The sequence below is a fragment of the Pollachius pollachius genome (assembly GCF_949987615.1).
Source record: "Pollachius pollachius genome assembly, chromosome: 20".
Lineage (NCBI taxonomy): Eukaryota > Metazoa > Chordata > Actinopteri > Gadiformes > Gadidae > Pollachius > Pollachius pollachius.
Genome location: NC_136953.1, coordinates 7,584,015 through 7,712,934, shown reverse-complemented (window position 1 = coordinate 7,712,934; position 128,920 = coordinate 7,584,015). Strand labels below are relative to the sequence as shown.

General features: G+C 44.5%; 4 protein-coding genes across 4 annotated transcripts; all 4 read right to left on the bottom strand.

The window, feature by feature from the left end:
- Window positions 1-46,340: 46,340 nt before the first annotated feature.
- Window positions 46,341-74,284, bottom strand: rbm46 (RNA binding motif protein 46; the record flags this gene model as incomplete). The annotated part of the gene is made up of 9 exons (XM_079758244.1): window positions 46,341-46,540; window positions 54,361-54,463; window positions 56,432-56,631; window positions 64,820-65,252; window positions 68,601-68,698; window positions 71,924-72,053; window positions 72,388-72,544; window positions 73,283-73,463; window positions 74,137-74,284. 9 exons carry the CDS (start codon window positions 74,282-74,284, stop codon window positions 46,341-46,343), a joined length of 1,650 nt encoding a protein of 549 aa, XP_079614370.1.
- A 6,203-nt stretch (window positions 74,285-80,487) lies between these two features.
- On the bottom strand, window positions 80,488-85,086 carry LOC307090913 (lecithin retinol acyltransferase-like; the record flags this gene model as incomplete). The annotated part of the gene is made up of 5 exons (XM_079757720.1): window positions 80,488-80,643; window positions 83,317-83,469; window positions 83,873-83,947; window positions 84,226-84,331; window positions 84,896-85,086. 5 exons carry the CDS (start codon window positions 85,084-85,086, stop codon window positions 80,488-80,490), a joined length of 681 nt encoding a protein of 226 aa, XP_079613846.1.
- A 1,893-nt stretch (window positions 85,087-86,979) lies between these two features.
- Window positions 86,980-89,670, bottom strand: LOC307090912 (lecithin retinol acyltransferase-like; the record flags this gene model as incomplete). The annotated part of the gene is made up of 2 exons (XM_079757719.1): window positions 86,980-87,194; window positions 89,038-89,670. 2 exons carry the CDS (start codon window positions 89,668-89,670, stop codon window positions 87,042-87,044), a joined length of 786 nt encoding a protein of 261 aa, XP_079613845.1. The 3' UTR covers window positions 86,980-87,041.
- Window positions 89,671-93,439: 3,769 nt separating this feature from the next.
- On the bottom strand, window positions 93,440-106,394 carry LOC307090940 (uncharacterized protein). Its single transcript, XM_079757745.1, has 20 exons — window positions 106,108-106,394; window positions 105,668-105,768; window positions 105,412-105,481; window positions 105,181-105,311; window positions 104,784-104,872; window positions 104,319-104,418; window positions 103,969-104,012; window positions 103,761-103,838; window positions 102,927-103,123; window positions 101,243-101,307; window positions 100,794-100,900; window positions 100,584-100,686; window positions 100,381-100,480; window positions 100,009-100,048; window positions 99,781-99,832; window positions 99,293-99,404; window positions 98,400-98,483; window positions 98,027-98,144; window positions 96,130-96,220; window positions 93,440-94,769 (listed from the first exon to the last, which is right to left on the bottom strand). The coding sequence occupies exons 1-20, from the start codon at window positions 106,322-106,324 to the stop codon at window positions 94,695-94,697; spliced, it is 1,974 nt and encodes a 657-aa protein (XP_079613871.1). The 5' UTR covers window positions 106,325-106,394; the 3' UTR covers window positions 93,440-94,694.
- Window positions 106,395-128,920: the final 22,526 nt, after the last annotated feature.

The window sequence follows — 128,920 nt, the reverse complement described above, 5'->3', positions numbered from 1 at the left end:
CACAAAGTGGATTATCCACAAACAAGCACTATCAAAACATTACAAAATAGTTTTTGAAATCATCAATAATACAAATGTCTGCGAAGAACATCTGAAGCTGTCTCTCGAAAAAAATTGTGCTGCGCTCATTAAAATACAGCTTTCAAATTGCCTAGCATTTCCCCTACAATGGAAAACATAACAGACAGGATAATTTGTTTACAAAAGTTGACTTTTTGAGATCAAAAGGGTTTTTAGATCTCACCAGCATTTGCAAGTTATAATCTGTGTGAAACAGGAAAATCAAACATTTAAATATATCCTGCATTGGGATGTGGCTGGCTGTTATGGAGTGGTGGACATCTGTGATTCCTGATGCTCACTGGTTTAAAAAGTGTTTGAATGGGTCTTGCTCTCAAGCAAAGGAAGCTTTAGACCAGTGGTCGCCAACTCGTCGACCACCATCGACTGGTAGATCTTTGAGACTTACCCTGGAGCTTCAAAAATCATACAAAACGAAAAACACAAATACATTATGCCTAATCAATGTTCACTTTTGCAAGCGCTCTCTCTCTCTATCCAGCAGTTGCATTTGTTTAAGCATGTCAACCAATGACCAATGAGATAAGAGAAGTGAACCGGCACGTAACTGTCACAAATCAGTCAGTATGACTTTACATTATAGCAGTTTACCTAGCATGGCGGACGCTCCGGGTAAGTTGGTGAAAACGTACAATTTCCACTCAGTATTGGAAGAGGAACTTCTTTCAACCTTGGTGAAAGACAAGTGTGTGTACGGTTTGCCACCAAACAGAAGCGCTGTCCAAAAGTAGGGAATCCGGAACGGTACCACAACACTGATCACCAGAAATTCAAAGAGAGCTACCTGCCAAAGAGCGCAGTGCCTGAAAGGAAAGTTGATGAGCTGAAATCCGGTTTGAAGGCCCAGCAATCTCATTTCACAAGAACCTGCTGCTCAAAAGTCAGCCACTGAAGCATCATTTTGTGTAAGTCACCTTTTGGCTGTACTCAAGAGGACTTTTACAGATGGCGTTTTCTATTCAAGGAAACACGGCCATTAACGCAAATACTGTTTTTCAGCGATTTCCGAAACAAAGATGAAATCTCCACGCGTTTGGAGTTGGAGTGGGAAAACGCTTTGCCCTGCGACGGTGACAAGGAGGGTTCGAGTCCCGGTCAGAGGACTTCACTCTGTGAATATGTTTCACTTCAGTTTGATGTGTCCCTGGATGTAATGGACCCAGCTCAACTTGTTATATTCTACATCAAAGGAGGACTTCCTCACTCTTTTTTCTTTTTTGCACTTAATGGAGAGAACTAGAGGTGAGGATATTTACGTATTTGCCTTCAGAAGTCAAAACCCGTTGCAGTCCTGTTACTCACTCAAGTCAGTGTGATGGCTATGAATACTGTCTGAGTGCTTTGTAATTTGGCTCATAGCTACAGACAGTCAGGAGATTTACAATGAGTTTCAACAAGATGTCCATGATAATTGCATCCCCATTCATACAATGGTGGCATTTGCTGCTGACTGGGCCACGGCGTGCGCGTTGGTTTTATAGGACTTTTGCCGTAATGACCCTGATTTCCTGACTTGGTGAATCATCACTGTGTGATTCATCGGCAGGCCTTGGCTAGGAGGGCCGTGGACTCTTCTCATATAATGACACTGGTGGTGAAGCTGGTACTTCAGCACACTTCCGCTTATTCAAGGTGTCAGTGAGTGAGCTCCAAGCCCTACTCCTCCACGCTGTCCACCCGACGTCCGGCGGTGGGGTCGTTGCAAAGTGCTGCAGCGGTTTGTTGACTCGGCTGCCAGAGATATAGTTCAAGTTCAAGTTATTTTATATTGTACCCAAAGGTAGATTTTCTTTGCACTATAGAGTCCTCCTACACACAAAAGATATGCAGGCACATATAAAAAATTACCAGATTAAACATGAAGTGAACTAAACAAATAGTAAAACAAAATAATAACTCTGTAAAATTGTTAGGTTGAAAAGTAAAACATTAAGTAAATGGGTAATATATGCATAAATAAGTACAGCAATGAGTCAATAAAAACAGAAATAAATCATAAATAATCAAAGTAGCTATGACTTACAAAGACTTTTCCGTTGATGAGGAACAAGGAGCAGGACAAACTGTCAGATGACGCGTGGCTACTGGACCTGGGGTTCCTGAAAGAACTAACGGCTAAACTGAAGGTAGTCCACATCGAGCTCCGGGTAACAGACAGACACCTGCCCCGAACGATAAGCGCAGGGAATGCATACAAAGCCAAGCTTGGTGTTTGGACCACACATCTAAAGAACGGGAGAGTGACGCGCTTCACAAGCTGGAGGAAATGTCACAGGCCCCTCGAAGACAAGAATGCTTTCACCCTGAGTGCCCCCAGTACTGTGCTCACCTGGACAAAGTGGCAGCAGAGTTCAAACAGCGTTCTGGTGAGTAAGACGTCATGGACCATGTTGCCCCATTCGTCTTAAACCCATTCCAGTCCCTGGATGTAGAGCAGGTAGCAGCCAAATTACATAATTTGTTTTTCCAATTAGAGTTGACATGGATTGATTTGCAAAAGGTTGATTTGAAAAGGACAAAGAGCTGAAAGCAAGATCAAGGGACAGTGATTTTCAGGGACTACTTTGAATCCACTTACTTCTGTGAAATGGCCTTTCAAAAGATGAAAAGAATCAAATCAAAGTGAAGTAAATGAGCCCTCTTACTAATAGACACCTCACAGACTGTCCCAGATAGACTGTCTGTAGCTATGAGCCAAACTGCAAAGCACTCAGACAGTTTTCAGTCACAGCCATCACACTGACTTGAGTGAATAACATGTCTTCTGAAGGCATCGTGAAAAGTGATGTTGCATAAGATGGGACATTATACTGCACTTAGCTTAATTGCACTGACCGATGGCTAAGGGTGATTATGTATCTTGATTTTTGTTGTTGTTGTAGGCTACTATGAACAAAATAATTTGGAACAAATGGAAAATAGGCAAAATGCCTTCGATGCATTTTGATGCATTTGAAAGTTGGACCAAAGCATTTAATTCAAATACAATTAGCTAAATTAAAGGCCTCAAGTCTTTCAACGCTTCATTAGAAAGATCTTGCCTTTCACCAAGGCTGAGGTTAGGGATCTTGGGCTTCAAAGGGTTGGTGACCACTGCTTTCATCTCTTCCCAGTTAAAACGAGAAAGCAACACAGAAGAAAGCACTTACTCCACTATTTTTGCCAGGTGAAAATGTTTTTATGCTTTTTCCATTTCCTGGTTCTGCTTTATCTGTGAGTTTCTTCAAGAATCACCAAAGAACTGAAGAAGTATTATGTCCCACAGGATTCCCCAGTGGTTACACCAGCCAAGACTACAGGGTCTGTTATCCCAGCTAATGTAGCAGTTCTGAGGATGGCCACGTCCTGCATTGTGCTTCAACATAAGGTGCCAGACTGACACGTTGTAAGGTTTCAGATTAGGCTACTCATTATTCAATCACATGACATTAAGCTCATAGGACATTCAGATTACCAATGATACTATGAAGTATCATCGGCAGTAGTGTAGCGGGGATTTATTTAGTGGGGGGACTGTGTATGACGTTATCAAAAAGGAATCCCACGTGCACGCACACACACAATCAGAAGAAGTTTGAGGTTTGTTACTTGCCAATATGGAAACTTTAGCTATTCTCAAATATAAAAATAAACATCTTTAATAATAAGGCTTCTTTCTCATTACCCCACATATGACAACAATAGGCCTACCTACATTTCTTATATTGGCCTAAATATTATAATTTTTTTGTAATACACCCCTGATCACCGGTATGAATCATCCTATGAAGCAGAGAGCGTACAGGGTAAACGCTGTTCAGAGGGAGGTTATGGAGAGGAAGGTGGAGCACCTGTTGGATCTTCTCGACCCAGCTTCAGACAAACAGAGTTAACAATGTCTATTATTCCCAAAGTCAGATGGACGCCTGTAACCTTTAACGCTGTTACGGTACCAGATGCACATCCTCTACCTTTAACACACACGCACAAACATGAACACACGCACATACACACACACACAAACACACACACATACACAAAGAAGAATCCAGGGGTGGACTGCACAGCTTTTTAAGCCACGAAAGCCCCTTAAAGCACTTTACAGTTAATTCCCCACAGTTGGTGTGTGTGTCAGGACATGATTATCAACACTTTACGTCAAGATTTGCTGTTGGGTGCCAGATTCAAAACCATAGGATCTGAGGTTGGGCGCTGAGAATGTGTTAATCCAGCCACAGGACTGACCAATCGGCTCATATGGAGGACGGTGTGTGAGAGAGAGAGAGAGAGAGAGAGAGAGAGAGAGAGAGACATAGAGGGGGAGCGAGAGATGGAGAGAGAGGAGGAGGATAATAAAGAAAGGCAGGGAAGACAGAATGAGCAGGAGAGAGCAGGACGGATTGAGAGAAATGGAAAGGGAGAAAGGGAGAGAGTGAAAGGGGGAAAGAGAGGTATTGCGAGAGAGTGCAAGGAGAATCAGAGATTGGGGGTGAGGGCGAGGGGTGAGGGTGTTAGGGCAGAAGAGAGAAATTGGGAGAGGGAAAGGGTTAACAGATTGGGGGAGAAGGAGAGAGGGAATGAAAGAGAGACATTGGGAGAGAGGGAGGGAGTGAAGAGGGAGACAGAGAATGGGGGAGAGGGAGAGTGAAAGGAGGAGAGAGAGACATTGGGAGAGAGGGAGTGAGTGAAGGGGGAGAGAGAGCTATTGGGAGAGGTAGAGAGGGAGAGAGAAAAGGCTAAAAAAGACGGATGAGAGGCAGAGCTTATGACATCAAAGTCCCAGTTCAGCTTTTCATCTTAAGGCAAATACTGCCGTGTGTGTGTGTGTGTGTGTGCCTGTGTGTGTGTGCGTGTGTGTTAATGTGTGTGAAAGTGATTTTCCCTATTTTAATACTGTGTTGTTAAATAATATAATAATAAAATAAAGGAAAGCACACAGCAGCATAGAGGAGAGGAGAGGACAGTCAAAGAGGTGAGTAAATGCAGTCACTACGGAATAGAACTAGAACAACGTGAAGAGGAAGATGTGAGGAGGAAGAAGTGGTAGGATTTGTGATTCACCACGAAAAATGAAGCCATGCAGGATACACAAATGCAAGCCAGTACACATACATACACGTACACTCAGACACAGACACACACACACAGTGTGTCTGTGTGTATGTGGATGTGCGTGCCCGTGTGGTGGGGCATGAGTGCCTAATATATGAACGGCTCAGTGCTCTCAGAGTGCACGCAGGTCCCCTGAGGTTTCGGGGGGTCCGTGCCATTTGGTGCATGAGCATGCATGTTAAGTTCCCCTGCGATGTCCCTGTAATTGACATCCATGCCCGTCGTCCCAGCGATGTATTAACGACTTAACGACATACGGCAGCCGCATCCTGGCCTACTCCTGGTGGTGATGGCACCGGGTCACAACACTGACAGGACGGTGACGTGGGTTTAAAGGGCAGGGAGGGTCGGGCCTGCTTGCTAACGAACATCACTGCCATTCCATCTTCTGTGTGTAGTGTGTAACGTGTAGTGGTGTGCGTGTGTTCGTAGTGGCAGGGCTGGACTAGGATGAACCCCATTGCTGCATTTTTTGGCTTTTCAGTTGGCAATCCTTGATCAATTAACTTTTTAATCACTGCATGACAACCTCGAACAAGACATGAAGAAAACCAAATGACTTCCACAACATCAGGTCAAAAGTATGGATTAATACAATTAGCTATTTTTCAATTTAAGTATATAATATTCTAATTATCTGTTGACCGTGAGTCAACTGAATTAGTTATGTTTCAGTAACATTCCAGTAATTGGCCTTTTGGTGGAATTTCCCTTATAATCTAATAATCCAAAGATTTTATCTTATTATTGGTTGGCAGTTGTGTGTGTAGTGTTGCATGTCTGTGTGTAGCGGTGTGTGTTTGTTTCCCCTTAGTATCTTACGAGGCATTACAGAGTTCATCCAAGTGAGATAAAACTTCAGCGTTGTTGACACTGTAGCCGCACAACATGATCTGAAACACTTTCAATTCATGCAGCAGCTCTTTGAAGACACACACACACCTTCATGTGATGTGATGTTCCATTATGACTGATAGCGGGGTTGAGATGTTGAAAGTCAAGCACGTGTTGAAAAACCTTCCAGGGCCCAATTCACATCAAACAGAAGTTGCAACATTTTTTTTTTTCCACACAGGCTGTGAAACTACTGAATTCAATAGGGTACAATATACTGTTTGTTTCGTGACATGAATCCCGCTGAAAGGAGACCCTATCATTCCCTACATGGATTATTGATCCACTGCAGGCAGCGGCGTATTGGGAAACGAGTTGGAAACGATTTAATAGTTTGGCAGAGTCGGGTTAGGGTTAGGTACTCTGCACACGCTGCAGCGATCAAAGCCTGACACAGGCTTTCAATTTGGTCGCAAACTTGCCATTTTGACTGTGCGAACAAGAAAACTTTGATCTTCTTTTGACTATATATAGGCCTTTATAACGTCCAAGTTGTGATCATGCTCCAATGTATCACTACTGACAGCTTTTGGAAAACCCTGGCTTAAAGCTCAGGGTTACAGCTCAATTACTGATAGTTTCCCAAAAACAAACTGTGATGGTAATTTCCCTAAACTATGAATACAGATTGACCTCCAAATACAAAGAGAGTACAAGTACGATACATTATTGAGCACAGGAAAACAATCTGCAGGCAGAAAACCTAGCAAGTCTATTAAGCTTTTACCGTCGTTCAGTGGTGGATAAACCGCATTTAACACTTCAACAAAATAAGAGAGTTTGAGAAGGCTGAAGCATGAAAGATAAAGACTTGATTATTACTCGCGAACAAGTAAGAAAAAAGAAGAGCTACTCCCCGGGCCCGAACCTATACCTCCATTCTGCCCTTACATCATCCATATGTCATTACCGCATCCCATGCACTCTGCCCTTATGTGGAGATTTACTTCGCTGTTTACCAGCTCCCATCAAGTATGGAACACGGTATCAACGCACATTAAAAGGCTCAAGCCTGAGGTCATTCCCGAGTCTGTGGCACTAGAAGGAGTGGTACTGTGTTCACTCAATGTTCATCCACATTATTTAGATTCATATAGCGTACAGGCAAGATAATAATTACACATCATAATTAAATATGAAAGTAAATCACTCCCATAGTTCCATCCTCTCCTTTTCCCAGCTTCTGCAACCTCATGTTTGCGTTGACATTTTCTTTATGATCTTTAATTGCTTTTTGTGCGCAGTTTTTTATTGTATTTGATGTCTTTGCAAAGTCTCTTGAGTAATTAGAAAATAACTATGTAAGCAAACTCTACTTTATTGTGATAACGATTATGTGGGTTGTACCGCTTAAAATAAGTGACTTATCTTCACACGTTTCTCATTTAGTTTCTCAGAACTGTCTTACTGGTAAATTGGAAAAGTAATGACTGATAAGTGGATAATCCCTCATATGCTAAATAATCACTGGATTGCTGGCTGTCAGGTTGTTATCTGATGGATCTCTCTCTCCTAAAACAAATCAAACCGACTTTCCCCTAACTTATATCAACCTCAGTCTCTCTCCTAACATATATCAACCTGTGTCTCTCTCTCCTAAAATGTATGATCCTGTCTCTCTCTCCTAACATATATCAACCTGTCTCTCCTATCTCAAACTGTCTCTCTACATCGGTACAACATACAACATACATAAGTGCTGCTGTTACTGCAGATTACTTAATGCTCACTAAGTTGCGGTCCTAACAAACAAAGTTGAGATGGGAGTCTCAGTCAACTTTCAAGGGAACTCTGGTTCAGCAGGCTTTTGATCTGCCCCAACCAAAAAAACAACACAAGGGGCTAGGGGTTGACAATTAGGGGTTGACTTTGCACTCCTTTGCAGACTCTAAATTATTATGAACATTCAGCCAGGTATATGTGATCTTTTCTGCGGTTATAATGTGTCGCAGTCAGCCGTGGTGTAATCGAAAATACGGTCAGACGACAACATAAAGCAATTACTTGTTTACTGACTGAGACTGACGTTATTTAATTATTCAGAGGCCCCAACCGAGACCCAAAATGCATGTGTCAGAAAGTGTCAAAAAGACCTTTCAAATATACTCATTAATCGATAACGGAGTCTCTCGCCAACACTTTCACGTCATATTTTTTTCTTAGTGACAGACACACACACACACACACACACAAACACACACACAGACACACACACACATGGTCACAAACACATACCGTACACCAGGGGTGCAGAGTACATCTATATGTATTTTTTCTTTATGAATTTATTATATTAATTAAAGAAATTGATCATCCCTATGGCATTTACCACTTGATTAGCAAAAAATTGTCGGTCAGACTTTGACCAACAATTTCAAGACTTTGCGTCACTTGAGCCAATCGCTACATTTATATGCTATCCCTTGATCCAATGGATAGCACACCTCAAGATGTTAGGGTGGCTTCACTTGCATCAAAAATTGCATCACTGTTACAGCTGAACACGTCTGCAGTGGAGGAAGTGATGTTGATAGTATAAGCTGATATTAAGCTTATGTCCAGGGCTCATGGGCAATTTTGGAATTTACTCACGAAGGAAAAGTATCCAAAAATGAGGAAATGTGCTACCTCCTTTACTGCATTATTTGGCTCTACTAATTTATGTGAGTTAGCCTTTTCCCACATGAAGATTATTAAGTGCAAATACCATTAGTGACCACAATTACTGATGGTCATTTGGAAGCCTGCTTGAGACTAGCTACCAGCAGCTACTGTCCGGACTATGCAACCCTGGCTGACTCCATTCAGTGCAAGTAATCAGAGTATGAACTCAGTATACAGTATATAAATAAATATACAGTATCTCACAAAAGTGAGTACACGCCTCCCATTTTTGTAAATATTTTATTAAATCTATTCATTTGACAACACTGAAGAAATTACACTTTGATACAATGTAAAGTAGTCAGTGTACAGCTTGTGTAACAGTGTAAATGTATTGTCCCCTCAAAATAACTCAACACACAGCCATTAATGTCTAAACCGCTGGCCCCAAAAGTGAGTACACCCCTAAGTGAAATTGTCCAAATTGGGCCCAAAGTGTTAATATTTTGTGTGGCCACCATTATTTTCCAGCGCTGCCTTAACCCTCTCGGGCATGGATAGATACTGTATGTTTAGCATTTTTTTATGATATAGATCATTTTGACCTGCTCATTTTGAAAGCAGCTCGTAAGCCAAAAAAGTATGGGCACTCCTACCGTACACACATCATAACTACACACACACGCAAACATAGGGTCAAACCCACATACCGTGCACAAACACCATACACACACTCACACACAGTGATGAAATGCTAACATTCAATAAGCACAGCGGGCGACCAAAAGGAGGAGAGCTATGTGTGCAGAACAGTAATGATAGCTGTGCTCTCTCTCCCCCCTCTCTCTTTCTCTCTCTCTCTCTCTCTCACTCAATCTCTCTTTACCCCTAACTCTCTCAGTCTCAGTCTCTCTCCCTTGGCCTCTCGCTATCTCTACATTAATCTAGCCAATATAGTAGTACATCTTTTTCTCTCTCTCTCTCTCTGTCTGTCTCTTTTTTGAAGTCAACTTGTACAGCATAGCAGATGAATATCACAACCAAAGATAAATAATGAATAATATTATCGTAAAATCAACATGCATGCAGTAGTACAAAATAGACCGAATCAAACATAAACGGTGTGAAATGTCAGTGTTCATTAATGTTCAATTTTGTACAAATGATGTGTGGACATTTCAATTACAATGTTCAGGGATAGTAGAAATAATGTACTACGCTCCAGCGTGTTGGTTAAGCTTTACGTTTTGGTTTCCCTTGTTGGGCCTCTCAAGGAGAAGATATGGCAGTTTGTTAATGGATAGACAGATACTTTAGGGTACTCTATTCACCGCAGAGGGGACATTTGGTTGTGACAGCATCATCACACAAATCAAACACCTAGCAATATATATTGAATATATCAATCTTAACATATCAATATAAGAAGAGTATTAACGTATGCAGATTCAAGTGCAAATAAAAATGATCTGAGTAGTTCGTAGATTTGCTAATTTATGCTATTTTTATATCTTTGAGCAGAGCAAAGGCGACAAGGTCCATTGGGATCCATTAAGAGCTGTTGAATGTGAAGAGAAATTGCAGCTGGGTTCGGTTTAGTGTGCGGTAGGCACGATGTCTGTCTTCCACTTGGACACCAGGCCTGAGTTTCATTGAGTTACTTTAACGTGCAGTTACTTGCTATCTTTCTTAGAGTTTGGTTTTGTATTCTGGTGGTGTGTGTGGTGGTGGCCCAAGCCTCGGGACAAGCCAGCTGAGAAAATTGTTTTTCTCTGTGTATATCTCCATAGGAGGTAAACCATTTGTGTTGGGTTCACGCAAATCAGGACCTTGGACAGCGATTCTTGTACACCGACACAGTTGAATCGGAGAAATGTTTGGTGCACCCTGCTGTTGAAAGGGTCTCCTCTTTAGAGACAGGGAAACTAACATTGAAAGATAGAAGTTGCAGTCTTACAACATGTATCTATTTTTAAGTCTATCGTTCTGTATGCAAAGGTTGCTATTTCAGGGTTTTGCCTCTCTCTAGGTGGGGGTCTTGCTGTGGATGTATCTATCTAGTAGGGAGTCTTGTTGTTGATGGATCTATCTCGGTGGGGGTCTTGTTTTGGATGTATCTATCTCGGTGGGGGTCTTGTTGTGGATTAATATATCACGGTGGGGGTCTGGTTGTGGATGAATCTATCTCGGTGGGGGTCTGGTTGCGGATGAATCTATCTCGGTTTGGGTCTTATTCTGGGGTTTATCTCAGTCTAGGATGGGGTCTCATTGAAGGGTCTTTCTCTTTCTAGGTTGGGTTCTTATTTTGTGGTCTACCTCTATAGTTGGGGTCTTATTCTCTGGTCTATCTCTCTCTAGGTGGGGGTCTTATTTAAGGGTGGGGCTCTTATTTTTAAGTTTTAATCTCTGTCTAGGTTGGGGTCTTATTTTGGGGTCTATCTCTCTCTAGGTTGGGGTCTTATTTTGAAGCCTATCTCTCTCTAGGTGGGGCTCTCATTAAGGGTCTATCTCTCTGGGTGGGGGGTATTATTTTGAAGCCTATCTCTCTCTAGGTGGGGCTCTTATTTTGGGGTCTACCTCTGGGTGGGGTATGTTCTTGTTGTGGAGTGTGCTGCTTGTCATGTAAAGCTTGCTTGAGGATGGTTATTGCCATCACTGGGCTGTTGTTGGTGTTGTGACTATGTCGACCCTGAATTTAGTCGAGGTATTAGAGCCCTCTATCAGAGCTGTGCGACCGATCCATGTGGTTAACGTTTTACCACCCTACTGAAAGTGCATTCCTTCTTTTCCTACATCTTTTTTCTCTTCCTCTCTCTCTCTCCTCATAAGTCTGTGCTCCAACCCTCCTACTCTATCGCTCTCTCTCCCTGCTTCTATCGCTCTACTTCTCTCCCCCTCTCTCTCTCTCTCTCTGCATTCGTCTCCCTGACCCTCCCCCTTTTAACGTTTCTCTCCCTCCCACCCTCCCTCCATCCCTCTGTCCATCACCCTCTCTCTCTACCAGCCACTCTTCTCTTCTTCTTCCTCTCTGCCCTCCTCTCCTCTTCTCTGTCTGTCTCTACACCCACTCCTCCTCCCTCTCTGTTAATCACCGTTTGAAATGTGGGTTGATAGGTGATCAATATGGAAGAGTTCAATATCCCTTCATCTGAGAGCTGGCTATGTGTTTTTCAGATCGTGTATTAGTGCGGAGTACTCTCTCTCGGGTACTTTTACTACTGGGTATTCTGAATGTTATATTTCAGTAGTAGTGACATCTACGAAATTGGTTTGGAAATTCTCTCCCTCACTCTTGCTGTCTATCCTGTCTCTCTCGATCTATTCCTCTATCACCCTTTTAAGTATTATTCAGGACACACTTGATAAGAAAGTTATTTTGAATGCGTAATACAAATGCGTGTTTTAATTATTAAATGATTGCACCTACATATATTACAATGAGAATGACTGATAAACAAAGGCTTGACTCTACGTTGTATTTAAGCACTTGGTTATCACAATGCAATCCCTTCTTCTTCTCTTCTCCCTTCTTTTCCCGTCTCCATTCCCGCTCCTTTTGCCACCTCCACATCCACCTCCTCTAACCGCCACCACCAACTCCTCCTCCTCCTCCTCCCCATCCCCCCACCTCCTCCCCTACTTACACGACCTCGAGGTTGGGCGGTGGTACCCCACCTCCTCACACTCCACCTCCACCTCCTCGGTGATGCATTTCCCTGTCTCTCCCCCCAGAAGGTTTTATGGTCGAGCACCGCTTAGTTCCACCAGTGTGTCTGACAGGGCCAGTGAGTCACCTTGATGAGGAAGAGACCCCGGGGTCAACCACTGCATCCATCCACCCTGGTCTGCACTACTGCAAATCGCAAAACCACACACAGATTTAAAAAGTAAGCGTTTCAGCTTACATTCGAAACGCCTACGAGGTGTTGAAGCATGCCGTGCGACGACAAAAAAGTTGGGCTTGAGAGGCACAGTAGAACACAAATCAGGGCCTAGATCCTCGAAGACATACTGACACTAACAACAAAATATGATTTTGGGGTGCACCGCATTTCACCGCCCAGATTATTAAATAAAAGAGTCACGGAGAAAAGCCCCTCGCGAGAACAATTAATTATCCTGCCTAGCGCTCACACTGTTGGAGGGCAAAAACATGATGAACTAAGCTTTGACAGGACTCACATTTACAAGCCAGAGCAGACCTCCAAGTACTGAACGGATACATGTCAGCGCAGTACGAAACGGTCAGTTGAGAAAGAAAACAGCCCTGAATCCAAGAGCCTCTCCAGAACAGTCTATTTCTGTGTTGAACGTCACTGCTCCTTACGGATTACACTGGCCAGTTTATAAGATAAGATAACACTCGGCTTGAACAACAGCATGGACTTCGACAAAATGGAGAAAGGAGACCAAAACAGCTGGTGAATATCAACTAGTGAATAACAAATGGGGTCTCGGGCACTTTTACAAGTGGGCGTGGAAACTCATCAATATTACCGTCTTTATTTCGACTTTGCTGAAATAAATGATAAGTGCATCTTAAATGATCAACCAGGTTAAAATGTCAATACACTTGCATGGGGTCATTTGGAGCCCAGTCTATTGATATAATGTTCTTCAACATAAGCACGCTCACATAGACATCCCGAGCTGTCCGGAAGAGATTGCCGGCCGGTGGTGAAAAGCACATGCTGTGTGTTCATGTGATCGAAGAGCCTTTATTTATCCGCTGATCAATCACGGGGGGCTTCCGAGTACAGGTGTGGGGGGGTCAATTGCAGTCCTGTGGGATAGCGACCTGTAGGTAATGCTTATTGATGGCGTGCTACCAGCCCTGGCTTATTGATCAGGGGGGAGGGGGGCGCAAGGAGAGAGACTCCCAACGGGGTCTTGATGCTCGGGCAGTAGGAAACTGTTCAAGACCACCTAAGCGCAGACACACACACACAAACACACACATATGTGAACGCACACACTCAGACAGGACATTGTACTTACACACCTACAGACCTATCCCACACACACACACAGAAAAATGATCTGAGACACACACAAAGGAAAATTATCTCCCTCACACACACACACACACACACACACACACACACACACACACACACACACACAGATTTCCACAAGGGTTTGCTGCCCCCCAAAAAGCTATTGGCTGGTGCCAAATGAAAACCACCAGCGCAAATATGATAAGAATTGAGAAGAAATAGCACTTCCAATCCTCCCAACATGTGTTCAATAGCATTTCTCAAACAAAGTGTTGAACTGGCAGGAGTCCAAATTCTTTGACTTTAATAACACTGAATTACAACCGTAGCATAACTTTGCGTCATACCCTGCCTAAGGCATCCCTCGCCTGAACCAAACTGAGTATTTACAGAACTAATAAACACACGTCTGAGACAACGGCTAGAGATTGCCACACAAACATCAGGAACCAGGTCACCCAACAAAAGCTAACCTATTCAAATCAGTCTTAAGAATTAAAATAAAACGGGGAACTGACTGCAGTATTGTGGAAAAGTCAAGGGGTTCTAACAGCCAAAGGACCCTACACCATTGTTTATCAGAATTGCAAGCAACGCACTACCACTACCGTTTAGTAGTATCAGCTACTTCACTAGCACTTAAGCTAGTGAAGTAGCTGATTCTTTCTTTACTATTCTGAGAGTTTGCGGGAGGTTAAAGTAAAGTCGGACATGCTCTGAGATAGGATGTGACCGAATACAATCATTTTTCTGTTGTTAATGGGGTTTCATTCATTTTAGTGTAATTCCTAGATATTCTCGTTTATTTAATGGTCCCAAATAACAGGAACAATAGATTGCGGTCACATAAGGTAACTCGTTGCGTTTACTGTACGGGGGGAACCTATCATGTTTACTGCTAATTCATCCCCTAAAGGCTCCTCCGGAGCCTCAAAAACCATGCCCACACACACACCACACACAAACACACACCAATCAGTCACCATCCTATCATGATTATGCCATTTTTGGTCAGCCAATAGTATTTGTCATCAAAGGTTATGTCGTCTGATTGGTTCGGATCGAGAGATAGAGAGAGAGAAAGGGCAGAGGAACTGATAAGGCAGAAAACAAGGGACAGAACATTCTGAATGCCGACACCTGACATCTAAGTGTTTTTGTTTGTTTAAGCCTGTGTATGTGTGTGTGTGTGTGTGTGTTTACGTGCGTGTGTGTGTTTGTGTGTGTGTTTGTCACATACAAAGATGTGCTTGTATATCTATGAATGTATGTGATTTTTACATGTTTACACACGTATGAGTTGTTGAACGTATGTGATCATGTGTTGGAGGGCATATGTATCCCCCCCTCCAGCTCTCTTTGCATGAAAGTCTGTGTTTGCAAGCTTGAATACGTGTTTGTTTGCAAATGTTCATGCATGTCTGTGTGTTTTCCTACATTTGTATATGTATCTGTGTGTGTGTGGTTAGCAATGAATGCCATTCTATAAAATGTCATGAACACATTGTCCTGAATCTCCACCCCTGCCACTAAAAAGCCTCCATCCCTCTCCACCACCCATCTGTCCCTCTCTCTCCACCTCTCACTTTTTCTCTCCAATGCTCTCTCTTGGCCAGTCCATCCTCCTCTCCATCCCTCTCATTATTTAAATGTTTTGTTTCTCTTCCCACCTTTTTCTCCATCTAAATCATAACATGTATCTCATCCTCCCTGGGCCTCCTCCATCTCCATCTCTCTCAAATATCTCGGTTTATATTTTGGGGGGGCTGAAATGTCAGGCAGATAAAGTTGCTTGCTTTTCCGGTCAGTTATTCTGTCTGCTCAGTAGGCCGACCCACGCACACACAAACACACGCAAGCACGCACACACACACACACACACACACACACACACACAGAGTCAAAAACTCTAGGAATGTTTAAAGTTTATCTGTAACTTTCTGTGTTTAACTTATTTAATCTTTAACACCGTCTCACAAACATCTAAGGGGCAGAAAGCAGCAGCACTCTTGGCAGGATACCTAGAATACCAAGCTCCAAAGGAGACATGCCAATGGGTTGTTGTTTACTTCAACCACAGAAACAGAGATGGATGGAGGGGGTCACAGTCCTGGCTAAAAACAGAAGGCCATTATGAATCAAGGCCATTAAAAAGGCGGAGTGTGGACCCCACTGTGCTAAAGGCGGCAAGACAGTTGCATCACGCCCACGTCATGTCTGGTTTTTGTTTGCTAACAAAAGCTAGCTAGGTAATGAGTAAGTTAGCACTGTGTGTGAATCATACCTCTAGTCATACCTCAAATGTACTATTTTACTCTTTATTTTAACCGTCCATGGATAATGATGTCTCATCGCACCGAGGCAGCACAACAAAGGTGTGTGTCATGTCATGTGGCCCTTCAGTCATCCCCGGTAATATCCTTACCCTCCCCCACTAGTTAAGTATCTGAGCCAATAAGCTTTATTTGTTTGGCGGTTTTCCCAATCCGTGTGCACGGAATTGGTCTGTTCTACACAGCAGGGATTCCCCATGAGCATTGTGACGGCGAACGCCATCTGATTCAGAGTTCAAAGATAGCTTTATTGTCAATTCCAAGTATGTGCCAGACAAATAGAGGAATCGAAATTGTGTTTGTCTCTGACCCACGGTGCAATAAGTAGAAAAGGATAAAATGATTAGGTCAAGTGCAAAGTATGCAAAACAAAACAGTAAAACAAAACAGTATACATACAACAAAGTTAAAGAAGTAAATGGGCCAAAGTTCTTAGGGGCAAATGGGAGGGGGTTTCAGAATGCAGAGTTTGTGGGGGCAGAGGGGAGAGAGTTGAGCTTCCTGACAGCCTGGAAAAAGCTGTTTCCTAGTCTGTGCATTTACAGTATGAATGACTGAATGGAGAATACCGCTGTTTAGCTTGAATGTTGTCAAATGTAGATATTTCTGTTCATTGTAAACCAAATATTGTTATTCTTTTACATTATTTTGAATATATTGTCGAGTTCTTTGAATGATGATATTTGAATATTTGTTATAATAAAAATAAATAAATTATAATAAAGTTGTTTTTTTTCCTAATCTGTGACCCCAGAGGGGCTCTGGGCCTTCTTTATGTTAATGCAATGTTATTAATTGTTCAGCTCGTTAACTCAACTTTAAGCTCTTCTTTTTGCCCAAGACATGAAAGAAAGAGAAGAAAGGATGAAAGCTAAGGCCTGTTGCTAGCCCCATGGGCCAAACTATGGGTGTGTGTGATTGAGAAACAGACAGATAATCTGTGAGTGTGTATGTGTTTGTCTGTGTAGGTGTGGAGCTGGCTGGTTCTTATAATGTGTTGGACATGAAAGTTAATTGATTGTTCTCATTTCTTGTGTTGTAGATGAAGGTGAGTTTGTGCCTTCAACAGGAGACGGACCAACTCACCCTAGAGTACAACAGCTCTGTGATGACTATGAAGCTTTGAAAACAGAACCTGAGGCCACACAGAACGATAACCACTGACTGACGGAGCACTTTAAGCAGTCCAGTTCCGGGTTTGATTCTTTAAAGCACATTTAAAAATGATTTATTGTAGTGGTTGACAGTCATTGCAGGTTTTCATGTGGTTGTTGGATGTAGTCAAAAAAAGCACACTTGTGCTTAAGAGTGGGTTAGGCTGGGAGAACCACCTCCATTTGGTTCAAATGAAGGTCAGACATAGCCTGGCTATTGCCAGACCAAGCTCAATCGTAGATTGCACGTTGGTCTGGAGAGGCTGCTGTCATTTTCTTCAGCACAAGAGGTGTGATCAACGGGCTTAGTTCAAATCACTCCGTACGCAATTGGATAGTCCTTCAACCAATCCGACCAATGATCACGGACGACATACTATGGAGAGTGACAGGAAAACATTGTGTTAAACCAGCCAATAGCGTGCCAGGGGGAAAAGCCAGCTTGGTGATTGGCTCCAGTAAAATTGGATCGGAAACAGGTAGAAAAGTATTGCTCCTCTCCAGCCCCTGCAGCAGGGTGAATTCAAATCACAGGCAGAACGGGCTGGGGGTACCCAGTCAAGGTCAGACATGGACACACCAACAGAGACCGAGCCTAAAGATTTTTGGCTTCCATTCTCAACTACAAATTGTTGAGAATTAAGAGTGTGAATACCCATGTTATTGTTACGATTCAAGACGGGGTGGACCCAAACGGACGGCACAAATGACCACAGACGAGAGCGGTAACAGTTGAACAGTTTATTAATCCATGGTTGATTAAACACTAGACATACAGGGTATGAAGAATCAGGAAGCTACTCAACCGGGTAAGTACAACTGACGATCTGGTGAAAAATGGTTGGAAGGCTGGGGTAGATATACTGGTGATCCTGATTGGAGATGACTGTCAGGTGCGGATGATCAATGTGGCTGGATCGGGGAACTGCGCTGGAATGCGCAGGCCACGCCCCCGCACATGAAACACTGAGACAGAGACAAACAGGGACACACAAGACTGACAAAGAGCGGTACTAGCGGAAGCTAGGATCTGGTGGGAGAGACCGTGACAGTTATGCTCAATATTGAACTTGTTGATGATGTGGCTTGGTCAGGATGCAGTGAGAGCAAACATGCCAGTGTTTTGGACTCAAAATAAAGGGCATAAGTTTCATGCTGCTGCACTTTATGCGCACGCTCAATTCATGATTTTCTCCTCACAGGCTATGTTGTTGCTCTCACAAGCAGAGATATACTGCTTGTGAGTGTGGTAAAAGTGCTTGGAATAATATTTTTTGTGCACATATGTGTTGGTTGTCTGCTTGGCAAAAGAAATTTTGCTCGCAAATTTTTTTCAGGACAGCTGAAACAGTGAGTTGTGCGTTTGTGCTGCCTTAGCTGTTTAGCAACACTTTCAACTGAGGAGTTTTGCATTTTAAAACCCTGTGAAAGCTACTGCCTGTCATACGTCCCATTCTCTGTACGTCGTGTGCACTGACTGCTCTTTAGTCACATCCTGTAGATGTTCCAGCCGGTTACAAGTGCATTGCAATCTCAATTTGTCATAGCTGGTTTGAACCTCTCTTTAAGGCCAGCGGATGACAGGTCCATAGCAGAGTGCCAGCCATTTCCTCACTGACAAAGACCTAGCTATGTCAAACTAGCTGTCATATGTGTCTCTGTAGCTGTCAAAACCAATTGTGGTAGGTCGTAAATGTCAGGAAATTGTCTTGCCTGATCTGATATTGTCGAATAAGGAGAGGATAAACAGGCTTGACAACAACACACCAAACCAGGTAAGTCGAGCGAAATTCATCGAGCTAGCTCCCCACCTTTTACTGCAAAGGGGTTTTGCCTCTCGAATGTGTGTTCACACAGTAACGTTTGTACACAAGAAACCAACCTGTACTCCATCTCCTTCACTTCACTCATCACAAAGTCACGGATCTCTTCCCTGTCGCTATTTCCTGTTTTGACGTGGCACTGTAGAGCCCTTGAAAGAACGACTCTGTCTTCATTAGTTTGGCAACTTTATTCTCCCCGGACTGCATATATATTGTGAAATGTTTTCACGAAGCAGCCAGACTTTTACACAGCGTGTCTTATTCACGGTCAACTTTAAAACCACTGCATTGACGTACCAGGTCATACATCTACTTACGCTTTTAAACAAGAAACTAAAGTTACAAAATAACATTTGTTTAACTTGTTAAACCATATTTCCAATACATTTTTAGCTCAGTGAAATTTGGATATGTTATATTTCTAGGTCGCAACAGCACCGTTGCCTGACAAATTGTTAACATTTGCCACTTTCTCACAGCCTCTCTCAGGTTCATCTCTATTTGATGGCCAGAGCTTCTTGGGGCTGTTTTTTGGTTGGATTCTCACAGACATCTACCCAACATCCTGGTGTGAAATTTGTCACAGAAAATGAGCAGTGTACAGCCTACGCTCCGACCTTGGGACAGAAAATAAGTTACGCCCAACAGAAGGCACTGAAGCCCACCAAAGCCGTGATACACCACAAGCTGGTAGGGTATTCGCTGAGCTCAGCACACCCCCCCCCCCCCCCCTCCAGGAATTACAGTTCCCCATCGATGTGACTCTTTTTTTCCAGTCGAGTGAATTTCTCGCACTTTCTCATGCTGTTGTTGTTGAGACCCCCACCTAGCCATCCGATCGTCGCGGTAAACAAACCTGCTGAGTCAGACAGGAAGAGACAAGTACATGGCCGGTGGCTGTCTTACTGTATCGACATGGGAAGAGCCTCTTAGCCCTGAGATGTAACGCTGCGTGCTGTAAATCAGAAAGCCCTAGCGGTTGTACGGTTTTATTGTCGAGGACATATTGTTTTGCGGTGTAGGTGTTTTTGGCGCGGTTGCATTTGTTTTATGAACACGTGTTGCCGTGAGGAAGGTGTCCTTGGTGATGGTGGTCAGTGGACTGCACCTACGGGGTCTGGGATTAGAGGGTCGTTTGTATCTCAGCTTTGATTGGTCTCCAGATTAGTCGTCGATTTGACTGGTTTGAATGAGGTCTGACGTAGCGCTCATGGTGGAAGTTTCCAACGTATACTTTGTGATTTATTCCCAGCCCCTCTCTACTCGCTCTCTTACAACCCTGTAAAACCTGGGTAAGGGTAAGTCTCTCACCCTCCGAAGGGAAAACAAAATGGAGTATTTGTAATAGTATACATATACAGTATATGGACTGCATTTATATAGGCCTCTTTTTTCAAAGCGTTTTACAGTATTGCCTGACATTCACCCATTCAAGCAAACATTCACACACCATGCAAGGCGACAGCCAGCTTGTCGGGAGCAGTTAGGGTGAGGTGCCTTGCTCAGGGACACCTCGACACTCTACGCTAGGAGGAGCCGGGGATCGAACTATTAACCTTCCGGATACCAGCCAAACCGCTCGACCTCCTGAGCATCATACAGTAGCATACATATTATATATGTATACATATATAATATGCATTCTTCACAGGCTTTCAGGCCTTTAATGAATGAACAGCAGGACCAACCGGAAAGTGGGTTGAAAGAGAAGGCGGGGATCACCACAGCGAATACTACTGCGGGTGGGAATCAAACCTCAACCCTGCCTTAATGGTTATCCATGGTGGCGTCCCAGAATGTACTCTTCTTCAAAGGGACCATTGGCCCCTCTAAAAGCCCAACATCACACACCTCATCGTCCCTCTAAAGCCCGCCGGCCCCTGCTCCCGTCAGATTGACTTGGAATGCTTTCATCCCTGGCGTTTTGCCTCCAGCTTCTATCGCACCCCAAAGTAAATTGAGACTTTGCTCCGCCGAGTCCAGCCCACATGACTCCCCCCCCCGCTGTTCATTTCCAACCCTTATTAAACCCACCCAGGGAAATGCCTCCGCAAACCATAAATAATACACACTGTGTGTATGTGTGTGTGAGTGTGAGCGCGATTGGTGGAGACTTGACAGAGGGGGGCTAAGTAGGTTTCTACTAAAGTTTTCTAGCTGTTGCCAACAATAAGAAAAAAATCTTGATGGAAACAGTATGCACTCGCACCTTTACAGCCCTGACGAATGGGTCCTTACACACCTACACCTACAAAACACTAGTTCAGTTTCCTCCAAGAGTTACCCTGAAATCACTATTTAATGGTTTTCTATTTTCAAAAAAGAATGGTCCACACAGAAACTATGGCTTTTTGTGTATGGGTGTATTTGGGAGTTTGTCTAGTTGTGAGTTGTGTCTGTTTGGTCTATGTGTGTGTCTCAGCGAATGTGTGTTTGTTTGCGTGCGTGTTTGTGTGTGTGTGTGCCTAGGTTTTTACCTTCAATTGAATAGTGTCTAGCTCTGAAAGTTGTGGAGGTTATTGCTGATTTCCCAGAAAGCTGTACGAGGTCACTTCCTCTCTGCGACAAGAGCAAAAATAAATCAATAAAATGGTCTCTAAAACTGAAAGAATTAAGTAGTTTTGTTCATTCTAATACAGTTGTGCTTGATGTGTACAAACTTGATCTATCTAAATCCTCACTAAGATATATCATATATATATATGTACTGTATATATCATTTTTATATTAGGAAAATATATATGTATATATTATGATTATATCATTAACTGTTAGCTAGCCTACGTCCAAACTGGCCCCTTCCAAACAAACCTAGCCTTCATTTAAAGACAACGTAGTAGGCCTGTCCAAAGCAATGTTTGGTAACCTTGGCTAGATTTGGCAGTTGAGATACGCGCAGTGTTTAACTGGAAGTCTCTCTGAACATTAAACAAAGAGGTTTTAGGAGGTTCCCCGACACAAACACAGACATGGAAAAGGTATTATTGAGCGTTCCTGGGTTTAACGTAATCGTAACATTCTGTGATAAGTCACAGTTTAAACAAAACACAGACGCCGAACAATCAGGGCTGTGCATCTTCCGATCTATTTTAGCTAACAAATAAAGAGGGTTGATTTCTTGTGTGTGTTTTTCAGCGCTCTAAGTGTACGCAAATAGAGTAAGTTTTGTACTCTCCGGCAAACAAAGATTCTGTTTTGGTTAACAGATAGAGTGTGCCTGGTTCTATTTTATCGAAATGGTACGTCTGTTTCTGCTTTAGCTACCAGATATGTTCACATAAAAGTTTGATTCTGTTGTCGCTAACAGATAGAGTGGGTTGCGGATTGTGCATTGGGGAACCTATTGGGTGTTCCGTGTCGCCTCAGGTAACAGATAATGTGTCGGAAGGATCTGGGACAAGACATCAATTTCGTTTTCGAGGGCACCTTCTGCTGACGGTGAAAGACATCGGAAGAAAAGGAAAAACAGCCGCCTTTTAAAGAAAGTTGGTATAGGTCTTAGGGTTGGTTTCATGACACACACAAACACACACACACACATACACACACACACACCCACACACAAACATGCACATTCAAGTTCAGGCACACATACACACACGCCACACACACTCAATATTCAGGTTATTCAGTCAATCAGTTTGCTCTCAGTGGTTCACATAGATCTGTTGTTCTACCCAGAACTGTCTTCAAGGAACAAACTTGAGGCACTTTTTCACACGAAAATTCAGGAATCAACGAAAATGTGACTCTGCAGTTTTATTTCTAGCTCAGTCCTCCAGGAACAGACTTGGCCCAGACGTTCACACTTAAAAGAAATGCAAACATTTATGAAAAAACAATACTGTGATTTACTATGTGTAGCTCAAGTCCTAGTTTTACAGATTGTCCAGTGCATTTGTAAAAGCTGAAGAAGGTAGAATTACTCCACTTCTCTCAAGGCCGACCGACACCAGATAAAAATCAATATTAATCCGCCCTCTAATCCGTCTCTTATCCTTAAAAGAAAAACCTATAAAAGATATATAAAAAATTCAGCGCCAGAAGTTATTAACATTCTTAAGCTCACATAAGAAGATGAGAAAGGTTTTTTTAATAAGCGTGCATGTGCCTTAATGCCCTGAAGGCGTGCGATTGAAGTCGTGGCGAAGCGATCTATAATCGCTATGGTAACCGCTGCCGGAATATTCATCTAAACAGCCCCCTTGCGGTTCTGTCGCCGCAATGCCCGACCAATCACAACGCTGATCTGGTCGGTTGGAATGAATCCAAGGATACAATCGGAGCCCACTCATGGCTATGTGGTCATAAGAGGTCTTTTATTGTGGTAGTTATATCTTGTGCGGGTGTTCAGCAGACTTTGGAGGACTTTTACTTTGGAGGGGAAAAACTTGGTGATGTAGGTGTTTTACGGGACAGCAGTTTAAAATTTGTCTCCTTTGAGTTATTTAAGAGAGACTGAGTGAGACCTAATTTGAGCTGAGTATCTAGTTGTGAGTTGTGTCCGTTTGGTATGTGTGTGTCTAAGCGAATGTGTGTTTGTGTGCGTGAGTGTTTGTGTGTGTGTGTGTTTAGGTTTTTACCTCAAAAAGTACATGGCGTCTAGCTCTGAAAGTTGCAGAGGTTATTGCAGATTTTTCACAAAGCAGTACGAGTTCACTTCCTCTCTGCGACGAGAGCAAGAATAAAAATAAAACGGTCGCTTGAACTGTAGTATTTAGTTGTGTTTTGATCATTCTAATACAGCTGTGATTAATGTGTACAAACTGACATATGACAAACTGTATAGCTAAATCCTCATTAGGATATATCATTATATATATGTATGTATCATTTTTATATTATGATCATCATACACTGGGAGACCTCTGTGTTCAGCAGACTTTGGAGGACTTTTACTTTGGAGGTGGTGGTGGTGAAGGTGTTTTAGGGACATCAGTTTAAAATGTGGCTCCTTTGAGTTATTTAAAATAGCCTTAACTCTCTCACACACACATACACAAACACTCACACAAATACACTACATTATTATGTACAGACCTCAGTACAATTTTGCCCAGGTACCAAGATACACACATACAAGACATCGACACACACACACATTCTAATCACAACCAAAGAAAAAAACAGCAACATTAAATTAGACTCATATATTATACACAATACAAGGGTGCCTGCATACACACGGCTGAAACAGACAGACAAACACACACACAAACACAGACGGTGCAACCTTGGCCACTGAACCAGAACGGTATTACTAATAACTTCTCTACACAATAGACACACCCGAATGAATCTACATTACAGTGTGTTTGTGTGTGCGTGTGTGTGTGTGTCTGAGAGTCTGTGTGTGGTTGGGTATCAGTCATTGTCTCATTCTGTTTAAAATGTGATAGAGAGGGCGGCTAATAGACACCGTTTAAAGAACTCTCAACATCACATACAATATATTAACAACGCACTGGCAGAGAGAGAGAAACCAAGTACACTAAGACAGAAAGAGAGAGAGCCAATGGTGCTAGTAGAGAGAAAAGAGAGAGAAATACTTAGTATACCATCATAGAGAGAGAGAGCCAACGATACTAGTACAGAGAGAAGAGAGAAAGACTTAGTATACCATCATAGAGAGAGAGAGCCAACGATACTAGTACAGAGAGAAGAGAGAAAGACTTAGTATACCGTCATAGAGAGAGAGAGCCAACGATACTAGTACAGAGAGAGAGACCTAGTATACCATCATAGTGAGAGAGAGCCAACGATACTAGTACAGAGAGAGAGACCTAGTATACCATCAGAGAGAGAGAGCCAACGATACTAGTACAGAGAGAGACCTAGTATACCATCATAGAGAGAGAGCCAACGATACTAGTACAGAGAGAGAGAGAGACCTAGTATACCATCATAGAGAGAGAGCCAATGGTACTAGTAGAGAGAAAAGAGAGAAAAAGACTTAGTATACCATCATAGAGAGAGCCAACGATACTAGTACAGAGAGAGAGAAAGACCTAGTATACCATCAGAGAGAGAGAGACCTAGTATACCATCATAGAGAGAGCAAACGATACTAGTACAGAGAGAGAGACCTAGTATACCATCATAGAGAGAGCCAACGATACTAGTACAGAGAGAGAGAGACCTAGTATACCATCATAGAGAGAGAGAGCCAACGATACTAGTACAGAGAGAGACCTAGTATACCATCATAGAGAGAGAGAGCCAACGATACTAGTACAGAGAGAGAGAGACCTAGTATACCATCATAGAGAGAGAGAGCCAACGATACTAGTACAGAGAGAGAGAGAGACCTAGTATACCATCATAGAGAGAGAGAGCCAACGATACTAGTACAGAGAGAAGAGAGAGAGACCTAGTATACCATCATAGAGAGAGAGCCAATGGTACTAGTAGAGCGAAAAGAGAGAGAGAGACCTAGTATACCATCATAGAGAGAGAGAGCCAATGGTACTAGTAGAGAGAAAAGAGAGAGAAAGACTTAGTATACCATCATAGAGAGAGAGCCAACGATACTAGTACAGAGAGAGAGAGAGACTTAGTATACCATCATAGAGAGAGAGAGCCAATGGTACTAGTAGAGAGAAAAGAGAGAGAGACCTAGTATACCATCATAAAGAGAGAGAGCCAATGGTACTAGAAGAGAGAAAAGAGAGAGAAAGACTTAGTATACCATCATAGAGAGAGAGAGCCAACGATACTAGTACAGAGAGAGAGAGAGAGACCTAGTATACCATCATAGAGAGCGAGAGCCAACGATACTAGTACAGAGAGAAGAGAGAAAGACTTAGTATACCATCATAGAGAGAGAGCCAATGGTACTAGTAGAGAGAAAAGAGAGAGAGACCTAGTATACCATCATAGAGAGAGAGAGCCAACGATACTAGTACAGAGAGAAGAGAGAGAGACTTAGTATACCATCATAGAGAGAGAGAGCCAATGGTACTAGTATAGAGAAAAGAGAGAGAGAGACCTAGTATACCATCATAGAGAGAGAGAGCCAATGGTACTAGTAGAGAGAAAAGAGAGAGAAAGACTTAGTATACCATCATAAAGAGAGAGAGCCAATGGTACTAGAAGAGAGAAAAGAGAAAGACTTCGTATACCATCATAGAGAGAGAGAGCCAACGATACTAATACAGAGAGAGAGAGAGACCTAGTATACCATCATAGAGAGAGAGCCAACGATACTAGTACAGAGAGAGAGACCTAGTATACCATCATAGAGAGTGAGAGCCAACGATACTAGTACTGAGAGAAGAGAGAAAGACTTAGTATACCATCATAGAGAGAGCCAACGGTACTAGTACAGAGAGAGAGAGACCTAGTATAACAACACAGACAGAGTGACAGAGAGACCTTGTATGCCGAGAGAGAGAGATAAAGAGACCTACTATACGAACACAGAGAAATAGCAAGAGACCTAGTGTACCAAATGAGAGCAAGAGAGAGACCTCTAGTGTGCCAACAAAGACAGAGTGAGAGGGACCATGTAAACCAACAGAGAGAGAGAGACCCAGTATACCAACAGAGAGAGAGAGGCCTAGTATACCAACAGAGAGAGAGAGACCTAGTATACAAACAGAGAGAGAGACCCAGTATACCAACAGAGAGAGAGAGAGGCCTAGTATACCAACAGAGAGAGAGACCTAGTATACCAACAGAGAGAGACCTAGTATACCAACAGAGAGAGGCCTAGTATACCAACAGAGAGAGAGACCTAGTATACCAACAGAGAGAGAGACCTAGTATACCAACAGAGAGAGAGACCCAGTATACCAACAGAGAGAGACCTAGTATACCAACAGAGAGACCTATTATACCAACAGAGAGCGAGAGAGACCTAGTGTACCAACAGAGAGAGAGACCTACTATACCAACAGAGAGAGACCCAGTATACCAACAGAGAGAGACCTAGTATACCAACAGAGACCTACTATACCAACAGAGAGAGAGACCTAGTTTACCAACAGAGAGAGAGACCTACTATACCAACAGAGAGAGAGACCTACTATACCAACAGAGAGAGACCTACTATACCAACAGAGAGAGACCTACTATACCAACTGAGACCTAGTGTACCAACAGAGAGAGAGACCTAGTATACCAACAGAGAGAGAGACCTAGTATACCAACAGAGAGAGAGACCTAGTGTACCAACAGAGAGAGAGACCTAGTGTACCAACAGAGAGAGAGAGACAGAACTAGTATACCAACATTGGGCAACGATGCCACACGACGTCCTTGATATTAGTAAAAAGACTCATTCAATATCAATAGCAGCGATCTATTAGTGTGAAATACTGTCTTTGGCCCAAGACTAATCCGAAAATCTGTTCTATTTGACCAAGCAGAAGGTGAAAGTCATCAGAAGAAAAAGCCTTCTTTTAAATAAAGTTTGTTTAGGTCAAAGCGATGTATTCAGGGCACACACACACACACACACTTTTCCATTATCAGGTCAGAGTGCCGATCGGTGGTTCTCATAGATCTGTTGTTTTACCCAGCATGCTCTCTGTCTTGGTTATATGTGTGACAGTGAACCCTCCTCCCCCTTATTGTTACAGAAGGCCTTTGTGGATTTTCCTAATTCAACCTTCCATGAACACGCCTTTTACACTTAAATAGGGAACGATTTCCTAATGTAGGTTAAGTTTGTAGTTGCAATATCTCCCAGGAACAAACGTTAACCCTTGGCTCACTTGTTCACACTTACAAATAAACTTTAACTATTTAAAAGAATATATATATATATATATAAAATACTAACTTTTGTTAATGTAGCTCTAGTCCTAATTTTACAGATTGTCCAGTACATATCTAAAAGCTAATTTATGTGGAACAAAATTATAATAAATATTTAATTTAATTTCCAACAACCTATTTTGTCTTGCAAGAGAATAACGTCAAACTAAAATGAGTGCAGTGCGCTTTAATCAAACCTTCATTACCCTTTTCAATTAGGCTTGTATAGTTACAGGAATGAACAAAAAATAAAGGATCAAGCTGTTGAGAACTCTTCGTGCATGGGGATGCATCTCACACACGAAGGCACAGTTTATCTTTTCTATCTCAATTCCTACCACTTGAGAGACAATAAAAATAATTTGAAAAAAAATGTCAGGACCCAAAGGCGGGAAGAACTGAATCGCAATCGTGAAAAATAAATACGATCATCAACACAAATAGGAGTATGAAAATCTACTTCACGTCATTCAATAACTCAATTAAGAATACTTAATTCAACACACACACACGCAGACACCTAATTTGAGAGAAACTTCTCGATGCCACCAGCCAGAATGCCTGACGTCAACAGCCCACTTGAGAGGCGGGTCGGGCTCATTTTGGCCCCGCCCTCGGAGATGGTCTGTCCCGGGCTCGGCACTGAGAGAGGGAGGGAGGTGAGCATTTATTATCAGTGTACTTGAATAATGAGATGTATGTGTATCAAGGGTGTAGCCATGGTTTCAACATTGGGGGGGGACAATTTTCAAAAATTTTGAACATGCATTCATCTGGTGCACTTAGAGAGCAAAATCTCAATACCTAGCACCTCATTTTGAAGACCTTTTTTAGGGATGAATGTTTAAAACACTTTAATACATGATTTGACCAAGCAGTCTGGGAGTGTGGAAGACTTGAAATTAGGAAAAATTGACACACATATAGTTCAGAGCTCTGGTTTCCTTTACTTTTTAAATAAAATAAAAGATTTTGTGCTACTCAATATTTCAACCAATCTAGTCAGTTTTTTCACAATATATTCATTGACGTTTTATCTTTTTTACAATAGCACACAAACAAACACTTGCACCATCACAGCAAGGACACAAAATCCAGCCAGTTCTTACTTCCATTAAATTTTTTATTGCATACCCATCACATTTGCTAATGTTGAGTAAAACCCACCAGGTGCATCAATCTCATGGACCTAAATAGAAGTCACCGGTTTTGTTACCTCAGAAAACCTTCATTTTCTGATATTTTCAACCACTTGTTTAATTAGTACAAAGATGAGTTTCATGAGAGAGCGCACTGAGCTAATCTCATTGTGAAACCATTAGCTGTATTGTGATGCACTGCTAAAGAATTAGACATGTCAAGGACTTAACCTTAATGTTTTCTGATTAGTTATAGATTAATCTATACATTATAAAATGTTTTGTAACTTTAAATGAGACTTGACTTAATAATTATAAACGTTGAATAAATAACGATTACTATAATGCTTAGTCTACCGGTTATTTAGGCTCCATGCAAACTTTTATATATATTTATTTCATTTGAAAGTAATGAATCATCTATTTTCACCAGAAGTCACTATGGAACCATTTAAGCCGACTATGTTCCATTAAAGCCCACCTCATGTTTTTCAATAGGAAGTCCATGTTGTCAGACCAATTCTCACTGTAATGAAATGCCAGGCTGTTCATTTTAAGACTTGATTACATGTGGTTAGATACATCAAGATTATACACTGTCCAAAGTATTACATTTATCTTAGTATAATAGATGAAGCTAATTTGTTTGCAGGAAGATAATTACTACAAAAAGAAGAAATCACAGCACCAGTCCTAAGATAGTAGAGGAACAGGCTTAATGGGTACCTTTACCCTAACAAAAAAAGGTGATTAGGGATGAAGCAAGGGTTGGAGGTGAGTGGGGGAGCTTCAGGCTGGAGAGTGAAGCAGGCAGGCTGGAAGTGGAGATCCACAGAGCACTACAGGCAGGAAGAAACAAGGATTGAGAAATACAACTGGTCAGAAAACTACGATCAGGTGTTAAATATACGAGAGCCAGGTACACATATCTACCACTGAAATTGAAGTATGATCCAAGAGCTTCATAACTTACCTGTGTTTTCGACCGCAACACGCCACTTATTTGCTGTTGTTGATGCCGTGGTCATATAAAAAAGACGGTTGATGACCAATGCAAACGAGTGACAACTGACAAGTCACCGTCACCGAGCCGCGCGTGCAAGGACGAATCATGGATCTATCCCATTGGCTAGCTAGCCCGAACAGCCATATTCCCATTGGCTGAAAGGGCTGTAGATGGCATCGGATTGAGTATTCACGGTGTGCACTGTACAGAGATGGGTTCAGGGAACGGAGTGTACTTCAGGGAAACTGTAAGTGTTCTAACCACAGAAATATTGAATTGCTATATCCCTATTCCCAGCGATGTATTGGGGGGGACATTTTGGGCATATCTGAACATTGGGGGGGACTTGTACCCCCCCAATGTATATGGCTGCTACGCCTATGATGTGTATATGTGTCTGTGTGTGTTTGTGTGTGTGTGTTGAAATATTGAAGTATTCATAATTAAGGTATTGAATGCTGTGAAGTAGATTTCCATACACCTAAATGTTTTACGTCACTTGTGTTGATGATCGTTTTTCTTTTCACGATTACGATTCTGTTCTTCCCGCCTTTGGGTCCTGACATTATTTTGACGTGGACTCAAAGCGCTTAACAACATTGCCTAACATTCACCCATGCAGACACACATTTAACACCGACGGCGGTGTCACCCATGCAAGGCGACAGCCAGCTCGTCGGGAGCAGTTAGGATGAGGTGGTTTGCTCAGGGACGCCTCGACAGACCAGCAAGGAGAAGAAAGGGATCGAACAAGCAACCTTCCGTATACCAGCCAACCCGCTCTACCTCCTGAGCCATGTGCCGCCCTGGGTCCAAGGGAAGGGGGCAACGTTATTGATCACCTGGACAAATTAGACATTGGTATGTGCCGTGTTCACCTCCCTGGTTACGAGCGCATCGCGGACAATGAGCAGGGAGTGGCACAAATGATATTGCCCGAGCCTAAACCTTGGGACACAAACTAAGTGCCGTCCAACAAAGGCATTGAACACTACCATAGCGCTGCTACATCACATGCTGGGAAGGAATTTTTCAGTGATATATCAAATCACATTTAAATTAAGTCATTCATCAAGTACAAATTCCCAACATCCTAGTTGTACTTGTTTCCTGGCCGCGCGTCTGATAGATGTGCTGTTATTGAGGAGATCTGATAGAATCAATGATTAATCGATTAATTAGAGAAAATAATAATGAATGAATAAATAATGAAAATCCTTGCCAGTTGCAGCCCTGGTAATAAATAATAATGGCTATTTATTATGAGTGAACGCTGGAGTGAGATCCTCCTGTAAGACGTGTCGTTCTCCTAAAGCCTGATTCTTTTCCACTGAGCTGCCCCCCTGCTGCACATAAAGCTCTCTCATCCACATCTTCCTCATCTCTCTTCGTCCATTCTCTCTCCTTCAGCTCTCATCCTCGCCTCTCCCTCTTCTTCATCCATCGGCTTTAATTACTCTTCTCCCCTCTCTCTCTGCTTCATCTCTAATTTCTCTCTATTCATCTCTTATTCGGTCTCTTCGTCTCTCTCCATCTCCTTCATCAACCTCTACTCCTCTCTCCTTCATCTATCTTTATCTCTCACCCTCTCCTTCATCATCATCTCTTTTTCCCTGCTTCTTCATCCCTCTATTCCTCTCTCTCCCTCCCTCTCTCCCTCCCTCTGTTTCCCTCTCTCTCCCCCCGTTTCCCCCCCTCCCTCCCTGTTTCCCTCTCTCTCTCCCCCTCTCTCTCTCTCCCCTCCCTGTTTCCCTATCTCTCTCTCCCTCTGTTTCCCTCTCTCTCTCTCTTTTACACACACAAACACACACACACACACACCGACAAATGCGTAACTGTGTGAGCTGTATTGGCTGTGAATTTGCTGACGGCTCCGGCTAGCTGAATGCTAGGCAGGCTGGGCATGGACCAAACACACTCACACAAAGACTGTCAAAAAGAACACAGGTGTCTGTCTTCTTTAACCTGCAGTGATCTCTGTCCCTCTCTGATAGAGAGAGAGAGACACACACACACACGTGTGTGTGTGTGATCAAGTATTGCTGAATTTTACACTGCAAGAGAGTGACAGTAAGTGAGATTTCGACATATGGAAAAAGAGGCACGTTACCAATGCCAATAATGGATTTCAATTGAGAGAGGAGAGAGGAAACAGAGAGAGCGTAGACAGCAAGATAGGGGACAGATGGAGAAAGAGAGATAAACAGTGAGGAGATAGAGAGAGAGAGAGAGAGAGAGAGGAGATAAAGAGTGAGAGAGAGTGAGAGAGCGGAGATAAAGAGTGAGAGAGTGTGTGAGAGAGAGAGAGAGAGAGGAGATAAAGAGTGAGAGAGAGAGAGAGAGAGTTTATTATCGAAATAGATCACGAAATTGACTTGCTCTGCATTCTGATCTGAACAGGTGATGGAAACCCTATTCCTGTCAGTACTAATGCCCTTCTCTTCCTAGTAAGGCAAGAGCAAGGACTGAACCAACAGAAGTGATGTATGGGCAAGTGGGTGTGGTTAATGTGATGCAAGCTGCCTATTGGCCCGAATGAGTTGTGCACACATCCTCTCCAGTCTGAAAGAAGGAAGTGCACCAGGGAATTGAACCAGCAACATGCTCCTAAACACACAGCCCCACATGCTCACAATGGCCTAGTTCAGTTGTTTTTTCTCTCTCTATCACGATCTTTCTTTCTCTCTTTTTCTTCTCAAACCCTGCCTCCCTCCATCCTTCCCTTCTCATATCTGACCCTTCTTTCCTGGGGTTTGTTTTTTCAGTATCTTAATCCGCATCCTGCATAATTCTTTTTCAATCCTGTCTCATTCTGTCTGTCCGTCTGTTCCAACTCTGTCTTGCTTTCTTTATCTGGGTTCTTCTGCCGTTCTGTGATTCACCCTCCCTCCCTTAGAATGGTTGAGAACTGTTCCTTATCTCGCCTCTAGGGCAACTCTCTGTCTCTCTCTCTGATTATTGGTGCTTCTTTAACATCTCTGTACCTCTCTGATAGAGACACACACACACACACACACACACACACACACACACACACCAATGTTATAGAAGTCTTGCAACAGGCCAGCATCATTCTATATCATTTAAATAAATGTGTGCATTGATACTTGACAGTGGAAGAATACATGAAAGGCAAGACATCAGGTCATTATCAGACTGGGAACCAAAGAGTACAAAATGCTACACAGCACCACACAACGCTACGCTACATTGCCCTGCGCGTTACTTCCGCCCGAGAAAATATAGGCTAGCGTACACTTTTAATGAGGAACGAAGTCTGACCTACTCTGTGTAAAATACAAAATGTAATTCAATCTTTCACTAAACGTATGCATCACGCAAGTGGGCGGATGGCTGAGCAGACAACCTCGGTATGTTTAATAATAGATGCTTTTACAGGGATGAAAACAGATTTAACAACCTCACTGTGGAAGTTAGGAAAACCAATTCTGAATAATACCAACATACACACTTGCATTCACACACACAATCACACACACACACACGCACATTGCTCAACAGACTAGGATGATGTAGTAAGAATAATTGCACTCAGTTTGCCCTACACATCGGAATTCAGATACAAACACATACAAAAATACAAACAAATCATGGAAACACACACACACACACACACACACACACACCATTGCAAGACTTTACCAAAAGTTGAGTTTGGTTGAATACCAAATATTGCTTGTTTTGGTGGTCCTGTAGGCGGGGTTGGTAGAACGGAGGCAGCCAGGTGCTCAACAGCAGCCATCTGCTCTGCTGGATGGGGCACTCAGGCACAGGTGCAGCACGGCCTGCACAGGGTCAGAGGGGCTGGGGAAAGTTTGCAAATAATTTTGCAAACTTAATGAGACTATAATGAAAATAGTCTGTTTTATTATGGCATTGCATTATGTATTGTATTATTGAATTGTGTTATGGATTGCATTTTATTTATTTTGTTATGTGCTGTATTAGGGACTTGTATTGTGTTACTGTATTATTGTATGCACTGTATTTTGCTGTGTCTGTGTTGCGTTGAGTTTGATTAAAGGAAGTTGACGGACACATTACGTGGACCTCTGGTCAGCGATGTCTGAGGGGTCCGCTGAGACACGCTAAGACCTTGGGGTCTTCTGGGGGATCGCCTCCCTTTTCAGTCTCGCTCCCCTGCTGTGTCCATAATGGTAAATGGACTGCATTTATATAGCACTTTTATCCAAAGTGCTTGACAATATTGCCTGACATTGACCCATTCATGCACACATTGACACACCGACGGCGGAGTCAGCCGTGCACGCCGACAGCCAGCTCGTCGGGAGCAGTTAGGGTGAGGTGCCTTGCTCAGGTGCTCCTCGACACTCCAGGGATTGAACTAGCAACCTTGCAGTTACCAGCCAACCCGCGCCACCTCCTGAGCTACTGCCGCCCAAGAAGCGTCCAGGTTCTAGGTCACAACCCACAGCTTGAAAAAAAAGCAGCGCTCTGAGGCCCTAGCGGAGAGGTCGGACCCTCTCTGACCCGAGGCAGAGTTGACAGGAAGGTCCTGCCGCTGAGTCAAACAGCGAGGAGAACCGACATGCTGATGGGGCAGCAGGCAGAGACCGCCCACCACGCCGCCCTCCTCCACAACGAGCAGCGCCCTCCCAGCGGAGGGAGCCCTTCAGAAGGCTGTTATAGACCGCCAAGGCTTATTCTGCAGGAGGGGTATTGATTGGTCTAAATACGGCAAACTGGAGTGTGGACAGGGGCGAGGGCGAGGGCGAGAGAGAGAGAGAGAGAGAGAGAGACACAGACAGACAGACAGACAGACAGACAGACAGACAGACAGACAGACAGACAGACAGACAGACAGACAGACAGACAGAGAGAGGTGGGAAAGAGGGGGGGGAAGGGGAGAGTGAGTGGAGGGACGGGGGAGAAGAGCAGAGAGAGGCAGATGGAGGGGGGAGAGATAGAAAGAGGGGGTAGATGGAGGGAGACTGTTATGTACGTTCTGACGGTGTGCAATGGTTAACTGAGGGAGTCAGGTGGGGTTGCGTCGACGGAGAGTCTAAGTGGTGGGGACGGCAGCGGCAGGGGTTGAGGGGATAAGTGTTGAGTCGGCACGGGGAAGAGGTTCCTATAGGTCCAACCGTCTAAGAGGAGCAGGGGGGGGATATAAAGGTTTAAATCGGGTATCAACTCAGCTTAACCTGAGGCCAGCCTTGAATTCAGATGGGTTTAAGAACAAGGTGGCGAGTCACAACCCGACTTACAGCCGTGTTAATGAGGACCACATGGAGTTGAAATCAGGTTAAACACGCCTTGAAGGCAGGGAGAAACTAGGTTGATGTGCGGGCTACCGGGGCATGGCCGGAAGGGTAATGTGGAAGGTTTTGAACCACCAAAGGACCCCCAGGAGAGGGAGAGGTGTCTGAGGACATGCCTGACTGGAAGGTGAACCCACAGTGTGGGTGTTTATAGACAAACAAATAAAATAAGTAAATAGGAATCCACTCTGAGCTCTTGCTCCAACGAAGGTGAGAGTGTGCTGAGGAGTGTCTAGGGACGAGCAAGAGGAGAACAGAGATTTTCACATTAACGTGGAGTTTATGCATTATTTAGCAGACTTCTTTATTCAAAAGCACGCAGAGCTTCTCTTGGGAAATATGTTTTCGCCGTTCTTCCTTGCGGGACGGCGTCACATTTGTTGTTGGTTGCTGATTGGCTAAAGGAGTGCGGCTGTCAAAGCGAGTACTCCTGCCCACTGAAGTCAATGTGGGCAGTTCGAAGTACGGAGTGATCCATGTCGCCAAACAGAACATGAGGCCCCGTGATCATGAGGGTCACAATTCAATTCAATTCTTTTTGTACAGCCCTTTATCACCATTACAGTCTCAAAGGGCTTTAATAGACCAAATACTAAGACACGCCCCTGACCCAAGCCCCCAAAAGAGCAAGAAAAACCCCCCTTAATCAGCAAGGTACAGCATGCTACACTATCTCAGGAGGCCGTGGACCGAAGCACACACAATGAAAAGTGTACAATTGGAAGAAGAGAGAAACAAGGGAGGGGAGGCGACATGATTGGGAAGGATCGCTGTCTGTTCACCAGGGCCTCGCGCTACAACGCACCCAGGGGCGCCCGTAGCCTCGCGAGCGGCCGATATTATGTCGGCCGTCCCCCCTGGAACGACGCTCCCGGTCCCGTACACGTTGTTATTTTGTTTCCTGGTGTGTGGCGGGTTGAACAACGGAACGGGAACACCGGCGCCCCACCAGCCTCCCTCGCTGATTGAACAGTCCCTGTTTAGCATAATTAGCAATCCACAAGCCTCTAAACAATCGACAAAGCCCCCCGCCTCACCTCCTCCTCTCCATCTCCGTGGGAACGCCTCCTCCCACGCACACACATAGCGCACGCACAGACACGTTACCGCCTGAACGCACACGGAAACATGCACACACACACACATTGCACGCACAGACACGTTACCGCCTGAACGCACACGGAAACACACACACACACACACAAAACGTTCTTGTTCTTTGATGATAAATCTAAAAGAGAAAAGTTGTTAATCCAAAGTAATTAGCATCCCAGACAGACGCGCGACTATGTGCACAGCAGGGGGAGTGTTTGGGAGAGAGGTGTGTGTGTGTGTGTGTGTGTGTGTGTGTGTGTGTGTGTGTGTGTGTGTGTGTGTGTGTGTGTGTGTGTGTGTGTGGCGAGTACAAATGGGTTTTTGAAAGTGTGTGCAAAGCATGCACTTCCCCTAATTGTCAATGAACATTAATGATAGCAGACGGTAGTGGGTGTTTACTGTGCATGGTGGTGGTGTATGTGTTTTTGTGCTCTGTATGTATTCTGTGTGTGTGTGTGTGTGTGTGTGGGGGGTGTGTGATTATTGTATTGTGACTGTGTGTGTTTGTGTGTGTGATGATAGATAAATGATTGATAGATGATAGACACTACTTTCCAATAATTAACAGAGACAAAACGTGGTGATCTAAGCATCTTAAAATTAAGTGAAAACTATAACAGCACTAAAGATTAACGGTTCAAGTAACCCATGTTTCCGCGGGGGCACCAACGTCGTTGGCTTGGCAGGCAGCACTCTCACCTCGGGTAATCTGTAGGTAGTTATGTTGCTTGTGCTCATCCTCTCTCCCTCACTTGGCACTCAAACGCCCATTTAGTCGAAGACTAATGTATGCTCCGGCGGTGGAAAAGATGATTGATCTGTCGATTATTATCGTCCGTAAATAAAACCGTAAACTGTCTCCTGTCCCCTCTAGCGAGACAGACGTCAGATACAGACCAGATAGGAGAGGGAGAGTTTAAGACAGATATAACACCGCCTAAACAACCTGTCACTCTTTTCAACTAGACAATGCTTGGAAAACAAATCACACAACATAAACACGATCCAAACAACCTCTAATCTACTGACTTAATATATACAGGAAACACACCCACGACATTGCTTAAGAAATCAAAACAGACAACATATAAGGAAAGGGGCATTTTAAACGGACATAATAGCTCCTAAACAACTAGATCCGCTCCAGTGTAAATATATACAAGAAAATAAATGACCACTTACAGATATACAGAAGACAGAAATAAATGAGACACATTATGGTTTCTTCCGTCGGAGGTGACCAGTGGGGGAGAGGATGAAGGACTGCATGCAGGAGATCTTTCAGAGCATCCATCTTGTTAAGAGACACGCTGTGTTGGACAAGCTACTGTTGTTATCTGACATAAACATGAATGAATATTGTCAAGTATCGTCTAATATCCATCCATGTTTGATACATAGTCTGCTCTTCATAACAAATATAAGTCATGCGGTAATTGTATTATTTTTATTTAGTTTAGTGGTATCGTCTTCCCATCCGATGCAATACTTGATATGGAATGAATCCTCCCAGCTGGGTTTTAACCAAACCAGATGGTAGAATGAAAGGGGTGAACAGCTAGTCACAGAACGGATAGTAAGAGACAGACCAAGAACTGGCTGACGTCATCAAATCCGACCTGCAATCTCTAAACCTGTTCTCAGTGTTTCCCTGGCATGCTCCTTCTTCTTCATCCTCCTTCTCCCCCCCGCTGTGCCCCCGTCGCCCTCGTCGGGGAGTGAGGAGGAAACATCAGACACTCTCCGAGCACACTGTCATTGTTGCGATTGCTCCTGACAGAGGCAGACGGGTGATACCTTGATCTCTGTTCCTCCGCCTCCTCCTCCTCCTCTTCCTCTTGCTATGTCTACGGCCCAGCGCAGCGCGAATCGTGAGGAAGGTCTAGACAACATCTAGATCGACTCGAGAACCTGGGGGTCTGGAGGGATCCACTGGCGATAGTTTCTAAAGCAAAATAACCATGGCACACACTTTGTAACCAGATGCACTCACCAGTTAGCTGTGAAACAATCCCAATTATTCCTCATTGGGTTCTTCACCAGTCACTGTCATTTAACCACATTCATTCATTCATCCATCAAGTCGTAAACCTAGCACAACTATTTACTTCTCAGTTGTAAACCATCACATTTTTTCCCCATTTAACCAATCACAATGAGTTTCAATTCCCTTTCCAATAAAACTCAGTCACTCTCTCTCTCTCTATCACTCGTAAAAAACCTGTGTGTGTGTGTGTTTGTTCGTCAGACGGTGTGTGTGTGTGTGTGCTTTTTTGATCAAGTGCAGACTTCCCATGAGCTGCTGCATTCTGCTGCATCCTCCAAACAAACCAATCTGTGGGGTTAGTCCTAGAGCCCAGACTGTACAGGGCTGTGTGGGTTTAGTCCTACAGCCCAGACTGTACAGGGCTGTGTGGGGTTAGTCCTACAGCCCAGACTGTACAGGACTGTGTGGGGTTAGTCCTCCAGCCCAGACTGTACAGGGCTGTGTGGGGTTAGTCCTACAGCCCAGACTGTACAGGGCTGTGTGGGGTTAGTCCTCCAGCCCAGACTGTACAGGGCTGTGTGGGGTTAGTCCTACAGCCCAGACTGTACAGGACTGTGTGGGGTTAGTCCTACAGCCCAGACTGTACAGGGCTGTGTGGGTTTAGTCCTACAGCCCAGACTGTACAGGGCTGTGTGGGGTTAGTCCTACAGCCCAGACTGTACAGGGCTGTGTGGGGTTAGTCCTCCAGCCCAGACTGTACAGGGCTGTGTGGGGTTAGTCCTACAGCCCAGACTGTACAGGGCTGTGTGGGGTTAGTCCTACAGCCCAGACTGTACAGGGCTGTGTGGGGTTAGTCCTCCAGCTCAGACTGTACAGGGCTGTGTGGGGTTAGTCCTACAGCCCAGACTGTACAGGGCTGTGTGGGGTTAGTCCTACAGCCCAGACTGTACAGGGCTGTGTGGGGTTAGTCCTACAGCCCAGACTGTACAGGGCTGTGTGGGGTTACTCCTACAGCCCAGACTGTACAGGGCTGTGTGGGGTTAGTCCTACAGCCCAGACTGTACAGGGCTGTGTGGGGTTACTCCTACAGCCCAGACTGTACAGGGCTGTGTGGGGTTAGTCCTACAGCCCAGACTGTACAGGGCTGTGTGGGGTTAGTCCTCCAGCCCAGACTGTACAGGGCTGTGTGGGGTTAGTCCTCCAGCACAGCCTCTTCTCTACCACTCCTCCCTCCCTCACTCTGCCCCTGTCCTCACCCCCCTCAAATCTTCTTTCCCCTCTCTCTCTTTCCACTTTGCTATTCTCTCTTGTCCTGAGAGCTAGGGACTGGGGATGGTTCGGATGAACATGAAAGGGTTCAGCGAAGCATTAGATTAGTGGGTAATGAAAGTGAGTAGGAATGGTGCGGTAGAGACACTGACTTGACTCCCCCTCCCCCCACTCTCTCTCCCTCCCTCTCCCGGGAATGAGGGAGGAGAAAGAACATGAAAGAGGGAAAATGGAAATCTAACAAGGTTGTTGAGGAAAAGGTTGTTTTGTCACTTCCTTCTCCTTCCTACTCTGGGAAATCCATAATACTACAAGAAGACTTATTCACTGAACGACAACACTACAACATTACAACAATCATTCTACAAAAACCCATTGAACTAAAAATACAATGATTCATCATTTAATACTACAACCAGAACATTCCACTGAAATACAACCAGAACACCCCAATAAACTACAACCATAACGTTCCAATGAACTACAACCAGAACATTATACTGAACTACAACCAGAACAGTCCACTGAATTACAACCTGAACATTCAACAAAACTACAAAACTAACCCTTCCACCGCTCAACAATCAGAACATCCCACTGAACTACAACCAGAACGTTCCAATGAACTACAACCAGAACATTATACTGAACTACAACCAGAACATCCCACTGCTCTAAAACCAGAACATTCCACTGAATTACAACCGGAACATTCAACAAAACTACAAAACTAACCCTTCCACCGCTCAACAATCAGATCATCCCACTGAACTACAACCAGAACATCACACTGAACTACAACCAGAACATCCCACTGAAATACAACGAGAACATCCCACTGAAATACAACCAGAACATTCCAATAAACTACGACCACAACGTTCCAATGAACTACAACCAGAACATCCCACTGAACTACAACCAGAACATCCCACTGAAATACAACCAGAACATTCCAATAAACTACAACCAGAACGTTCCAATTAACTACAACCAGAACATTATACTGAACTACAACCAGAACATTCTACTGAAATGTTAACATAACATTCTACTGAACTGTGAACAGAACATTCCACTGCTCTGCAACCAGAACATTTTTCTATTGTTAAGAACAACTTTCATTAACAATAGTAAATGCAGCCATAAGCATTATAACTAACATTAACTAACATTAAACTAATAACTAACAGTGTTCATGCTAACAAAGGTATTAATTTATACATTATTCAAAAGAGTAGAGGTTATTAAATAATGTTGAATGAATACCTCAGTTACCATAAACACTATTACCTTGGTTAACAAGAAAACCATAAGGAAAAAAAACTGTTACCGAATGATTGCTAGAACATTATTTAATTTGGTAAATTGTGACTTAATGCTTATTACTGCTTATCAACTAATGTAAATTCATATTCAATGATTGATTCCTTATTGTAAGTGTGCCGCCAGTGTTACTACAACCAGAATATTCCATAAGATTACTAGACTATTCCATAAATCTCTAAATAGAACATTCCTCAAACTTGTTACAATGGCCAATTAGACCATCCCTAGGGACCTATCCATTTCCAGTCCAATTGCCATCTGTGTTCATTTAAATAAAGTCGCCAAGCCAGCTGGAACACAAAAGACAAACTTTGTTTCAATGTGTTTGTGTACACGAGCCAGCAAAAGTTCCACATATATACACACATAATAAAGATGCATGCATATATATATATACATGCAAACACCTATAGGGAGATAGAGATCGAGAGGTAGAGAAAGTAACAGACCAGAATTAGATAGGGAGAAATACAGGAGAAGAAAGGAGACATGGCCAGAGCAAGGAAGAGACGGAGAGAGAGAGAGACATAGATAGGAAGGTTGAGTAAACATGTTGCTGCTACCCGGCTGTGGTGCATGTTGTTGGGTGTTATCTCTTTGTATTCCTGCTGTGTCTCTGCTTGGGCCAGATAAAACACAAGCCCAGACATCGCAATCCCCGTCGGCATCATAGCTGCGTCTGAGATTAACCTCTTCTCAAGCAAAAGGATAAGGGAGGGTTGAGGATGATGAAGACTCTCACTGCAATCCTTTCTCTCTCGCTCTCTCTCGCCACATTCACCAACTGATAAGAGGTCTACGAATCAGGGCAGAGAGTACATCCACTAATGTCTGCCTTCTCTGAATCTGTCCCCTTGTGGTCTTTTCTCCCTCTCTCTATAGCATCTCTACATCTCCTCCTTCCCCTCTCCTTGCCCCAGGTCTATTCCCCCCTCACACTCCCCCGCTACTCCTCCCCTCCTTCCATCTCCTCCCTCCTTTTTTCTCCTATCCTACTCCATCTCTCCCTCCCTCCTTTCTCCTTCTCGTTGCATCACCTCCCTCAACCTCCCAGGAGTGACCCCATCATGTTTGACAAAGAAGAACCAAACACAATACGTTAGAAACAGTATTCGTTGTTCACAACCAAGGCGGAACAAAAGGTTGAAAAGACAAACAATAACCTCAACAACAGTATGCTTGGAACGCACAGAAAAGCACACATTAAAAACGTTTGTTCTGTTCTGTCTGAGTAACAGAGAGAGAGAAATAGTCACGGGTCACTGTAGGGTCTTCTCCCCTCTGTCTCATGCTCTCTGTGTCATCTCTCTCTCTCCGTCTGCTTTCCCCCTGTCTCTCCCCCCTGGTCTCCCTCTTTGATCTCCTCATCCAGCCCTCTCCTGGTCTCCTCTCTCTGTTCTCCTCCTGTCTCTCTCCTCTCTCAACCAAGAGCAGGTGTTCCTGGAATGACAGATTGCTTTATGAAACCAAGGCCCAACTGTGTACATGTGTGTGTGTGTGTGTGTGTGTGTGTGTTTGTTTGTGAGATAGTGAGGATTTTAACATCCAGGGTATGAAAACAAAAACAATCGAATTGGATAATACACAAGTTTTATTGGAATAACGCTACGAAAAGCAAATCTGCAACATCATGTAAGTGCTGCGTGGAGGAAGTCAATGATTTTCAGATCTACTCTCTGTCCGAGTCTGACTCGGTTACAGCAGAGCTTCAATGTAAAGCGGGTTGCACGAGGGACGAGCTACAAAGAGCCGTGTTGGGCAGAGTTGATTTTGGGTCTTGTTCTGTAATTCACTTAATGAGTGGTAATGCCGCTGTAATGTGAGGCAACGTTTTTTGAGCGGTGCTGGAAGTTACAGGGCGGCTCTATATCTGCGCCGGTGGTTGAGCTCTTGATGGTGGCACAACAAACTTTCAAAGTTCAAGTAAGTTCAAAAAAAAAATAAAGACGCACTGCTTTAAATTTATCAGAGAACTTAAAATGTTCATATATCCAAAATGACGGTTTGTACATCGGGCAAAGTTTAAATTTAATTGTACCGCAGCACTCTGCATTATTGTACGCCAGATAAGAAAAATAAATCGTAAATGTAACTTTAACTAATAAAACCTGAGATGTGGGTGCGCTGGCGGTACCACCTATGCGATAAAAACATTTTACTATTTATTTCAAGTGAGTGAATTTTCCTAAATAAATGCGACTACACATCAAAGGAGACTGAGAAGGTTCACTGGGTACCGTTATTACGGCTCAACATATTTTTTTTACTGAAAGAAACCGAACAATACATACATGCCCTGAACCGTTATGAGCGGACTGAACGGTTCGTGTTTTTTTACTTGAACCCTTCCACCCCTAATGTATGCATATAAATATATAATGCATTTATATTAATATATATACTTATATATGCAAGCAGAGCAGTGTAGTCCACAAGCCAGTCGGCATGTGATGTGTCAACCACTCACTCCAATTTTTCATCTTCATATTTATTTTATTGCTGCAATCAAATTCTAATTTAGATATATCTTTTCATTCTTATTACTGTCCTTTACTTTCTGCGGTGGCACACATTTCCGATCTGGGATTAATAAAATACATTTGATCGTATAGTAGTGATCTCTTTTCATTATCACATTAGATATCTAATTGGTAGGTTAACCTGGTTTCATAACATCTATTAACAATATATTTCTGAATAACTTTGTTGTGCCGCTTCTCCCAAAGAACATTTTAGGCCTCGCCACGGCCGCACTTAGTAGCAGTGACTGTCAGGTCTTAGTGATAAGACATTGTTAAGTACTTGCAGGGCGGTTCACTCCTTCTTTGTCCTGACACAAAGCACACTGATTCCAAGGACTAAAGTGCTACTGCTATTGTTGACATTGCACTTACTCTAAAAGCGCTTTGGCAGAATCAGCACAATGGGGACATTTTGACAAACTATATTGTGAGGGGTGTTTCAGTGAGGCAAAGATACGGCTACAATGGTTTAATCATCCAGATAGTTATGGTCCTTCAAGTGCCCCCCTGTGGTGACATGTGCTCTTTGGGTCCTTGTTAGAGAGGGCTGATAGATCAGTGCTCATCAACAACAATCGCTTCATTAGCAAAAAAGCGGACATCATTATCTCTTACCGCCATTGTGCATACTAATCAAAGACCTTCTGACAGCACAGGCACAGCGGTGGAGGTTTGATCGTGAGATGATAAGAGAAGGACAGAGGAAGGGGGAGGAGGGGGAGATGAGACCATGGGAGACCGTGTTGAGGAGTCAGTGAGTTGAAGTTAAAGGACAGAGAGTGGAAATGATGCAGTAGAGAAGACAGAGGTGGGAGATAAGAGAGAGAAAGAGAGGGTGAGAGGAGAGATATAAGAGAGTGAGAGTTAAGAGAGATAGAGCAAGACAGAGTACGAGTCAGAGGGAAGGAGAGGAGATAAAGGAGAAGGAGAGATAAAGGAGGGAGAACTGGAGTCTGAGCTCAATATTGTTGGAACAGGGTAGAGGGTTGATAGATTAATAACGATCACACTTCCTCCTATATAGATAGAACAATATATAGGGAGAAGGATGTACTGACAAACATGGATTAGATACATAGATATTTAATAAGGGTGAAAACTGGTGATAAAAAAGGTGACAACCTTTTTTTTTGGCCAGAAAAGAAAATGAGCAATGCAGGGCGCCCAGGCCCCTTCCTGTGAATCATGGCACATTTTTCTAAACAAACTGTGATTCAGAGATTTTCAGACCAGTGATATTCAGACTGCTTCAGTTAGCACTTAAGTTAGCACTGAAGCAGTCCTAACAATAAGAAAAACTTGCATCTATTAGAATTTTTTATGTATCCTTTACTTAAAAAATTTAAGTAAAGAATACATTTACTTAAAAAATTTAAGTAAAGAATACATAAATATGTATTTATTTCATACTTGAAATAAATACATATTTATTTCAAGTATGATTTACTTGAAATACATAAAAGATAAGTGACGTACATTACCCCCCCCCATGCCCATACTTTTGAGCAGCTATGTGCCTCACTTTGGCTTTCCTGTCCGCCTGCACAGCAGTCTTCTTGCTTTGCTATATTTAAAAAATATAACAAAGCACAGCAGCAGGCTGCTCTTGCTGCTCCTAAAATGATTTATATTTTAAGAGCAGCAAGAGCAATTTCTTTATAAAGTTGACATAATGCCATAATATCTCCCTGATAACAATCTAAGATTCAAATTCAATAATTAGTACTCCTGATATCAATACTGAGTTACGTATAGAAAGAAGAACACAGACTTGTTTAACCTTGTTCATGACAATTAGCAGTTACACTAACCAGCCCTACAGGCAACACGGATCAGACACAAACTCTTGAATCTAACTTGCTGGTCAATGGACTAAAACCGTTTTTTATGTTTTAAACATGGTAATTAGTCTTATATGATTGTCAATATAGTAATCTATGCCTTGTTATCACTGTGACTGACATAAGTGCCACATTTAAAGAGAAAAGGGGTAAAATCAAATGTCTTTGCCATTCTTCCTACTGTTCGACTCTGCTGCGAACGTAGGTGGCGTTCTTTTCATATCAAGGGGTACCGTGTGTAGACATGTGGATCAGAGGTGGACTGCGGTGTCCGAGAAGAAGCTGAACTTTTTGGACACTTAAATATAAACCTACAGTGTGGGTGGATGGTGTAATGGTGGTTAAATGTCTGTGTACGAGTGAGGGTTAAGCTTTCTTGACACCTATACGGGGTGTAGTGTATTTCACATATAACTTCACTCATTAAAACACTCATACACGACGACGATGCTGAAAAAGTATTTTTAAGTTTTCGTGGGTCGTAACCATGGGGATAACATGCCCTCCTCTTTCCTTAAACTCTCAACCCAAAACATAGTTTAGTTGACAAGCTAACCTTATCTCCCAAATAATTACTTATATAAAACAGGCTGATTTCAGTTTTCTCCAAGCTGTCTGGAAGTGGAGCTAGCAGTTTGCATGAGCAAACCAGCGGCGTTTAGTGGAGAGAGTCGAAGTCATGACCCACCCTACTCTGCATCTCATTAGCTACTACTCATCGATAACTTGGATGAGACGTAGACAACAATTGCCCTATTTGGCAAATTTCGCAGAAAGGTGAAGAGTTTGCACCCCTGATTTAAACACATACATGGTGGTGGTCATTGGCAGTTAGTTTATGTAACACTGAGATTTTAACTACTAATATATTTAAACATCAATGTGTAGTGTGTATGTATGTTTATAAAGTGTACGTGCATATGCATATATGCATGCTGTATGTAGACTTCAGAATTTGAGTGAAAAAATATGTAACCCTGAATTTGTTTTACCTGGTCAAATATATTCCCCATAGACATGTGTATGTGTGTACATATACACACATGTACAGTATGTGTGTAAATGTGTCAAACAGTGTATGTGTGTGTGTGTGTGTGTCTGTGTTCCTACCGTCAGTAGAAGGGGGACGGCAGGGTGGTGTAGGTACTTTGAGAGAGGGAGGGCAGCAGGGGAGAGAGGGGTGAGTTGGGGTACGGGGAGGTAAAACAGGGGGTCAAGGCTCTAGAGCTGTAGCCCACCCCGACAGCACTTAGAGGGGGAGAGAGGGAGGCTGGAGAACCAGGACCATTATCACCAGACAGCCAGGAACCATCTGGAGAGAGAAAGAGAGACAGAAGGGGAGATAGCGAGTGACAGGGAGAAAGGGAGAGAGAGGGGGATTGGAGAGACATTTAAATTCAGATTACTTTATTGATTCTGGGTGAAATTGTTTCTGTTGCAATCACTCTGCTCAAGATAAAAGGAAATAAGAAATAGAATAAATCAGAGTAAAAAATATAAAGCATTATAGCAGGGGTCGGCAACCCTAGGCACGCGTGCCACCACTGGCACGGGGCAGCATAAAAAAAATAAAAAAAACATTTTTTTATTTTATTTTATTATTATTATTAAAAAAATTCACAGCACACTGCGGCAGCATAATCATTACTACCATTTTTCCGATGCATCGCCTTCACATGGTTTTACAAAGCTGTACATGTCTTAAAGATATTGATGTGGATGGTTCCAACATTCTCATATATTCTGTTTTTTACATTTCTCACAGTGGAAATATGTTTTTGAATGAGTTTCTGAAAATGGTGTTTTAAGATGGGACATATGTTATTATAATTTGTAAGCCCATTTTGCAAATATAACCAAAAAAACATTTAAAATGTTGATGCATGAATGTGGACTATATAAAAATAGTACAATTCCAGGTCTTCTGGAAATGTTTTTGGTCGCTGTCATAATTCAGCTTAATTTTTTATATATTGTTGCTTAAGGCACACTCATTAACGAGAAAATGTCAAACTGGCACTGCATGTTGAAAAGGTTGCTGACCCCTGCATTATAGTATGTTTTTAAGAACTTTAAGCCAATAAGCATGTATAGCATATTGTTTACAAAAAATTATAAATAATACAATTGTGCAAAGAAATGCTTGTACATACGCTCAAGTGGACATAAAGTATGCATATACTTAAAATAATCATTACTATACGAGTGTAAGTCATGTACTTATATGCATGAACTTTAGAAAACTTATTTTTAGCTTTATATATGTAGGTTACAGATCATGAATATCATATACATTCATATTTTTTTTTGGAAAACAAAATGAGGCATGGTTGTGTTTTATTGGGTGAAGATATCCGGAGTGCTAACAAGACAAGCTCAGATGGTGACAACAAATCAATCTCAATGCAATCTAAATGCTACCCGAGTGGAGAAATGGAATTGTTTAAGTGACTGAAAATTTCACTTTCTGAGGTTTTATAACATTAATATGAGTTCCCCTAGCCTACCTATGCTCCCCACAGATTGATGTGGAAGTGGAAGAACCAGAGACGTCGGAGAACCCGACGCAGTCGTTTGAGATTCATAATATCGTCTGGAGGCGTACACAGCTTTTGGCCATGATAATATATATTATATGATGTAGATATCTATGTATAGTATGATATTATTTAGATATAGAGCTCCAGGACTCCCGCCGGATCACCCGGAGTGTTCTAGAATATTTATAGAACACGGCCAAAGGCTGTGTGCGCCCCGCCAATGCGATACATCCACTGTAAACAGAGCGCATGGTAGCATGGCCGCAAGCTGCTCAGGGCCACACCCCCACCCTCCTCCTTGACCCGCCTCTCTCCTCCTCATTTGCATTAAAGCTACAGACACCGAAAAAGCGCGTATGGGGAAAGCTCAATGTGCGACTGGCTCGTAGTGGCTGTAATTCTGCACCACGGCTGAATTTCGGGTCTTCAGATACTGTGTTAGGGGCCCACTAATATCTATATTAAGGCTTCCATAAAGTAGCATGCCATGGGACCTTTAACAAAGTACTACCTATTGAATTTTCATGGTTTACAGCAGTCTTCCCCAAAGACTGGGTCGCGACCCACATTGGGTCGCGGGAGATTTTTTTTGTTCACATTAACATTTAAAAAAACTTTCAACAAGAACCATGTCTTTGATAGTACTGAATGTTTGTATTGTGCTGATAATTTTACATATAACATTGAATCTAGTTGAAAGGCTAATGTACATCGTGTTTGTTTTAATGATGAGAGGAAATAAAAACAATGAGATAGCCAAAACAAGGAGAAGTTAACTCTGCCTAAATGCATTTCTTTGGTCTCATTTATAAAGTATTTAATAAGTGGATTATGTTTTTAATAAAAAGTGATTAAAACAGAGTTGTGATTCATCTCTTCAAAATGGCTGGTTTAAGTTCATATATAAAGGGATGGGGAATTGGCAGTGAAAACTTTCAGGAATGTTAATTTATGCACAAATTTGTTCTTCTCACGATTTTATAGATAAGGCCTAAAAAAATGGGTCCCCAGAAAAAAAGTTTGGGAAACACTGGTTTGCAGAATACTAGCTTTTCCCTTCCCACTACTTACCTATATGTCTGCTGGGGGAATAATGGTATATTGAGGGGGACAAGAGTTTAGTTTACAACTTTTTAAAGACCCAGTTCCCGTTGACTTTCCCCCACAGGCGGGATTTAACCACTAAGTCAGAGCCGTCAGGTTAGCTTTGGGTCGCTACTTAACCATGTGGGAAAACACACAGTTTCTTTATCATTATTTAGTGTTATTGAGTTCATCATACAGCATGCAGGCATGCCCTCAGGCTGACTCTGGTCAGTTAGCATTAGCAGACTGACAGGCTAGCCTGAACCTCCCCGCCCACACGCACAGAACTCCAATGTTCCCTACTATAGGAAGGTACCGCTCTCTCTGACTGCATATATTATTCAACAACCTGACCTATGTTTCCTCTCTTTTAGCTGCAAGCATCACCAAACACCCCATGTACCCTTTGGGATCAATAAGGTAAAATCCTATCTTTATAATTCCTCGAAGAAGATGGGTGAGACAGGGCCTTTGGTTGGTTCTTATTGAACTACACGTGAGAATCAAGGCATCTGGTTGGCGTTACATGGAGTTTTGCTGTAACTAAATGTTTTCCTGTCGCCTTTCTACTCTGCATTCCTATTAGCTCTATGAGCTCCTCCCTGATCCAGAAGGTTTAATTTTGCCTGACTGCAATTAAAGGATGGGTGTCCCAAAACTACTTGCGGCTTAACACATGGAAAACAAGGGCTGATAATCATCGGCCACAAGCAACAACAAACACTGTTTGAAGACGTGACACTGTGTTTTGAAGGCTCTGAAATCTTCCTGTGTCAGAAATATTGCTGTCTTGTTAAACCCTATGCCTTCTTTTGATGAACACGTAAAAAGTATTACCAGAACTGAATTTTGTTCATCTTAGAAACAATGCTAAAATTAGACCAACGGTATCCACAGAGACGCTCATCCACGCATTTAAATCGTCTAGACCAGATTACTGTCATTTTCTGTTCCGCGGTTTACTGAACTACACAACGGAAAGCCTCCAGCTTGTTCAGAACACCACTGATAAGACTCACTAGAAAAAGAAAATTAGACCACTTAATTGCTTTTCTCTCCTTATTCTGCGTGCTTCCAATTAATGCCATGTCAGATTTAAGGTTCTGCTGCTTACCTATAAAATCCTTCCAACATCAGCACCATCCTACTTGAAGGACCTTAATATAAATGTTAATTTGTTTTAAATTGCTCTTAAAATGTTTGCTTGTAATACTACTGGGTATGTCAATTATGGGAGTAATAAGCACTCCCCCATTCTGCGCTTCTTCTCAAGGTGTCTTCCTTCATAATTAAGTGAGTGAGTTTTTTCCCTCTGGGGGCTTTTGTTAGGATATGTCTACTGCCTGTGAAGCCCTTTGGGACTGTATCTATGATTATGGGCTATACAAATATAATCGACTTATCATCACTCTCTCTCTCTCTCTGTTATTAAGATTACATTTCTTATCGGGGTCGAGACCTTCAGCCCTGTGTTGGAATACATCCCAGCCTGGAGATCATAATCCACGCCCCTCCCTGGCTCATCAGAAGGCTTAACGAAGCTCTGGGTTATCTCCACTAATGTTAAACTACCTTGAACTCCAAATACAGTGTGTGTGTTTGTTTCTAGATGTGTGTTTCTATATCTATGTTGGTCTGTTTCTGCATGCATGCTTATTTGTACATGAATCCCCAGTTTAGTGAACTGTTTTAACATGTTACGATAACATACGTGTCAAATATGACATCCACGCAACATTATACACAATGTGTGTGCGCGAAGATTATATAACAGCATGAATTATATGTAGCATGTTCTATTCAAATACAGGCCCTGAGGAGTGTTGCTGTTTATTCAACAATGAGCAAAACCCTTCCTGGATCACAATCAAACTCCCACATGCAGCCAGGGAGGGTTTGTGTGTGCGTGCGTGCGTGTATATTTGTGTCTGCAAAATTTGTGCATATGGATAATGGGTGCATACGACATGTATGTATTTGTGTATGTGTAACGTGTCTGTATATCCATGTGTGTGTTTGTACAGTAAGTGTGTATGTGTATATGTGTTGATGTGTAGCCTTAATTGCAGTGTTTATAAAGCTAATGTCTTGCTTTGGGCAAGGGGGAGGGGTTTGGCTTACTCAAAGTCTATAATGACATGATTAAAAAATGACAAATTAAATGAACTTCCTGTGTGCTAAATAGGGAGTAACTTTTGTGTGACAACTAAATGTTGGGGGCAATTGCCAACCCAAGACGCCTGGACATGCCCCTTGACTTGGCTAGAGACGACACACAGACAGACGGACAGACACACACTCACACATTCTGGAACTCAGAATGTGTGGGTCAGCTACTGCCATTTTTTTCCATTATTTCTTAAAAACAGCTTTGACAACAGCCCATGTAATTATTAAACAACCGCAGAATATACTTTTCATTCATTGTTGATTGGGATTTATCATTGCACACATGGAAACAAGTTGATCACTGCATCAGTGGGACAAATAAATTAAACCAACGACAATTAAATCCCAATTTTGCAAAGGTAGGGTAAACAGTTTCAAGTCGTCTCTCCCAAGCTCAGCCCGGAGGTCCAGCTACAGCGGACAGCGCTGTTATAAGGTCTAAGTTTAAAGAAAGCTCGGTTTTCGATTCCCATAGAACTATGTTGATATGTCAGTACTCTGGCTCTAATCGTTTAGCTACGCAACACTTGGGTTATGCCATTTAGAGAGATAAGTAATTTGGAAATCACTCTCGCTCATTTTCCAAGCGGTGGAGCCAGCAGTTTGTTTCACATAAAGCAGAAGGAATTAGCAGAGAGCAGCCTTGTCCTATGGGGTTATTGAAACTATAATAGTTTCAACTACCAGGGGGATGTGTGAATAATGTTATTATATCTTATGTATGCAAATCTACAAAATAAAACCAACAGACGGGGAGAATGAAGCCTGCTCTCCAGTGAGATGCAGGCTGGTTAAATCCTATAACCCAGATCAATGAACAGGCTATATATTTGTGTTTAAACATAGCCTCCCTCTATTGAGAGTCGGGCAATTTTAAGTAGGGATGGGCAACGATCGTCGAATAGTCGAATACTCTGAGTCACGTAGAATATCGAATAATGAATGTGACTATCGTTACTTATTACACGGCTCTTCTCAATGCTGTTGAACGCTCCGTTCACTTGCATGGGCCTTCACAACTTCCGGTGGTGAATACTTTTTTGAGAATTCACAGTTGCTAAGCATATAATGACCGCTGTCAAGGAAAGTTGTATCTCTCGGTATGCCGAGAATTTGTTATTAGTGTTATTAGTTATTCGTTTTGCCCGAAGACTTCTGCGAGAAAGCCATTCAATTCCCGCCCTCGACGGGGAGAATAAGGATCATTCCCGCTGCTGTTTGCAAAAATCTCACTCCCATTATGTGAAGTCTAAGGCTTCATAACAGGGTTGTGTAGGCAAATGGGTGCCTTACTTTTTTAGTCTTTGCAGGATACACACACACACCAACAGCCAGAGGTATCTTAATCATTCAAAAACACTCTATATGCAAAATATATAATGCCAACAATAAAGACAAATTAAGAGACTCACAACATAAACAACTCGCAAACACACACCTACGCTGGCAGGTTTGTGTACGTTTCAGTGCCAGTGCACATAAAAGTCTATGCGTGTTCATCTCAATATGCTGTGTTGACACTAAATAGGATCTCATACACACAGACAGACTTATTTATTGTTGTAGATTAAATACAAAATTATGAAAAAAATACTTATTGATTCCGAAGGAAATTGAGGCTTCCAATAGCAGACAATCAATTAAAATAAAATGAATTAAATACGGAAGTGTCACAACAAGAAACGTGCTTCACTGTCAGGCAGTGAATAAATGCGAGAGAGCAAGAGAGAGTGAGAGCAAGAGTGAGAGCAAGAGAGAGAGTACAGCAAGGGAGTGTGATTAACTAGTGACAGTCACAACAAATTCGCGACTGTCATTCAAGTCATGCAATCACTCTACTAAACAAGACCTGATGAATTGCTGTAATCAAGCACCACTTGTGTGGGATTGTTTAATTTGCAGTGTGCGTGCGTACGCGCACTAGTACTAGGCTTATTTGAACGATTTTCATGAGTCGAAAATTATACTAAACGAATGCTGAAATTACTATCCATATGCGTAATTCCTTTTTTTGGGATAAATTTTATGTTTTGGCTAATGTAAGCGAATCTCTCCCTTCTCGCCTGGGCCTACCCGCATGTGAAAACTAAATGCTTTTCACACGTCACGCCTGATGAACAATAAAGTTTTCCACACACTTTAAAAACTATTTACATTATCCGTGATGCGCATATTGCAGCCTATTTCTATAATAATTGCGCCGGGAAAGGACAGATAGAATACTCCTATACAGCCTAGTAAAGACAAGCTTATGCTCCATCCTTTCACCAACATATCCTATGTATTTAGAGGATTCAATTATACTGGAGTTTTACTTTTTAATCTAAATAGTGTAGGGAATGGCAGTTTGCGGTTGAGGTGGATTATGTTGAGCACTCTTTAATAAATGCATGTTTTGGAGCTGTTTGTTTTTGAGGTTGTTTTCCTGTTAAAAAAAACTGAAATAGGCTTTCACGCTTTGGTAGAAAGTTGGTATCCAAAAGAAAACTGTTAAAGACAACTGCACACCTGCATGTTATCCAAAGCAACCTACGTGTTCAGTTCAATTCAACTAAATGATTTGTTGGTTTTTATTTTGTTCTTGAATGATAAAAATCACAGCGTACTATTGCATTCTATGTAAAAGAGCTTTACAATGTGCGTCATGAATCAGGTCTCTCCATCATCCCGGACAACGCAGCTAACTAAATTAATGCCATCAAGAAAACGTTAGTATGATATCATGTCCAAATATTATTAATTACTTAGCAAGAAAAAAATGTTTATTGATAGAATGCTCTCTAGTAGACACAACTTTTAACAACCACATTCTGATAGAGGCATTGGCAATGCATAATCCTGTGTGTACAGTGTAGAGTAAATAGTTATAACTGAGCATTTGAGCATTAAAAATTAAAATTGAATATCAAAAATAATAAGGAATGAAATTCGGATGGGTCAATCAAATCAGAGTATGATTGACAGCTCTTGCACAAACTTCAATTCCAGAGTGTGTGCGGGTGTGTGCGTACCTAGGCCCAAGAGTGTGTGTGTGGGTGTCTGTGCGTACCTAGGCTCCAGAGTGTGTGTGTGGGTGTCTGTGCGTACCTAGGCTCCAGAGTGTGTGCGGGTGTGTGCGTACCTAGGCTCCAGAGTGTGTGTGTGGGTGTCTGTGCGTACCTAGGCTCCAGAGTGTGTGTGCGGGTGTGTGCGTACCTAGGCTCTAGAGTGTGTGTGTGGGTGTGTGTGCTTACCTAGGCTCCAGAGTGCTTGTGTGTGTGTGTGTGTGTGTGTGTGTGTGTGTGTGTGTGTGTATCGAGGATGCAAAGTGCGTGTGTGTGTTTGTGTGTGTGCGTACCGAGGCTCCAGAGTGCGTGCTGTGCGGCCAGCTCCTTTGCATCCTCCACCAGAGCACACAGCTTGTCTGGCAAGTAGCTGTTCTGGGTAGAGACCAGCACCACCTACACACACACACACACACACACACACACACACACACACACACAGAGACACACACACACACACACACACACACACACTGACCAGAGGGCGTGTGCATGTTGATGGATTGCCACAAGTATAAAATATGAGTGTGGTCATCCATCATAGTGGTAGAGTAATGAAGGTGCAGACAACAGGGCAATATAGATGACACATGTTCTCTGACACACAGTAAACCTCACGCTGGATCTATGATCTGCTGTGGAAGATTTACAACACGGTTGTTATAAAAATATTAGTGCTGTCAAGCGAAATATTTAATCGCGATTAATCGCAGTAATGTCATAGTTAACTCGAAATTAATCCTATTTAATATCCTATATTTAATCCTATCCTATTCTAAATATCCCTTGATTTCGTGCTGCTAGTTTTTTAGTGAGATCAGAGAGTGTTGAGAAGGACAGTAATAAAACATATTTGGTAAGATGGATATAAGAGAGACCCGCAGTGAATTCAACCCGGTCCACTTGACATCGGGTAGGTGCATGACAGTGGTAGGCCTACCGTAAAACTTCAATAGTCCAGGCTTTAATTTGTTTCAATCACTGAACTTTCGAATAAAACTCTTGCTCAGCAAAGATGGGAAATACTGTAACATTTATTATTTAAACCAGTATGAATATTCCTACCGTACATAGGCCTATACACATTACCAGGCTATCGAATAACGCCTACACACACACACACACACACACACACACACACACACACACACACAGACAGACACACACAGACACACACACGGTGGCGGAGTGGTTATCGGGAGAGTCGGGAGAATTCCCGGTGGGCCGTTAACGTTTCGGGGCTGTCGGGCTGATTACTGCGGGATAACAATATTGCGTTTATAAAAGTTCCTTGCAGCGCCGTCCAGCAGCCTGAGCTGTGCGCCCGCAACCTCTCACTCACTCAACAGATGCAACACTTACAAACTGTCAATGTTGCAACCAAGTCGATTTTGTCTAGAGGGGAGTAACTGAGCGGCCCCTCCCGAAGTGGTACAGCCCAGGTGGGCCATGAACTGCGATTGGTCAGAAAGGCGTAACAGCATTGAACTCTCGTGCAGGCTCGAACAGAGTGACACACAAACACACACACACTTTAAAGGAGTTTTTCATCCGCTCCGTATCCTTGCTTGCCCCGACAAGTTCGTGTGGCGTGCTTGTTGTTGTTTTTCCGGTGTAGCTAGATCCGGTATGGTGTTGTAATTTTTCTAACGTGACTAGTTGTTGCTAGACAGCAGGTGAAAAAACTACAACATTTGCCAAGCCAAAAGAGCGTTAATCGCGCGATAAAAAAATGAACGCCGTTCAAATTGGTTTGCGTTAACGCCGTTAATAATGCGTTAAACTGACAGCACTAAAAATATATATATATCTTTCTGGATTAATACTCTTAATCTTGATATATTTAGGAGTAGTAGTTGATCTTTGCTGCCAAGAGCGTTGTTTTTAGTAGGGACACTAGGGACAAAAATGCCTCATCAAGCTGAAAATTTATATAAAATAAGGTCATTTAAAGAGACATATTGTACAAATCAACCAAGTCATCTCTGTCCTCTTACAAAGCGACACGAAAGGTCTGCTGAATGGGAAATTGATTGAATGGGAAATTGAACAACTTCTTCTATAATACGTCTAGCTGTCTCATTCTCTCGGCCTAGTAATGCTATTATTAAATAATGGTGTTGGGTGAACAATATTTGATTCAAGCAATGAGTAAGTATTGTCTGACCTTGTATATATGCAGTCATGGATTTTTTGTAACTGAATGATATATAGTATCTGAGCAGTGTGTTGAGATTGTTTTTATATTCTTCCTTTATAGTTATAAATAGATAATATATAATTATATTTTTTAAAACCTGCATCTTGGGTCTCAAGGTGCAGTGCAATTAGTATTGCAGCTCTATAAATATACTATATATTAACCTTAAATATTAGCAGCATCTTGGGCCCAGGGGTGGAGAAGAGGTAGTAGTCTGGAGGGCTCCAAGAGTGCAGATAGCAGAAGTGTTCCAGGAGGCTGACGGCACTGGACATCTGGCTGGGCTTCAGGGCTTGCAGGCTGCTTGGGGAGAGGGGCGTACCAGGAGAGAAGGGGAACACCCTCTCAGCCCCATCTCCCGACCCTGGGGAGAGACAGGCCCTGGGTTAGAGATGTGGACATTATTTTCCCATCCGGTCACTTTGCATTTAGACACTTTTACTCCAAGAGACTTTAAAGTAATACTGAGACCAAACAAAGAATAAAATTCAAAGATCTTAATCTGCATTTAAATGTGGCCAGTTTGCCAAGACTCTACATTTAAGTAGGGTTTTCAGGAGCCAGTCCATGCAACCGGTGGGTCGAAGCATTAAGAAATCCAGTTTGATCAAAAATCTACAACCGTGCTCGTGACCACGATTAGGGCTTGGCGATATATACCGGTAGTAAAATTTATACCAGTATAATTTTGAAAGAGATATGTAGTTGAGATATACAATATCGCCATACCGGTATATTATATATTATTTTGATGTTGCCTTGCGAGTGCAAATTTTATAAGGCCGACCGCTGCTCTGTGAGCCTACAAGCCATGTTCAGCTGCTCAATCCCGCCCCTTACATGTACGTAGTGTTCTCCCACCCATGTTACGCATCGCAACAAACTTTGAACAAAAACATGGCGGACACAGTGGTAGAGAGTACGGAACCCGTAAAGGGACATGGGGTAAAAAAAATCGTATCTGGTGCGCACAAGAAAGTATCTGGTGAGCATGAGAAAGTATTTTGTGCTCACGAGAAAGTATCTGGTGCGCATATCACTGGCAGTGTGTGTGTGTGTGTGTGTGTGTGTGTGTGTGTGTGTGTGTGTGTGTGTGTGTGTGTGTGTGTGTGTGTGTGTGTGTGTGTGTGTGTGTGTGTGTGTGTGTGTGTGTGACGTCAGTGTGTGTGTGGACGAGCGAGCAGAGCGAGCGGTAGCGCGCATGTCAGTTTAGTGAATCGATGATCGAGTCCGGTTGTGTGTGAGAATTAAGTACCCAGCAAGAATCGGTGGCCGCTTCATTCCGACCATATTCCGACCTATAAGCAGACCCACTGCCGGTCAAAGTGAAGGGTGTTGCCCCCGAGAGATCATCGCCCCTGGAGGGAACGTCTCCCCTGTGCTCCTTGTTCTGGGAGCTGACAGCAGGAAAGGTGTAACACTAACCATCTCGTAGTTGGAGGCGGAGCGCAAGAGAGTATATGTGCTCCAATAGTGCAAGATAAAAATAAAGCACATTAATTTGAATTATTTTAGCTTGTGTGTGATTTATCGTGGGCACAGGCACACACAAGCTAAAATCATTCAAATTAAAGAAGAGGCTGTCAAGAAAAACATTTTTTTTGCCTCTAATGACGTCTTTGGTATCACTCCGCAAATAGTCCGGTAACTTGTCAACCCCAGCGTCTTTGGTTGCTAAGCGACGTCGACGTCTTTGGCTGACTTTTTCTCTGCTGATCAACACTATGAATGCTGGTTACAAATAAATTGTAAAAAGACACACCATGAAGTTATTTTTTCGTTCAGGCAAGTAGCCGTGTAATAAGCAGGATAATGTATAGAACGTCGCCGGTCATTATCGAAAATAAGCCCCTTCAGGGCGAAGCAAGACACCTCCGCTGCACGTCGGTGTCCTGTTCGCCCTGTCTGGGCTTATTTTCCCGATAATGACCGCCGTTCTATACATTATCCCTTACATATCTGTTGTTAAAGCACAGCTGTGCTTTGTTGAGCAAAAAAAAAAAAAAAAACTAAATAAATGGTTGATGGTGAATACTTGTGGCGTGGAGTTAAAACTACACACTTTACCTGTTTTGTTCAAAATATCGTTATATCACTATTTGAACAAAAAATAACCACGACAGTCAAGAATTCTAACTGCTCAGTCTCTAAGCCCGTTGGCATGCTAAGTGGCGTGTGAACACAGAATGCCTATGGTACATTCAATCGATTGAAAACACTTACCCTTTAAACTTATTGACAGGTTGCTCATCAGTTACAATTCAGAATAAAAACGGCTAAAACACAGCCATTATCACAGCACATAGGCTTGTCACGATAACTACTTTTGTTTAAATAATTGCTATAAACTATATTATTATCATTTTAGGACCATTATCTAACACTGATATAATGATAACAGACTAATCATTCTCGTTCACCCTGTCAAAGACCAATTGGAATTGGAATGTCACAGTTCTTTTTTCAAGATTTCTTGCCCAGATTTCAACTTTATGGCTGGAATTATTCGGTCCTAAAAACCAAAAAAAAAACATTGATTAGCCTTGAGTATCGAGTTATCTTCACCTGGCGCTGTCAGCCTTGTGTATGTGGAGGCTCTGCCTGAGCGCCACCTCCAACTCAGGGCAGACGGGAGGACAGACGCATCATGACTAACAACCAAATTAGTTTGGGATTGGTGGTTCTTACGGTTGTTTTACATCAGGCACTTAGTGATTAATCAACATGTAAAAGAAAGCCAAAAAGAACAATAAGACAAACTAAATGAATTTGGTCAGAACATCCAATATGAATCGAGCAAGTGAAAAGGCCATTCAACCCTCAACCTAATATTGACTAATGAAGAAGAACTTATTCTTGGTGTGTTTTGGTGTGCATTTGGAGCGTTCCTTAATCCATGTTTTGGGGACGTTAGTTTTGAGGTTGTTTCCTTAAGGTTGATACCCTACTAGAATTAGGGGTTCACTCTTTTCAAGAATGATAGCCTCAGTCTCAATCTTTAAGTCGTTGAGCATGCGCAGGGGTGAATAAACTCAGCATCAAAACTTGTGGACAGATTCATCACCAGTGTTGGGGACGTTACTTTAAAAAGTAATTAGTTAAAGTTACTTACTACTTGTTCCAAAAAGTTACTGAGTTAGTAACTGAATTACTCTATAATAAAAGTAACTAGTAACCAGGGAAAGTAACTATTTGCGTTACTGTAAAAAAAGAAAGTTGCTATATGTCAAAGAATTTGGGAGTTTTTGAGCAGTTTTTACTTGGCCTTAATGTGTTAAATGGTTGAACTGCCTATTCAAGGCCCTGATATACTTCCAACAGATTTTTTATTTGCTTGGTTGCAAAGGCTGTGGAACATCTGCCGAATACTACACAAAATGCCAACTTTTCATCGGATTGCTCCGGACTCGCAATTTGTACTGCTTCATCGAATCTGTTTGGTCTGTGCGTGTGCATGTGTGTGTGTGTGTGTGTGTGTGGCGCGCATGTCCTGGCTTGCGTGTAAAAACACTGGCTCTGATTGGCTACCATGAAACATGACTCTGCCTTAGCCAATCATAATCGCTTATCTCGTTATTAACCCACCCGGTCTCCTCACTAGCAGTTTGTGTTTGGAGCCAGGGGTGCGTTCGGATTACGCAGTTTATTCAATCAATTCATAGTAACGCACCGCATTTACCTAACGCCGTTCTTTTAAACGGCGTTATTACAAACACTGTTCATCACACAGCTAAAGGTGCTGTTAAACAATTGTTTTAGATAACGTGGATGTCAATGGATGGCCACTTTCCAATTTCAGAATGCGGCTAAATCACAAAGGGGGTGAGTTGAGTAAAATCATAGCTGATATACATCTGGACATAGACAACGTCAACATTAACCTGGGGTCTTAACAACCGGCAAAATCTTTGAATACATTTGAGACAGACAACATGCAGGTACAAGATAACAAACCAACAAACCACTGCTGCATGAGACCACACACATACACACAAACACACACAAGTGCACCGTCACATTGGACAGACATGCATTCAGTGTTAAAGCCTGTTTGATAGCAAAAACCACCAAGCCAAGCTAGCCTCCTAGAAAGGATATGATTCTCTTAGCCCGGGAACCCGATGGTTAGAAGGTACAATTATCCATTCTAGCATAGTTCCTGACCAAGTGTCCTTGGGCAAGGATAGACCAGTGAGGTCCGCTCAGCAGAAAGAAGCTTTTTAAGCAGACCAAACATGGAAGTGGACTTAACTTGTCACGTCTCTAACAGCAACAGACAGGTCATGGTGGGATAAACACCCGGGTTGACAGCTATGATAGGCTGGCTGGGGGAAAAGCTGTGATAATCTCTTCTCAAATATCACTCATGTGTGTATCTCATCTCGTATGAATTCATCTTCTATGAATGGGCTAATACGTAATGACACACAAAAACAGACACACACCCACACACACCAACACAGAGATAACGACTTACCAATACACACACAAACACATAACTACATACCTTTACATAAACTTTCAAACACACAAACACACATACAAATATGGACACACACACATACACACCTCAACACTTCCAGCACACGCCCACCTACCTTCCAACACACCAGTAAACAGAGATAATGACATACCAATACATATACAGAAGCACACACAATAACACACCCACACATACATACCTACCCACACAACTCATATCAGGGATTGTATCTACGAACTGAGTGTTCTTTAGTCCAGACAGACAGACAGAAAGAAAGAAATACTGACAAAGATAAGATTGTAAGATAGACAGAGTAAAACACGGACGTTCATACAGAGGCAGGCACAAGTGAGTGCAAAATTAAAGCTATCCACACGATTCAACCTCTCAGTTCGTCTAGATCACACACTTTCTTTAATAATATTTTCCCTCCCCTCCCCTCTCTTACTTTATTTCCATCTCCCTCTCTCCTATCATTTTTTGTGTGGAAATCTTGTATCGGTTTATAAGGCATGGGTTGAAGAGTAAGAAAAATCTTTAGTCAACACCTGTGGAATAAGAAGTTATAAAGACATGTCTGTCCTTGAGACAACGGACTGAAATACATACAAAAGCAGGGTATGGAAACATACAAGCAGCAAACTATTTAAGCCCCTCCACTGAACGAGAGAGGCAGAGGAGAGCTGAGAGAGCAAGACATGGAGCAATAAAGGGAAGACCTCTAACATACACCTTTCTTTTTCTCATAACTCCCTCTCTCTAGCCCCCCATCTCTCTCTTCCTTTATCCTTAACCTTTCTCTTCCTCCTTCTCTCTACTCCTCTCTCCCCTGGCCCCTGCTCCTCTCTCTTCCCTGGTCCCATCTCCTCTCTCTTCAGCTCTCTCCCCCTTTCCCCTGGTCCCATCTCCTCTCTCTTCAGCTCTCTCCCCCTTTCCCCTGGTCCCATCTCCTCTCTCTTCAGCTCTCTCCCCCTTTCCCCTGGTCCCATCTCCTCTCTCTTCAGCTCTCTCCCCCTTTCCCCTGGTCCCATCTCCTCTCTCTTCAGCTCTCTCCCCCTTTCCCCTGGTCCCATCTCCTCTCTCTTCAGCTCTCTCCCCCTTTCCCCTGGTCCATCCTCCTCTCTCTCCAGCTCTCTACTCCTCTCTCCCCTGGTCCCTGCTCCTCTCTCTCCAGCTCTCTACTCCTCTCTTCCCTAGTCCCTGGTCCTCTCTCTCCAGCTCTCTCCTTCTCTTCCCTGGTCCCCCTCCTTTCTCTCCATCTCTCTAGTCCTTTGCCCACGGTTTCCCCCCTTAAAGAGGCAAGGTCACTTTTTTACTCTGACGCCATTAGAAGCCATCCAGGAAATTCCAAACAGCTCTTCTTAACTGTCAACCATCTTCTCAAACCACAACCCCACCCACTTACTGGCAGCACAGAAGAACAGTGCAATCACTTCATGGATTTTTTCACATCGAAGATTGCACATATTCGCTCTGCTCTTTTCGGTCCTCCCACCAAAACCGTTCCCCCAACATATGACATCTCACAACCCCTAAACTGCTTTCCTGTGGTTTCATCAGAAGAGGTGCGGAACATCATCAGGAAGATGAAACCCTGTGCCCTGGACCCTCTCCCAACCTCCCTAGTAAAAACCCATATCACTGTCTTAAGTCCCCTGATCACCTCTGTTATAAATCACTCTCTCCAAACTGGTCACATCAGCCCCGTCTTAAAGAAAGCCATAATCAGACCACTGCTCAAAAAACACACCCTTGACCCAGAAGTTCTATCACACTACAAGCCCATCTCCAATCTCCGCTTCAAATCCAAAGTACTTGAGAAAGCAGTTGCCACCCACTTTCAAAACCACCTCAAACGAAACAAACTTTACGAAATATTCCAGTCCGGTTTTCGCTCAGCCCACAGCACAGGAACTGCACTTGTAAAAGTTAAAAACGACCTCCTGAGGTCATCCAACGCTGGCTCCCCCTCCCTCCTCATCCTCCTGGATCTCTCTGCTGCATTTGACACAGTCGACCACGACATTCTTCTCAATCGCCTCCACCTCACCGCTGGACTCACTGGCACTCCCCTCAGTTGGTTCCAGTCATACCTCAGAAACCGGACAGAATACATCTCCCTGGGTCCCTCAAAATTGAACCCACACACAATCACTTGCGGTGTCCCCCAGGGGTCAGTGCTTGGCCCCATCCTCTTCATCCTCTACTTCATCCCCCTTGGTAAGGTCATCAGCCGCCATGGATTTTTCATTTCACTGCTACGCCGACAACACACAGCTCTGTGTCAATGCCACAGCTGCGACCCCACCTTCAACATCACCGTCATCCCTGTCAAAACTCACCACGTATCCCGAGGAGCACAATTTCCTCCAACTCAACAGCTCCAAAACCGAAGCCATCCTAGTCTGCACCTCTCACCAGACCAAATCATCATCCATAACCAGCATCAGCTTTTCTGGCTCCAATATCCCTCTCATCAACCATCACAAATCTTGGTGTAAAAATGGAACCCCAACTCACTTTTGAATCCCATATCAACCACCTCTGCAAGATCTCCTTCTATCACCTCCGCAACATTTCCAAACTCCGCTCCATTCTCTCCCTCTCAGACTCCGAAAAACTGGTTCATGCCTTTATCTCCTCCAGACTGGACTACTGTAACGCACTACTCATCGGGATCCCTAGCAAGAGCCTGCAGAGGCTCCAATTCATACAAAACTCTGCAGCTAGGATCCTGATGAGAGTGCGCAAGCATGAGCACATTACCCCCATCCTCCACTCACTCCTATGGCTTCCCGTTTTCACCAGGATTGAGTACAAGGTTTCCCTCCTCACCCACCATGTAGCCCTTTGAGATCTTCGGATGAAAAGGGCACTATAAATAAAATGTATTAGGGAGAAGGTGGGCCCGGTGGCTGACACTTAGTAGGGCTATTTCTTGTTCTACGCTGCTCACATTCAGTACAGTCATCTCCTACTCCTTTCCCCCCCAAGGAGTACTAGAGCCAGTGATCCTTTCTGTAAACTTGGTCTAACCACGTTCATGGCCCTGTTGAGGAGCCCCACCCTTAAGTTTATGAGCAGGCTGGACCGCTCTACAAAATAGATAATTGATCTGATGACAGATCAAAGCCGTAGCTCTGTCAAGTAAACTTCTAAGAACACCGGCATGAGTGCCATTTTTCGCCTTTTTTCTTTCCTTTTTATATTTATGTAATGTATTCTTGTATGTAATCTAATGTTTGCCTTGTGGGCCTCGAGCGTGTATTTAAGTCCTCCTTTCCCCTGCCCTCTCCTCCTCTCTCACCTGCTCAATTTTCCTCTATAACCAGCTCTACTCCTCTCGACCATGACACTGGTATCTCCTTTTCCTTTCTCCCCTTATCCTCCTCTCTCCCCTGCTCCCTCCTCCTCTCTCGACTGTGCTCTTCTCCCCTCTCCTCTGCTCTCTTATTTCTCCTCTGCTCTCATCCCTCCTCCTCCTCCTCTACTCTCCCATCCTTCCTTGCTATTTCCCTTTCACCTCTTCTGCTACTCCTGACAACCAGTGCAGGTCTGCTATTGTCCGTCGTCAATACATGGACATCACACCGCTAACCATTGCTGTCACTCTGCACCGCTTTGAGACGTTGTATTTCAAATAGGTTTTGTCAGAAGGGGGGTCATACGCCTGGCTGGCAGTGACACTGATGCCATTGAGCATTGAAGCTCAAGTTCAACCCAGTGTTGACGCTACCCTGGGAGTCACAGATAGCTTGGAACTGCGCTCAAAGTTAAACTAATTATAACCTTGGCCCTGGCACTGACCTCTCGAAAACACCTTACAGCTTTGTTCAACGTTCTAAAGCAAACTGCTCTCTGGATTTAGTGACTTACAGTGATTTCAGATATATCTCATAAAGGACCAGGTAGGGGTGAGGGGGCGCCTCATGCTCTAGGATGACTACAGTTAGACTGTGGACATTGGGTATCAAACCCATAACCTTTCAGCTGGGAGTCTGTAGACTCCCAACAACTAGATAATCTTTCCTCTGAGCCATACATGAAAAGTGCAGGTTGATCTCCTCACCTCCTGCTCCACCCAGGTACACAGGGTTTCCCAGGCATGGCGGCAGAGACCTCGGGGAGGTGCATCTCCTCCCCTCCACTCCTCCGTTCTCGCGTTGGTACAGAAACAGGCTGTCTCCACCTCCTCCGCCTCCCCTCGCCATGGCAGGGTTCCTCCCCACGTAGCCTCTGTTCCCGGCCCCGCCGCCGTGCCTCGACGTGGCGCCGCCTCCGTCCCTCCCCCCCGCGGGCTTGGCCAGGGACACGGTGACCAGGGCGCCGTCGATGAGCTTGCCGTTCATGAGGTGCAGGGCGTCCAGTGCGTCCTGCCGGCTGCGGTAGTGGACGAAGGCGTAGTCCGTCAGCTTCTTCACACGCTCCACCGAGCCGGGGTGCACGCAGGAGAACACCTCCTGCAGCGTCTCCTCGCTGGTGCTCAGCATCAGGTTACGCACCTGGACACACACAGGGGAACACATGGTGGAGCGACTCAGGCAAAGGTAAAAAGGTCTCAACCGCATGCATATATATAACTAGATATTAGTGTTGCACCGATAGCCCCCCCGGTTCAGTCCAGTCCAGCACTATGTTCTAGCGATTTGCACTTAGAACTTTTCTGTGTAACATCCTTTTTTTTTGTTGATATGAAGGAATCAGAAACGCATAACCCTCCCCCGCCTCATTCTAGTGAATCTGAAGCGCGCTGCATTTATTGTGTCCGATGCGGGCATTGGTGATTGTTTGTGCAATTCTCGGCTGCGTTCAGATCTACACAATTGTTTGTGTGGTATGGTGACGCTGCCAAGGGGCACTCCCTCTCTAAGCAGCATCTGTCTCACTGGATATGTGAGGGTGTTTGCTTAGCCTACAATCAGTAGGGCTTAGCCTAAACACTGGGTGTGAGAGCTCACTCTACACAGACAAGGTCGCTTCTACGGCTTTACCCAAGGGTGTATCGGTGGCGGACATTTGCACGGCTGCGTCACGGTCTTCCCCGGCCTCTTGTCTGCTTTAACATGCTGGACATGAACAGGGGCTCACTCGGCCACTCCGTGTTGGAGTCGGGGTCTCCTTCAACAGCTTAGCTTTAGGCTTGTCTCTCTGAGCTGTTCCGATTCGTAACGTTGCTCTTCGCTTAAGCCTATCTCTCCTGTCACCTGGTCGGGTTCCAGGGTTAGGCTGAGATTAAGAGTGACCGGTTGTTCCTTACTATGTTCACGGATTCTACCCAGCGTCGTCACTATCCTGTCCTCTAACCATTGATAATTTGTGCTGTTCGTTATGTAACCCCTTTCGGTTATATGCTTTGCATATATTGAGGAGGTTATGTGTGATATCATGTGCTTGTGTGGACTTTATCTATCGTCGCATACTTTCGTTGTCAGTGTCGCACACTCGGTGTGTTCACCGGCAAGCTAGAGCTTCTTCCTTGCTTTTGATAAAGCCGGCTTATGCTGCTCTATGTCAGTTACGCCTGCTAGCGGGGTCCTCCATCTGCCTCTCTTTGGGAGTGGACGTTGAGGGGCCATGTTGCTCAACACGGTTGGCGGCTCGGGTTTTCTAGCACGTAGGTGAAACCTCGTAACTTTGCATCGCTTTTTTAGATATTATGTTTCAGGACATCCTAGTTCTGATATCACTCCATCTACCGAGCACACACAGAGCCCGTCTGAACGTAGCGCTCTGCCTCCTGCCCATTATTTCACAATTGATCAAAGTGGTGGTGGTGGAGTGGTGGAGTGTTAAAAGTAATACGTTTGCAGAGCACTGCGTTCAGACCTGGTCTACGTGCGCAACAATATATATCTGAATAAGTAATAAATAAGGGCAGTTAGCTCATGAGGTGTTAAGAGAGAAATGCTGAGTGATGCGTTTCCTATGCTGTCGTTAGAAAATGAATGTCGCTCTGACATTCAAATTGATTGATCCAAAAAACTCTGAACAATCCAATATCACTCAATTCCAACTTTGACCTGGGAAGGGATACAGCCTTGATACTATTATATACTATTTACTATTGATACTTTATAATTATCATCACTTTGGGTGTGTGAACATGTGAAGCTTCCGAAGCAGCCCAGTAAAAGGTCTTCTCCTACATCCTGAGTACAGTAGTGTAGTACATAGGTAGAGTGAGGCAGGGACAAAGCGAGTTGAGAGAAAGACAGGGCGGGTCGAGCAGGACAGGGACACTGCATGGAGAGAGAGACAGCATGTGTAGAGCTAGGCAGGGACACAGCAGGGAGAAAGAGAGAGACAGCTTTGGTAGTGCGAGGCAGGGACACAGCAGGGATTGAAAGAGAGAGACAGCTTTCGTAGTGCGAGGCAGTGACACAGCAGGGAGAGAGCGAGACATGATGGGAGAGCGAGGCAGGTTCACAGCAGGGAGTGAGGAGAAAGACATGATGTTGGACTGAGGCAGGGACACAGCATGGAGAGAGCGAGACATGATGGGAGATCGAGGCAGGGAAACAGCAGGGGGTGAGGACGGAGACATGATGGTAGAGTGAGGCAAGATCACAGCAGGGAGAGAAAGAGCATGGGTAAAATCGAGGCACTGACACAGCAGGGAAAGGGTTAGGGAGACATGATGGTAGCAAGAGGCCAGGATACAGCAGAAGGAGAGAGAGGTGGTGGTAGAGTGAGGCAGGGACACAGAAGGAGAGAGAGGTGGTGGTAGAGTGAGGCAGGGACACAGCAAGGAGAGAGAGGGGGTGGTAGGGTGAGGCAGGGACACATCAGAGGGAGAGAGAAGTGGTTGTAGAGTGAGGCAGGGACACATCAGAGTGAGAGAGAGGTGGTGGTAGAGTGAGGCAGGGACACATCAGAGGGAGAGAGAGGTGGTGGTAGAGTGAGGCAGGGACACATCAGAGGGAGAGAGAGGTGGTTGTGAAGTGAGGCAGGGACACAGCAAGGAGAGAGAGAGAGAGGTGGTTGTAGAGTGAGGCAGGGACACAGCAGAGGGAGAGAGAGGTGGTTGTAGAGTGAGGCAGGGACACAGCAGAGAGAGAGACAGGTGGTGGTAGAGTGAGGCAGAGACACAGCAGAGAGAGAGAGAGATAGGTGGTGGTAGAGTGAGGCAGAGACACAGCAAGGGGAGAGAGGTGGTGGTAGAGTGAGGCAGGGACACATCAGAAGGAGACAAGAGTGAGGCACTGAGGCGGCGGGGAGAGACATGATGGTAGAGCGAGGCAGGGAAACAGAAGGGGAGAGACATGACGGTAGAGCAAGGTACGGGGAAACAGCAGTGTTAGAGAGGTGTGTGTGCGCAGAAAGTGAAAGTGGGATTTGGATGAAAGCTTATATAAAGCAGCATCCAGAATTAAGTAGCGAACGCATCAGGCGTTGGATCTTCCGGCATCTTAAATGATGACTTCAGAGCCCTGCATGAGTCCCCATGACAACAACAACACCAACAGCACTTACAGGAAGCACATCAAACAGACTCCATGTTGGATACTGCAGGATCCAAAGCCCGTCGGTTTTAAAGCTGGACCAGTCATGTGGTCTCAAACTGACGCTTAATGGTTGAACATTTGTGTGCGTGTCTGTGTGTGGTAGGGGTAATATGACCCCGGGCCATTAAAAAGTCACGTCGGGACAACAAAACAATAAACACACTGGTCCAATCAGGCCGGTGAGTTGCTTAAATCGAAACCTTACAATCACACACACAGATACACACACACAAAATGTACCCCCACAAACAAACATACTTATATTATTAAACACGGAGACACTACCACATGGAACACGCCGACAGGTGCACGTTGAAACGCAGAGAAAGAGAAACGTGAACGTACGTATAGGACCCTGACGCGCTGCATCGTCTCCTCATCCACGTCCTTCTCCGGCTCTGCCCAGTCCACCTGGACGTTGAGGCCCCACAGCTGTAGTGTTTCTGTTGTGCGCACACACAAATACACCCAGGGGACATCAGCACGTGTGGGTGCCAGGTTGTGGTTAAACAAGGCTCAGTAACTCATTTCCCCATTGCTCATAACCCTGGCAGGCGGAGGAGCAATTTAAGAAGATTGGAGGATTACAACCATCGTGCGGTTAATGTGCTGGTGAAATATGGCCCTCGGCAGGTAACCAATTAGCTCTCTGGCCGCAGGAGGGAGAGCCAACAGACTGTAGTGATTGTGTACTGCGGAGAGTCAATTTAATGGTCTCTCTCCAAGTGATGGCGTGTGTGCAGTTTAGCACACGCTTTTAGGTGGACTTAAAGGGGTGTTGCACGCAAATTGTTATTTTATCTTTTTTATTTTTTTTTTTAAATCCTATGTTTTTGCAAATCTCTGCCAACCAGTATGTGAACATTTCACTTGGCTCCGCACACAGGGAGGTGTTCTTTTTGTGACATCAAAGTGCCTTTTGGTGTACTCCTCGACATCACGACCAAGGGACACCGTCGACGAGGATGTGTGTTGCTCCGTCTGGGCCAAGATTGTTGATGACGGCGTCAGAGAGAGGGTGAAGCCTTTCAGACTCTTATAGTATAAGGCCAAGGTGTATGGATGTGTGAAATTCATGTTTTCTCTGCAGCGGATTTTGATGTTCGCTTCATATTTGTCAAAGATTTATACTGCAACACCATGGTGTGTGTGATGTATTTCATATACAACTTTGCTAATTGAAACACATATACACAACCACGTTTGGCTACTAAAAGAGCATCATAAAGTCGCCCCGGGTCGTAACCATGGGGGCAACATGCCCCCTCAATTCAAGCTTAAACAGAGGGTCCACTTCCACTTCAAAGTCCCCATAAAGATGTAACATAGTAGTCTATCCTCTGTCGCCATCTAGCAGATAACCGCCGGTACTGCTGAGCATTAGATGCTGGTGGGTGCGCAGGACATTTATCAGACATCACACACAGTATACATTAGGGCTGCCACAAACATAATATTCTATTGATTATGTTATCGATTCATCTATTAACCTCAACGAAAACTAACCATTTTCATCCAACAATGCATAGAATTGAGTTTGATGGCTTTAGCTTGTAATGGTCTACTGTTTTAGAGCTAGTGGGATACACTTCTAAACTGTGAATTTAATCCATTGGGACCATTTTGAATAGTGAGATATCTCTGTTTAATTGTGTTATTTAGTTAGGCTTTTGTCTATTGTCCCGACAGCTTTGCTTGGAGCCAATCACTGCAATCAGGGGGGTAAATATCTGTTGAATATACATGTCTTTCTAACAAAAACAAAACAATTTCATCCAAAGTTGAAAGCTCAGCACAGCACACTGTACGATAGGAAAATTATAGGAAAAATAATATTATTATCATTATTATTAATAGTAAAGCAGGCTGCTAATTGAATGCCCACTGTGTTTTTGCCTTTTCTGTCGTTCCTCCTTCCAGAGTAGAAACTGTACACCTTCTTTCCAGGTGTTGGCGCATTGCAGAAGTGCAGCTGGGAAATGTCATTGAAATTTTGCAGAGGGAACAAACGGACACATTGTTGTCTGCTAATTTAAAGTATTTCGGTACTTCTGAGGCTTTTGGTCTGGGGAAACCTTGACACGCAACCCATTTTTAAAGCACATTCGGGTGCAGCAGCAACTTGTTTCTTTCATCTCTAGGTGTTGACAGGGGCCAACCATGATGGGAGCAAAAGGCGACCGACATTAACGCAGCACTTAGGAAAACGATGTCCAAGTAACACATTTAGGATAACAGATTTAATTTAACGAATTGCGTCTTAGAAATAAAGAAAACAAATTCAAACATGCATCGATTAAAAATATTAACATACTCGCATTCTCTAAGTCCATGATGAAGTCATTAAATAGCCAGACTTTGAGTTTAAACTACAAAAAAACATCCCCCTCCCAGCTCCCTCCTTTGTTACTTTTCTCCGCGGTTGATTGACAGGCAGGATGAATTATCCAATCCAATCAGGAAAGAGATGCCCTGATCGGTCAGAACTGAGCCGTGAGAGGTGTAAAGCTATGTTGACTCATACAGAGTTTGAGTGTGTATTGGTGTGTATGCTAGAGCAGGCCTCGACATTAACGGTTGCCCGCTTGCCCGGGGCAGGTGAACTCTGTGATCGGGCAACTTAAATGTGACATGTAGTTGCCCGTTCGGGCAAGTGATTTATCTTTTTAGAAAATACACTAAATGTGCCTACAAAATAAACGTCCTATATCCTGGAAGCGGAACTTAGTACAGCGCTGTGCGTCAGTTTCCGGTAAAACAAGAGAATAAGAATCATAACAATAATTTGTGTTCAGTCACTTCCGTATAGCCAACTGCCACATACGGAATAGAAGAAAAAAAGAGGCCCTTTTGTTATGTTCCTTCAGCCTCTGAAAACTGGCCGAGTGCCAGGTAAATGTAACGGAATTTAATAAATAAAGACACCTGAAAATGAGACGCCGCCAGGATATGAATCAAAAAGGCAAAGGAAGTTTCCGTGGGTCCGTCTTGACAGCGAGTAAAAGATAACCGATTGCGGTTTTGACAACCCCACAATCGGATTCATCAACACAATTTCACTAAATAACGAGTGTAGTATGTTGAGAACAGTTTAGAACACCGTATCGACAAAAATCACAATGAAATGTTGCTATCGATATCTTTGCGAGAACAGCACTCAAATCTACGTTCCGGCTGCTATCTGTTTTAGGGACTAGGGAGAGTAATTACACCCCACAGACTTCACGTGGATAAAAAGAAATCACCACAAATCAATAAAAATACATTTTGTCATTCTGATTGCTGTAGTAGTTGCCAATGGTGGGCTGTTACTTACTACAGGTGATTATTTGCTGATCATTTTGCATTAAAGTGAATCAGGATTCAATAAGTAGTTTGAAATATTCACCAAAAATCAATAAAAATAAATGTTACCATTCTGATTGCTGTAGTAGGCCCTATATGATAAACTGGTTTGACACCTTTGCAGCCATAGTTGCTATGTTTTGTATTTGAATTAATTATTATAATTCAACAAATACTTGTTGGTTTTATACATTTTCATAATAGGCCTCCATTTTCCATTTTGGGCAAGTATGTTTTGCTATTGGGCAAGTAAAACATAACAGCCACTTGCCGTTTGGGAAAGTGGCCTAAAAAGCTTAATGTCAAGGCCTGTAGAGTGATACCTGGTATGAGTTTCCTGCGGGCCATTGCTGCAGCCTTGTGGGACTCGTACTCTACGAAGGCGAAGCCTCTGTTCCTGTTCTTATCAGTAGCACTGGGATACACTATGACATCCACAACTCCCTCTGTTACCTGCCCAAACAATCACATAATAATCTGTCAATCTGACTACAGTAGGATGGGACTCCATTAATTACATTACATTTAAATAGCTGACACTTTTGCCCAAAGCAACTTACAATAAGTGCATTCAACAAGGAAGATGTAACCCAAAAAGTACAAGAATTATTTGAGTTCATACAATTCATAAAATAAGCAAAGCAACTGCTTAAGTGCTACAATATAATACCAAGTATTGGACTGTGTCGAGTCTGTATGGCTTTGACAGCAATTCAAGTATTCTCAACAGATAAAAAATTGAGAGAGTGCATGAGTGAGTGAGCAGTTGTGTGTATGTACTGTGTACCTTCTTCATCTCCTCCATTATCTCCTCTTTGTTCTTGTCTTTGGGAAGTGAGCCCACAAAGAGACGGCAGTTGTCCAGACTCACGCACACTCCGATGTACTTCCCCGGTCGGATCTCATAGTTATCCAGCATGTGGATGGCCTTCTGCGCCATCTCTCTGAGGAGAGGAGATAGAGGGAGGAGAGAGGGGAAGAGAGCAGGAGGAGGAAGGAGAGCAGGAGAGGGGAAATGAGAGAGTAGGAAAATAGGGGAGAGGGGAGAAGCGATAGGGGAGAGAGAAGGGAGAAAAAGGAGCAGGGATAGGAGAATAAGAGAGGGGAGGGTAGAAGTGGAGAGAATAGCAGAGAGTAGAGGGGCAGGAGAAGGAAGTAGAGAAGAGTAGAAGAGGGTGGGTGAAGAGGGAGATGAGGGTTAAGGGGAGAGGAGAGGGAATAAGTGCAGATGAGAACATTTGAGATGAGAAGAGGAGAACAGAAAAAACGCAAGGGAACAATGTGTTACAAATTGTCAGTGGTAGGGATGGAACAGTTCAAGCAAAACATCATTCCTTTCAGTTCGCTAGTCACGGTTCGGGCAATGCATGTATTGTTCGGTTCATTTGTTCAAAAAAAAGTGTTGAACCGAACAGTGCAATTTGTCAACTGTTCCACCCCTAGTCAACAGTTATTATAGAAACATGCTATGTGAAAATACTGGCTTCCCCGACCTCAACATTTCATCTTGCGCTTGTGCTCTTTCAGTGTCCTCAATCTAGCAAACCTCTTTGAGCTTGGAGCCTGGGCGGATTAATCATTTTACTAGATCATTTTACCGTAAAACAAAGAAACTTTCCTTACCACGGCCCGTACCGCGCTCTCTCTCTGGTGCTGAACCCCTCTCTCTCTGTGTCTCTAACCTGTTGGTGTACATTACGAAGGCATAGCCGCGGTTCTCTCCGCTGAACTCCATCATGAGTCTGAATGTGTAGATGTAGCCGGCCCTCTCGAACACGGGCACCAGCTCGTCCTCATACATGTCCCTGGGAATCTTCCCGACGAACACCTCGCTGCCCCTGGGCGGGGGCGGGCCGTCCCAGCCTGACAACCAATTAGGATAATGCTCTGTTCAATGGGGGGGGGGGGGGGAACTACAGCCTCAAACCGACCAATCCTAGTGGATGATATGCAGTTTGATCGAATGACTGGTTAGCTTAATTATCACAGCTTTAATTTAAGTTAATAAATTAAAGTTAATTCTGGCCTTCTGGGTTAGGGTTAGTACATTTAAAAGGCAAACATTCATAGTGTTGTGACAGTATTTTATTAAAATGCTATTACCAGTAAAAATTAAAAAAAGATCCTAGAAATAGACTAGGAAATGCAAACTCACAAAACTCATTATGTATGTGAAAGGATAAATAAATTAATCCAAGATAATTCGGGAGTGTAAATGTATCTCAAAGTCATTCATAGTCTGTCATCAGTTTGGCATTGACTATTCAATGAACTCATTTTCATGTGGTAGCAGTAGAAAAACACTCAAGACACTCATTACAGCAGTAGAAACATACTCCCAGACTAATTACAGCAGTACAAACTGACATCCTTTACACCAGTACACACGCTCAACAATCCTTACAGCAGTAGAGATACACACACACACGCATTACAGTAGTACACATTCTCACACACTGATTATAGCAGTGCCAGTACACATATGTCTACACTATTAACATATTTTATATACAGCAGGATATGTATAAATCTTTACCTGGGGGTGGACCGTACTTCCGCTGGCCGTTCTCCTGCATCATGCTGTATCCGGTCCTCTTCATGAGTTCGAGGAGCGCTGCCTCTTTGGGCTCCGCCTGGTCGGTATCACCCACCAACCGGCTATCCGTACCACAGTCCCGCTCCATTATGGCGATTTCTGCGAAAAGAGCATAAAGTTAGGTTAACTTTCACGTTGAGTAGACTTCAAGGTTAGAGTTAACTCTGTAGTTAACATTACCTTAAGGTTGTGATAACTTAATTCAAGGAACCTTTTTTATTTAAGGTATATATTGTTGTATATATATTGTCACACACTCAAAGAATAACAAAAGAGCAGTTGGAAGTAACGTGGAAACATGGGAGTGGTTGTCTTCCCCATCATTCTCTGTGAAAATCGGACTCATGTTCACGGATGAGTTAATGTATAAAAGTTGACTAAAAGTCGTCACTTTTAGTCAAGTTTATAACGTATTAGATGATCCTTGTAGTGGCAGCTGACGGAGGGGTTGCCATTTTTTAAAGTTTTTAAGATATTGGATTGCATGTTTATTCGGTCTCTCTCTGAATCACAGCAATCAATGTGCCGCGGGAAACAAGTCGCCATCAACGGTATCAGTGCCGTTGTCTCTACAACAGTAAAATGCAATTCCATTGTGAATGTTGCACACGTATACTGTATATAATTTAGGTTCAACTGACTTCCCAAGTGAAAAAAACAACATCGTTTTTAGCTTTTTGATAGATTATATTAATCAACTTTTTCAGGCTTATTCTTTGCGGGGTATGGCAACAAAAATTGTACCTATTTTAAATAGTACAACAATTGTCAATGAATGGTAAACACCATCGATAGCGGATGGCTTCGTTCAAGTTAGAATAATTAAAACACAAAATTACCCGCCAAGGTAAAGTCTATGTGTTGGCTGAAAGAGCAGAGGTCTATTACTATTATTACTATTAATACATCTTAGTAAGCTTTATTGATAATGAAATATCATATCTCTAACGTGACTGGATAACGGTTGGCCTGTTTCCCGGGAAATAGTCAAAGGGCATATGACATCGTTCTAACTTCAACCAACCAAAACAATAACTCGTTTTTGATTATACATATTAAATATTGTACTTCTAGATATTAAAATGCAAATGTCTGAAAACAGAAGTAATTACAAAGTGCGGGAAATGATCGTAAAGAGAGGTAACATTAGCTACGCTCGCTAATAAGCTATCGCGCATACGGGAACGTTTTCCAACGTCTTTATTCTAGAGAACACGTTAATGTATCATGTCTCACCACAAAGTGTTCACCGACTGGCTCTTGGGTTGAAGTGAGTCGCCTCCCGAATACAGCGGCTTATTCATTAATAAACTAACGCAAGTAAATATATAACCAAAACACCTATCAACTTCTGGTCGACGAGGATATGTGGTGATAGTCAGCTACTGTTGGGATCTTCGCTCGTGCTTCATACCTAGTTGAACTGGTGGCAAATGCGGACCAATCAGCGGGCTTTATTTAAGGGTTTAAGGCGGGATGCTTTCTGTAGTTTACGTGCGAAACAACTTTAATTAAAGCCCATGTTTCAACTTGAAGACCCCTGTGATGAACGTGTAGATAAATAATGTAGGAACTCGATTTGGGTTAAAGAATTAATCATAAATGTGCACTTAAAAAGTTTTTGAAAGAAATTGTGAGTATAATTAGTTCCGCGTCTCAAAAAACGTTCTGCGTTAGGAAATAAGTAGAGGTCGACGCCTATTGGTCCCTTGTCCAAAACCTAGATCCCCCAGAAGATATTGCCTGCCTCACACTCCATCCAGGGTTTGAAGCCTCCTGTCTGCATCCTTTTGTGCAGATAGCTTACATGAACTTCAGACAGGAGCATGGGCCTCTCCAAGCCAGCAGACCAGAGTAGGTTTTGAGCAATTTAACTGTAATTTAAAGAACCCACTTTTCTACACCAAAACAGTAAATCCTGTTAAGCAGGTTTTTTAAACTCAGAGGTTTCCATTTACTTCCTATAAACAACTTTGGTGTTGTGTAGTACAGTAGAATATCAGCCAACAGGACATGCAATATTTACCATTGTCCGCTGGGCGTACGAAGTTCTAGGCAGGGACATCAGGAAAGCCATACCTTCATGTGTTGTTGCAGCAATAAGGAGGCAGCTTGCAGGAGAAGGACAAGGACATAAAGGTTTCCAGTGGCCCCGTTTGGAAGACGATGAATAAATTCATAGTGAAACAAATTGTACTGGTAAAATGTATTAGATTAGATTTATTTGTCATTGCACAGGAAATTCAGTGCCATTGTATGCATTCTTTTTTAAAAAAAAATGTTTAGGCTAATAAACTAACTAAAGAGTCACGTATGTTTTATTACATGTTAAAACGCAAGTGTTGTGCGAGATGGAGGCTGACTGCCTCATCCTTGGCAACCTTCTGGAGGGAAGTGGTGAGGGGGGGCGGGGCAGCAGAAGACAAGACAGCACTGCTTTCTTGTAGGGCCTGTGGTGATCTAGTATTCCTCTACCAGAGAGACCATAAGATTTGTTGCGTATCCTTGAGGAGAGAAATGTTAAGAACATTTAGTAACATGGTTGACTTGCATAAAAAAAGATAGATTCACAAAAGTTATTGAGAAACTAAGTGAAACTACTAACTGTAAGATGGTTTCTCCTTGATGGGGCTAGCTACCCAGCCACCTTTCCGAAACCACGGGTAGCGAACGGCGTAGCGTGCCTCACCCTCACTGGTTTGAGCTACATCTCTGTTGCTATTACTGTTGAAATGTAGGGCCGCCAAGAGAAGTCTGTAGGAGACAAGTAGATAGAACATTAGGTCTCCAAAGTTAACCCAACGCAGTCTAATGCAACAGAAATACAATACATGAGATTAACGTTTTCAGTTCAAATGGGTCTAAGACAAGGACTCAACTTTTGCGCACAATATGTAATGCTGTTATCAATAACATTTTGGTCTGCTATACAACACTACATTACATTTTAGCCATATTCATTCCGTCACCATTTACCTGCTGTTAGTGTTGCACGTGCACAAAAGTACAAAAGTATAGCAATATCCTGAAATTAAAAAGTGTCACAATACCTAATTTTGTTAGTATCAATACTTTTAAGTGATAACACTGCCTGCTGTACATCCCAAGAAAAGAGAAACAAGTGTGTTTGGGAGCAGAAGTGCAGAATGAGGGAATGGTAGGCCTCCAGGGAGAATGTCTGATGCTGAGGTGACAATTGTCGAACACCTTTCACCAGTGCTTTCCTTGCAGCTACCACTCTCCAGTTTAGTAGCTGCTGGTGATCCTGCATGAAACATATTCTGTCATATAGTCTGTCGCATCTCATAACAAAAGTAATTATTAGTACACATACTTTGTTCAGGACTGGCCAGGGGAGTCGATCTTCGTATCTCAAACCTTTCGGTTTGAGTCCCCACATCCACCATCTGAGCTTGGATGAAAGAGATTCATGTTAATAGTTGTTCACCATTACACATTCATTGGTAACAACACATGCAGTATCTAATGCAACCCAGTACACAATATCTTTTTCTAACATTATAAAGTTTATAATTTTCAATGTTTGCTGTCTGAAAAGTGTAAATTGCAAAATAGTAACCATGGAGAAAATGAAAAATGTTGACATGTCATCCTTATTTGTGATTGTATATGGCATGTATGGTGAATGCTAGATATAAGCTAATTACCTAATGAACAATGTTTGTATGTTGCACTGAGATCCACGATGGACCACTACTGGCTCAGGATCCATCGTAGAGATGTCTCCATCTCCATCATTTCCATCATCTTCAGGCTCTGAAGTGGTAGTTGCACGCGCCCCATCTTTGCTGGCAGCACTCTCTCCTAAAAGCTGAAAACAGACCAAAATCACAACTTTAAAAAATGTAATCCTTTCATGAAAATCCCCCATTCATGCATTATTTAGAACAGCGGTTTGCAATAGGTGAGGGGCTCGGCTGTCCTTACCTACTCTAAGGGGAGGCTCACATTCACCCAATTTGAAAACACCTGATTTAGAAGACTGCTAGCAGCTAATATTTTCGAATTCCTCGCATGTGCCCTGTTGACACCAACATTCAAAGAAAACCAAGGCAACTCCGATGTAATATTGTAAAGCATTACTTGGATGCGCTTTCAAAAAGATCATGTTATTAGCACAATAAATAAGTGTCAGGAGGCTCATGTGCAGCCTCGTGGGGCTAACGTAACAAGAGTAGCTATAAGCTCACGGCAGCTATGCGGGCTCTCCTGCCTTCATGGTGCTAACTCACTATCATCATTACAGTCAACAAAAGCAATGCCAAGACATATCCATTATAACGTCAAGAAAAAAATACATTTGGAAAATTTACATGCAGGGCGGCTACATTTCGATGCAACATTTTTTATAGTATAGGTATTATAATACTTACTGTGCAAAGCTCCCGTTTTCGGCGTGCAGATTCTCTGCTAGTGCTAGACTCACTCCCGCAAGATCTTGCTGGTAGACTTGCATGCAGATGGCACAGCTCCATTTGCGAGCCTAACCCACTCTCTTCGTCGAAATCCCAGGCGCAATTCTATCAGATCTCCTTGGTTGTAGCTGTCCGGTGTGAAGTGTTTTTCACACAACACAGTGTGTCTCGTCACCGAGGAGGCAGCGAAGTCGCTTCTCTTTGCCTGGACGAAACGTATCCAAGCACGGAAATAGTTGTCTTTCTTGTTTGAAAATCGGTGGACCCGATGGCCAGACAAGTTGGAGTTGTTGCATCCAAAAGAAAACACAAGAATTAACCATTTTGACAACTCAAACCTACTCAACTACAACGATAACGACAAGCTCTTTTCTCTCTTACCAACACTCCGACTACTTAATCCACAGAATAGGTGCAACAGCGCCAATGTTTGCCTGTCGTTACGTCATAGGCGCGTTCTCGAAGAAAGGGGCGGTTTTTGGGAGCCTGTCTTAAGGTGCGTTCACACCAAACGCGACATTTGTCGCCCGTCCGCGTTGTCGCCGAAGTTTTGTCGCGCCACAAATCATAATCTGTCGCTGTGCAAGTTTTGTCAGGCGAATTTGTCGCGCCACAACTTTTGGCCGCCAACGGTGCTTCATGCCAAGTCATTCTCAACCACGGCCGAGATAACCACCATTGCATGTCTTTACCTTTTGTGGAAGAGGGAGAGACGTCGGAGAACAGTCTATTCATAATATTGTAATGACCACGGAAGAGGCAGTGAATGAAGTATTGATTAGACAGAGATTTATTAGATAGGCCTACCTAATAAACCGTTGGAATACACAAGACCGGAAACCATATTAACGCCGGTAAACAAACCCCGAGAAGCCCAATCCCTATGAGAGCTCCCCGCGCTAGGGCCATCCGGAGGCGCACAGAGCTTTTGGCCGTGATATTATATTATATTATATTATATTATATTATATTATATTATATTATATTATGTTATATTATATTATATTATATTATATTATATTATATGTAGAGCTCCGGCCGGGAGTCGCATACGGCAACAATCACTTTCTCCTCCATGCTGTTCACCCCGGACTGCACTGCACTGAGTTGGCCGGTTGAATGCTGATTGGCTGTTACGTTACATATGTCACTCAGTGGCCCCCCTGTTGAACGCTGATTGGCTGTCATCACGTGAATGTCGCGTCAAAGTTGAAATATTTTAACTCGAGCGAATTTGTCGCGTCCCAAATCCTCGTGAACGCGCTCCCCTGTGCAGGGCGAAAGTGTGGTGCGTCAAATCAAAACTTGTCACCGGTTTTCTCTAGCGAATAATTCGCCCGATACGTGTCTCTACGTTCACTTTGTATGGGATCTTGTCGCCCCGTCGCGTTTGGTGTGAACGCACATAGGTACACTTTCTTCCGTAGGGCTTGTAAAACATTTGTATTCCTGTGTATTTCTTTTTTTAATTGAAAATTTCATACAAAATTCTGTATGAATTAAGTTATACAATTAACTTGAAAGTTGCTCTTTAAAATCTCTCTAAAATCTATCTTTAAAAAGTACAATTCAATACTTTGAATTGTACGACTTTTTGACATATTATTGCTTTAAGTACAATTAAATACTTTGAATTGTACTAATAGCAATAATATGTCAAAAAGTCGTCAGAAGATAACATCGTTTACAATAATCTGTTAAAGTAATCCAGTAAATAAGATAGAAAATTGGAAAAATCAATAATATGTCTTTATTCTGTATACATCACTATAAAAAATGTATCCTGAAACATTTGCCATTGGGATAATTCATTTTACTTCATTTGTTTCAGCGTGTGCGTGTGTTTGTGGGTTTTCTAGGAGGCCATCCAGATGATGAAAGGCAGGGTGATGGCCGGCAGGACAGCGCATGCGGACACCGTCCTGAAGTAGAGCAGTAGACTAGCCCCCACCAATGCGGTCACCTTGGCAACGCGGCGACTAAGCAACATCTTCCGCAACGTTTTACAGAACTGGGATGGAGAGAAGACAGGGAAAGAGAGAGCAAAAGACAGTTTAGTTACATTCAATTGAAGTCACTTTAATGTAGTGAAGGCCGTCAGAAGTAGGCCTTTTTTTGGATCAATACACAGGGAGAGAAAGTAGTGTCAGTATTGCACTTTGGCCCGCAGATGGTGCCATCTCATCGGAATTGTCATTACAAAGCAATTGTTTGGGAGGAAAAAGCAGCATTTCCCATGTTAAATTACACTCGAAACGCCTTTATATTCAAGAGAGTCTGTATAATGGAGAAAAGAGTTGCCAATTTCTGGTGCTTTGAAACAGATTCTTTTTATTAATTTGATCAGAATAGATTTGTGGTCATTTGTTGGTGGTTGATTGTGAAATGATTTGTCATTTTGAGGAGACATTGCTTTGAAACTGCCACAGCTCTTCTCATGCTAGACGTGGAAAACAATGTTTTGATGAGAGTTGCTGTATATTGCATTCTATTTATGATTTAACATGACTACAACTCTATTAAGGCTCACAATGATTTAACATGACTACAACTCTATTAAGGCTCACAATGATTTAACATGACTACAACTCTATTAAGGCTCACAATGATTTAACATGACTACAACTCTATTAAGGCTCAAAATGATTTCTGATGTACAAACCCCATAGCAAGTTTGGACTTTGATGTATAGTAATGCATGGTTTTATTGTTCTCAGCCTCACTTTGAAGTTGTTTTGGATAAAAGAGTTTGAGGATAAGCAAGTTAGACACTGACGCTTAAGATATGCCTAATTGAGGTTCAAGTTCATCTACAAGAAATAATTAAAATGCTGAGATGAACACTAAAATAATTGAACTAAAATGAATTAGAAGTGAAGGTAGTCAGGAGTTAATTTGGATACCAAGCCAGTTAGAAGATGAAATAGAAGTAAAGGTATTGGTCAGAAGTTAATTTAGATACCAAGCCAGCTAGAAGATGAACTAGAAGTGAAGGTATTGGTCAGAAGTTAATTTAGATACCAAGCCAGCTAGAAGATGAACTAGAAGTGAAGGTATTGGTCAGAAGTTAATTTAGATACCAAGCCAGCTAGATGATGAACTAGACCAGCATTACTCATTGCGCGGCTCGCAAGCCACATGCGGCTCGCCAAGCCTCTATTTGCGGCTCGCATGGCGGTAAAAATATACAGTGATATGATCATGCAGTGAATACAGATATTTAAAATAACAATACAAACAATTATTTAAAAAATAAATCAACAGCGGCATTAAAAGGTGGAAATATAGCCTTGTCTAGAAAATATTTTTAAACTTGCTCGGCTCTACGCTGACAGCGGGGTTGCCAGATTGGCGGTTTTCCTGCATAACAAGAGAGAATGTGCTCTTTGGATGGACTTATTCTTATTAACTTATTCTTCAATAGCTTCCATGTTATGTGACCCAGTGTCTCCACATTATTCCAGAAAATAGCACACAGTCACACAAGTCTTAATTTTCCTCTCAAAGTGCACCAGATTGATGCATTCCAGGTTAAAAGGTACCAAATTTTCTTCCGGGGGAGCATGCCCCCGGACCCCGCTAAGGACCGGGTTCCCTCCACAGTTTCACAAAATTCTGTGGGAAACACTGCTTCAGGGAGGACATATTATTAAGCAGGCATACTTATTTATGACTGGATTTATAGCTTTTGATACTTTGCGGTAAAAATGGCTCTCCTGTTGACGTCGTCCTGTCAGTGCGGCTCTCCTGAAAAAAATAGTGAATACCACTGAACTAGACGAAAGGCATTAATCAGAAGTAGGCTAAGAGGCTAATGTGTAAGTGATTTCACCTGTTTCAGCTTGACTTCGAACGCTATGAAATTGAAAAAATGTGTGACGTGGGAAACATTGGATTTGAATCCTGTTTCCTCTTATTTCAGTGACAGTGATCAAATGGGATTCCACGTTGAAGATCATAGAAGTCATATAACCACATGTTAAACCAAAAGGGAGCTGGGTTCACTTCCCCTTGAAGCCAGTGTGCTGATGTATCATAACACCACAACAGCAACAGTGACAGACAGCAGGCTTAAGGAAGGTGGCTGTGGGAACTTCAGGGTTGTGACAGAATGTGGTTGCAGCAGCGGTCATGGCTGCCTGCGGTCTCCACCGACAATAAGTCCAACACAATGGAGTGTTTATGGAGAGCTGTGCCGCCCCAGAGGGACTAAGCAGCTCAATTAAAACAACACTCGGTACCGTCTGTGGTTGTGGTATTAATCTCCACCAGGGCAACCCAAAAACTAGGATTTGAAGGGTGAGGGCCCTTGGCACAAGAAGGACGCATGGTTCTGTGTGTGCTTGTGTGTTTGGGATGTGTGTGCGCACCTATGTGTGTTTGTATTTGGATATATCTGTGAAAACAAATCCATCACATAAACGTGTTCTGCCTTTGTTAATACACACACAAACACACAAACACATGTGTTTGTGTGTTTGAATCTATAATTTTTTTCGGTTTGTTATATGCAACATAACCCTCTGTGTGTGTGTGTGTGTGTGTGTGTGTGTGTGTGTGTGTGTGTGTGTGTGTGTGTGTGTGTGTCTATGTGCGTGTGTGTGTGTGTGCGTGTCTATGTGCATGTCTGTGCGTGTGTGTGTATAAAAGGGTTCCTGTCAATAACCCTGAATGGCTGACCCACCTGAAAGGTCTGGAAGCTGACCAGGGTGCCGTAGCGACAGTACATCACATAGTGCTCACAGTTGTACCACAGCAAGCTGTAGCGCACTGAGCCGCGTAGGTTCTCTGCGCGCTGTGCCACCTCCTCACCCCCTAATGGCGGACGGCTGCACACCTGGCCCATAGGGAACGAATGGAGAGCTGAGAAAACGGGGGCCTTTTGGATCCATTGGAAAGCACAGTAAATATATACACTGTAGGGTAGACTCTGCTAGCTTACTGGAGCTAATACAATGTATGTATAAATAATAATTATGCATATATAAATATAGATATAATATACATATATTCATAAATATAATAGTATACAGATGGAACATAATATATCGTTTCAGGGGTGTAGGTTTTGATTCAGAAGGACAAAACATATGCATGTAAACTATATGGGACCAGGTAACAGGTTAGTGTTGTGGGTTTTGGAGCAGAAGGAAGCAGAGAAGGCTTTGGGAGTCCTCCTGGTCTGGACAAGAGTCTTCCTCCCTTTTGTCTTCTTCCTTCTCATCCTCCTCATCACTTACCTGGTCCATCCGGTTCACGAGGATCTGGGATCCGTAGGCAAAGTCCTCTACACGGTCCACCCTCACACTGGCACACTAGGAATACAAACGTGTGTCACACACTGGAACGGGCAATCTATATATCCTATATCGCTTTGAGTTCAAGTGCAAGACCACTGAGACAGACTAAGGGTTCCAGTTTGTATAACAGGTAACAAAATAAATGATTCAACAGCATCCTCACGAGTGAACAGGTCAAGTTGGCTCTTTTTGGACTTCAGTCATCGGCTCTAGTGACAGTGGAAAAGGAGTACATGGGAATATAAAGTCAAGTTTCTGCTCAGACTGATATGAACATCAGATCTGCAACCTACCTTAACCAGAACTCCCAGTACGAGTCGAACGTTGGTGACCATCTGCCCAATCTTCCCCTGGTCCTTAGAGAACATTGGCAGGATATCTGGGATGAGGTGAGCCACACTGGAGAGGACAGAGGACAATGAAGAAAATAAGAGGAGGAGGAAGGAGGAGGAGGAGGAGGAGGAGGAGGAGGAGGAGGAGGAGGGGGAGATGGACAAAAAAAGCAAGCAGATGAAGGAAGAAAATAAGAAAGTAACAAAGATGAACCGTGATGAGTGATAACATGTTCTTTCTTGAATGAGAAACTTACCAATAGAAGAAGATAAGTTTTAAAAGCATTATGATATTTAACTTACTGACATCAATCAAAGTTAAATGTAAGAATACAAATGCAGTCAATTGTTATAGAAAAAAAGGGGTGAAAATAGTTTGGTTATTACTGATGACCCTATCAGTGAATGATAACCTCATACAGCGATGACCTCTCAGTGTTCATCAGTTCATCAGTCACTTAGCATATATGCATGTTAGCACAGATATGTACACACACACCCTATTACTACAGGGCGTGTGTGTGTGTGTGTGTGTGTGTGTGTGTGTGTGTGCGCGTGCTTGCGCGTGTGTGTGTGTGTGTGTATGCCTGTGTGAATGTATGTGTGTGTGTATGTTTTGGTCCACACTTACTGTCCCCCTCCCAGGTAGATCCCAAAGTGTGTGAAGAGGGTTCGAGGCACCTCAAGCAGGTCGCCCCTCTGTAAGAGCAGGTCGCCCTCCGTCTCCTCCTCAGACCCCTGCTCGCTCGCTCGCCCCTTCTCCTTCTCCTGGGGTCTCTGGGCGGCGAGGAAGAGCAGAGAGAGGAGGTGCAGAGGGAACATGGCGTCTGATTGTCGGACAGATGGAAGGGAAGGATAGTGGAGTGGGGAGAGAAGAGAAGCAAAGGAGCTATCAATGCAGCGCTGCATGGATTAATGCTCGGGATTATTCCCTTGGGTGGTGAGATGGAGAAAGAGAGAGTAGCAGAGAGAGAAAGTGTGAAATAGAGCGGAAGGGAGGGAGAGAGAGAGAGATTATTAGAAGTATTGTAGAAATGGCATCCGGCCTAATTCAGGGTCAGTCTTGTATATTTCAGCTCTGCTGTGTCTCAACCTCCATAGTTGTAGCTAATCTTGCTAAGCTAATTAACAACCCACCAGATGAAGAAAAGCTTTTCTTCTGGCTCTGTTCCTCCTGCTCTGAATTATGACTAATTCAGTTACAACATTTCTCAATATAACACACATGGTTGTTGCTTCACAAACATCAAACTGTTTGACGTACAACAGACTGATTAATGGCGTCAAAATCGTTGCATATGTTAGATTCATAACTCATTGATGTCTGCACACAGACAAATGCAAAAAACCTCTCTCACACACACACGCAAATACACACACACACACGCGCAAACACACACACAATGTGTTTTCCACAAGATTGACTAGCATGGCTATGCTGTGATTACACATTCCTTAACAAGACTCTGTGATAGAACGAGCATGACACAGAAGCAAGGGAGAGAGAGAGGAAGTAAGAGAGGGAGGGAGGTTAAGAAAGAGGGTGAGATAGAGCGAGAACAGAGGAAGGGAGAAGAGGGCAATATGGATAAAAATGTTGACGTGTAACACATGGGCTGAAACATATCATTGTTTGAATTATTTTTATTGAAACTCACTAACACCCACACAGGCTATTCACACACAAGCAAGCACACACACACAAACAAAAACGTTGCCAGTACTTGAATTGTGACACGATGCAAAGACAAGATCAAAATCAGTTGAAAACATTTTATTATTTTCTTTGATGAAAATACAGTATAAAGTGTTAGGATATCAAAAAATATATAAAAAATCTACAAACTTCAATTTGACTGTTAGAAAACAATCAAAGTCAAAGAGTGGTTACAAACATTTACAAAAGCGCTTCGTACGTCCCTGCGTCGGATATCGTCTGATATATGGACTGGATGTAAACAGTATACAACACAGAAACACTATTTACACACAATACAAAGCTTTCACACAATGTCCCACCCCGGAGAAACACCACTTTGTGGAGTTTATGTCTCGAAGAAGTTCCGATCTGAACGAGTTGATGCAGAGCGCTCCTCTAGAGAAAGGCTTACCAACCTCTGGTGCGGGAGCCATATGTGGCTCCGGGCAGAGGGCCGCAGTTAGCATGTATTAATGATATACATGCTAACTACATGCATTTGATCGTGAGTAGGTTTGAAGGCCGACAAGGAGAATAATTTATGGATGAACAACGTACACAGAGAAATGGAAATTACGTCACTTTTCTTCATACCACATTAGTGGCCCCTCCCAAGGAGGCTCAGAGACAGAGGTGAGAGTGAAGTCTACATAAGAGGCTCGTTGAGATTTCATGGACTGCTCCGAAGTTAGAAGGTGGACTGTAAAGGGAGACAGAGGAGAGTGTTTCCCTTCCTCTGTCCTGGCGCGGCAGTCGTGGCTCTTGCTCCTGGGCCGAGGCCAGTCCAACTTCCTGGGAATCAGCCAATCGCACAAGGGTGTTTTGGAGGGTTTTTTTGGGAAAGTCAAACAGAGGACACATACGAGAGACGTACGTTTGTGAAGTTGGAAAACAAGAATCGGGTTGATGTCATTCGTTCCTTACACTGCCCCCCCCCCCCCCCCCCCCCCCCCCCATCTCGACCTCCCTCCCCTCCTACCGATGATGACCCCCGTCCAGAAAAGTCAGGTCGGCATTCGTACGCGACGATCTTTGTACCACACAAGTCTAATTTCCTTGTAACCGTCGGTAACCGGGCCTAACTGACCATCCACAGGGTGAAGGGGACGAGGAGGGATGGCAGGGCGGTACCCAGGGAAACGCCCAAACACACCATGGACGCCATGCCCAGGAGCACGGAGAGAAGGAGACACCGCTGGTCTCGGATCAGAGACTTGCACCATTCACAGAACTGAGGAGGAGAGGGGAGGAGAGAGGGAAAAACATTAATTACAATTTCCCTTAAGATACATCAACATTTTATAAGTCAAACCAACACAATAATTCACAGAGATCTTAACTTGGATTCATGAATATAACCCATCAGCTCAACCCTAAACTCAATGGGGCTTTGCTCAAGGACTCGCGGCAGAGGGGAAGTGGCCCAAGCATCTCTCTCTTAGCGACATCAGTGGAGCACGCTCCTCATAGCACATCTGGAACGCGCTTCTCTTCAGCGTCCCGTAAATAAACACTGGGTCAGCCAGAGAAGCCCTGTTTATTTAGAAAGCTCTTGAGCACAGTTACTAGTAGAGGGAGGCAGAGAGAGAGAGAGCAACATTTTCCATATTTATTTCATATTTTACTTTTCCACATTTTCCATGCCAATATATAAAGCCCATTGAATGTTGAATCATCATTTTTATAATAAATAAATGTTATAAGAAGTTATAAGAATATGCAATTGACATGGTAAGTATAGCAGCATGTCGCCACAGCTAACTTTAAGAGGGGTCAGTTGTGAGTTGTCCCTGGCAACCGCTTACAGACTAAATGGATTAAAGTGCAATATTTAGGGTAGCCGAGAGGACAGTGCGTGGCGGGGTTCAATCTGGGAACTTCTCTGGTTCAGATGGGATTCATTCACTGTGGTTTGTCCATCTCCCTCTCTCTCTCTCTCTCTCTATCTCTCTCTATCTCTCTCTCTCTCTTTCTCTTCCCTCTGTCTCTCTCTCTCTCACCCTCACCCTCTCTCTCTCTCTCTCTCTCTCTCTCCTTGACTTCTCTGTGTGTCTGGTGCTCTCTCTCCCTCTCCATCAACGCTCTCTATTCCCTCTCACTCCCCCCTACATCTCTGTATCCCTCCCTCTCTCTAGCTCACTCCCTCCAGCCTCTGCCAGTATCGCCTTAGCCCCCCTAACCCCCCCTCCCCCCACCCTCCCACTCCTCTCCCCTCCCCCCTGCCCCTGCGGTGCAGGTATGGCGGTTGGTTCTTCGTCATGCGGACCACAGCTCATCTCAACCCGCTTCCCCCTCTGCAGCTGACAGCCAATTAGTGTCTGGCCTGCGCTCAGCCCACATGAGCTGGAAACCTAAACCTAGCCTGTCGTCTGCAAACCCCCCCGCCTCCCTTTCCCCCTTCCCTCCTTCCCCCAACCCCCAAAACACTGGAGGGGAGTTTGAATGGAGACCTTGTTCTTGGACAGGACAGAGCGAACTGGAGTTACCCCTGGTTTTAACCCCTGGCAGCAGGCCTCACCTAGTGCTAGTTAAACGACTGCGACACGAGGGATGGGGAGATGGAAACTTGTGTTTCCATCCGGATTTCAACAAAAAACAAGCCTGGCGTGAGTTGTTGAGTGGGGAGTGCTCTGGAGTGTTTGTCTGGTCTGAAGCTGTTTGGGTTAGTGTGTTGTGCTTGTTTTGTTTATTTAGATTCGGAGGCCCAGATGTGTACCAAACTTGTTTTGGGGTGTTGTTGCTGACTCGTCATATTTGGATGAAACAAAGACATCAATGTTCTTGTTTGAGTGCAACGAAAGAGACCCAACATTGGTATTGTTGTTGAAGTCCACATTGCTCTCTTTCAACCACAAAACGAAGGAAGGAACTTTCTAACAATAATAATGTGCGCATCACGATGCGTAAAGAGAGAGATGAGAGGGAGAGAGAGAGAGATGTGAGAGAGGTTCAAGCTACAGGGGAAAGAGATCACAAGGAAAGATGAAAGAGAGATGAAAGCAGCCGTTCTGGATCCTCGTGCGTAAAAACGTTTGGCGCGTTAAAACCGCCGCCCGTCCCCCAATTTCTCTCACCTGCTCGGTCTGGCTGCTGGTGGCGGCGCCGTAGCGGCAGTACGTCACAAAATGTTCGCAGTTGTTCCAGAGCAGACTGTAAGTCACGGCACCCACCAGCTTCTCCGCGCGCCGCGCCACCTCCGCATTGTCGAGCGCAGGACGAGGCGCGACGCGGTCCATCGCGTTCACCAGCATCGCGGCGCCATACGCGAAGTCCTCCACGTTGTCCACGCGCACACTCGCGTTTTTGGACAGCACACCTAGCAACAGGCGGGTGTTGGTCACCATCTCGCGGATCTGGCGGTCATCGCTCTTCAGCACCGGGAGGATGTCCGGGATGAGGTGCGCGACGCGGTCTTCTCCGAGATAGATGCCAAAGTGGGTGAACAGAGTTCGCGGAACCTCCAGCAGATCGCCCGGCTTGAATTGGTCGTGGTGGATGTGGGTGTACTGGGGCAACCCGGTGCCCGCCGGGATCCCAGCCCGCTCAAATGTCTTGGGGGGCGGCTTGTCCCCGTTATCCGCCCCGCGCGGAGATAGCCAGCTGGAGATAGTGAAGTGCGCGAGGAGTATGAGCTTCTCCAGGAGGAACATGAGCGAGTCCAGCATGACGACCGCAGCTCGAGCCAAGGCGCCTCGAGAGTGGGGCATCCTCGCGCGCCGTGGAAGGGTTTGATCAACATTTGGGGGCGGGGTGTACTTACGTCACGGGGAATTCAAGGAGCATAATTGCCTTCCAAGGAAAAAGTCTAACGATATATATATATATAGAGAGAGAGAGAGAGAGAGAGAGAGAGAGAGAGAGAGAGAGAGAGAGAGAGAGAGAGAGAGAGAGAGAGAGAGAATGTCAGTATCATTAAGCTTCTCCAAAAGCTTTCCACAAAACCTTTATCAGCAATGTGCATTTCAAACCAACATATATTAGGCTCTTAGCAAGTTGGATAAAAGGATGGATAGAGTAGGGGATAATAAAAAGGAGAGTGAGAGAGAAAGAGTGATGGAGAGAGGTAAACCCTTTCAGCCTTTTTTTCTGTCCATCTATCTACCGCTCTATCAATCTATCTTTTTATCTATCTATCTATCTATCCATCCATCCAGCCATCCATCCATTCATCCATCCATCCGTCTATCCCTCTGTCCGTCTGTCTGTCTGTCTGTCTGTCTGCTTGCCTGTCTGCCTGCCTGGCTGTCTGTCTGTTTGTCTGTCTGTGAGTCTGTCTGCCTTCCTGCCTGCCTGCCTGCCTGCCTGCCTGCCTGCATGTCTGTCTATCTGTCTGTCTGTATGTCTGTCTGGCCTCCCTCTTCGCTGCCAAACCAGCAAATTGAGAACGCTCACAGTTTCCACAAATCCTGCTTGTCACCCGACACACACACACACACACACACACCAAGCGCACACATGCACACACAAACACACCAAGCCCACACACGCACACACACACACACACACACACACACACAGAAGAACACACAAATGCATACACAGAAGCACACACAAACGCACACACACACTCACACAAACACATGCACATACACACACACACATGCACACACACACACACACACACACACACACACACACATAGTTCTGCCCCATGAGAACTGTAGCTAGCCAGTGCTAACACCCGCCTGTGGTCACTGCGGTTCAGCTTCAGGAGACACCAAATGGATTCAATACACAGACACACATGCACACACAGACAAACACACGCACACACACACACACAAACATAGACAGACACACACACACACACAATCTACACACTCTTACATAATACTAATATATAGCAGCACACGCACACATAAACTCTATTTTAGAAGCCCCCATTATCAGGATACCTATGTGTTAACAAACACAGCATATGGTTATGTACACAGACCTCACAGCTATGTCCTCATGAAGTCAGGCCAGTGGTGGTGGTTAGGGTGTTTGACCCCAATCTGGAAGGTTCTGGGTTTGATCCCCAATGTCCCCTGTCTTCCACTGCATCCTAGAGACAGACGATCCTTAACCCCTACCTGCTCCTTAATGATATCTAAATTCCCTGTTGCTGTGGATAAAAGTGCTGAAAACAATGAAAAAGCACACACAATATAAGACAATGTCCTTAATGAGTAGATACATGAATGTGTTTTTTTGGTTAATCGTCCCATTTCTCTGGATAAGAAGATGGTGTTTATTGATCCCTTATTCCTGTCAATCAGACCAGCCATCCCCTGACCTCACGACCTCCTCCAGGTTCAGATTTCCTCCTTCCTCATTGAAGAGGAGAGGATTAAGATGGATTAGTTCATTTGGAACACACACACGCTCTCTCTCTCTCTCACACACACACACACACACACACACACACAAAGCATACACACTGTGCTGGCGCCCTGCTGTGAGGAATGAATACTGTTTAAGGGGTTTAGCTAGCTATAGTGCTGTGTGTGTGTGTGTGTGTGTGTGTGTGTGTGGGGGGGGTGATAACATACCTTAGCATAGGGGCCAAGGCCCCCAGCCGCCAGTAGCTGGAGGGGGGCCCGGGGATTACCCATGATCCTCCACTAGACCCCTCAAAGTGTGTGTTTGTGTGTGTGCGTGTGTGATTGTGTGTGTGTGTGTGCCAGCATGATGGCTCTAACATTCACATGCATATATTAGGTGGAATATTAGGAGTGTGTGTGTGTTTGTGTGTGTGTGGGAGGCTGAGGTAGTGGGTGTACGTGTGTGTGTGTGTGTGTGTGTGTGTGTGTGTGTGTGTGTGTGTGTGACAACAGTGAGAATATTTAAATCTTGTTGGCAAACTTTACATTGACATTGATTAACTACCAACACTCACTGGCAGACACACACACAAACACACCCACACGCACACACGCACACACACACACTCCAACTGGGAGATTGTTCATCGTTGTTTGCAAGCGTGTGAAGGGGGGGGGGAGGGGTGAGACTGAAACAGAGTGGCAGAGACAGAGAAAGACGGGCGGGGGGCTGAGAGAGAGGCGATAGAGAAGGAGGGAGAGAGAGAGAGACCGCCTGGGAAACAGGCTCAGTGTTGAAAGATGAGTTATTTGAGGGGTAATCTGTCTCTCCTTTATCCTGCCTGGCCTCTTCCAGCAGAGTTTGTGTGTGCGTGGGGTTGTGTATGTGTGCTTGAACGTTTGTTGTTTGGTGTGTCTTAGTCAGGGGTTTGGTGTGTGTGTGTGTGTTCTGTTTGGTGTGAGTGTGTGTGTGTAGTGTGTTTTGTTTGGTGTGTGTGTGTGCGTGTTGTAATGTGTGTTTGTGTGTGGTGTGTTTTTTTGGTGTGTTTGGTGTGTGTGTGTATTTGTTGTGTTTTGTGAATGCGCTGTTTATGAACAGGACAAAAAAGCTCAGCTGCCATGGTCAAAACCCTCACTTGAGCTTCGTAGTGATTAATGAAACACACACGCACACACTCACGCACAGCTCGTCTACATTGAGATGAATGTTAATCAATCCGGAGCCATGAAGACAGAGAGAGGGTGAGCTGGGTCCCGATCCCCTTTCTGGAATCTTCCAAACTTTAGTCACAGCCTCAGCCAATCACGCGGCTTCCAACCTCCAAACACAGTTCAGGGAGTGTTGTTGCTCAGACGCTTTATCTTGCTAACCATTGCTAATTGTAACCGATGTTTTTCACAACATTAATAGCCTTCCACTATTTGTGAAGGCAATGTTTGTTTATTCGTGTTCTAGGTAATTTTCTTGTTCTTTGTAAACAAAGAGGACTTGCCATTCGTCTTTTTGGCCTGTAGTTCATAAAAACATTTTACTAAAGGTTTTAGCCAACTATAGTTCATAAACACATTTAGCTAAAGGTTTAAACCAACTGTAAACACATTGTACTAAAGGTTTTAGCTGACATAAGTTCATAATTCACATTCTATTATAGGTTTCAGCCAACTGTAGTTGATAAGGTTTGAGCCGACTATAGTTCATATACACATTCTACTAAAGAACTTGAGAACGGTTAGCTGTTTAACAAAAAGTCAGCTACATATGGTTTACTCTGGGCCAAACCAACTTTTGGAGAATTTGGCTTTGCATAATTTCATATTTTGGGAACCAAATGTTTTCTACACTCTGCCTGCATAACTCACACAAACACACACACACACACACACACACACACACACACACACACACACACACACACACACATCTGTCATTCTGACTGAAGTTTCACTGATGACACCTATTGATCTTTTACATCCTCTCTCTCTCTCTCTCTCTCTCTCTCACTCTCCCATGCAACTTCTTAAAAGCAGAATGCTCTCTCTAAGATACACACATAGACTTACATGGAAATAACACACACCAACAAACACACCAACAAACGGGTGCTACAATTCTCGATCCAAGAAAATATCTTTATTATCAAGAATTTACAAAATCACTATCAAATGTTATTTGGCGGTGTCACAATACCATACAACTATCAGGTAGTATGGTTTCTAAATCAATCGCTACATGGTTAAATTACTACCCAGCTACCATAGTTTTGTCGAACTAAGGTCTTATCGTATAATGCGGTTATGTTACAAAAGACAACGTTTATTAAACATTGCCAATACTTTCACGTTTAAAAGGCTACAAATTTGAATCTCATTTTCATTTTTTCCTTCCTGTGGCCCCCAGCCTAGGGGTCAGGGATCATCCAGACCGACCCCAATGAGGTAATGTCCCCCCCCCCTCCCCACACACACACACCAGGAGATGAAAGCTCAAGATGGATGATCTCCGTTTGGTTGCTAACTGTTAGCTTGACATGTAGATGGAAATAGCTACCGCTATAGCTAGTTATCCGTAGGCAGTTAGCTCTATAGGAAGCACTACATTAGGCTAGACAAAGTGAGTGCTACATTTAGCTGGAGATAGTTAGAGCTACAGCTAGTTATCCAGGGCCAGTTAGCTCTACATAAAGCTAGACAGGGTTAGCACTGTGTAGCCAGACCTTTTTAGTCATCGTAGGCTCTACATCTATCTGGGCACAGCAAGTTAAGCTCCTCATTTCATGAGTGATACTTCTACTACTGCTATATATCTACGGAGAAATAGCCAGTAAACGCTATATGTAGTGTGTCATATAGCGTTGGTAAGTGCTGTACTAATGTGTTTCCATGGCGACTGGCGACCGAGCCAGGAATTCTGGCTCGGTCTTGGTTTGGTCTGGTCGCAATTATGGATAAACAAGGAAACAGACTTCCAGACGGGAGCCCCTCACATTCCACGCGGCCCCTGGGCAGACGTCCGGGGCCCCTAACGTCTCCATGTTCACATTTTAAAAGGCACAACTAGCGTGTGTGTTTTAGGGCCTTATGTAGAGCCCCCAGTCCGGGATTTGAGGAGTCAAGCCTTGATTGGCTTTCTGACAAAAGTAGACAAGGTCCAGCTAATGTTCTGATTGGTTGGCTAATGTTCTGACACACGCTAACTTGGTCTCGGTGACACGATCACAACAAACCGTCTCTAATCAATAAATAAATAAAGAGCATTTGTTTGTTCACGGGGTAATTCACGGGATCGGACTTGCATTTAAATTGTGCAAGAATTTGTATGAAATGTTGTTTTGTCGATTTCATGAGTGTTCTCCTTCTTTCTCTCTTACTGGGTTCTATGGGTCACTCTTCATCACTCTCCCTCACTGGGTGTCCATGTCTCCTCCTCAGTCGACCAGACCCATGAGGTCTGGGAGACCGGTGAGCTTCAGGTCCAGCAGCATCTGACCATAGGCCTTCCCCTGGGCCGAGAGACGGAGAGCGAGAGTTAACATCAGATTTATAACAAGCTAATTAGTACAATGTGAACAAATGTCAGGCAGTGCGGCAACTCTGAATGAAAAGCAACAAGTTGCAAGAGTAAGTGTAATAGCTTTTTTTTATTTGTGTTGATTGTTGAACGCAGCCTAAGCCATCCCTTCTGATCAAAATGAAGTGCCCAGTTGTATGAATTTACCTAAAAGGCTCACTGTCTCCAAGACTGAGAATGCGCTCTGGATCTGCTCATTTGTGGGCACTATTGAAAAGCTTCCTAGCCAGGGTTTAATCACGCCTACATGGATTGGACAGATGAAAGAGACAGCACTAAACACTTGTTTGGAATAGAATGGATGGCACAAGTGAACACTGCCACAGCTTTGTGTCTGTGGAGTGTGTACCGAGTGTGTGTGTGTGTGTGTGTGTGTGTGTGTGTGTGTGTGTGTGTGTGTGTGTGTGTGTGTGTGTGTGTGTGTGTGTGTGTGTGTGTGTGTGTGTGTAAGAGAGAGGTGTCTGGAGTGTGTATGTGGTTTTCTTTGATGTCCCGTAGATTCCAGTGAAGTAATAAAAAAAGCTGTTAAAAGCGGTGACATCACTTCCAGTCTGAATCCAAGGGGGGGATGAATAGTGAGAGGAGGAGAGAAGAGATATTTTGGAGATAGACCTCTTGGATAGAGAGAGAGACAGAAAGAGAGCGGGAAAAAGACAGAGGTAGAGATGGAGAGTGACAGAGTGAGAGACCAAGGGAGAGAGCAAGAGAAGGAAAGAAGATGACAGAGAGCAAAATTTCAAAAAGGAAGTGAGTGTGTGACCTCATCAACAGCAAGTCAGGTTAAAGGTCAAGAATCAGAGGTCAGTCTGTGTGTGTGTCTGTGTGTGCATGTGCGCGTGCTTGTATGTGTGTAAGTGTGTGTGTGTCTGTGTGTGTGTGTGCGTGCATCAAGTGTGTTAAGTGTGTGTGGATGGTTTGGTAATTACATCCACATGGGAACCCAAAGCAAATGCGATCAATAATAATTACTGAATCACTTGTGCACGGGGCAATGCTCAGACACTGATGTTTCATAATCATTAGAGAATTAACATCCAGACGTCACTTCTGTGAAGTTTAGTTAACTAGGGCGGCAGGAATGTAGCGGGAACCCTGGTCTGAGCCATGTGCAATGAAACCATTCAATTGAAATCATCATATCTACGTATTCTATTAAAGAGAGAGTGACGGAATTAAGCAGGACAGGGAAAACAGGAAGTAGAACTAACCTTGTGTGGATGTTGACCGAGGGGTGTGTGTTTAGTTGTGTATTAAGATATGTTGTGTATGTGTGTGTGATCTATGTGTCTTACCTGGGGGTCACTGCGGAGTGAGGCAACCCCTCCCCCTCCCAGACAGTTCTGTAGAACGAAGTTCAGGCCCTGGATCCCAGGAAGAGTGTACCTACACACACACATACATACACTTAATTCTTTTGTCCTCTATATATACACGTCCTCTATATCTATCTAATAGTTTTGGTTTTGTGATAATTTAGTGTCTCAGTTTTGTTTCTTTCAAAATACGTGTATGAACTATTGACACATGAGAACATATGGCCTTCAGATGGACAAACAATAATAGCGTGAGCTCACACACACACACACACACACACGCACGCACTCACTCACACACACACATCCAATAAAGTTGAGTTTAACTGCAACTATAACACATGGTTTGTGGGTGAGCTGGAATGTGTGTGTGTGTGTGTGTGTGTGTGTGTGTGTGTGTGTGTGTGTGTGTGTGTGTGTGTGTGTGTGTGTGTGTGTGTCTGTGTCTGTGTCTGTGTCTGTGTTTGTGTTTGTGTGTGTTAAAAGAGGTGTCCGATCAGGACAAACTCAGACATATTGCATTCTGTGGTTTCTGGACGTGTTTTATGGGACACGTGCATGTGTTTATTGGGTTGTTAGGCACACAGTCAGTTGCATGCCGCATGCTGTGTGTGTGTGTGTGTCTGTATACAGTGAAAGGAGATACAGGTCACTTGTGTTACCATGGGAACCTTCTCATTAATCTAATGAGTACCACACCGACATCCAACCATTAGCTTTACGGCCAGAACCGGGCCGCTTTTGGTTCTGTTTCTAGCATTGCTGGACAGCTTCCAGCAGCCTGCTAGCCATTAAGCCACTCAGTTAACCATCCAACAGCCGGTTCAGTAGGTGGTGATCAGAACGTGGTAGAGCTGTATCATAGCTTATCATAAACATGCTAATGGTGTTAAAACTAGCTGTGTGATAGTTAGCCTTTTTATTGCTCACTAAGCAATCGCTAGTGGAGTTAAAGTTAGCAGTGTGTATGCAAGCATTTTTGTACATATGTATCCATGTATTTGTGTGTGAATGAAGGTAGAGGAGTTACTCGAAGATCACACACACACACACACACACACACACACACACACACACACAAACACACACACACAGTGTTTTCACACAACGTGAGGATTGAGAAAGGTTATGCTAATCAATGTGGCTTGTCAGTGAGTGATTAGCATCTTAAAGAGTGTCCGGTACCCTGAGAAACATCTCCTACGTAGCGCACTGACGTCACCCAAACAGGCATGCAGCGGTTGCCTAGCGACATGCAGCAGGTCCTGACGACAGCTCCATAGAAGTGGCGACTTGAGCCTCATAGGAGTACTGGTACTCAAGTTGTACAGAAGTCCTGGTACTTCAGAGTTGTGGGCAGCGGGTTAACAATGAAGAGTTCACACAGGCTTCCTATTGACTATTTAGTCATCTAGCAGGCACTTTAATATTAGCCACTTACAGTGATTTCAGAGACAGGGAGGGGTTAGGGGGCCCTTCTGCTGAAGGATGCCTACAGGGCAGACCGCGGGCGCTGGGGATCAAACCCAGAAGCTTTCAGCTGGAAGATGACCTCTTCTAACACTATTCGGCGCCTCGCCCTGTCCTATATGTATTAGAACATGTATGGGACGTCAAGGCCGCTGCCTGGGTTCAGCTCGGCCTGGAGCGCAAACGGAAGCAGCCATTACTTGTGGCCTCATCTTCCCACCGGAGGCATGTTAAATCCTATTCAGTCATATCGAATGACTCACTCATCCAGACCATTTATACTGATCGGCTGAAACAAACAGATGGACCCCAAAAACTCCTCCTGCGGTGAGGAAGTGCTCATAGTTATCATGGGAGGGTCCTAGGTCTCTCTCTCGCTCGCTCGCTCGCTCACTCACTCACTCACCGGGAGACCGCGCTGGGTGTGCCAGGCTGTATGAGGTGAGAGAAGTAGTCCTCCACCACAGAAGAAGTCAGGTGTTTCTTCAGGTAGGGGTAGAAGGCCGGGTGACGCGCAATCACTCCTAGGGAGAGAGAGACATGGACACAGACACAGAGAGAGAGAGAGAGAGAGAGAGATTGAAGGCCCTAACTTGCGTGTAGAGGTGTGTATGTGGTATTCCCACATCTTGGCGAGGACTAAAATGTGCACGGGTGCGTCTTCCAGCTTGGATGGTACGTGTGCGAGGCCCAGCGTGGACACCTCCACCCAGTCTAGGAAACAGAGGTCCCACTGTGCATCCTGTGTGTGTGTGTGTGTGTGTGTGTGTGTGTGAGACCTATATTGGCCGAGTCTCCCTTGTCTCCACTGCGTGTGTATGCCAGCTCCTCTATCCTGTAGCTGTGGATCCCGCTGGGCAGCTCTACACACACACACACACACACACACACACACACACACACACACACACACACACACAGAGATAGCATTAAAACACACTCCCCACAATGATAGCCATAACATAACATCTCATTGATACAATAAGAACGAACAGTTCCCTGGGAACAGTTGTTCCCAGGGAACTGGGTAAACTGGGTAAACCCGGTAAACACACACAAACCAAGCATTAATGTTTATGCGTGTGTATCTGTGTGTGTGTGTGTGGTGTTGAAGAGTTTGGGACTGTACCAACGGGTTCATCTTAATGTCCCCAGGGACATACAGTATTAGTACGCTTTAAGACACATGGACCCAGTATTACTGAAGTACCACAAATACACCTCTGACCGTTCCCGTGCGCCTGTGGTTCTGAGGTCATACATCAGGGATGGATTATAGTGACTAACTCATGATTATCTTCATCAGTGTGCTGATAATCCATTAGTTATGCCTGCTCACCACAAACCAATCAGACAAAGATAAAGTCCCAATATATCCAGGAATCACATGTGTGCGTACGTGTACATGAGTGTGTGTTTGTGGGAAATTCAAGGTCATTTGGCAGCAGAATTAAAGTGGAGATGGAGGATGTGGTTCAGTCTCTCTCTCTCTCTCTCTCTCTCTCTCTCTCTCTCTCTCTCTCTCTCTCTCTCTCTCTCTCTCTCTCTCTCTCTCTCTCTCTCTCTCTCTCTCTCTCTCTCTCTCTCTCTCTCTCTCTCTCTCTCTCCTCCCTCCCTCCCTCCCCCTCTTGTGAGTTTGTGTGTGTGTTTAGGTTTGTTTCAAATGACATACCAGCATCAGTCGGTTCCTCTTCCTGAGTGGGCCGGGCTTCCTGCTGCGCTGACTCTGGCTCCGCCCCCTCTGACAGTGTCTCAACTAGCTCTCCACCAATGTGCAACTCCACCTGTTGTGATGTCATAAAAACATGGTATGCGAGTAGTCTATATAGTAGACACTTATCTTATTTATTACACGGCTCTTCTCAATGCCCTGAAATGCCCCGCTCACTTGTATGGGCCTTCCAGACTTCCGGCGGTGAATTCTTTTTCGATAATTGACCGTTGCTAAGCATATAATGACCGCTGTCAAGGAAAGTGGATTTTTGGTTTATTCCTTCCATAATTCAGCTAAAGGTCACTAAGGAGCAGGTAGGGGCTAGGGAGCGTCTAGAATGCATACAGGTAGAACGTGGACAGTGTGGGTCGATCCCTGAACCTTTCAGGCCGGAGTCACCCTAACCACTAGACTAGGACATTACTGAGGTGACCAGATAAGCTCACCTGGAGCAGGGACTTGGGAAGCATGAAGAAGAACGGCTTGAGAACAGGGGACCTGTGAGTGAGTGAGTGAGTGAGTGAGTGAGTGAGAGAGAGAGAGAGTGAGAGTGAGAGTGAGAGAGAGAATTCAGACGTTTTTTCTCAAACTTTCGGTAGACTCTGCTCTTTTTCGATGCAGGGAACCATAAATGCGAGCCACACTATCCGCCAGCGAATCAGAAACATACGTACACTCTCGGACGTCCGCCAACGATTCCCATCAGTCCGGGGGCTGGAGGGAGGGAAAGAGAGAGAGGGGAGGATGGCGATAAGGAGGGAGAGGTAGAGCGGGAGAGGGGCCGCAGGGCGCAGAGAGGGGGAGCCACGCAGAGGGAGAGGGAAAGACATATTAGAAAGAGATATGCGGTATGCAGAGGTCCTGGAGGGTCCTGTTTGTCTGATGACAGCTGACGCTGCTCAGTAGTTTCTACTTCCTGAGTTGCATCCACTCCATCACCATCGTTCAAACTCATCATTCTCCCACCGACTGGCCATTTATTTGACCACACACACACACTGCTCCACTAGTGTGTGTGTGTGTGTGTGTGTGAGTGTGAGTCTTACCCATGCCAGTACCCGCAGATGCGATCTCTCTGGCAAAGAACTCCAGAGCCTTTTTCTGTCTGTGGTGTACAGACATCCACAGCACAGACTCCCTGGAACCCTAGACACACACACGAGTCATTTAGATGATGCGTGTTTGTATATATATATATATAACTGTGTGTGTGTGCGTGTGCGTGTGCGTGTGTGTGTGTGTGTGTTACCGGGCCAGCAGCGTTGGCTCCGTACGTGTCCTCAGCTCCCAGGACCTGAATGTTCACGGAGCTGAAATCTTCGAACCCCAACTGTGTGAACAGCCTCTTCGCCCTGAACACACACACACACACAAAAAAACGTTATTGTTGATTTAATTTAATGCTATGACACAAATAATCCACAAACATACAGACACACACACACACGCATACACACACCGGGTAATGAGGCTCTGGGCCGTTCGTCTGGCCTTCTCCGCAGACCGAGGTCCTCCCACCGGACACACGGCCGTCGCCCTGAAACCATCCATATAGGTCGCACACACCTGGGGCGAGAGACATAGAGTTAACAAAGAGAGAGAGAGATGAAACCATCCATATAGGTAGCACACACCTGGGGCGAGAGACATAGAGTTAACAGAGAGAGAGAGAGAGCTGAAATCATCCATATAGGTAGCACACACCTGGGGCGAGAGACATAGAGTTAACACAGAGAGAGAGAGAGTTGAAACCATCCATATAGGTAGCACACACCTGGGGCAAGATACATAGAGTTAACAGAGAGAGAGAGAGAGCTGAAACCATCCATATAGGTAGCACACACCTGGGGCGAGAGACATAGAGTTAACAGAGAGAGAGAGAGAGAGCTAGATGGCTGTTCTTCTTACCTTGTAGTCACATGACGGGGCGTAACCTTTGGCACCAGATACACTGACTGCTCCTCCCTCCACACCTGACCACACACACACACACACACACACACACACACACACACACACGGATATGTATTGTATGTAATATCTATAATTAGACATGAATATGCTTTCAGGACAATCTGGACATCCAAGACGAAACCGTTCCCTGGGAACAGTTGTTCCCAGTCAACACACAAACCATAAACAAATTTGTTTATGCTTGTGTATCTGTGTGTGTGTGTGTGTGTGTGTGTGTGTGTGTGTGTGTGTGTGTGTGTGTGTGTGTGTGTGTGTGTGTGTGTGTGTGTGTGTGTGTGTTTTAGTGTTGTTGAAGAGATCTGGACTGTACCAATGGGTTCATCTTAAGTTCACCCCCCCCCCCAAGCTTTTTTTTATTGGAACATTCCACCACCGCTGACCTCAGTCAGTCAAGGAACCCGCTAACAACCAATCACTATTGGGGTCCCCACTGTGGAACCCCCTATGGCCCGTTTGTTTTTGCGGGGATCTGTTTTTGTGTTTGTGTGCGGGGAATGCAAATCGCTGACCAATGAGACATCCCAGTCAACTCCCCGTCTTATAAACAACCCTGTGAGCGGCAGATGGAGCCCTACAGTTGGTCGGCGGGGTTCACGTGGTCTGATATACCGCCGCTGATGCAGCTTGACGCATGTCTGCGGTTCAAGCACATGCACGGCTACTTTGAGCTGGCGAGCCAGGCAGGGAATGGAACTACTAACCCACACACACACACACACACACACACACACACACACACACACACACACACACACACACACACACACACACACACACACACACACACACACACACACACACACACACACAGCTCCTGTGGGTCAGGAGTTCAGAGAGGATTCGTGCAGGGTTGATGGACCAGGGTTTGCTTGAGGGTTAGTTTGGCTTGTTTCAGGGTCATCTGAGGGTTAGTTTGGAGTGGTTTTGGGCAGATTTTTTTAGGGGTTATTTTACGGTCATTTAAGGACTTAGACAGGCTGACTGAGCTGAATGTTTATTTAGTATTTATTACTGATTTTATCCATAATGATATTAACAGCTTTACTATGAACATTAACTTAGATAATACTCAACCATTTATACTAATTAACAATATGTTTATAATTATAATTACAAAAATAATGCATGCTTGAAAAGATAGGTGTGATTGTGTGTTTGAAATAGTGAAGTTTGATAATGTTATCTTCAAATATGTACAGACTAGAAACAGACAGAGAACATGAGGTGTGTGTGTGTGTGTGTGTGTGTGTGTGTGTGTGTGTGTGTGCGTGTGTGTGAGAGAGAGATAAGGCATTTGTTGTGCTGTGTGAGGTCCAGACGTGTGGGAGGGGTGATGGATGGATGTTAAGAGGTTATTAAAACAGTGAGCAGTTCGATTCCCGGTCACATTCTCATAACAGTGTATGTGACGGATGGGTGTGTGTGAGTGTGAGCGGGCTGTCTGCAGCAGAGCTTCTGCCTATGTGCTCGGAGAATAACGTGTGTGTGTGTGTGTAGGTGTGTGTGTGTGTGTGTGTGTGTGTGTGTGTAGGTGTGTGTGTGTGTGTGTGTGTGTGTGTGTGTGTGTGTGTGTGTGTGTGTGTGTGTGTGTGTGTGTGTGTGTGTGTGTGTGTGTTACCTGGTATCTCCGTGACGACCACCTGGCTGAAGTCACAGGTGACGTCGGGCAGCAGGTAGCGGCGGGGGTCTGCGATCTCGTACACCAGCTGCTCAGCCACCGTACCGAAGGAGACCAGCCCCCCGGTGCCGGGGGGCTTGGAGAGGACGAAGGAGCCGTCCACAGAGCACTCCACTATGGGGAAACCCATCCGGTCCCTGGGAGGGAGAGAGAGAGAGGGAGGGAGGGGGGAGAGAGAGAGAGGGGGAGAGAGGGAGAGAGAGAGAGAGAGAGAGAGAGAGAGAGAGAGAGAGAGAGAGAGAGAGAGAGAGATACACAGTACACACAGTGAGAGAGAGAGAGAGAGAGATACACAGTACACACAGTGAGAGAGAGAGAGAGAGAGAGAGAGATACACAGTACACACAGTGAGAGAGAGAGAGAGAGAGAGAGAGAGAGAGAGAGAGAGAGAGAGAGAGAGATACACAGTACACACAGTGAGAGAGAGAGAGAGATACACAGTACATACAGTGAGAGAGAGAGAGAGAGAGAGAGATACACAGTACACACAGTGAGAGAGAGAGAGAGATACACAGTACATACAGTGAGAGAGAGAGAGAGATACACAGTACACACAGTGAGAGAGAGAGAGAGAGAGAGAGAGATACACAGTACACACAGTAAGAGAGAGAGAGAGAGAGAGAGAGAGAGATACACAGTACACACAGTGAGAGAGAGAGAGAGAGAGAGAGAGAGATACACAGTACACACAGTGAGAGAGAGAGAGAGAGAGAGAGAGAGAGAGAGAGAGAGAGAGAGAGAGAGAGAGAGAGAGAGAGAGAGAGAGACTCTTACCAGTCAGGGACAGTGTGCCAGTCTGTGAATATTCCTCCAGTACTCTGGGCTCCACACTCTATCAGATGACCTGCAAGACTACACACACACACACACACACACACACACACACACACACACACACACACACACACACACACACAGTCATAACATTGACAGAGTAATAGACATAGACTATGATTATTAATAGTTGAGGATATATGTGCACCTTCCGGCAGCCAGCAGGTCATAGCCGTCTGTCTTCCAGCCGAACTGCAATGAAAAACACTCTATTCAACACACACACACACACACACACACACCTGGAACTCTCGGTTACTCCTTCCTCCTCCTTCATATACACACATCACTCCTCTCTCTCCTCCTTCCCTCTCCTTTTCCCGACCTCCCTTAATCCTCCCTCTTCTACATTTCTCTCCCTCCGTCCCTCCTCTCTCCTTTCCCCCCATATCTCTGTCCATCGACTTCTTCCACTCCTCTTCTTTTCTATCCTTCCCCTTTTCTCCTCCTCTATCCATCTCTCCTCTCCCCCCCAGCTCCCTCTCTCCTCCAGGGTACCGAGTGCATCAGGGGTCCCAGGGCCACTGCTGAGTCCACACAGCGGCCCGTCACCACGATGTCAGCCCCCCGGTCCAGACTCCTCTGGATAGACACCGCCCTGTTGGGTAGGGGAGAGGGGGGAGGAGAGAGAGGGAGGAAAAGGGGGAGGAAAGGAGGGAAGGAGGGGCGTGGGCCAGGGAGAGAAGGGGGAAGAGGAGAGAAGAGGAGGCAGGGGGAGAGGAAAGAGGGGAGACAGGGAGGGGAGAGAGAGGAAGGATGGGAAAGGGAGAGGAAAGGAGGGAGGAAGGGGCGTGGGCCAGAGAGAGGGCGAATAGGAGAGAGCAGAGGACAGAGGAAGAGACAGGGGGAGAGGAAAGAGGGTAGGTTGATCATATTAAGGCATTGACAAGCAGCGCATTGTATAAACGGCAACAGGTGTGTATGCAACAAGTGTGTGTTCTTGCAACAGGTGTATGTTGTTACCCCAGGTATGCATTCATACTGTGAAGGGTCCGTGGTAACCTTTGATTACCACTACCATCCGCCATCTTCACCTCAGACAGACTGCCTTTCTGAGAGAGGAGGAGAGGAATAAGAGATGAGAGGAGAGAGTAAGGGTGAGAGAAAAGAGAAGGAAGAACGAGAGAGAAGTGAGAGTAAAAAGGGGAAAGGATATAGAGGAGAGAAGAAGAGAGGATGAGGAGAATGGAGGAGAAAGGAGAGGACAGGAGTACAGGGGAGAGAAGGAGAGGAAAGGAAAGGAGAAGAGAAGAAAAGAGAGGAGAGGATAAGAGAGGAGAGGAGAGGAAAGGAGAGGAGGAGATTAAAACCAGTATTGGTACCCATCGCTTCACCACTAGAAACGATGTCTGCTTCTAACCTGAGGCATGAGGTCATCGCCCGTCACCACGGCAACCTTCAGGTCAAGCCCCGCCTTCTTAATCACTTCCTGTATAGCTCCAGCACATGCCAAGGGGTTCACACCCCCAGCGTTGCTCACCACTCGGATACCTACACACACACACACACACACACACACAGTATTACTGATCACATAGCTGGAAGGGCGACTATAAGAGTACTAGTATTATCAGTAGTTTGATGACCTCACCTCTCTTGTGGATGTCAGTGATGAATGGAGCGATGGCTGCTTGCACAAAGTCAGGAGCATAACCCATGGTCTGTAGAAATATAGAACATAGACAATAAACCCATGGTCTGTAGAAATATAGAACAGAAAGACATCACACAAACAAGGCATACCATGATCTTATTCATTCTGCAAACACAAATGCACAAGTATGATGCACACACACACACACACACACACACACACACACACACACACACAAACACGCAGAACTCACAGGCGTCTTTGCCTTGGCGGCGGTCAGGAGGGACATGGTGATCTCACTTAGGTAGTCGAACACCAGGAAGTCCAGCTTCCCGCCATAGATCAGCTGAGGCACTACACACAGACACACAGGCACAGAGGCACACATGCGTGCATACACACACATACACACTCAGTTAAATAGGTAATGTGAGATTAAGTGTCATATACTACCTATACAGTACAAACATGTGTATTACTAGACTGCCTGACTACAAGACTACATGACAGGTTAGTTGACAGGTTACCCCACCAGGGGCCTAGTGACACCTGACAAAAACTTCAAAACCTATAGCTGACTACTTTCCTTTACTTTACAGCCAGTTCCTGCCGTTACAGCCAAAAACATCACCTACATAGTGCAAACTTAAAGACTTAAATAGTGTCTGTCTGTGTTTTAGTTTGTCACAGTACCTGATGTGGAGGTGTCTCCCCAAAACCCGGAGGCGCATCCTATCCGGACGGACTTGCTGGAGGTAGAGTAGTGTGTAGTACTGCATGGAGTAGTAGAACTTTTAGCAGTATTACTACTGTAATGGTACATTAGGCGCTGGCTGCAACGCAACATCCTACGCGTTTTGGACATCGCCAAGCGCCGGGCAATGTGGACTAGATGCTGGCAATTTGACATTGAGGTTACTAGTTGTGGCTACGGACGGTGCAAAGCTGCAGGTGAATGCAGGCTAAAGGCAAAGGGTTGGGGTTCAAGCTGCACGTCCGCCGCCAATAACAGTCCGACGAGGAACACGGGCTGAGCAAGCAGTGGTACATGAAAAGCTCAGAATAGATTGAATGTAAATCCACAGTCTCTATTGGATTGGTCAAAAAGGTTTCCAGTACACGGTTCAATTCCAAGTTTATTCCTAGGTTACGGAACACCAAGTTACCATACCGTCACTTGCAGCAGATGACAGCAGAGAAAAAGAAGACACCTTGTAAGGTTGAATCCTGATCCTTCGTGTCAACCGCACAGAATCACAAATGCTAGTATTCGATTTTAATATTTCATGTATTTATTTATTTTTTCTTATGAATGAACTATCTACTTTCTATGAGTAGGTATCAGTAAACATTTACAACGTAGTGTTTAGCAGTTACTTTTTTCCTTTGTGAGTTCTGATTCATGAGGTTAGGGTATCTTGCTCTGGTATACCTACAGGTAGACATTGGGTATCGAAACAAGACACTTTCAGTCTGTTTATACCTCAACTTTATGATGCCACAAACCAGGCATGTCCAAGCACACCATCTAGTGTCTGCTAACAGAACTGCAGTCAGCGCATACTGTTGCGACGGCTCTTCATTATGGAAGAATCAAGTTAGGTTATATCTCATGTAGGCTACGGCGTCTAGGCTCCGCCTTATGGACTTGTCCCTGCATTCAACTATGCACCAACCAACGTGGGCACCGCCCACATTTCCCACGGCACCATGTATATAAGGCGGCGCATACCGCCGCTCATCCTCCCTTTTCATTCAGCATTGTACTGATCAACAGCAGACAATGACTTCTAAGCTTGAAGAACCTTGTGGCAGTGGCGTTGGCGAGGCGACAGACCAACAGCCCTTTTCAGGGCCACTGGAGAGCGCTTCCTTAAGAGCTGGGCCCTTTTCAGGGCCTCATTGTGCTTCCTGTCATGCTTCTCTGGCGCCAGGTGACGGGCACCTGGCGTGTTTCAGATGCCTCAGCGCTGAACACGCCGCAGTTGCCTAGGTTACCCCCGCTTCCTGCGCTGCCTGCCGCACGCTGCCTGAAGAGGGGCTCCTCTCCAAGCACCTCTTCTTCTCACCGTCGTTGGACCTCTCCGAGGCCATCTACATTTTAAAGGCTGGAGTTCCGGACGTCGAAGCCGACGACGACCACATAGAGGTGGACGACGACGCCTCCTTGGACGAGGTCTTTGCGGACTCTGCGTCCGGGTTCTTCACCAGGGTCGTCCCCAGGGAGAAGCCGTGCCGGAGGGCCGATCTATTCGGCGCAATCATGGGTGAGGCGGCCTCCATGAAGGGCATCCCTTTGCCAGCCCCGCCTCTCGCCCCCATGTCGGATGACATGCAGGGCGAGTGCTTTCGCACCCTGTCTTCCTCCCGGCGGGCTACCTAGTGCCCCCTGTTCCCACCCGTTCAGCATCTTTTCACCGCTGTGGGTGGGGATCCTTCTACATTGAAGGCTCCGGTGAATGCCTTCTCCGACTTCACCAACGTGGAGGGGTGGGCTGATACTCAGGCGACCCTGACAGCGCTTCTCTGTCCGGGCGCCGGATGGCGTCCTAACGAGAAGCCGCTGCCCCCCGACCGCTTCCAGAAGCAGATTGTCAGCCTGACGGACAGAGTGGTTGTCTGTGCCTCACAATCTGCGGCGGCGGTCAACAACCTCGCCCTGCTCTCCTCTGCCCTGGTCTCCTTGTCGGCTGGCAGGGAGGCTTACGGCCCGGAGGAAGCCTCCTCAGGCTGCGCCCCGACATTGTCAGACTGATCTGGTAGAGCGGGTTGTCCAGAGACCGTTTCGAGCCTCTGTCCCTGTCCTTTAAGACAGCGCTCTTATTGGCTTTGGTTTCTCCCAAGCGGGCCGGTGAGTTTACCACTCTGTCGGTCAGCCCGAGCTGCTTGTTGCCTAACGAGGACAGCTCCTTTGCGCTGCTCAGACCAAATGCTTGCGTTCCTCCCAAAGAACATTAAAGGGTAATGCTGGTGTAAAATGGATTTGGGATATGTTTTGTATAACGAGTTGAAACGTTCGTTTTGGAGCACCAAAACCGTATATAGACGCTTTCTTCAGTTGGCTGTTTTTAGCCGATTCTATCAAAACGCTATAAACTTGGAACGATGGGGGCACTGGTTATGGTAAAAACTAAATCACTATTTTAAACCACTTAAAAGGCTAAAAGTAGCCCGACACTTCTTTGGTAGTATAATAAGGGTCTTAACATATAAAACGAGGCATTTAGAACTTTGTAAGTGTACAGATTGTTTATTAAAAAGGACATTTTATACACACAATACCATCAGTAGATCACCCGTCTACGCCATTTTGTTTTTAAGACTCGATAGGTAGATTGACGAACACAGAGATTGTGACATCCGTCAGCAACACGCAAGCTCTGTGTTCGCCAATCTACTTATTAAGCTGTTGTTGTTTTGCACATCCTCAGCTTTTTTGAGTCTGAGGTGACCTGGTGACTTAAGTTTTTTGACTGGGGTCCAGCAGGAGTACATTGATTGGGCTCCGAATGTGGGTGGTGCCCACGTTGATTAGTGCATAGTTGAAATTTTAAAAATGATCATTTAAATCCACAAACATGTGTGTAATCCAGGGCATATAAAGAAAATAATTACTTTCTCTCCATTGAAACCCATTCATATTTTTCGATCTCATAGGTCCCATGGGCTCTACCGGAAGGGGCGTGACTTCGCCACTCTATGCAGGATCGGCCATTTCTTCGCTGTTTTCTCGGTTTGCAACATTTGTTTTAATAACTGTAGTTAGGGTTTATATGATTGTGTTGAACGTGGGGCTGTGAGCACACCTAACCGGAGATTTAACACTATGTTGCTGCAGCATCGTAAACCAGTCCAGGTAGTCCTTCGGTGCAAATGACAGTGGACATTTACTGTTTAACAATCTATTTGTCCATTTGTTAACGGTGTCGTGCAGGTGAAATGTGCCCCAGAGTTAGTAGAGGTGGTTAGCACCTTTCGTCTAAAAAAATGCTGGTTCTTGTTGTTTGTCAACTCAAGTTCACCAGAAGTCAAATAGTTGAGCGTTACTTTGTGAAAGCCTGACGGCTGGAGGTTGGAGCGTACAGCTCGGTATTGATGAGTATATATATAATATAGGTTATATATAGCCAGTCTAGAACATGCTGTGATGATTTAAAATAAGCATATTTTATATATTTTTATTTAATTATGTATGTTTTTTTGCTATGTTAGCTGGGTAGTTTTAGCCCGTTCTGCGGATCTTCCGATACACCTGTTTGTCCACAAGATGTCACCATCGCGTTTGGTCGGCGCATTCACCAGTGAAACTACTGGTATTAGTCGTTGTTGGTGAAAAAGCTATCGCAGCGTGAGTCTTTGGTATGGCATTCTCTCGTAGACTATAAACCTAACCCTACTTATTTTATCATAATTGACCAAGCCACACGGCCTTCTCTGAACCTCTAGTCAATTAAACATCATTCAATGCACTGCTATTTCTTAAACGATGAGTTTATGTACGTTCAATAACGGACAAAATGACCAGTGATTATGGTGTATAATTCGGTCTCTTAGGTAGGCCTTTATCAATCAAAGAATTTTATAGCAATGGATATAATGCACACTTTCCTTACTTTTTCATTTGGCACTATATGTGCACGTTTTATAGTTACTGAGTCCCTATTTTGAATTAAATAGCTTTATTGGCATTGAATAAATAAATGTAATATTATCAAAGCCTAACAGATACAGCATAACTTAAACCAAGGAAGTGCACAGGAGCAAATTTGGAAGCAATCAGATCACTGCACAGTTTTGTCGGAAATCACTCATTTCAGTTTGGGCTGCATAGCAAAGGAGGTATACCTGCTTAACATGGAGCACTATACGGGGCACATCAGATATCTCACCCTATTGTGTGCGTGTCCCAGATCACGAATGAATAGATTAAATGAAGTGAAAGTGTCACGTATTTCCGTGAGACTGTGTTGTGTGGTGGTGGTGGTGGGCGAAATCCAGCTCAGTTCACTTAACTTCAAAGAGTGCGTGTGATCACCTATCCGTGTATGTGCGTCTGAATGGACTGCATTAAATTTCAGCTAGGTGGTGCATGACTTCTTTCCCGCTAGAACTAATGCCCCTTATGCGAGGGCTCTCTGTGGCCCACGTATACTTTTTCCCCAATATTCAACAAACGTTCAGAATTATTTCTTGAACCCAAAATCATTTTCATCCCCAATTAACCCCGTGTACGTACACACACACACACACACACACACACACACACACACACACACACACACACACACACACACACACACACACACACACACACACACACACACACACACACACACACACACACACACACACACACACACACACACACACACACACACACACACACACACACACACACCCCTGACTTCAGAAGACCTTCTGCCAGAGAGCCGTTAAGGTGAACTTCTCCCTGTTCTTCTCGTGTAGGGTTGTGCCATTTTACCAGAGGTATATTACTGCCCTCTGCTGGCACAGTGAAGAATTCATCAATCAAAAGTCAATGTATGATACTTGTGTAAATGTATTGTTATATATTATACATATTATAGTCGAACTACAATCCCTCATCTTTCCAAAGGATCATTATATAATTGATAATAAGCATTATAGGACATATCACTAACCCAAACCCTCTGAAGAACCAGGACCCCCGCATTATCAGGGCAGAAGAACACAGAAGGCCCCTGCTTCCAGGAGGGGGGGGCAACGGGTCGCATAACTGGAGCACAACAAGCTCAAGGGTTGGAGGTGACACACAATGGGCTGTCATATATTATCTGCCATTATACCGCACAGGGAAATTAAACTGGAGGCTCATTATTTAACCGAGGGCTTGGGAATATAATGGCAATGAACTTTATGGTCAACGGGGGAAATGGGATTCTCTGCCAGAGACAATTTTATGTTGGTTGATTGGTCCCAGGGGGATTGGGGGGGGGGTCCTAAGTCAGGTTAAGTGTCTCTGCATGCGCCGGTATAGGCTATTGGCACGAGGGTGATGCTTTGCTCCCCAGTGACTGGCTGAGACTGAGTGGGCGAGAGTATATTAGAGAGGGAGAGGGGGGGGGGAGAGAGAGAGAGAGAGAGAGAGAGAGAGACAGCGACTGAGAGGGGGGGAGGGGAGAGAGAGAGAGAGAGCGAGGGGGGAGAGAGAGAGACAGAGAGAGGGCGAGTGGGGAGGGAGAGAGACAAAGAGAGAGGGGAAGATAGAAAGAGAGAGAGGGGGGGCGAGCGAGAGAGAGAGGTTCCTGACGTGCAGTTGGCTGTAGCCGCATCTCCTCCATCACCGCAGCTGAAGAAGGATCGACACGAGACGAGTCTATCATAAGACAATTACACACCGATCTACTCTTCACCGAGCCGCAGCAGCACCGCCGTCTTGGTACGATCTCCGTCGATTGCTTATTGAAGAGTCGCGAGCTTTCCTGAACGGATTGCAAAAAAACAGAAGTTATTCTACACAACTCCCCGTCCGTGCACATAATCAACATGAGCCAGGTACGTTTTATCTTTTTCGTGCGTTTGTGTGTGTGTGATTTGTGTGTCTACTTCTGTCTTCCTACGATATCGCGGAATTCGCTATGTGCGGCTGTCATGATTCATTGATGTTTTATTTTATTTTTTATTTCCCCCCGCAAAATTCCGTCGCGGGAGATCCGTCGCCTTACCTTGGCGCGCGAGTTGGCTCAGGTGTTGCAGCCGCCGTTCACACCGCGCGACGCGAGCGTTTCCACCGTGCGGATGGATGCCAAAAAGTCCAACCTGTGATAATATATATATATGTGTATACCTTACCCTGTTTATTATCTCCGTCAGGATCTTTACCACACGCAGGCACACAAGTACACACACAGACACACACACTCGCGCGCGCACGCGAAACCCGCAGCTGAGGCGCAGTGGTAAAATAAATAAATAAGAAAGAAAGAAAAAGTCTTGGAGCGCATGCAGCCCCCCCCGCTCCCCCCTCGAAGTCTTATTGCCTCCCGCTTGGCTCCGGTCCCAGCAACTCAGTGGCGACCACTGCAACGTTTGGCGAGAAGCAGCTGCCGCACACGAGCACTGGCACCGCCAGCCCATAATACGCGTGTGCCCTGCGTCGCCGGTGGGCGCGACGGAGGCGCCTGTTGTTCTTTCTACCTGAATTAGCCCCCCCCCGCCCCCTTCTTTCTTTCGAAAACATGATCCCTTTTATTATTTAATTTCATCTTCAACAGTAAACATAAACCAACGGGGTTTGAGGACTTCTAGTCAAGATCTATTCTCGATCTCATCAACGCCACCACATACGCTAGGGGGCGACCCGTGACGTCGTTTGAGACGAGATGGGAGCTCATTAGACGTGGCTCCCGCGGGGAGAGCTGGCAAGATACCAGCATCGGAGGAAAACTGACCGGCGTTTCGTTTGTGTTCAGGGTTATGTAGAGGCCTGGCTGAAAGAAGCACCGCAGCCTCTTGCCAGGGAATTTGAATCACAGCGCTTCTGCCTTTTGTTTTAACCATCTATTAAACTGCCAGAGGGAGTTTAGGCCGATATTTGAGGAGTTATGCTCGCATGGGCTTTTTACAGGCTCTTGCATTCCTCTCCCTCTAAAAAAAACCCATCAAATGTAACCCTTTAGGGACGCCATGATTCAACTAGCATAGCGCTGCACCAAAACTTCACACCTCAACCCGAACTCGGAGAAGCCCAGCCGATGACCTTGGCAGGCTCTGGTAGTCCCAAAGCATGTTCACACCCTGTAAGCCGCAAAAGGTTAACGGCGGCGGGGTCAAGTGACGCACGGCGGTTCCCGTGACTGGTGGGTCGTGTGTCAGGGACAGTGCAGCCCTGAACGTGCCAGCTGGCGTCCCGATATACCCCCCCGCGCGCACAACATACCTCAATCACACTGCCTGTCAGGGTGGTGTGAACGAGATGTATCGTTGTATTATCTTCAGAAGGATAACATGCTTTGTTAAGAGGAGCAGCAGGTGTAAGATGTGTTGGTCGGTACAGGGCATTTCAAAATGATATAAGTTTGTGACATCACAAATGGGAGAGTCCAATCATTGATGGATGGCTCAACTCCTTCAACTAAACACCTTGCGGCAAAAGTTGCTCTTTAATCCTCGTATTAATCAGTTGGAATATTTTCCGCTCAACTAAAGACAAATCCAGTAAACAAGCATTGGGCCTTAATTGACCACCAGGTCCGCTTGTGACACCACAAGTGGAAGTGTCCAAACAGACGCGTCATTGTTCACTTCACATCTGGGTGGACGCTTGTGATGTCACAAATGGGTTGGCCAAAGGTGGACACACACACACACACACACACACACACACACACACACACACACACACACACACACTAATCCGGTGGCACAACTATGTGTCAGGATACCAAGGCAGAGTCCAATGCCATTGGTCTGATGAAGGACACGATCACAGAAACACTATGAAAGACTTTCAATCGACAAAGTTAAAAGTGTGTGAGTATGACTGTGTGTATCACAGTCATTCTGTACTAATAATAATACTCATATGTTTTCCTGATGTGCATGAAAACCACAGTAAAAGTGAAAATAATATATATAAAAAATCGACATTTGAGTTCCAACTTAATAAGGTAAAATCCCCCGCCCCCCCTCCCTCTCCTGAACCATCTGTAACATCTAATTAGCAAAACCCCCTTGTTCCAATTAAGGACCCTCGCCCCCATCTGCTCCCGGGTGCAGCATGTGGCAGCACGTTTACGCTCTGGAACCGTCCGGTATTAATCTCCCAGACTCCTCCTGAAGTCTCTGAACACTCCAGAGTTGTCTGTTCCATTTCTCCTCTGGGTTCCAGTAAAGTAGGCGGGGGGGGGGGGGGGGAGCAGCAGAGTGTACTCACTTCTATACCAGAGGGGCCCCTAGGGCCGGAAACAGGTTTGATCAATCGTGTCAAAACAGACACTCTGATATTACGCCATTGTTTTGAAACACGTGGAAAAGCGGAAAATTTTGTAATCCCGACAATGCCTCCCCCCCCCCCCCCCCTGCTAGCTCAGTGTGAAATAACGCAATGCATCACGTTTTTGAAATAGCTACGCCAATTGAGACTGTAACTAGCTGTATAACTAGCTATCTAACCTCTACTTGGGCCATCTTATTCCCCTACAATTGTGCGTTAACACCGCCAAAGGCGTTCAGAAGTCAGCTGTGGCGGCACACACTTTCTAGGCCATACTGCTGACAGACTCAGGGGTATAAAAATCATTGAAATGGACTCCATCTGATCGAACCATCACATTTCACTAAACCAGCACGCGTTCACCCCACTAACCGCATTTTGCAGTGAGCCACACACGCTCGCTAGGCCAACGTTGACAGGCTGAAATGAAATAAAGATCTCTGCCCTGGCTCTGGACTCCCACAATGCACCAGCATGAAGTGGCTGTGTCAAACCGGATTGAATCTACCTATTATAAATGTCTGCCCTATCGCCCCCCCCCCCCCTCTCCCCCCTTCACTGTGGCTTAAATCCATCGGTCGCCATGGTTATTTCAGATTCTCCTCTATTCATCTCTTCACTGTTTTCTTTTCAAACGCCCGACTCTGCGCTCCTTAGCAACAGAGAGCAGCGCTAAGACTCCGGGTATCACAGACATCCCACACATCCCTCGTGCCAACAGCTGCATCCAACCCCCCGAACGACCACCATACACACACACACACACACACACTATTGTACAGACGCTATGGTAAATATACACATATTTCATACGCACACGCACATTCTTACACACACACATGCAGGTTTCATGGAGAGTTAGTGTGGCGCAAGGTAGTAAATGAACGTGACAGGTGAGGGATTTAAAGTGACAGTAAAATCCAGCGTGAACAAGCAGGTCACTGTACTGTGTGTGTGTGTGTGTGTGTGTGTGTGTGTGTGTGTGTGTGTGTGTGTGTGTGTGTGTGTGCGTGTGCTTGGGAAAGGATCAAGTACGCTTTTAATTTGTAGGATTGGGAGAATGGAAAGTGGTGCATTTGGATTGAGATTGGCACTAGTTGTTACGTAAGGCCTGTTTTTGCAGCGGCTCCTCATCTCACAGCTGGGCCCCTCCTCTCCCCACTCCATCCCCTGTGGAGGAAGAGGATAGGGCTTCAAAATAAAATATATATTTACCCTGGGTATTATTATTCTTATGATGGGCTTATCTTTTGCTACTCGGTAATCCATTGAATTTAACAGAATTAAAAGAACTGAAATAAAACCGGATTTGGGAGAGATTGCTGGATACGCGTGTGCTTTTACATGCGTGTTTGCACACACACACACACACACACATTGTTCTTTCACTTTGTAATTAGCAGTTAGCATGCTAAGTCCGCATTAAAACCACCCGTGTGGTGAACTGACAAGCTCTAATTAGCAGACTCTCGTTTAGCTGACAGAACATTCAGATCCACACAGCGTGGTAGAATTATTCTCCAGATGTCTTTTCCTGTTGTTTTTCCTTTCTCTCCGTGCTTCTCGACCCTTTCTCTGGCTTATCTTATCGTCCTTGTTTTCTCGCCCACTCTTGTCTATCAGTCTTTTATGTGTTTATCTCTCTATCCCTCTCTTTTCAATGTTATTCTCTATTTGTTCAATAACTCACTCTGTGTTCTAGGCAATCTATCTCTTTCACTTTGCTATGCTCTCTCTCTCTCTCTCTCTCTCTCTCGTTCCTCTAGCTCAGTCTAAACAGCTAGTCGAAAAAGTCAAGTGCTGTGTGTGTGTGTGTAGTGTGTGTGTGTGTGTGTTTGTAAGTCTTCAGCCCTCCTTCTAGCTCCTCCTGTGTGGGTGTGTGTGTGTAAGTCTTCAGCCCTCCTCCTCCATGGAGGTATAATCCGTTTATTCCGTCTATAAATACATTTGTGAGGAGTCTTTTTTGCTTCACCCCCCCCCCCCCCCTTTTCGCCAGCACATAGAGTAAGTAGAGTAAAATCCTCTTTGCTGTGTGCTTGCGAGCATGTACGTATTTCATATCAGACATAAGCCAGAAAACTCATGGGAAATTATGTTTTTTTTGTGTCCCATTACGTAACAAAAATGAACAAAATATGATGTAAAACCACCTCCATTCATGTGGCTGTGAAAGCCGCCTGTCAAAAGGTGTGTTGTCGGGGGGATGGGAGCCCTGAAAGTCCAGCCGGTTGCACATTTCCCCACAGTCTGCCATCTTGGATCAGGACAGAACCTTCCACTGACGTTGTTTAAACTGTCAGTGTGTTCGGCTAGCCAGGGGACCAGGTGAATCTGCAAACTAATACGTTATTCGCTCTGGCATATGGCGTCCGGCTCCAGTCCTGTTCTGACACATTTACCAGCAGACCAGACCCTGCTTGGGCCAATCACAAGCGTTGATCTAATATGGGCTGAGATTGATACGATGACTATTTCTTTTTTTATTAAATTCAACGAAGATGGCCGCCGCAGACGTGTCACACGTTGATTGGTTGTAGGTGTATCCAATTGCATCCAGAGGCATTTTGGTCTGCGCCTGTTGATAAAGACCCTTGCAAAATTGAAAATGATCTGAATGGTTCCAGAATAATATGCTTTTGTGAATTGGTCTTGCGATGTTAGTCAATCAAGTCTTGACAATTAAAAAGAAAAGTCATATATCACAAATATATCACAAGTATCACAAAGGCAGTCATATTGTATAGTAACAACAAACTATAAGTCGGCCATTCGATTGAGAACAATAACAATTTGGCTTTTCAAACGTCGACAGGTCCCTGTCTCTGACTGTAAAGTCATCTTGCTCACTCTGCTCTCTTTGCTCCTCCTTTGCTAGAAAAAAATCCAAATTATTTATTGCTATTAAAAAAAGAAATTATGGAGATGAAGAGACCCAAACCTCAAATAAAGAAGCTATTCAAACACTTGTTCTAACATTTTACACCAAGACTAACAATACATCTGCTCCCAGATCAATATTCCACCAGACGCTCTCTCGTTCCCCTCAGAACTTGGTATCAGTTCACCCCACGGCTCTTTAGCACTTTATTTTGTTCTTGAAGGGCTATTATTACCCACCAGCCCCCTTGTTCCCAGACCCCCCTCTTTCCCCCCAAACTGCTGCGTGACTGAGCGCCAGCGGTCCCACTCTCTTACATAAAGCCATTAAGGACCCACTGGTGTTATTTTTAGGCGGCCAGGTACTGCCTGTTCTTGCACCAAGCGCTCCCACAGAGTTTTTTCCCGCATAGACTTTACTCCGTCATTTTCTTGTCCTCAAACCACAGATGGAGAGAGAGACGGCAGAGTGGAAGGAAATGAATCAGATTAAATTAATGAATTAGAAGACGGTTAATTAATAATTATGCTGAATTAATGAATCCACTGGGGAGGGGGCGGGAACAGGGTGAGATCCGTGGTGTGACGGAGGGTTTGAAGTTCTTTGGAATGTTCTGGAATGCGGAGGCAGTTAAACGTGCTCTAAAGCAGAGTTGGTCATGCAGCACATTTTGGTTTTATGCTTAGATTGTTTTCAGTCTCACTTGTCTGAATGTCCAAACATAAAATGTAAAAAGTATGAACCATTAGGAAAGTATGCTATCATTATATATACGATGGGGATACATTTTATGCTACCATTCCTCTAAATCAAGTATTTCTACTGGTTCAACAGACCTGGCAGGATTTTTTTATGCCCGCCCATGAATGGCTTGAACGATACTAATAATATTAACATAAATAATACCTACATGATAGACATAAGTCGTGAACATAGCTAGTAATTACACTATTGTCCTGGTTCTGATGTTAATTCAAACAGAGCCAACCGTCTTCAGTGTCAATGAAATCCCTGCCCTGTGTGTGTGTGTGTGTGTGTGTGTGTGTGTGTGTGTGTGTGTGTGTGTGTGTGTGTGTGTGTGTGTGTGTGTGTGTGTGTGTGTGAGAGAGTAGTGAGCGGACAGATGTGCAAGGTCTAGTGGAAACCTAGTCAGTAGTACAGTGGACAGCTGGCACCCCAGGACTGAAGAAGAGCACAGCAGGCCTTGTTGGGGGGGGGGGAGGATAGGATGAGAGGAGGGGAAGATGGGATGAGAGGTGATGGGGAGAGGAGGAGCAGGGGATGATGATGAAGCAGAGGTGACTAGATGTATGTTTGTTAAGGAGAGGAGGAGGAGGTGGGGGACAAAGATGTCAGAGGGGGGGAACTCCCCAGGGCTGACATGTTGGAGGAGATTAAGAACAGTGAAGGGTGTGTGTGTATGTGTGTGTGTGTGTGTGTGTGCCTCAGCATCATCATAGTAAGCGTTCTTATCCAGGAGTCGATTTCCTGTTCACCGTTCTGTCATTAAAAAGCACTATCTACTCTCTACTTATCCTTGTCTCTCCCTGGCCCTCTCTGTCTTGTAACCTCTCTCTGTGCGTGTATGTCCCTTGCTCTCTCCCTCTCACCTTCAGCAGCTCCCAGGGGCGAGGTTTTTAAATACTGCAATCTGTCTCTGTCCTGCCTTTCTCCCTCTTTCCCTCACCCACTCCTTGGTCCTCCCTCCCTTTTTCTTTCTTTCTTTCTCTCTCTCTCTCTGTCTCTTTCTTTCTTTCTCTCTCTCTCTCTCTCTCTCATCCAGTGAGGCCAATGAATCACAGAGGTAATGAGTGCATGTGAAGAAGGGAATTCCCTGGCAGAGAGAACAGAATAAAGGGAGGAGGAGAAGAGGCTGAGGGCAAGGGAGGATGTTATTCATCCAAACACAACAAAAACATAGAAAGGCCACAACAGAGAGCCGCTAGCAGTGACTGGATGAAAGGACAATGACGGATGGATAAATGAGATGGAGGAGTGAATGAGTGGCCATATTGACTCAATTACATTGTATGTTGTTGTTTTTTACACTTCATGGATATGAAAATGTGCACCAACACGCACACGCACCCATACACATAATGTACGTTTACCCTGCTGGTTCAAATAAAATTTCTACGCTGAGGCTAGTGGAACAGACGCGTTGTGTTATCACTGCTTGGGCCGCGCTGATTCCCGATTGGCCAGTGCGTTTCCATAGTGCTTCTGACAGGAAAATCAGTCGACGCAGTCAACACCTGTTCACAGTAGGGGGTCCCATCTATTGAGCTCGCTATCTCTCTCTCTCTCGCTCTCTTTTTCTCTGTCTTCTCGCTCACCCATTCTCTCTGTTTCTCATTCACAGCCACTATCATTATCTCTCTCTGACTTTCTCTCTCGTCATCTCTCACTCTTTCTCGCTCTCTCTCTCTCCCTTTGCTATCTGTCCTGCTCTCGCCCTTTCTTATTGTCTCTCTCTCTCTCTCTCTCTCTCCCTTTACCGCTCGTTCTATCTTGGCCGTCAATCACTCCTAACACGACACTACTTCTGGCACATTACTCTCCTCTCTGCCTCGCCCTCCCCTCCCCTATCTCTCACCCCTTACTCTACATCCTAGTCAAATGATTCACGCTGGTACATTAGTCATAACTTCAACCAAATGGCAACACAGCCCCCATCTACCCATACACAAACACAGAGAAAAAGATGCAGTATGGTTGTTTAACTAAATAAATATGTACAATAACTGTTTAAATATAGATACAATTACAAAACATGTTTAAATATGCGTAAACACTTAGAGTAGACGGTTAAATACACAGATACAGTTGACATACATGTTTAAATACACATAAACACAAAATAAAAAGCTAAATACACACATATACACTAAAAGCTCCAGCCACTTTTACTTTACTGTGACTGCTCAGTGATGCAAACTGATAACATGGGGACACAAGTGACCCCAATACCGACCAATAAGGAAACAGCAATTGCAATGACCAGTATTTCATCAAAACACTACATATTTTTATCTTTTTCAGTTACTCCCAACAAATGAATTTGTCACTAATGGGTGAACGGCGACGGCGATGTAGTGAATGATTTGAACGTAGCGCAGGGGAAGTACGCTTTTCCACGGAACATTGTTCCACACCAGCCCACTGAGCGGTTGCCGTGGCGACTGCAGGGCTGCACCTCAGGAGGCTTTCTTCACACGTCTCTGCGGCCATCTTTAATGTGTGCATGTGCGCTCACACTGCACAGGCATGGGGAAAGTACACTGTGTGTGTGTGATTGTGTGTGTGTGTGTGTGTGTGTGGGGGGGGGGGTGTCATGTCACTTGATTTACTCTCACTCCCTCTATTACAAGCCTACATACATCTACCTGACGTGTGTGTGTGTGCGTGTGTGTGTGCGTGAGTTCCTGGAACTACACTTAACAGTGTCTCCTTCTCTCTCTTATTCCACTATAGTGTCTCCGACTCTCTCTCTACTGTCTCTCTGTTAACTAAAGTTTCTTAACCTGTACTCTCTCTCACTCTCTCCCCACGATAGTCTCTCTAACTTGACTCTCTACTCTCTCCATCAATCTCTCCCTCTCTCTACCTCTTTCTATAAATATAATCACTACCGCTCCTTTTCACACTCCATCTGTCCATTCCTGACACACTCAATGTGTCACTGACTCAATCACACACACACACACACACACACACACACACACACACACACACAAATGCACACACACCCACACACTTGATCTTGGGATCTTGAGTGGCAGCGTCTGTGAACCAATCAGGAGCAGTAGGAGTTGAAGCCCAGCCCACTTCACGCTTGGTTGCAGATCAGTTTATCAATGCTCCATTTCCTCTCAGAGATCATAATAACACACACACACACACGCGCACAAGCACACATCAGACATATCTTCTTACACACAGATGTGCACATGCATAAATGCACATAGAGAGCACACACACTAACGCAATTGCACACACACAGAGACACACACACACATTGTATTTCCTCCATGCACACACAGAGACACACACACATTGTATTTCCTCCATGCACACACAGAGACACACACACATGCAAGCAAGCATACATACACCACCACACACGCATCAGACATATCCTGTTACACACAGATGCGCACATGCATTTATGCACATATAGAGCACACACACTATCACACGCACACACACACACACACAGATAAACTCACACTATGCTGACTTTCGTATGAATGCATAACCTCTCAGTATCTGGCTCAATCTCCCTCCCCCCCCGAATCTCTCAAATTATTTCCTCCACTCTTTCCCTGCCTCTCGTCTCTCTTTCTCTGTACTCCTCTCTCTCAGCCCCCAGTTGTATTTTTCTCAATTCAATTCATCCAATTCCATTTGATTAATTAAATTTGATTCGGTCCAATTAATCGAATGCAGGGGAATTTAATTTCCATGTATCAAATTATTCAATTTCATTTAATCAAATCTCCATTCAATGACATTCAAACTACATTATCTCATTCAAGGTAACGTTAATTCTACATCTTTCTCTTTTTATGTCCGCTCTAATCCTCTCTCTCTCTCTCTCTCTCTCTCTCTCTGTTTTTGTGCATCTATCTCTCTACCTCTCTCCCTCCCCCCTTCTTGTCACAAGTGGAACACTCATGTGGAAGCCTGGGGGAGGGGGGGAGAGGAGGGAGAGTAGAGAGGAAAGTGGATTGGGGAGAAAGAAAGGGGGGAGAGACAGTAAGAGAATTGTGAAAGGCACACGGCAGAAATAAAGACACGATGAAAGACAGAATAAAAGATGCCAGCACTGTGTGTGTGTATGTGTATCTGTGCGTGTGTACTGTATGTACTTTACTTAGATTCAAAGTGTTGCCATATACACATATGACCTATAGTTTACCTTGTATTAAACACGTACCAAAGCTAATGTGTATTGATATCTTGTCTCAAAGCTAAAATGAGCTGAGGTGCATCAAATCTAACATTTGTAAACGTTAATATTTATCGATGCTGACATTTCTAAAAGAGTATCGATATGTTCATGTGAAACGAGGCTGAAGTTTATCAAATATAACCTTGATAAACATTTGTTATCGATGCAAATCATATCTTCTCTTGACCTATACACTAATAAGGCTATCAAATCTAACATTTGGAAAAAAAATAGTGTATCGATGACCCGAAGCAACAAGTATAGCGTTTATACACGCTAATGTGTATCCATGCCAAGATGTATCAAACAAAACATTTGTATATCCGTACATATCGATGCTAAGGTGAATCATGGCTAAATGCATCTCCTCTGTCATTGCAGGTAGCATCCGCAGACTCCACAAACAGCACTCAGACTGCTGCGTCTGAAAACAAAGGTATGTCTTGATGATGTGGTGTGTAATGGATATGTCAGAATATAACACACTGGTATTATGTACACGGGTGCTGGGTCAAAGCCTACAAAACAAGTGATCTGTTTTGCTCTTAAGCGTTTGAATTGCCATCGATATGCATGGATCTATGTCTCTTCCAAGGCTTCAGTAGTACTGGCATCACGTTACACACGCTGTTGCCAGTTGTCTCTCAGTCTCTCGCTCTCTCTTTCACTCTCTCTCTCCTTCATTTCCGTAATTCTCTCTCCCCCCACTCTTTTTTTTTGCTCTATCTCTTGACCTCCTTCTACAACCTCCTGGCAGCCAACACAAAAGCTAGCTTCCGAAATGCAAGTTTATGTATAGGTCCATTCATTCATTAGTTCAGTCTTCAAGCTTCAAGTCTTGAACTTGATGAGCTAACTCCAGATATGATAGTATAATGTGCTAGGCTAACAGGAGAATCAAAGGGTATGTCTGAAAGACGGTCCATTTGTTTTCAATGTGCTAGGCTAGTTCAAGAAATGCTAGCATAAGTCTGAAAGTTGGCCCATTCATTTCAGACGAGCTGCTAACAGCCGAATGCTACCATAAGTCTGGAGGTTAGCCCATTTGTTTTTAATGTGCTAGGCTGACAGCAGAATTCTAGCGTATGTCTGGAATTTAGCCCAATTGTTTTCAATGGGCTAGGCTCACAGCAGAAGGCGGCCTGCTTCTTGGCAGTGGTCGATGAGTCCCTCAGCCAGCAAATGTTAGCTGTGGAGGAATTTTTAAGCGGCATTGTTTATCAGCAGCTAATTATATATGGCACCACAGCATGTGGCGTCTAGCACTGTAACACGTGCAAACTATCAGTTAGCATTTCATTTTCTGTCAGCTGTTGCCTATTTTACTTAGCCCTTTCATACTATGAGTACTTTTCTGTAGGTGAGTTCACATTATATGACTTAAACTTAATCAAAACTTATCTATCTCTAACCTAACGCCTAAACTTTGACCTAGTAGCTAAACTTTACCATCTGCAACCAAAAACATGTAACAATCTCTAACCTAATACCTACACTAACCATCTCTGACCTAATGTCTAAACCTAACCATCACTGACCTAATTCAAACAATCTTTAACTTAATACCTAAACTACCCATTTCTAACCTAATGCCTAGACCTAACCATCGCTAAAAAATAAATCGACCAGACTTGAAAAATGACCCAAGTAAAGTCTATGTGTGGGAAACATTGCATTAGCTTTTTGCTGTTACAGTTGTTACAGTAGATTATCCCAGTCGGTTAGATCACGCATTTTGCACTGAAAGTTAGGGGATAAGGGGCATATGACAAGCGACCTATATGTAACAGAACATTACCCTGAATACAACGATGGAATTATCTGTCGTATAACCTTTGTCACCAACACTGGTGATCTCTCTCACTTCCTCACTTGCCCCATCGAGAGAGAGACAGAGAGATTAAGTGAGGGAGAGAGAGAGAGAGAGAGAGAGAGAGAGAGAGAGAGGAAGAGGGGGAGAGGGGGAGGGGAAAGAGAGCGATAGATCATATATCTCTGTGAGAGATTGTGAGTTTGAGCCCTGCGTGTGGTCGAGGCAGAGCTAGAAAAAAGCCAATGGAAGATTAACTAAAAGATAGGAGGCTGATAAGAGTGTGTTTGATGGAGAGAGAGAGAGAGAGAGCGAGAGAGAGAGAGAGAGAGAGAGAGAGAGAGAGGGAGAGGAAGCAGGGATAATGCAAAGAACAATAAAGAGATGAAGAGAACCATGAGAGAGAGAGGGGGAGAGAGAGAGAGAGAGAGAGAGAGAGAGAGAGAGAGGAAGCAGGGATAATGCAAAGAACAATAAAGAGATGAAGAGAACCATGAGAGAGAGAGGGGGGGGGGGGGGGGGGAGAGAGAGAGAGAGAGAGAGAGAGATCCAACGAATACACCCATCCCAAACTACTCTGTCTCATACAGAGTAATGAACAACCAGAACAGATATTCTCACGAATAGCTGACGGACGGGCACGGCAACACACTCCAATATAGCCCTTAGATCTTACGTACAGCACTTTTAAATGTCCTGCAACTAAAAATAAATAAATAAGGAGGTCGCCAGGATATAAGGGGTTTACATGAGAAGACGGCAGGGTGCCATTTTGGATCTCCCAGGGTGATTATGAGGCTGGGGCTGAGCGGATACATACGGAGCCGCAGTCTAAGGATTAGAACCAGGCTCTCTAGGCTTCACTACATCATTACACACTCTCTGGGGACATTCTGTATCCCTCTGCGCTGCTACTGTTACCCCTCTCTCTCTCTTTCTCTCTCTCTCTCTCCTTCCCTTTTTGTCTGTTTCACTTCCTCTCTCTCTTTCATCTCTCCCTCTTTCACTCTATCCATCGCTGTCTTTTCTCTCTTTTTCTACCCTCTTCCATCTCCCCTGTCCCTCTCCATCCTCCATTCTCTCTCTCTCTCTCACTTTTATCTCTTGTCAATCCCCACTCTTTCTATCCCTCTCTCTCTATCTTTATGCATTATTGCTCTCTTTGCCATACCCTAGCCATCATCTCCAAATCTCTCTATACCCCCTCTTTCAATATCCCTGGCTCCCCCCCTTCTTTTCCCTCTCTTCCCCTCTCATCTCTTTTCATATTTCTCTCTCCCTCCTCCTGTGATTGTTGCATCTCTTTCCTCCATCTGAAAAAAATTGTTGTCCTTGAAATGCTGCAGTGCTCTTGATGCAGAGAGAGAGACCCAGAGAGAGACATAAGAGAGAGAGAACCTGTAAGAGAGAAAGAGACATATTCGAGGGAGGGAGAGAGACAGAGATGGAGAGAGAGAGAGAGAGAGAGAGAGAGAGAGACATAGACAGATTAAAAGAGGGGGAGAGAGAGGGCGAGAGAAAGAGAGAGAGAGAGAGAGAAAGAGAGAGAGAGAGACATAGACAGATTAAAAGAGGGGGAGAGAGGGCGAGAGAAAGGGCGAGAGAGAGAGAGCGAGAGAGAGAGAGAGAAAGAGAGAGAGAGAGACATAGACAGATTAAAAGAGGGCGAGAGAGTAAAAGAGAGAGCGGTTACACGCCTACCACAACTCAGTCAAGCAGCAGGAGTTCTGAAAACTGCCACACAAAAATAACTCCCTCTCTCCAAATGCTTTCTAAACCTTGCACGCCCCCATCTCTCACCAACACCGCGCCATTCCCCCTCTCTGGCTAAGAGTCCACTACACTCCTAACATGGTCATAGGGGGGACACCTCAGGGTCTGGTCCGGGGGATTGGGTCAGAAAAAGGTAGAAATGCAGGAAGATTTAGGGGCTCAGTCGGTGACTGTCAAACACTGGGGGGTGGGAAGGGAATGTGTTTGAGTGCATGTACATTAAGTGTGTGTGCGTCAGTAGTGTATGGTGTGTGAGTGTGCTTGTGTGTGTGTATGTAGGTGTGTGTGTATATTATGAGTGTGTGTGTGTGTATGTAGGTGTGTGTGTACATTATGTGTGTGTGTGTGTGTGTGTGTGTGTGTCTGAATGGTTTGCGTTCACGTAAGGTTTGTAAGTGTGCGAGCGTGCGTGTGTGCGTGTGCGTTAGTCTGTGCACCGAGTCATCGGTTCTCTCGACTCCACCCCTTGACCATTGACCCCCCCCCCAGACAAGGCGTCGGCGGCGAAGCCCCAGGACCCTGAGGAGGAGGTGGACATCGACCTGGAGGCCCCCGAGACGGAGAAGGCCGCGCTCGCCATCCAGAACCAGTTCAGACGCTTCCAGAAGAAGAAGAAGTAGAGGGCCTCTCCCTCTACAACCAACACAATGTACGCACAAAGACAAAACCACTCCAACCCCATTAATATAGAGAGATATATATGAGAAAATAAAAGTTACTTTCCACTATAGAAGTCTAAAGGTTCAGCTTTCGGGGGAGGGTGATGACGGGGTGAGGTGTGGGAGGGAGGGGGGGAGGGCGCAGAGACCAGGCAGTCCAGCATGATGTTGTTTTTGTTTATTTGTGCCGTGTGTCGTCGATACGGGAAGAGACCAAAAAAAAAAGACAAAAAAGATGACGGTGGAAACGAAAGACGGAGAGAGAGAGGGGGGGGAGAGAGGAGGAGGAAGGTTAGGCGAGGAGGAGGAGGAGGAGGATGAGTGAAACGAGTACTAAAGAGTGTGGAGGTGAAAAGGGGAATAGGCAGTATTTATAATCCAATCAACCGCGTGCTGAAACACCAGCGGACACGGCTCCTCCACCCACTCCTGTACCTCCACCTTTATACAACACACCCCCTCCTGCCTTCCACACATCTCTCTCTAGTAGCCCTTGACGCTTCACAAAACTGTTATTCCTCCCCCACCCTCTCCCACACACACACACACACGGATACACACACACACGCACACACACACACACACACACACACACACACACACACACACACACACACCAACCGCCACGACTCAGTCAACCCCCAGGCCCCTACGGGCTGTAAGCTAAACCCGGCTAATGCACACACACACTCTGACACACTCCCTTAAACACACCGTCACACTCTTTTAAACACACACTCCCACTCATAACTAATAGAGCACAGCCCCCCTCTCTGCTCCTCCTCCCTGAGTGAAGCACAACCTTTGACTCCGGACCACCGCATGGAACACAAGAAGCGACCCCGCCCCCCCAACCCACCCCTTTACACCACTCTCTCTCTCCCTCTCTCTCTCTGGAGGTCGATATCATTTACCCCGACTCTTTGTACTTTGTTGGGCCACTATCGCTCCATCCCCCTCCCCTTCCTCTCCCCCGACCTTGTTTGATTTGGTCCTCTCTCCCTCCGCCTGACCCTCTCTGCCTTTTGTTCTGTTTTCTGTGTTATCACTCCATCTCTCTCTCTTCCTCCTCCCTCGTTTCCTTTGACTCTCTCTCCATCCGACTCTTGCTTTGGTCCTCCGTGATCACTCCATCTCTCTCTTTCTTTTTTTGTGGAATAAAAGAGCGCCCGAAAATCAACACCACTGGTAAACTGACCAATCACGTGCCAGCGATACAGACAAACACCGGAACCCCATGTCCCTTCAATCAGACCCTCCAGGTGATAGGAGGCGGTCGTCATGGAAACTGTGCCGCTACCGGTGTGTGCTCGGAGGCCGTTGTGCTGCGGGCGCAATCGATGTTAGGAAACACACGCACGGTCTCACACACACACACACGCACACGCACACACACTGACGCACACGTGCCGGTCTGTGATGTCGCGGCAACGGGCCCGGGTTTGTCTCCATCAGTGTCCTCGCGCGGGGTCCGCTGCCGACGGCGGGCGGCGATAATATTATTACCCAGGGGGCCGCTGGGCGCTCCAATGGCTCAAACGACGCGTGACTTTAGCAGGGATCCGCAGAGGCGACCGCCCATCAGTCAGCCCCGGACACCCGCCTGTCAGACTCCGCCCGGAGACACGGCGGACGGTTCTGAAATGGACCTCGCGTGTCGTAACTTTATCACCTTCACCCCGCAACGCTCTTCAGAGAACAATCATTCTCTGTGTCCGAACTGTCCTTCTAATCGTTAATCCTTCTTCCCTGTGGCGATGTCCCCCCCATAGCCTAGTGGTTAGCGTGTTCCAACCCACAGCTCAAAGGTTCTGGGTTCGATCCCCCAATGCCTGTCGCCTGGCTGTGAAGGTGCCCCAGGGCGAGATGACCCCTGACCTCTATCTTCCCTGTTAATGACACCGATCTAAAAGAAACTAGCTCTTTAAATGGCAGCCCTGCATAATGACCGCTCTATATCGAGATCTATATCTGTATCGATATGTTGATGTACAGCTAAAGCTCTCGATATAGGCCTGTAGGGTCGACACATCCTGCTGTCCATCTACAGAGCGGAAAAATCCAGAGGTCTGGTAACCACGGCAGCGTCACCCGACACGACGCATCCTTAAATAAACACTTGATAACGGATTCGGATCGGATAGCATTACCCGCTGAAACCTGACGCACGCCGTCTCGGGTTCGGAGCGGACACACGCAGCGCTCAACACACACACACACACACACACACACACACACACAGAGTGATGGAGCGAGGTTAGAGATATGGGTAACTGGAACAACTATGAGTAATTAGAGCACACCCACACACTCCCATTCATCCAAAGCTTCTCTTGTGCACATGCCTTACTCCACTTATGAAGCACACTGTGCAACACACAGACACACACACAGACACTAACACATGCACACCGTTCCCGTAACACAGATTCCAATCTTGTCTGGCGGGACAACT

Coding starts and splice junctions, on each gene's coding strand:
- LOC307090940 (XM_079757745.1), bottom strand. CDS start 106,324: ATGTCAAATTGCCAGCATCTAGTCCACATTGCCCGGCGCTTGGCGATG. Junction 99,405..99,780: donor TTCCCAAGTCCCTGCTCCAG/GTGAGCTTATCT, acceptor ACATCACAACAG/GTGGAGTTGCACATTGGTGG. Junction 96,221..98,026: donor ACACCCAGCGCGGTCTCCCG/GTGAGTGAGTGA, acceptor GTGTGTGTGTAG/GTACACTCTTCCTGGGATCC.